The sequence below is a fragment of the Falco punctatus genome (genome assembly GCF_963210335.1).
Source record: "Falco punctatus genome assembly, chromosome: 1".
In the NCBI taxonomy this organism is placed as follows: Eukaryota; Metazoa; Chordata; class Aves; order Falconiformes; family Falconidae; genus Falco; species Falco punctatus.
In genome coordinates this window covers 90,775,190-90,916,120 of record NC_137580.1, presented here as the reverse complement: position 1 = coordinate 90,916,120, position 140,931 = coordinate 90,775,190, and the positions used below count along the sequence as shown (strand labels likewise).

At 50.8% G+C, this 140,931-nt stretch overlaps 1 protein-coding gene across 1 annotated transcript; it reads left to right on the top strand.

Annotated features, from left to right (window-relative positions):
- The first annotated feature begins 54,954 nt into the window (after positions 1-54,954).
- RBM19 (RNA binding motif protein 19) lies at positions 54,955-125,191 on the top strand. The gene is made up of 25 exons (XM_080391491.1): positions 54,955-55,112; positions 55,925-56,107; positions 56,665-56,796; positions 57,034-57,072; positions 57,618-57,825; positions 58,945-59,213; positions 59,668-59,742; positions 60,010-60,088; positions 60,817-60,888; positions 61,444-61,644; positions 62,476-62,606; positions 63,002-63,123; positions 63,892-63,988; positions 64,417-64,527; positions 65,022-65,222; positions 65,722-65,839; positions 67,441-67,583; positions 68,860-68,920; positions 70,659-70,738; positions 72,054-72,109; positions 73,552-73,668; positions 100,454-100,559; positions 107,675-107,795; positions 115,276-115,389; positions 124,800-125,191. The coding sequence occupies exons 1-24, from the start codon at positions 55,077-55,079 to the stop codon at positions 115,365-115,367; spliced, it is 2,850 nt and encodes a 949-aa protein (XP_080247617.1). The 5' UTR covers positions 54,955-55,076; the 3' UTR covers positions 115,368-115,389; positions 124,800-125,191.
- The last annotated feature ends 15,740 nt before the right edge of the window (positions 125,192-140,931 follow it).

Sequence of the window (140,931 nt, the reverse complement as noted above, 5' to 3'; positions counted from 1 at the left end):
GATGGAGACTGCAGGGTCAGATGCCAAAACAGCCTTCCTAGTGCTGCTGGTCAGACCCCTGACAGGCCCTGGTACCCTGGGAGGCAGGAGCCAGCCCTGCAGCATGCCAGCGAAGCACTTCAGCTCCTACACAGCTCCTCCTTTTGCGCTTTTCAACAGCTCTGCAGCCCCCCAGCCTCAGCCTGCTGCGCTGGTGGGCTGGGGGACTGGAGGCATTTTCCCAGCACTTTAATCTAACAGCACCAGTGGGAATGTTTACAGCACGCTGCCACTTGAAGGCTTATCGGCCTCCCTCCCTATCTCCCACCGCCCCGGCCTGATAAACGGAGGGGCTGGTGGCACCTGGGGGAAGCACCCAGAGCAGGGGATGGAGCTGGGGACTGGCCAGGCGCAAAGCCAGTGGGGCTGGGGTGCTTCTCCCGTGAGCCCCTCCATGTTGATGAGGATGTGGTGGAGGGGAAGCAGCAGAGCAGATCCCTCCCCAAAGGATCACTGAGAGCAAGGGGTCATACTTGGGAACAACCAGCTTCCAAGCCTGAAGCAGAGGAAACATCCCATGGAAGGGTGATGGGGTACGTTCTGGGAGCAAAGCAATGCATCCCCATGGAAATTAGAGGCACACCAGAGACAGTGTCTCCAGTATTTCTAGCAGGGTGGAAAACAACTGCTAACACCTGCCTATCTGGGGTGGGAACAGGTTTTCCCTAAATTAGCCTAATGAGCAAGGGATAAAAGGCAGCTCACCTGGGGCTGTGCCTTGGTGTTGGAGTGATGGCTCTGAACCGCAACGGTCTGTGTTGTCCTGGATGTTGCAGGGATGCTAAAGGTATGTTGTCTTACCCACTTGCAATTCTTAAACCAAGCAGAAAACTTAAAAAAAACACCCTTTTTTATGTTTTCGTTAGGCAAGAAAGACGCCCTTATGTGTCCTGGAGGACACCGACCCAGCCCCTGCGCATCCCTCGCTGGCCCCCACGGCTCCCCCGCCGGCTCCCGGCTCTGTCGGACATACCGCTATTGCCCTCTAGCGGCCCCCGGCCCGGGGAGGGACCTCTCCCGGCCCCCGGCCCCGGGGATGCTCGGTGCCGCCACCGGACCTCCAGGCGGGGACCCCCAGCACCGGGCAGCAGCTCGGCAGCGCCCCGTCCCCGCCGCCCTGGGCCGGGAACAGCCAGCGGGTGGCTTCGGGGGGGGAGGGGTCCCCCGGTTTGCTGTGAAACCCACCCGGCTTGCAGCCCCCAGGCACGGCTGATGTGCGCTTACACCTCCCGCTGGGCTCTTTCCTAGGCTGGGAGAAGCTTTTCCCCAAGCAAGGAACCTCAGAGGTTTTGGAGAATAAATGAAATGGGGAGTTTGTTTCAGAATGCTCCGTAGCTTTATTTTAAACGTATTTTTCATTTAGGTTGGAAAAGACCTTTAAGATCATCGAGCCCAACTGTTAATGTAGCACTGCCAAGTCCACCACTTAACCATTTCCCCAAGTGCCACTTCTACACGTCTTTTAAACACCTCCAGGAATGGTGACTCCACCACCTTCCTGGACAGCCTGTTCCAATGCTTGACAACCCTTTTGGTGAAGAAATTTTTCCTAATATCCAACCTAAACCTTCCCTGGCACAACTTGAGGCTGTTTTCTCCTGTTGCTTCTTGCTTGGGAGAAGAGACTGACATTTTAACCCATTCAAGGCGAGATGCGCTGTTTTGGTGATGCACATCTAGGAAACTGATGCTGCTCGTGATGATGTGGCCAAGAAGGAGGTGGTGAGACTGGGCAGGAGCTGGGGCAGCTTTGTGTGTGTATCAGCCCAACACAAGAAATGGAGGAGACTAAAAGGCAAACTCAGGGAATGGAGGGATGTCTGCAAAGGGACTTTGTGCAACTCCTGGGATTGACGGAGGACCTTGTGAAATGCAGGGGAAAGGGAGGGGATGGAGAATCACCATGTATTTTCAAGGGTGCTGGAAGAACCGCTTTGCCCACCTTCCTTTTCACTCTCCCCTTTATCTTAAAACGTAAGGACCTTTTGGAAACCAAAAATATCCTGCTCTTCCCAGGGTATGTTCCCAAAGTGTCTTGCTGGACCTAATCCTTCCATTAGCAGAGCACTGGGCTGGATGTTGCTATTCTGGTCCCTGCAGTAACAGGAACAATTTTGTGTGACTTGTCAGGACCAGCTTCATCCCAGACATGAGATCATAGTCTCGTTTTTCATTTATTTATAAATACATATCTCTGAGGGCTGGAAACATGATGGAAGTGTAAGTGGAGGCTTCCTGAGTCTGCTGGCAGCCCAAAATGCTGCCTCTTTGGTGTGATCTGCCCATTGCAGTGGTCCCAAAGGGCTGGACAGGGGGAGAAGATGCTGCAAGAGAGGATAAAACGTGTTGTCATCCCATCCTCTGCAGACCTGTCTGGAGATGTTTGAGGTCTTGGGCTCTTCCTCCAGCACTGGTCTACTTAGGACAGGAATGGGCAGCAGTGCTGCATTGCCATGCACTGGGGCTGTGGTCCCTGCATGTCCCTTTGCAGTCGTGAGTGCCTGACCTGGGGGAGAGAAAGGGCATTAGCTAAGACTTTAAAGTGTGTGGGATCTTTTCAAATGATGGCACCACTAAGGAGAATGACATCATTCCCCGCCCCCCCCCCCCCAAAAAAAAAAACCAAAACCAAAAAACCGGTGAGGAAAGAAGTGGGAGCACATAAACAACTCATGCAAACCACAACCTAGACAGCGACACTGTATGCAAACAGCAGACACGCATGCCAGGTACACGCATGCCAGGTAAGGTGTAAATGAAACATGTGCCATGGTTTGCACAGAAAAAACACAAGTGCATAAAAAGGAGAAAAAAAAATGAAAGAGAAGGAGATGCTGAAAAAAGAAAGTGATACAGAAAAAGTCAGAAGGCAAAAAGAAAGAAGAACCAGTACAACAAATGGGGGGGGGGGGGGGCGGGGGGAGGGGAGGAAGGCTGAGAGAAAGCAAGAGGAAGAGAGGCTATTGCAAAGGATTTATTGTTCTTGCTTACTAATTGGAGTTGGTTGTTTGGGGTTTTTTTTTCCCTTTCTTTTCTTTCTCCATTACCTGAACCTGTCCCCAGGTGACTACAGCATTTCACTAACTTGCTGAGTGACCCCCAGAAGAGTTTCATGGCCCAGGACAGACCCCGGTGGCCATCACCATGCAGAGCCACTGGCCTAGCAGCCAACAGATGTGCCCAAGCCCCACCAGCACAGGGGACCCTGTGTCCACCGTGCCGAGCCCTCCAGGCTGCAGAGCAAAAGCTGCTGGGGCTTCAGATGTTGTGGGGTGCTGGGCACCACAGGGTCCTGGATGGTGTTTCTGTTCCTTCCTGGAAGGTGCTGCCCCTTGGGAGCAGAATAAGGCCCTAAGGAGCATCCCTTAAAGCTGATTTTAGCTGCTGTCAGCAGTGCCCTGGAGGGTCTGGCTGCTGTTGCAGTGCAGGGGGCACTCCCGTGTCCCCTCCCACAGGCAGAGTGAAGGGACTGGGGAGGGTTTGGTGATGTGGTGAAGAACTGGGCCAGGAGCATCTCCAGCTGGGTCCTGTCCGCACCCAGATTTTATATCCCAGAGAGAATGGGGGTGAGGAAGTCCCATTTCTGAAGTTGTAGGCTCTGATTTTCTGTGACAGTGAACTTTGTGAGACTCAAGTTTGTATTTTGTGCTTTTCAAACAGAAATACGGAGCACGCAGCTTTCCCCTCTGAGGCCGATCTAACACCCCAGCTCCCACCTGCAGGAGCATCTCCCCTGGAGCCTCCAGCACCCCAAGCTCAGGTACCCGTGGGCTGCCTGAGCCCCTGCCCCTTCGCAGTGCTGGGGCTCGGGGAGGTGCCCTTGCCACCCGAGGCCCAGGGCAGCTCCCTCTCAAAGCCCCCTTGATGGTGTGCCAGCCCTCCAAGCATGGCAAAGGGCACCCCTCCTGCCTGCGCCCCAGGTGGGGCTTGTTAGCCGAGCCCTGGAGCACAAAAGGGGCTGTGTGGCTGCTGTTTGCCCTCCAGGAGCTGGGAGGAAACTTGGCAAAGAGAAAAAAAACCTTTAGAAGCTACTGTGTAGACCGAGATTTATGTTTAGCTGCTCTCAAGCAGAGAATAAAGGGAAACTTGAGTGTGAGCAAGTATAGCAGAAGTGATGGAGGCGCTTTATTTGCGGAGTATCTGTTGAGGGTAGCAGCAAAGGGGATTTTCTCTCTCTATATCCAAAAGGAGCATTTGACCATGTGTAATTGTAGTTTATGTTCTTGTAAATTGCCTTTGTCACCTGGGGAAGGCTGATCTTTCTCAGCTGAGAAAGTACCTTTGGTTTCAGAGGAGGGAGGAGGTGGTTTGGAAAAAAACACTTCAGTCATGTATTTTTAACCTGAATGTCTTTAACTTTAGATTATGGAGAACAGCAAGAAAGATTAAAAAAAAAAAAACCTCAGCAAAAGAGGGCATGGTACACGTATCTGCGAGTTGCAGCAGCCTGGAGAACAAAAAGGCTGCTGTTTGGAAATGGAGGCAGAAGTATAGCGAGCTTAAAGGCACAGCACATGAAAACTTGCTGCAAGCCCCATTGCCAATGCTCCTTGGAGAAAGGAAGACTCTACCCCCGTGACATTGTTCCAGGACTCAGGTAAGATGAACTTCCCTGGAGATGAAAAGTCTTGTTGTGAATTTATTTCGTGCTCGTGTTTCTAAAGGGCTAGGTCATGGATTCTTCCAGGATTTGTGGTTAAGTGCAGGCTCTCTCCAGCCAAACATGCAAATAAAAAATCTTCGTCCTAGTCTAACTGAGCCTCCTCACGGTCCTGGGAAATGTCCAGGATGGACTGGGCTGGAAGACCAGCCTGCAGTTGCGTGTGCCACCCAGGCTAGCACAGAACTGTCATTCAGAGCAGAGCACAAGACTTGCGCTGCAACGGAGTCTGCCAGGCAAACCCTGAACCTCAATTTACCTCTCAGTAATGCTCTTGCTGGTGGTCCAGCTCTCAGAGCCTTATTGTGAGTGTTCCCAGCCAAAGGCACTCACAGTTGTATAGCAAAGGCTTAGGGGCATCCTCTACAGCATCTTATAACTGTGTTTTACAGTCAGATACGTATGAGGGATTTCTCCTGCTTGCTTATGCTGTCCCTTAGATGCACCAGCATCTCAAGAATCATAAAAACATTTAGGTTGGAAAAAACCCTTAAGATCATCAAGTCCAACCAAGAAAGGATTTGGCCCCCTCGTAATGAAGTTCTACCTGCCCCACAGCCTTCCAGAGAGGTCTCCTCTAGCCTGCTGTCTCTGCATAGTTAGTCTTCGGTTTGATCTTGGTTCTTTTGCAAGATGGTAGGTCGGGAACCTCCCATCTGAAGAGTATTTGTGTTAGGGTTGTACGAAAGTACTCTTCACCCGCTTCAGTTTCATTCTGCACTTCGCTGAGTGCTGATGTTCTCCTGAATTAGCAAACTGCAGGCAGCTGTAACCTCAGCCTTGTGCATTGCTGAGAAAAGACGTGGGAGCTTGTCCATTGACTCAGCCCTCAGGGGTGATGGAACTTCCCAGTCTGCCGAGGACAGCAGAGTGCTGGGAGCCAGAGCCAGTACAGCTGCTGGGAATGACTGGATCCCCATGAATGGCCTCCTGTTTGAGCGCCTGCAAGCACGAGAGAAGAGCTCATAACCACCAGCCCTTCCTGGCTATGGTGCAACTGCTCCGGTTAAAGCGTTCTGGAGTGTTGAGGGCTTTTTGGGGCTGCCCTGCATGTGGGACCCGCCAATCTCACCCAGCCTTGTTGGCCAAGGAGAACACTACCTGCAGAGCACACCTGGGGGTCACCTGCTGACTGCTACTCTCCTGTCCCTTGGCAGCTGACCAAAAGCCAGGGTGTCTATGTTTGGCCTTGTTTTCAGACATTTGGATTCCTGTGCCAGATGCCCGGGCTGGCTGAAACTGTAAATAAATCCAGAATGACACCATTCCTTGGAAGAAAGCAGTTCATGCCCCATGTTCTGTGCTCTTTCCTTTTCCCCCATCCACACCATGGGACTCCAGGAAGCCTTGTGAATGGTTATTTACAGGTGGTGGGTAGTAAGAGGTAGAAGGATCCTGACGTGGGTTTGCTTTTTGCAAGCCCTTGGGGGACCCTTGTAAGTCACCCCAGGGCTGAGCTTGCCTGGAGGGTGTTTCTTGGCAGTGTCTGCAGGCAGGGTGAACTTTGCCAAGCTAAGGGGTAAGCAGAGGAGCGTGAGACCACAGAATTAGTTCATGCACCCTCTGCAATAGCTCTGTGGGCAGAGTAAGAGCAAAACCAACTTGTAAGAGCTCTGAAGTTAAGGATGGGTCCAAACCGAACTAGCCCAGCTGCAAGCCATTCTCGGGAACTGCTTGCACAAACTAACTTTCGCCACCAAATGTCCATATAATTTTATGGCTCTGGTCTATCCATCGCGCCTAATACATGGATATATAACCCACATTTAAGTAATGAGATATGACAGGCTGTACATTTCTTGGCGATTATGGCATGTGTCATAAAGCAAAAAGCTGAAGGCAATAATCCCCTGGAAACACATTGCCCCAGGGTGTCTTGTTACTATTATGAAATAAAATTACAAATGAAAAAATAATGAAAACATTGAAGAACTTGTGCACTCAAGCCATAGGTATGGTTGAACTGTCAGGCAATCAAACCTCCAGCCCAAACTGTGAGGATCATTTATATCCAGCTCACCCACCCCACATGTGTTACTGACAGCCTGGCCCTGGACGCTGTTATTTCTGCAACCAGGACCCCATGAGAAGCAGCCTTTCCTTGGAAGCTTGAGGGATTCACCTGCACTCTGCTGAATCACAGCTCATCACCTGCGGCTACTGTCCTCATTTCACACCCTCCGAAACATTAAAGAGGGCTTCACTCTAAACACATTCATTGGAAAGCTTCACTTTTTTTTTTTTCTTCCCCCCCCCCCCCCCCCCCCCCCCCCCCCGCATATGAGATGGAGAACCTTGTGAACTATTTGAGCTAATAATATCTCTCCTGTTTTAACTAGGCTCAAGGCAGCATCTTTCTGTGGAGTGTGAGATGTGATATCTCAGGATAGACTCACTGGGAGATTGTCACTTGGGTTCTTTGGTTCTGGACTCCAGCAGTTTGATGAAGCTCCTTCTCCTAGCCTCTGCTTGCTGTATCTGGGGCTTGGTCTTCTTTTCCAGGTAGCAGCAAGATTATTTTTTTTCCAGAGAAGGCTGGCAACACCAACAAAGGGAGTTGCCTGAAAGCACAGGGATGCGACTATCCTGCCTTTAATATGTGTGTGTGTATATATATATATATATTTAGTTTTTTTAACAGTGGGTTAGGATGTCATGATTTCTAGAGGTTCTCAGCGCTGTATGAACACACAGCAATAGGTCTGTCCTGGAGAACAGGAGAGGTGTGATGAGAAACAGAAGCAAAGTGGTGATGCCAGCATTGGTCAGCTGCTTGGTGGGAGAGGGCTGGACTTTCCCCAGCTGAGGCTGGAGTCATCAAACAGCATCGCGAGCCTGCTGAGCCTCCAGCTGAGGGACTGAGAGAGGGAGAGTGGGACTTACTCTCTCACAGTGTTGGTCCTTCTAGCACAGCTCTGACTGTTGCTGCTATGAAGTCACCAGAACATTTTTCCAAAACAGCTTCTCTTGGTGGTGCCATAATCCCCACAGCCGATAAAGGAGTAAGAAGTTTACTCGCATGTTGTGACTCCATCAGGGAATGCCTCGTAGCTGTGCTAGCGGGTGAGTAATGCAGGCAGTCCAGATTCATGCCAATAAAAACTTCACTATGTGCTCTGGATGTGAGACACGTCATGTGAACTCACTTAATAGCGATGTTGGCAGAAGATAAGGGATGACCACACCATTGCATTATGTCCTTTGTTTTGCTTGGTGGTTGAATCATCAGCTGGGAAAAACTGAAGCTCCTTAGACTGGGTGAAAGTGTAGTGCTGTCGTCAGATCAGTTCTCCATCCCAAAAAAGAGATGTAGAGCACGGTGTACCATAGTACTTGGAGGCTTTGGGATCTGACGTTCCCAACCAGACCAAAGAACGCACACTAAAAGAATAAAAAAGCTATTAGTCATGGAGGAAAGCCATGTACTAATATGACTGTGTGAGGGAAAGAAGAGGGGTTTTTGTAGCTTTTTGCTGGATGGAGGTCCCAGGGAGGTCACGGGATCTCCATTCTTGGAGGTGTTCAAGGACTGACCAAACCAAGCCCTGAGCAACCCAGTCTGAATTCAGTGTGGACCTTGCTTTGGGCTAGAGACCTCCCAAGGTTCCTTCTGAGCAGGTACTTTCTGTGATTCTACAGAAATACTGGGCATTCTGGGAGCGTTTAGAAGCAAAATTTGCCTTTTCATTTCCGTGAAATCTTATCCGTGAACAAGCCGCCCGTGTTAGTACAAGGGAGTAGTTGTTAGGTTCTTTTCTCTCTCTTCTCAGCTTCGTCAGCATTAGATGAGGGATTGAAAGCAGCACCACGATCCTGCAGCCAGAGGGCTGAGGGAGGGCTTTCACCATCACATCTGTGATATTAATACCATTTTCCCCCATGTGCAGCTGTAAACCCACGCTGGCCAAGCCACCAAGTGGGTTATCTGCAGCTATGAAGATAGTTCATAACGATCTCTTACTAATGACCGTCACCTGCCTTCTGTCCATTAGCTCCCACAGAAACAATCTTTAACAGAAGATGCTATAGCACGAGGGTATTTCTTTTTTATTCTTTTTCTTTTTCCCAAGCTTAAGCAAAATACACAACAAAGAGGATTTACTCTTTTTTTCCGTCCCATAGGTAATGACACGAGTCATCAAGTAAAGACGTTGCTGATTGAGGACCAAGATGTACTGTCCACCATTCCAGAAAGGTAATATGTCTTTGATCTTCCATAGGATCTGGGGTGTATTTGCAAATTTTTGGCTTTTTAAGAAAAATGTTTGGCACCAGTTCCCTTTTCTTGGCTTGCTGGGTGCTGAGTCCTTATTATCAACTGCCCCAAGTTTTTGCTTGGGGTAACTCCAAAATGTTGATGGAAATTAGTGTTTTGCCTTCCTCCTTCCCTTCTGAGGGGGGAAAAAAGCATCTGAGAAATTCCAGTACCTTGAGAGCTGATTGAGAATTGCAATTTTTAGTTTGAAACCAATGAAACGAAATTTCACCTTCTGAAAAGCAATTAGAAGCCAGCATTTTTCATACACTAAAAATGGGACAAAAGTGAACAAGTTTGTTGGAAGTCTCAAATGCTTCATGGCTGTGTTTCTGAAAAAAATCCATTTGTTTAAATAAGCATCTGACAATTTAATATGAGAAAATATTTTGTTTGGAGTTTTGTATACATATTTTAAATTTCACATCATAAAATACATTATGGCATTCAATATGTAACAATATGTCATTAAATATTTTACTATATTAAAAAAAATGCTCCAACAAAATAATATCCAAAATGAAATTAAACATCCCAACGCTGCCTCTGGAAAATTAAGGCAAATGCTTTGACCCTCTTCAAAAATTTCATAGAAATCAACAATTCCTTGCAAAATGTTCTGATTTTAATCCAAATGTGGTTTTGGAGTGAAGGCCTCCATCAATAACTTTTGGACCAACTGCTTTTGATCCATGGCTTTCTGGTTCCACTTGGTACTCAGAAATGCTTTTTTTCATCATTTTCTTAAATCGAATTATCTCAGCCCCTCGGAAGGAAAGGCAAAAACCATTCATCAGCCTCATTTTGCCGACAAGGAAGCCAAGTTGTAGGGAGAGAGCTTGGCCAGCACTTGCGAGGAGGGAGAGCTGAAGGGGACACCAAGGCTTAGGGGCCAGCTCAGCACTCCCCCCCCATCCGGATCATACCCAGCTCCTCCAGGACCAAACGGGGCATGTGGGCTGTGCTGGCCAGGATGGGTGGTGGGAGGGACTGTGGGAAATCAGCCTGTCCATTAAACTCGCTCAGAGGTACAGCACTGTGTGTCTTTCTGTGTCCTGCCCTCCATAACCCGGGTGTCTGCGTGCTGCAGCGGGTACCTGTGTCTTGGCTTGTTACTTCAACATGTTGTGGTGGCCCAGTTTAGTTTTGTAATTGCCCAGTCTAATTACCCTGGCAAGGTGCTGCACCACCAAGGTTGTGCTTGGTATTCACCAATGCTCAATTTTCTGGTTGTGTGGGTTTTTGTTTTGTTTTTTTTTTTTTTGTTTTGTTTTTTGGTTTTTTTTCTGTAAAACTGGAAGTGGGGATAGGCAAGGGGAGGGTACTCGCTTGGAGGATGCTCAGGGTCGAACAGAGGTTGAGTGCTGTTTCCTGAGGCTCTGCTTGATCTTGATGTTAGAAGAAACTTTCTGAAAATAACATGACAATTGTCATTTGTCCCATCACAGTCAAGGTTTGTCCCATCAAGTTATCCTCAACAGATCTGCAGTGGGCTGGTTGTTAACCAGATTTCTGAGAGTTAAAGCATGTGTTTCTTTTTCATTTTTGAAGTGTCTGGATTTACCTGGGGGGGAATCTCTGTCGTACTCGGGAAGCCTAAGGAGTGAATGAATAACCTCTATTTTTATACATGCAACTGTTAAAAACTGGTTCAAGCTGAAAAGGAATATCAGGAACATGACTACTTTATTTCTTTCTTTTTTTTTTTTCTAAATTATTATTGAAAACAAATCAATAACCTTACAGAATGGCACTGCTATATTTCTTTACTTTAAAATGAAGCTTTTAATAACCAAACTATTGATGTGTTACTTCTATGCAAAAGCCATGTGCTTAAGAAAAGTGTGCCTCGAGTCAGCTCTAGCTTGAAATTGGTAATGAATGTAATCTTCATCAAAGCGTCTGACTGCAGTCACCTCTCCCAGTCTCCGTTATGTACAGTCCATCACAGCAGCATCAACCTTGGTCTACAAGGTCCTCTGACTGAAAACCTTGGTGGCGTTTTGTGAGGCAAGCTCTCCAAGGGCATGGGTTTAGGTACCTGGAGCAGGATAAGGTGTCTCACTTTCTGGAACTGCATCTTTCTCTCTTTGGAGGAGCTAACATGTAGAGATCTCCACAAGGTCAGGTGAATTAATGTATTTCTGGAGTTTTTTGTCCTTTTCCAATGCACTAAATGCCGGTCCCACTGCTAGTTTTACAGTTTTGAGCTGTGTTGTCATTGCAGAAATGGGTGAGAACCTATCCATTCCCAAATCTTCATTAGCCCAATGCCATGCTTAGATGCATGTGACTCAACAGCTTCTGGAAATGTACATATCCAGGGTAGCTTTGGGGTTTCACGTAGCAGTAAGGATAACACAATAATGAAAAAGTGACCTTCCAAAGAAATCCCCTATCTTTTCTGACAGCCACTACAGGAAGAACATTGATTTCCAACCTGTCTGTAAACATACAGACATCGGGTGATTCAGGGAATGAGGGAAACAATGTACTGGGTACTTGGCCATAAATGAGGAATTAATTGAACACTTCCTTTTTGTTTCCCCCCCCCTTACCTGAGGCTGAGCCAAACTTGCATCTCCCTGGCTGAGAATGTGCTTCCCAGCGAAGGAAAAGGTGTGTCGTGATTATTTTTCATTGTTGGTTGGTGTTTCCATCCTTTTCTGCTTGACTTGGACAGTTTTTGCCAGTTCTTTGGTCCTTTCACACCAGCTCTTGCTTCTTGGTGCTCCTTTTCCAAGTATGGTAGAGTTGGGATGAATGTTTGGGTCACTGCATGTAGCAGTGTCCTACAGTTAGTGGTGTCTGTAAAAGATGTTTCATTCATGGTGTCAGGTCTAGGTAGTGGCAATGTTTAGTCAGTGCTATGCCTTGTTATTGCTGTCTGCATCCTGCGTGATACCCAGAGACCACGAGCTGTAGCAGCTCTGATTCAGGAGAGCTGGCTCTCCCATGTCTCCTGCCACATCCCTTGTTTCAGTTGTGGATGCTCCTGGTCTGGACCTTGGTGTGACTTTGGAGAGAGACGCTGTGATCCTTGAATATGGCAGCAGCTGACTTGCAAGTTAAGCTCCTTTCCCTGGGGGATGTGGCCAGCTACAGAAGAATACCTGCTGCTGTGGAAAAATGAGCTTTTTCTCACTTCTTAGTGTTCCTGAGACTGGGAATCCCCTAGCAGCAGAGCTGTGTGCCTGGCTGGCTTTGCAGCATCTTTGTCACCTGCATACTAGGGAGAAACTCACTCTATATAAATAACATAAAAACATAAAAACCCACATAAATAAATAACCATAAATAAGTAAATAAGGCAAATAAGTTTGAGGAAAAGTCCTTCTGAAAATGATGGTAAAAATTAATCTGTGTCCAAGGAGAAATAGAAACATAGAGTGGTCAGCTTAGGTGTTCCTCCTACCTTTTTCCCCCTCCTTTTTTGTCCCCACTTATTGTAAAAAGGACCCATGGACACCTCTGGGTTTCTCCCATGGGTATCCCCTTCCAGCTCTAATCTTTTTAGCTGAATTAGTCTCTTTGCCCTCAGTACTGGGCTTTCCTGGTGCGACCTCAGATGCTTCTCCCAGAGCAGCAGGGATGCCTCAGCCTGAGTGCCAGGCAGGATTTGGCCCTGCCTTTATCCCTAAGGAAATAGCCTTTGCTCACCACGTTGCTCCTGGTTTTTGGGAGCACGCAGGTCCAGTAGCGTATTTTGCAGTAGAATAAGGATTTACAGAGGAGATCTGCCTTGGTGCAATGCTGGGCGATCTGAAGCTTTCCTTTCTCTTTTTGTCTCTTCCGTCGCTTCCCCTGACCATTGCCCGGCCCCAATTACAGCCTGGGTGCTCTCAGAGGGGATGAGGAGCACTTCAAACGCGGCAAAGCCCCGTTGCGTGCCATCCCGCCAGCCCTACAAAGGCGACATCTCCTGGACTTCTGCCCTAATGAGAGCAAATTTTTTGTCCAAACATTTGAAGCAAGGAGGTACCTTCTCTTGCCACCCCCTGCCGGGATTAATATTATTATCCAGTTTGCTCTGGTTAGAAATTAAAACAAGGGCATTCGCTTCTTTTAATGAGAGGTGACAGTGGCTCCAGCACTTCAGAAGGGAATTAGGAAAGGAGGGATGGCTGCAGAGCCCGTCTCCGCCGAGTCTTATCCACCAGCCCTTCTGCCCCGGGTGGCGTGTGGGATCAAAGGCCACCTACCTGCTGCTGAGCACAAAATCCCCCGGGACACCCCCTCCGGCAGTCCTGCCCCACGCTGGAAATAATGGCTTTAAAGGGCAGCGCAATGCAGGGCTTTGGTCCCCTGGGGCAGATGGGACAAGAAGGCAGAGAGGACCCCGTTGAGCTTCTGGGCATCATAGCCAGATCTGTTAAAGTGAGGGTTTTGGAGCACTAAATGTGTCCAGGTTTTGGCTTAGGACTTGGTGGAGGGGAGGAATGCTGGTGTAGCCAGGCTTTAGGCAAAACTGGTGAAAATACAGCAGCTGAAATGTTGTGGAGAGACTTTTTTTTTTTCTCCATGAAAAACTTAAAACTTAAAGTTTTCAATGGGACCTTTTGACTTTAAAGAAGTGTTTCAGGTAAGGGGTATTTTTTTTAATAGGAATTTAAAAAAAATGCTTATTAGAAATACCCACTGAAGGCTCCCCCTGACTGACAGTCTTATCACTGAAAAACAGCGAGCTAAACACGTTCTTATATCTGTCTCAGGATAAGTTTGATTAGAAATGTCAGAAAAATATGGGATGAAAATATGAATTTTTAATCCCATTTTAAAGGACCTTTACCCATGCGTGAACTTTTCTTTTGAAGTGTTGCAGTCGGCTCTTCCCCAGTCTGCTCAGAGAAATGCCTCCTTGGAGGGGGAGATGGCCTGTGAGCCCAAACAAAGGTTTCTTGCTGAACCCTTAAAGCAGGAGGCATTGATCGTTGCTTGTGGCAGGGTGCCAGAGTGCCAGCTCCTTATGCTGAGCTGGGCTGGGCACTGGGACACAACCAGTAAATCCGTTTGCTGGAATGCCAGGGAAATCGCTGGTGCTCTGGAGGTGGAGAAGGATGGTGGGGAGCAGACACTGAGCCACCTAACGCAGATCCCAGTGTGTGAAAATGGATTGAACAGGCTGATAGCAGTAATTGCAGTTAATTTTCCTGGTATTTTTTGTGTGTGCTGGAACAGCTTATACCTGGCCTGTGAAAAGGGATGGGGAGGGAAAATAATTCCCTATGCACAGATCACATGGAGGATGCCTTTTGCATGCCTCTGTTGTGGGGCTGGGATTTTGTGAGCCTCAGACACATCTGAATGACTTCAGTAGCTGATACAGGATGAGTTCAGGCCAAACCCCACCTTGTCTCATGTGATGGTACCTTAAAATTCATACTTTGGGTTTACTAGCACAAATCCGTTCAGGGAGGCAGGATGCTTGCTGGAAGTAAATGGGAGGGAGCAGTCAGTGGCCATGTGGATATTCCCTTTCTCGAAAGGCTGGGGACCTGGTGGTTATTGCTGTCCCCCTGGTGGCACTGGGAGCCAAGGGACAGAAAATAACAGCTTCAGGGCATTTACCACATCAGGAAAACATGAACAAATGCGTCACCACTAAAACTGTTGGGGGAAAAACATATCTCTTTCTCAACCATGGAAGGAAAATTTCTGCTTTTTTTCTTATATTGGAAAGCTGAAAATTGATGCGCTTTTAGGTTTCTGAATGGGTTTTCAGTTTTCAATGGATGCGCAACATAGCTTAGGGAAAGCTGACACTTTTAGGAAGAAATCAGCCTGTTTTGGTGCTTAGCTCTGGAGCAGAGCAGGATCACACGTGAGCCACTGTGGCACACGGCCACCAGGGAAAGGCAGTATTAACGACCTGAACTTGCTCGTCCATCTCCATCAGGGCCCAGGGCTGCCGACAGTAGGAGTGGAAGCTGATGGGGCCATCATCCTCGCTGACGGCTGGGAGGGGGCAGCCAGGGAGCAGCCCCTGGGGAGCAGAAACACTGCAGCTCTCCAGCACAGGTATGCTCAATAAATAGCAAGCGATAAAACAGCCGTCTCCATCAGGAAATCAATTAGATGTGAGGCCTTTCGGGTGGGGGGTGTGTGCGTTTCCTTTTTTTCTTCCTCCCTTCCCCTCCTCTTTTTCCATTTTTCAGGCAGATGTCTAAGGTGAAGGTTGTGGAAGCAATTGCTTCTCAAGGCAGTTGCTTTTCTGTTCCCTCCCTTCACAGCTAAAGTGCAGCGAAGCCCATTGCTCTGGGGCTTCGTGCTTCTTTGCCGTCCCCCCCCCATCCGCTGGGAAGCTGGGCCGAGAGAGGCTGGAGCTGGGGAGGTTGCTGGGGTCACACATTTGAGATGCTTGCAGCCTGGAGGAGATGCATCAGCCTTGGAGTCAATCCCAGCCGGCAAGACCCAGAGCAAGGTGTTAGGGATTTTCAGGCTCAGGATGAAGGAGTGGAGGGTTTGGAAGTGTGAGCTGCGATGTATTTGCGGTGTGTTTGGCTTTTGAGCTTGCCCAGAGATGAGGAGAGGCTGAGAAAGGGGTTAAATCCAGCTCTGGCTGGGGAAAAATAGCAGGGTTAGCTGCTGTGCTGGGGATGTACTGGAAGTGAATGGGCAGCATAGGGCATTTGGCAAATAAAAGACTGAGCAGAGTGGTTCAGGCCAGCTGTGCCAGTGACCGGTCAGGTTTGCTCCTGCCACATCAAAGCCCAGCCCTCGGCACTGCATGGCTTCCCTTGAGCTTTTCCTCAGCTCCCACCTGCGGCTGTTTGCAGCCATGGTTCTGCCAGGGACTCCAGGACCTCAGCTCCCAACCCCTCCCAGGCAAAGGTAACGCATCTGCATTTTAGCAGTGATGCAATAAACCCCTGCCATGCTCCTTCCCCAGCCCTTCTCCTCTCCTCACCTCCTGTTTATAAACGTTTCTGCCCTTCCAGCCGATGTTGTGGTCTCCCTCATGCATTTACAACATCCCCCCAAGTTGCTCGTTGGTACCCTGTCTGGTGCGAGAGCCACCCAAACTGTGTGTTGGGGGAAACCGGTGCTCTCCCTCATCCCTAAAATTTCCAAACAGATTTTGATCATAATTATATGAATCAAGATATTACAATTAGCATGATGCGTCTGAAATAGCTCACCTCTTTTCTTTTTTTTTTTTTGGCGGGCAGTACAGATGTTACAGAAACCCTGAGTACATCACACCTTGAGAGCATTTGCTTGTGTCCTGGGTGAACTCATAGCTGTGGTAAACAGGTATTTGAAATTCTGCTTTGCTGCTTACGCTTTCCTGACTTGTTCCTTATACTTCCATGATCTTACCTAAGTGGCAAAGTCTTTGAGGAATCTTAATTTGTTGGAAGTGGTGGGTTAGTTTATTTAATTTGGATTAAGGAGGAGTTGGAGGTGGTATTCCAGAGGCAGGACTTGAATGATAGAAATAAAATCCAGTCTGTGGAGGTGGAATAAATATTTCCATCTCCTCTTCCCCTCTCCCTCCCCCCGCTCTTTTTTTTTTTTTTCTTCTTCCTTGTCAGAATAGGAAAAGCAAGGTATTTGATGGGTCACGCTTGATGGATTCAGCAGGGCTGTGTGTATGTGCGAGCAGACCTGCCCAGGGTCTTGGAACTAGAAGTTCAAGTTGAAGAAGCGTGACCTGGCTTTGAGCCACTGGCTTTGTCACCAAGTCTTTGTTTTTCATGGTTGTTAACATCCTCTTTGTCACTTGCCCTTCTTGGTGGTTTATGACTTTGTCTGCCTTGCTCCTTGTTTAACTCCCAGAAGGTCAAAACTGCCCGATCCTTTCTGGAGCTGGTTGCACAGAGACCTGAGCATGTGAGGAAGCGATGGCACTGGCTTAGCTAAGGAGCTGCTTTGTTTTGAGATCTGTGTTCTTTGCAAAAATGGAGATAAATTTAAGGAATCAGACATTACCATGGAATTAAATTTCAAAAAACTTTCTGCTTTGAAAACATCAGCATATTTGGTGGTCTGGACTTTGATGTCACATTTTCATAAGGTAAAAACCACCCGAGTCAGAATGTTAGCTCCTAAATAAGCTACTTCACGCACCTAATTGTCAGCAAAACCAGTAATTCAGCCTAAGAAGTCACAATGAAGGGGAATGAAAGAGCAGGGGCAAAGAGAAAAGCTGCTTGTCCACCCAAGCTAAAGTGTTTTGCTGTTATTTGAATGAAACAAGTAGATTTTTCCCAGTGAAAATTTCACTGGCATTTCAGCAGAACATTGTGGCTTCTGCTAAGCTGCTTTTTCTGCTGGCAGCCTGTGTCACCTAAGGAGCAGCAGCCTCCTCCTGCTCCAGTGGAAAGCTGTGGGGGTTTTGCTGCAGAGCAAGAAGCAGAGAAGGCTTTCCTGGTGCTGCTGCTTACCGGGGACGGAGTGGAGGACAGATTGCTTCGAGACCGGGTCCTACACGCGCTGCCTAGATGCAGGGAGAGACCTTGATATATCGTCTGTCCCTTTGAACAATCTCAGGTCAGCTGGGCAGGTTCATTCATCTTCCCTCTCAGAGAAGGAAAGGAGCAAACTGGCTCCGGTCTGGATTCCATATGTGGTGGCAGTACCTGGGATGCAGGGATGGTACGTCTTATCAGAGTCCTTGGGTCTGGAGAGCACCGCGCTCCTGTTAACAGGAGCCGGCAGCAGCACTTAGGTGTGCATGGGCAGCCATACGCATGCAGGTGGTGTGCACAGACAGACCTGCTCCACGCTCCAGAGCATCGTGGGCCACAGCGTGGAGGGGCTCAGCCATATCTCCTGGGGGGCTGGCCACCCATCAGCCCAGAGGACATAACCAGCTGCATACACATTCCTTACCTGTTGCAAGCGTAAGTTATTATTTAAAGGATTTCTCTGACCGAATGGCTTAAGCTGAGGGAGTTAATTTCATAGCATGGTCATTAAAGCTCAGCTACCAAGAGGTGCCTCAGCTGCTTTTAATTGTAGGGACATCCCCCGGATGCCAGACTCAGGCTTATTACCCTGCAGGAACTTGTTAGGCTGTCAGCCCTAAATGTTCAAATATCCCAGGTGAACCACCTCTCGTATTCATTTAATTATATCTTTATACTCATACATAAATATATATAGTCTTGCAGCTTGTAGGTTAGAATAGATGACTTTGAAAGGAGCAGTTGTAAGACTATGTTTGCTTTGCCTTTTGTTCTTTAACCATCAGACAGATTTTGAACCACATGTAGACAAAAAAAAATTTAGGATTCAGTAACAGGGGCTCATATGTTTGCTGCTTGCATGTCTGATCCATGCAGATTTGATGAGCTGGTTAAAACGTGGGGTTTTGGCTTTGTTAACAAGTTTGACACTGGAAAAAGAAACATCATCCTCATTCTTAATTTCAGTGAAGGCTTCAGGAAGGGGATAAGAGGGAACTGGGGGCACTGCATATAAGCTTGTTGGGGCAAGGTGGTATTTTTCACTGTCCTGTTCTGGAATTTATGGGGATTCTGCAATTAACAGGAGAGAACTCTGCAGTTTTGTTCAAACCCAAAGCAAATGGAAATACTATCATTAGAATGCTTCAGAATGCCTTGGGTTGGGGTTTTTTTTGTCTGCATGTACATGTTGTAATCTTTTAAAACTTGTTTGTGTAAAGCACTGTATCTGCGGTCGGTCAGCCCGTTGTGGCGAAAGCTCATGTTCAGCTCGGCAGGTCCCCAGCTCAGTCCCCAAGAAGGAGAGATAAGGCCATGAGTTATGTTTCTACCTCTTGGCTGTGCTTCCTGTTCACCCCAAATTGCCGAAAACACCAGGGAAGACTTCTCCTGTGATTTTTTTCTCCAGTTTTCAATGAATAGAGGCTGTGCCTAGGTTTGAATGCTTGGAGCATCATTGCTCACCACTGCAGAGGCCAAGAGGTGCACCCGGCTCTTATGGGGGCCTGAGGGCTGGCTGGAGAAAGCAGGGCTTGGAAACCAAGTGCGTTGCTTTTCGTGCTGGCTGCCTCTGTCGCGGGTCGCTCCCTCCCAGCCCATCCTGTTTCAATCGCGCCAGCCCGACAATGTTATTTCAGCAATCAGCTGCAAGACAAAACAGCTGGCCCCGTCAGCCGGCGTGCGGAGGTGTGGAAAGTCCACTGGGGGATTAAGCTGGTCTTACCATCAGTCCTCACTTGTGAAAATACAACCTACTAAGTTTTCCTAGATGATGCAGTTTTCAATTGCTTTTGTTTGCTTTTCAGGCAGGTCTTAAATCAGGCTGTCAGTCAGCCTCCCTTCCTCCCCCCGCCTCGCCTCCAAGGCGGCTTCCAGGCGCTTTCTGGGAGGACCTGTAATATCTTTTCTATCACCATTTATTTCTGGGGCTTCCTCTTCCTCCCAGTAGGAAGGGAGGTGCTGTCTCTCACATGGCAAAGCCTGTGCAGCTTGTTGTTCAGAGCCCCCAAATTGCTGTCAGCCTTGGGGTACCTGGCAGCGATGCTGCATGGGGCAGGTGGGCAGCGGCTGCAGGAAGGACAAGGAGGGACCCTGCCCTGGTGCTGAGTGTCTTCACATCGTAACTCCAACCCACCCTCTGACCTTCTGCTTTCGCATTTGTGACACAGCAGGGTCGGGAGGGTGGGGAGATCATTATCAGTGTCCGACAAACCTTTTGCCCCCCTCTTCGCACTGGCAATGGGGGATTTCCCATGGAGAGCCAGGGGAGAGGTTTTATCTGCATTTGCTCTCCTTCCTCTCCTCCCTCTGCTGTTGCATCCATCTTCTTGGCCGCAAAAGATAGTTGTGCAGTGTCCTGTGGGTAGGACAGAACTGAAGGCTTGTTAGAGCTCGTTGCTAGAGTTTCCTCTCCTGGCCAAAAAGGGTGCCATGGTTTCTGGAAGATAAAGTACTGGCTGAGATGTGGAGGAAGCAAGTCTGCAAGGTGCAAGCCTGCAAGTTCGGCCCCATGCTCCATCCCACCAGGCGCATTTTTATATATCTTTAGGTGCTTGAGTACAGTCCTGTCAACACATGGGGAAGGAGGTGGTCCTATCTGTGTGTGTGCAGCAAACCTAACACATCACAGGCAGAGATTGACTCTGTTTGACATATGGAGCAGGTCAGTGCCTCCGGGACACAACAGCCCCGGGGCAAACGTAACACAGAGCTGCTCTGCATGTGTTCATGGGAGGTTGGTCCAGGATTTCTGACCATCCGGAGCAAGCCGGGACCCAGGTCCCTGAGCATCAGGTTACTGCTCCAAGTCACGGTGCACAGGTCCCACTGGCAGAGGTGGCCGATCTCCAAGGACCTTTACAAATCTGGCCCAAATCTTGTCAGCAGCCATGGCAACATCTCTTCCCCCCACCCCGGCCTCAATGTTCCAGGTGTTTTCTTCCGCCTTTGTCTCATAACACAATACACAAAGGACAGACCTCTTCCAGATATGGGAATCTGTGCGCCAAGTCCACTCCCAGCAGCCCACTAAATCCTACCCCTCCATGTAATTTAAATCGCAGCGGTTGTGCCTAGAGGAAGGTGGGGGAGGTTGCTGGATTTGAATGTCACCTGGTTAATGAACGCGCTGTGATACCTTTTCCCCCTGTATCTACAGCAGAAGTCAGGGGATGCAGGGGTTTTGATCAGCGCTGCTGGCTGGAGAAGCTGATTCCTCTGGCAGAGCTGCTGTGGCTGGTATAACGCAGAGCCGGTGTGCCGGCAGAGCCGGGATGACGTTAGCAGACAGGGCTCGCAGCTCTCCCTGAGCTCCTGGGGGAGCACAGTGCTGAGCTGCTGGCAACTCTCATCTCAGATAAGGTAGAAGGCAGAGAAAACCCAGGGCAAGTCCCCGTCCTGGAGGGGCCAAGGGCAAGCAACTGGTTTTCTGCAGGATGCAAGCGGTGCGGGAGAACAGTCCCTTCCTGGCAGAGATGTGCCCTCCCACCTAAGCTATAGAGAACCACAAATGCTGGTCTAAAAAGCCACGTTGCTGCCACAGGTATGCAAAGAATCGTCCTCAAATATTCTCATTAGTGAAAAGAGTAGATGTCTGGGCAGATCAGGAAGGCAAGGCGCCCTAAAGCTGTTCGAGGATAGGGGCAGAGCTGGGTGTGATTTGGGGGTGCACGACACCGAAGTGAGCAGTGATCCTTCCTGGCTGGCTGCAGGAAAGCAGCGGTGCTTGGCACTGCAGGGTGAAGGAAGGGGCTTAACAAGCTTTTCTTCTGCTCTTGTTGGCCAATATGCAAAAGGCCTGGGCAACTGGAGAGGGCTTGAGCACCAACGTGCAGACATGTGGTCCCTGCAGGAAGGGGACAGAGTGGCTGCCTCTTTGACTTATGCAGCTAAATCCACAGAAGCTCCTCACGCCAAGCCTTGAACCGGTTTTACATCTGATTTTAGCCAAGCCAGAACAACATTGGCATCTAGGTAAGGCTTTGTTTGCCTTCTCCTCTTTGCATCTCCAGGCAGCCTGGAGACAGCTGGAGACAGCTGCATCTTCCAGTACTCCAGTGAGGTGAGAAGGACCCAAATTCCTGGTCTTAATGTTATGTAGCCAACCATAAATCAGACTGGACTTGCTCTAGGCAGCAGGAATAAGAAAGAGATGGACTGAAACGTGAAAGTGTCTGCGCTGTTAGAAGACCCATCCCATGGAGCAAGAAGAAATATGTTTTCACTTGGGCCAAAGCAAGCTGAAGGACTGAAAATCCCTCACCTCACAACCCTGATGGGAAAACCAGGTTGCCTCCCCTGAACACGTCTGCAGCGCTGTTTCTTCTGGTGCCTTCGGGAGAAAACAAAGCAGGAACAAGCCACGCCAGATGGTCTCGAGCACAGTGTGGTGTAAAGGTCTCTGGTGCTTTGCAGGTGAGAAGGCAGGCTGTGGTGCACAGCATGGCTTAAAAGCCTTTGATGGATGCTTTGATGAGAGTTACCTTGTTATCCTGCTAGCATTGCTGGAATAGCTTCATCACTGGCAGCTTGACTGGGGCTTATCCAACTCACAGGCTCCCCAGGGCCATGGCTCACTCTGCTGTCTCAGCTCAAGGAAGGAAAAGCATGTGGCTGGTGTCAGGGTTGTTTGTGGCTGATAGAACAACGAAAAATCACTGTGCTGCACTTTGAACCATGTTCTGCCAGATCTGGGGCCTCCTGGACTTTTTGACAGTCAGTCTGCTCTTGAACTGTGCTCCCAAGACATCCCCCAGCCACTGCTGCCGGGCAAGAAGAGGGGATCAAAGGACTCCCTTCAGGCTCTGGTGATGGGAGTGATGGGAAGCCATGGCCCTCCCTCATCCTGGCCTGGCTCCTTCCCCTTTGAATCTTGCCCCAGGGGGGTTTGAATATGCCCAATCGGCAGCTCTTCAGCACATCCCTGAAGACAGGCCAGTGGGCTACAGAGCGTGGCATCAGATCAAGAGTTCCTGCAACCCAAGATCATGAGTGTGCATCAGCCTAAGGATGAGGAACAGCATTCCCTCCCTCTTCTAGGGCTCCCCGAGGTGGCATACGCAGATGGGTGTCTGTGTGTCCATCTCTATAGACTTCACTTCTGGCATTAGTGAAGCACCCAGCATTAGGGAGCATGGCCCAGAGCCCCAGTGGAAGATCTTGCATCATGTGGAGCCATTTGGGTGCCTGCACAATGCATGTTGCTGCTAATTTGGAAGCTCTCCCTGGTGAAGATAATGGCTGCTCTCATTTTCTCTGCTCTGCCTAGGGAGAAAATTATGCTTGTTACTGAAAATGGGTTTTTTTTGGCTTGTTTCATCCTTCCCTCTTGCAGCCTAGGAAGCAGAATAGCAGGTTGGTACCTTTGCGAAGGTGCTGGATTCATTAATGATGATATGTTACTTGTGAAATGCTGCTCAGGAGTCTTTACACATGAGCTTGGCTGTAGAAGCATCTCAAGTAAAAAAAAAAAAAGATTCCTCAAGGAACTCCAAAATACCTGCCGTGGGATGTCAAAGGGTTGTTTCAGCTGAACTCCTCCTCTTTTCATGTGCCAGCCTCCCTGGGAAACAGTTTTGAAGTCTGATACAGAAAAATTTTAAAAATGGCACACGTTTTATATTTGAGTGGGATTAACCTAGGAGGGAGCATCCAAAGGCAGCACCATTTCTCAAAGGGGTTCTGGTGGGGAGAGCTGGAGGCAAACCAGGCTCTGATATGTACTACAGATGGCATTGCTACCCTACTCGCTGGAGCAGGTCTTGCAAGGAGATTTTGGAGCAACTGGGAGCAGACCTGGCTGGGAATTTTTTTGATGAAAGATGTGTTGGAGTTTCTTGGTCAGATGGAACTTCTTATAGCTACATGTGGTGCCTGCCAAAGCTGAAACCGGGAAAGGTTTCCTCCATCAGCAAGGAAGGAAAAAAGTAGATCGGGGAGAAACAATGGCTTTGTGCAAGTGCATGTAGGTTGAGAGTGTTGGCTTCAGCTCTCTGCAGTGGTCAGAAGCACAAGGCACGGCTGCCACTGACACCATGGGTGTTGGAAATCCTTGCCCATCAACTCCTGCAAGACCCCTGATGTGGTGGCAGGACCCACCGTGTTCTGCTTGATGGCGTGTCCTTCTCAGCAGCCTGATGCATGCCAGAACCTGTTGTCCTGCACATGGTGTCTTGAACAAGCTGCCAGTGGGCAATGCTCCCCCAAATCCCCATCCTGAAACAAACTCTTCGGCCTGAGTCAGGAGACAGTCCGAACCCCTTCAACTCCTCCTTTGCCTTTTTCTTTACAGTGTGAACAGAAAAATTTTGGAGGCGGCCCCTTCCGTGTGGTGGGAAATAGGAAATTCTTGGAAACGTCCCTTTTCAGTAGCTTTTCTGCTGCTCTCGGCACAGCGATGCCATCCAGGAGAGGCTGTGCTGATGGTGAGCTCCTTACAGCTGCTCCTCTGGTGCAAACCTGACCCACGAGCTTACCCAATTCATTAGACACTGCCTGTTGAAAAGGCAGTAAATCAGCTAAAACCTCCGTCAGAACTGGCTTTGGCATGTTTTATGGTGGAATTAGAATAATGAATGAGGAGCCAGCTGTTTATGTTAGTTTTGGCTTGCAAGCTGAAGAAAAATTCTGGTGTTGAACTTCATGATAAACTCTCCACACCAGTGGGCTCTGAGGTTGGAAATTACTTTTAAAAGCTTCCAGGGCCCAGGAGGGTGAGAGGCTGGCATATCACAAGCTGAATGAACACTATGCCTTAGATAAGGGGTATGGTCATGTTTTAGGACATGGGGCAGGATAAGACCTCACTGCTGGAGGGGCTCTCCAAAGCTTGGACACTTGCAGTCTTCTGCTCCTTGGGGCTGGTCTCCACACCACACGCTTGAGGAGCAAAGTAAATGAGCTAAACCTGTTAGTATCCAGCTATTTCCATGTCCTGACTAGCTTCTTTATACCTCACTTGGATGCTTTGGGATTCCTCCGCACCTTGTGATGGGTCACCCATCATCTGTCCTTGGTGGATTTCTTTCTAACTTTGCTCTAATATAGTTGAGCTCATCTATATAAAATGGTCTTTGTGCTCTGAATCTGCCAGAGCTGCAGGAACCAGAGTAAAATTTGCTGTGGTTTTCTCCAAGCTTTAACATCGGCCTGGATAGCTCCTAGTGGAGCTGGTCCAGTTTTCCTCTGACAGAGGAAAGATACTGTGGAAAACCTAATGAGTGGTTAATGGGACACAGTCCAGTTTGATGGATGGGGAACACTACTCTATTAGTATTAACAATCCAATAACAGTTACAATGCATTATCCATAATCCAGGCATGCTGCAGCAAATTCCCATTTTCTTGAGCACTCGGTATCCAGGCAGCCCCTCTGAGGACACCGGGAGAAGTGAGCATCTTGCTGTGCTGAGCTCCTTCTACCCCATGACTCAGCAGGGCTCTCCAAATAGCTGGCATAACCTCCCTTTGCTGAATGCAGATTTTCATTTCCTGGTGGTCCTTTCTTCCCCTCTGATGTCTCTTGCTGCTTGGCTCAGAGTGGGACACTCCTTCCACCAAGGTTTAGGACCCTTTTACCCTAGTCAGCAAACACTAAGCAGATGGACCCAAATCTCCGTGCTTACACCGTTTTACCAGTGGTCAAAACCTGGAGTGTTCATGGTCTCATTTTTGCTTCCACGGTTGATTGACTTTAAGGGCTGTAATGTACATCACCTTTCCAGCAGAGGAACCCATTCCCCACAGCCTTGGCATTGTTCATCTTGTTGTTTTTCTTGGATTTTTGAACTTTGCTTTCTCAAGTTGTCTAAAAAGAAAGGGCATGTTTTTGTCATGGGAAATCACTTAGAATTGCACAAACGTCTTTTCCACCAGGTGGACTATGAAATACAATTTGTGGATGGAGCTTCCCCATTTGTACATGTTGCTTGGACAGGCAGGCTGAAGGCATTGTGGGGGGCTTCTTAGACCATGGATTTTGAAGTGTCCTCTGAATTCAAACTACAAAACTTGTAAAGGGAGGAAATCTGTGCACAGTTTTCCATTGTGCTGCATCTTCTGTAAGCAATCCTGTGCCAAGAGTCCAGGCTTTGACATTCACAACAGTGATCACAAGATCTAAGGATGCGGTAGTTCCCTCCAGACCTATTATGTGACTATGGTCTTTGCATGCCCATTTTGTGCTCAGACACACAAGGCGTGTACCATCTCTATTCTCCTCTCTCATCCATCCCTTGATTGTCAGCCCCAGACAATGAAATGCCCCAAGGGCTAAATCTGAACTCAGCTGGATACCGTGGACTTCTGAGGTCTGCAGATGAGGTCTATTCCTGCAGGTCCAACCAGTTGGACCAAAAAACTGGTTGTTGGCCGTCATGACTTTTTGTCTTCTGCTCTGAGCTCAAGCTGTGATTATGCTTGCCTGTCAGGAGGGGCAGACCCTGTTGGGAGAATGCACCGAGGCTTCCCTTTGTGTCCCCTGGTGCCACCCCAAAGTACAGGGCGCTTCCAACAGCCTCACAAGCCACCACCCCACTGGATCCACCAGGTCCTTCTGTCCCCTTTTTCCTCCTTTCCTATCATCCGCTGAACCTAACCACACTCAGTTCAAGTTTATCCTGGGCTAATTTTGTGGCCAGCTTAGCTGCCCGCCGAGCGCTGGGACTGTGGCCACCTCCTGGCGGAGTGGCTCGCTCAAGGGCAACCGCCCTCCTTTATCTCTTTGAAGATTAGAGGGCTTTAAAATGTCTTTAAAGTGAATTTCTCCCCGCTCCCCCCTGCCCCCCCCCCCCCCCCCGTTTTATTATGATAATTGATGACCAGCAAACTTTTCTTTTCCTTTATCTCTTAAATATGTTTCTTTACCCTTAAAAATGCAATATTTCTTTTAACTCAGAATATGGATGGGTCTGTGCGTAGCAGGGCTGCCTTTGGATCATCTGTCAATTTGATCGTGTAAAGCCTCTGTTTTCAGCTGGCATCCAGTGCAGATTTCAAAGCTGTGACTCACCCATTCTTGCAGAGCTAGAACTGAAAGGCAAGGTTAAAAAAAGAAAATAATAAAAAAATTACAAATAAAATAAACATTTTTCAAGCAGTTAATTAAGAAGTTGCATTTTGTGAGGTCTCTGTATCGGGGCTATTGGGGAGTTTTGCGTGTGTGTGCACAGGAAGGGTTAGAAGCGCTGCAAGATTTCAGTAGTGAGAATGACAAAATGAATGGTTGCTCCTTGGAAAGAGTAGGTTGGAAGACATAAAATGATAGTAAATGAAGCTGGGAGGCAAAAATGCAGAATTTTTTACAAAGTGTAAGGCAGGAAAGGGGGAAGGCACTTGAAACTTTTTATATCTAGTCCAAAAATTGCACTTAGGTAAAAGGTATATATGCTTATGTAGCAAATGCTTGAAACTGAAGCTGTTTTTTCTCTCCGTACCCATCTGTATAAATAGGTAAAACAAACCCACTTCCAGACGGAAAAGATCTGTTGAACAGAAGAAGAGAAATTCCCTTTCCTCTGCAAATGTGAGTATGCCTTTTTATTAAAAAAAAAAAATTCCTCCAATTTATATAATTTTACCGAAAGAACTTTTCTTCCCAATGCTGTTTTTACCAGTGTGAGGGCAGCCTGAGGTACCACCTGCCTGGGAACTCGTCTGAACTCTCTGGGCCTGATCCCCTGGACCAGGGTGGACCCGGGGTGACCAGGGTTATGAGGCACTGTAGCCCCGGGAAGGTGACAGGGTGCTGTGCTCCCGCTGCCGCTGGCTTCTGTTACAGAATCCCAGGCTTTAACCAAGACAACTCTACAAATAGTGTCAAAAGAATATGCGTGCAGCAGCTCAGTGTTTCCTCTGTTGTCAGATATTTTTATGACACCTTATCGTATGCATCTTAAATCCACATGTAGAGAAAGCAGGCATTAAAAATGAACATTTGTAACTGACTGATGATCGCCGGTGCTGTCTCTGGGTCAGCAGCAGGATGCTACCAGTGGACGGGATGTTTCCTAAGGGCAGTTCCCCGCTCAGAGTTAGGCAGGACTAGCCACACCGTGTGTGACGGTGCCAGCTCCTAGCCTCACTTATTTTAAAATGTCACACTCCAGGATGGGGACGAGCCCAACCCTCTACAGGCTTTGCCCCATTAGCTTTGGAGATAAGTTGCTGGTGAGAGTGTGGTGTGGGTCCCGCGAGTGTCTGTGCACCCAGTGTGCTCTGAGGCTCCCATTGGGACCACCCTGCACTGGGAGCTCATGGGACCCATCAAGGCAGAGTGACCTCATGGTTAAATACTACCCCATAACACCACCAGGGACCCCAGAGAGGCTGCGTGTGGCAGCGAGGCCATGGTGGAGCTGTGCTGTCAGGAAGTAGGTGGATTGCAGAGGCTCTCAGACCACAGGTTAGCACCTTTGCATCTTTACAATGTTTTTGCTGTGGTGGAGCCTGGGAGAGGTTTGTGTTACTGCCCAATGTGCTGGTCAAGTATGCTGTCTATCATTCTAGCTCCAGACTTGGTGCTTTGTTCCTTCATTCCTCATTCCCAATGCTAATCTCAGCACTTATTTGATGATGCCAAGTAAGCTGGGTTTGAGATAATGCCTGCTGCAGCATCTGCTGGAGCATGACACAGTTTTAGAACAAAATTCGCAAGCAGCTGCTGCTGGAAAGCACTTCATGATGTCAAGCACTGAAGAAGAACTGGGGCTTGAGGGTTGTTCATCCTTTGTAGCCCAGAGTCGCATTACTCATGCATGTGAAGCACGTGGAGCTAGCTGCATGAAGAACAGAGCCTATGTGTCGAAGCTCATCTACTGAATTTACTTTTCCTTGCACGAGCCAGTGTCTGTAATTATTCTTTTCCTCAAGCATCAATGTTCTCCAAAGCATTTTGCATATTGGCACCTCCAGCCTTTCTTCTGGATGTGTGTGGGAAGTGCTACCTGACCAACCCTGCTGGGTCTTCAGCGCACTGTTACCATGTGAAATGGGCCGCATTGATCCTTCCTTTGCTGTTTTATTGCCAAAGGCTGTTTGGTCAAAACTTATTTAGCACCAAGTTCCACTTGAAAGTGGTTGCAGTGTTTTCTTAGCCTTTGAAGACCAACAGCTCACCACCAGGAAACGTGTGCCAGGAGCGCTCACACCATCTGAATGTGGCCTTACAGGTCAGCCCAGAGCAGCTGAGAGCTTGAAATTAGCACTTTTCAAAACCTCATCGTTCATCACGTGGTTGTGTTGGGCAACCCAAAACAAAGTAGAAAGTATAAGACAGGGAAGTAAATGTTGGAAGGGGATGGTGGGTCAGAGAGGAAGAAGGCCACTGGCACTGGGTGCCCGTTAACTGTGTTCACCTCCAGAAATACAGAATTCATCCCAGAATATCCCAGAGTCAGGGTGGTTCTCCTGGTGTCAGGGTCTGAGAACAGGAGCTTTGTGGTGACTCCAGGTTCTCCGGCTGCCACCAACACATGATAGCAAACTGGCTGTGCTGCCACGGTCCTCCATGGCTTGGTCCTCCTGCAGACACCCGTTTGCTCCTGGGAGAGGCGATGAAGATGGAAGGAGACAGTTTTAAAAGCAGAGTGTGAGTCAGCCAGAGCTGGGGAAAAGCTCTAACAGAGTCCCCCTTGACCAGCCAGGCACCCTCTGCTATCGGGGGGCTTTCAGGGCCACCACCAGCAGTAGCAACTGGCTCGGGCTGGCTCTGATCCTGTGAAGCGAGAGATGAAAAGCTGTGTTGCAGGGCCGGAGAGCCCACCCAGGGCCCTACAGCCGGCCGAGTGCCAGGCGTGAGGATGGATACGTGGGCCATTGAAAGACCTCATCCAGCGTATATTTGGTTTGTCTTGTGTGACACAGAGAACCTGAGTTATTATTTGATCCTGCTCTGAGTAATAACCAGATAAATGGGCTTGCAGATTTCCAAATAAACATTTTAATAAATGATGGGTGAATTAAAGGAGAGCTGCTCCCCCCCTTCCCCTGCTCCCAATATTAATGTTCAAATGAAGGCAGGCAGTGTCTAACAGAGCCCCGTGTACTGTAAATACATTTCTTGCACTGTCACATATAAACACTGGAGAGACGGAGATCAAAAGGTCTCGCTGTGCGGAGCAGAGCCGTGTGATGAAGTGAACATGTTGCTTTGTGGCTGGGGTGGGGTGATGGGACGCCTGAGAATAACAGACTGGCTGGAGACGTAGGAGCCCAGAAGGCCTGGGGGGCCTCAAAAGGGGAACAAAAAAAAAAAAAATCCCCACTAGCAGCAGGAAAAATAAATAATTCCGTTATCTCTGATGAATTTCTGCCTTTGATCTAGTTTTTCCTCTCCCTTGCACTGCCTTTTCGTTCCCTCTTCTCCCCCCTGCGTGCAGCCCCCCACCTCCCCCTTGGACGTTTTTTTTCCCCCTTCCCCTCTGGTGGTTTGATTTATCCCACGGCCGGCTTGGGGAGCCTGACGGGTCCTGATGAATGGGCAGAGCTCGTCTGCCCATAGTCCTGCCCTGGCGTCTGCCAGGACATCCCCGGCTTCTTTTCATTCTTGGAAACCCGGTGTCCCGCCGGGCAGCCTTGTGCAATATATTTGGTTCGCGGGTTGTGCTTTCCTCAGCTGCCTCGGGGAAGATGCTTTCTGCCTCTCCTGCTCATACACACACACACACAAAGCCCAGCCTTCCCCATCCGGGGTTATTTAGCTTAACCTTGACAGCTGCTAAATAATTGGGTGTTTCTTCCACAGCCAGTACCTCCTTTCTGAGCCAGTGGAGGCCACATGGGTGCCTCTGATATTTCCCTGCAGCATTGCCAAAAAAAAAAAAAAAAAAAAAAAAAAAAAGATGGGTTTTTGGAAACAGAGCAGAGCGCAGTGGAAGTGGTCCGAGCTGGGACGGTGGCACGGGGAGCGGAACAGCCCATGATGGCGGGGATGAACAGGGAGCTGTGATGGGAGGCAGTGGGTTTCCTCATCCTCGGGGCTCACAGAGCCACTGGGCTGACCCTTGCAAGGTGGGGAGAGGGGAGTAACACCAAAACATTCCTCGCCTGCAGCTTATGCCCAGCTCGGCTCAGAAGTTCGGGCCCCAGAAAGAGCCCAAGTCATGGCAAAGCTCAGCACACGTGACCATCTTAGGGCACTTCTGTTTCAGTGTGCAGATGAAGATGTGTTTTAAATAAAACCTGCTTTTTTTACTCTCTGTATTTGATAACTCTGAAGATCCATCAAAACCATATCACAGGCCTTCTGTAGACCACCACCTTCTCTCTGCAACTATGAAGTCTACAAAATTTTGTAGCTCAAGATGGAAAAAAGACATCAGCGAGATGCTGAGCAACAACCCTCCCAGACCCGTCCCTGCCTGCTCCAGCTGTCCCCCACTGCCTCATTCCTCTGCTGCTGGTGGGACAGGCCCCCGGGTTGATGCATCAACTGTTTCCCATGGCTTGAAGCCAAAACTCATACAGTAGCTTGACCATTGAATTGTCAAGAGGTCCATTAAATAAAAGTTTTGCAGTTCGGCTCTGACATCTCCTCTCTCCCAGCCCAGCCGGTTAAAACTTTTGCTTCTATATGACATTTAATATTGACAATTTCTATAAAAATCACTGTGAGATACATGACTTAGTTCTGTTTGATTCAAGCCCACAGATCCAGCCCAGTTCCACGGTCAGATTTTTTCCCCCTCCCTATTTCTTTGTGCCCACAAGTGCTGTTCTGGTTGATCATTCCTGATTTTTCATTCCCTGGGAATGTCTCAGTAATGGCAAACACCCACTTTGGGCTTCTTGGCCCTGAATGAACTCATCCTTCTCCCAGAGGAGGTTAGCTTAAAAATTCATGCTCTACCTTTGGTGTTATGTATTTGAAGCTGTTTGTACATCAATACAGAGGTCTGGTTTCTCCCATAGCCTGTTCACTGATCCACTTCCTTCTTCAAAGTCCTCTATCCTCTAATCCTGATCCTTATGTAATTTCCTATTTTTGTTCCAGATGAAAACAAGTTTTTGCATGGAAGAGTTTTCAGAGTTTTTGTACAGTCACTATGTTCATGGAGCCTGCTGGCAATGAAATACCTCCAGACTTCTTATCTCCACCAAAAGGTATGTAACCCTCGAAAAGTGGTGTATAAACAATGTCTTAAAGCCCTAAAATCCAACTCACCCGTCACGCTGAGCACAATACAACCCATCGCGCAAGGCATTCCTGCCCTAAACACTGACAGCAAGGATGAAGAACTGACAGCCGAAAGCACAGAGAGATGAAATAATGCTGATAAAGTCGCAGGGGTTGGAGGCAGAGCTGGGAGGAGAAACTGGGTCTCTCAAAGTCTGTGTTTCTTTTCCTAACCCATGACGGTGCCCACCCAGCCTGTGTCACTAGTAGCTCTCGATGAGAAACCTGCCTCTGATAATTATGCATTTGTGTATTGAATAACCAGGAGCTCCTACACATCCCAGAAGTGGCTGGGGGGGGGGGGGGGGGGGGGCTGTAAGGTGAACGGTAGCAATCGCAGTGCCAGGGAAGGTCACATCCAGCCCCTGGGCTGGGTTTCAGGACAGGGCTCCTGGGGAGCATCCAGCCACGGTTTGAAGACATCCAGAGATGGCAAATCCATCACTTCCCATGGTAGGCTATGCCAGCGGTTAATCACCCTCACTTAAATATGCATGCCTCATTTCTCCCAGGAATTTCAGGGCTTCAGCTTCTGAGTTTTGCTTTTCTTTGCAGAACTGCAGACCCCTCCACCGCTGGTGCGCGGTGAGTTCGCAGCACCGGCTGCACAGCTCAGCACCCTGGTGAAGGACTCAGACAGATTTTCTGGGCTTGCTATCTGGGGTGCTTTATTAATTCACTTTTTTTCTATAGCTCAATACTGAGTTCTGTCTTCCTGTTGTGATCTCCTTATATTAATAAGGAATAAGTGATTGTGTTTCTGTTATAAATAAATAGATATATTTCCTTATGCACGGATAAGAATTTTTTACATTAAAAAAATGTTCTTAGAATGAATTTTTTCCCCCACTAAATTTCCCTAAAATTAACATTTTTTGCAAATGATCAGTGATCAAAAGACTGCACAAGAAGTAAGGTGTCCTCTGTGTCTATAGTGTCATTTTGTTTTTCTGGGTTTTATCTGCCTATGCTATGTAAGTGTAACATGCTACACTATGTATGATAAATACTACATTATTCAAGGAAAATACTTTTTAAGTCTCATTTTGTTTCCAGCCATGCACCACAGCCTAGCTGCAGGGCTCTGCACAGCAGAGACACAAGTAAGAAGACCTCCACTCTGATTTTAAGAAAGAGTGGGGGTATCCTGATCAGCACAGCTGGTAAAAACCCAGGAGTGAAGAAGGCTAATTAGCTGAAGAACCTGCTGGTAATTAGAGAAAGGGCAGGACTTTCCCTCCCTGGGGTGGTAAATCCTATATAAGGCCCAGCACCACGACAGCTACTGCAATGCTGGCAGTGTTTGGGAGACAGCAAGGTGTGCTTGCTGCAAGGTAGGTGGAGGTGGTTTTTTTCAAGCAGGGAGAAGGGTATGCCGGGTGGGAAGGTGTTGTTCACTCATTTGTGTTGTCAGGGGGGCAGAAATATTCTGCCCTGGGTGCTGCTGGTGTGCAGGGAGCAGTGTTTGGAGGGGATGTCCTGCTCTGCAGCTGTGATGGTCTGGGATATGGCTGCAGGCAGGAGCCCTGGGTGACCAAGGGACAGGGTTAAGTCATTGCCTGTTCCCTAGAGAAGATAATTATGTTGAGTCCCTGCATCAGACAGAGGATGTTTTGTGCTTTTCAAAGGCAAGAGTTCTTGTTCCAGGTGGGGCAGTTTTGGAGCTAACACAGTAAAATGGGTGGATGAGCTCTAAAAATCCCAAAAGCCTCTAGCCTGGGGCTTGGCTGTCTCCAGAACTGATAGTAGGAAGGAGAAATGGATGTGTTGAGTTCTGGTTTGGGATTTTTGATTTCCTCTTTCTTCTGAAACAAGATGGGTAGACAGCTTTCAGGTGGTCTTACTGTAGAAGTGAGAGGTGAGGCAACTTCTGTGCTGGAGTGGTGTTCCATAAGGAGAGGTGAGGGCTCTGGTGGTTGGCTGCCTTGTGCCCTGACTGGGGACAGGGGTGATGGACACTGGGGTAAGGCTTGTACCTTCCCTCCTGGCCTTCTGAGGGATACTAATTTTGGGGAAAGCTCTCAAATGCTTCAGGTGAAGCAGCCCTTGGTGAGCAGAGCACTTGGAGTGAGGAGTGGGAGTGGAAGCTACTGCCTGCTCTACAAAAATAAGTCTTCCATCACACGTTTCTTTGGGAGTGACTTGAAATATGTGAAGCTTTAACTCTGAGGTTTTTGCCCTGTGCTTCAGTTTTTTGCTTTTGATTGAGGGTTTGCTGCCTCTGATTTTTTTTCCACCTAGGCTCCGTCATGTACTAGGCAGCCCTGCACGTGGGGTGCAGGTGGAGGGCGACGGCTTTGGGAGATGCTGGGCTGGGGACCAGCTGAGCAGGCTGGACCTCACCTCCCAGTACAGGGTGGCTTGCTCGTAGCAGCAACATGAGGAGGAGGCTGTTGATCAAACATTTCTGGAAGACCAGATTTGTGTGCTCTCTGCTGAGTGACTTGCAGAAATAGCCCAGGCTGCCACCCCTCCTGGGGAGCAGCCACGGCTGGTGATTGCGCCGTTGCCTTATCTTTCCCCCAAACATCAGAGAACTGATCTTGCTCCTGAGGCCAGGACCTGACAGCCTTGTACATTAGCACTTTTTTAAAATGATGTCCACTTTTGAAATAGTACCTGTCCTGAGAGTGGTCACTTCATTTGACAAATGCCAGTGATGACAGCTGGACGCCACTTTACAAACTCCAGCCTTCTGCTCGCCCTTGCTCCAGCCCTGCTTGCAGCTCACCCGCCCCAAGAGAGGCGAGGGAGGAGAGCTGCTTTCCCCTTTGCCTTGTCGAGATATTTGGACATAGAGTCCTCTCTGAGCCCAGCCCACAGCTGTGGGACCTTGGCCGTGGGCCATTCCCCTGAGATGGGTGCCTGGAATCCACCAGCAGCATGGGGCGCAGAGTGTCACCGAATGGGGGGGCTAAAGGCAGTGAGCAGGTAGATGGGGATTTTCCCAAAAGGACAGTGGGGTTTTGTCACCCTCTAATGTCTCCCCAGTGCAAGGAGTGAAGCCAGGCACAGAAGCTAGTTAGTAGTCTCCTCACTACGTAGGAAGCTTTGGCTGAAAACTTCTTGCTGAGGCTCCTGGACTCTGACTGTGCCAGTGCTTCGACCAAAATCTGTCCCTAGATGTGTGTTTTGCCCTGGAGACCACTCACTCTGGTGCCCAAAGGGGCATGTCTGATTGATGGGGTTGCTCTGGGCACTGTGCCGAGGACCTGAGGTAGCCTGGGCAAGGGGGGACAGGGCTGAGGCTCCTGGTGACCCTGCAGCTGAGTAGAGGAGAATTTTTTTTTCCCTGCTCTGATAAGCCTGAGCAAAAGCCCTTGGGTGGTTGCTGGAGCATTACTGGGCTGTACAAGTCACCCCAAAAACCTGCATTGAAGCAACGTTATTGAAGTGACAAATGAAGCTGTGGAACACCAGAATTTAAGTTATTTAATTAATCCAAGTGCAAGGTCCTGCACGTGGGTCAGGGCAATCCCAAGCACAAATACGGGCTGGCTAGAAGACAGACTGAGAGCAGCCCTGAGGAGGACTTGGGGGTGCTGGTGGATGAGAAGCTCACCACGACCCGGCAATGTGCACTCGCAGCCCAGAAAGCCAACCATACCCTGGGCTGCATCACCAGCAGCGTGGCCAGCAGGGCGAGGGAGGGGGCTCTGCCCCTCTGCTCCGCTCCGGTGAGACCCCCCCTGCAGCCCTGCGTCCAGCTCTGGGGCCCAGCGTAAGAAGGACATGGACCTGCTGAAGCGAGTCCAGAGGAGGGACACGGAGATGATCGAGGGCTGGAGCACCTCTCCTGTGAGGGCAGGCTGAGAGCTGGGGTTGTTCAGCCTGGAGAAGAGAAGGCTCCAGGAGAACTTCCAGTGCCTAAAGGGGCCAACCAAAAAGCTGGAGAGGGCCTTCTTGCAAGGGTCTGTATCGACAGGACAAGGTGGAATGGTTTTAAACTGAAAGAGGGGAGATTTAGATTAGATACTAGACAGAAATTCTTCCCTGTGAGGGCGGTGAGGCGCTGGTCCAGGGGTGCCCCATCCCTGAGGGTGCTCAGGGCCAGGCTGGACAGGGCTTGGAGCAACCTGGTCTGGTGGAAGGTGTCCCTGCCCAGGGCAGGGGGGTGGGACTAGATGATCTTTAAGAAGGTCCCTTCCAACCCAAACTGTTCTACAATTTTCTGTCTTTTATAAATAGAAGGCAAAATGCAGTGATCTCCTTAGGTTGGTAGCCCTGCTGAGGATTTACCTGGCAGGTACCTGATGGTGCTCAAGTGAGGTCTGTGTCACACCTACTGTGCATGGGCTACTTACAGCACTGATGTGTAGGGGTGGGAGGAACAGCTGAGATACGCTGGCAGCTTGCCTGCGCTTTCGGATGCCCACCCATCACTGAAAGAGCAGTGGGATGGAAAACCTAAATCGCAGCCCTGTAATTTGGTGGGAATAGTCTGTGGATGGGAGCAGAGGGAACACCTGGAAAGGCTGGGCACCAGCTGTGCTCGTCGGAGTCTTCACTGTCTGCTGTGGTTTAGTGATGCTAAATGTTGAGATGTGTCTCACCAAAGATTTCTACGTTGCTCAGCAGGATTTCCTAGAGAGCAGCATGTGCATGTGGGCAGCATGGCAAGTGCATGTTAAATGCTGTGCTGTGGGAAATACCGGCTTTGCTGCCTGTGCCCAATGTCCTTCATCTAATGCGTCTTGCATGCATCAGTGTGTTTGGATCACTGCTGCCAGCGATGCTGTGGTTCACGGGCAGTGCCCAGGTGGGTATTTGAGACCTCAGGGCAGCCAGCGAGGCATCCATAAATCCCTGAGCCTGGTAAAAGTTTCAGGCAGAGGTAGAGAAAATGTGTTTGGGAAACTCAGGCGTAGGTGAGCTCTTCTGCTGATGTATAGAGGAAAATGCTCTAAGTACTCTTCAGGGATCCCCTTGGCCACTAGCTCTGCTCTATATAGGTTAGCGTGTGTTGGTTTTCTTCTTTTCCTGAACTCTGCAGTTCTCCATCGTTTGGTCCCACTTCGTGGTGTGCAAGACGAGCAGCGCAGAAGCAGGCAATCTCCTCTGCCAGCCCTTTTTGTACCCTGGCAAGGAAGACCGACTTCATGGAGAGCTGGTACCTTGCAGAAGGGTGGTTGTCTCTGCTTAAACAGCATGGAGAAGTGCTCCAGGCTCCTTCATGTCCCTAATAAGTGGAGAGACTTGGCAGGGTGTTCCCAACTGATCAGCTTTTTGGCAATTGTGGGGAGTGGAAATCAGATGAATTCTTTTTCTCCCTGGACTGGCTTTTAGATGTGTTCCCCAACCAACAACTTGTCTTCTCCTGGCCATCCCTCTGAGCCATCTCTTGGTGCCCACCTCTCAATGAGGTGACCCTCCCACGCAGCTGCCCTCTGTCCCCACATCTGTCTCCCTCCACCTCCGCAACTCCACCGAGACCCAAGTTATGATGTGAAACTTGAACACGTATGGACAACTGGCACGGCCCAAGCTGAGCCTGCAATTTCCTGGCTCATAAAAACATGAGCTTCCTTCAGGCCCAGGTCTCCGCCAGGTCATACTGATCTGAGTCCCACACCTCCTCCCCAAGGCCCCCCCACCCCCAAAATATTTCGTGACACCAGCTATGAGCTAGACTTTTTTTTTTATTGCTCCATATGTTGGAGACACATGGAAAAATGCATAGGAGAAATCCCCTTAGCGAGGGAGTGAAAAGCCACCGAGTTTACAGGGTGTTGCAAATAATCTGAGGCAAAACAAATGTCTAAGGCTGACTTGACTGCCAATTGTGAGTACATTGTTTTAAATCCGGAAAAACAGGCCAAGGGGCAGTTGTTAATGGGCCAGTAATTTTCTTCCTTTCAGGACACCCCAGAGCAACAAATATCAAATATTCCTTGGGAAAGAAATCAAGTGTAGGGGCCTTTTTATTTAACATATCAAAAGACATCATTGACTTGCCCTCGTAGAGCATTGCTCCTTCCAGCGAGGGGCTTTTACAAGCAATAACCTGTTTGGGAAGCAGAGCAGCGAAGCCACACAGCCAAGCTTGCAGCTTATTGTTGGTGCTAACTTTTATAAGACACTGTGGGGGCTTACAACAGACATGCTTTTTGTAAACCAGTCCATTAAACACCGCAACCTGAGCTAAACAGCGGTGGGGGATGGAGCCTCCGGGGACCTTGCTGAGCCGACCCCTCTGCTTCTGTAATAAACTCAGCAGCATCCCACTTATGGCTCAAGCAGCAAAAAGCCTGTACAGAGAGGCTAAAGTATTGCTGCAGAGAAGGTCAAGTGTGAAAAGACCTGGGCTGGGATTTTTCCAGAGGGTTTAGTTGTTGCTGCAGGATCAGTTGGCCAAAATGCTGCTGGGCCATCTGGTTTTACCGCTGGTGGTGCCTTGAGCCCTGGGTTTGTGATTTTGGATCCTTGTTGAGAAGGTTTCCCTCACTGAGGGTTGGCGTGACCTTGTGGGTACTACACTGACCTGCAGCCAGGAGAAGTGGCCATGTGCTGGGCAATGGCCCTCAGCCTTCCAGGGGACCGTGGACCACTTTGTGTCCCTATCTCTTGCTGGGCACAGTGTGGCTGCAGTGGCTCTGGCCCCTCCAGGTAGCTGCCATATAGGGAGAGGAAAATTTTCTGGAAACTGCCTCAAAGAAAGCCAGTTCAATTTTGACTATAAATTATTTTTCTTGTGCTGTAAGAGAAGGAAGGGCCTGCTGCTTTCTGGCTTCAAGGGCAGGACTTGCACACCCCTGAGCTGTTTGCATGCAGCAAGAGTGTGGTGGCACAGGAGCTCTGGCAGCAACCTGGGGTTGGGGTGGCAATTGTCAGGATCTCTGCTAGCACAGAAGAAGCTTCTGGATGATCACTAAAATAGCACTGTAAGAGCAGGGGCAAGCACAAGGATGTTATATGTATTGGATGAAGAAGTCAGTTTTCTGAAGTCTTAGAAAAATCCATTTCTCTAAAATATCCAAGCCAAAAGTCCCTATGGTCTTGTTTGGACCAAGGACACCAAGAAATGCCAAAGCTTGCTGTTGTCGGTGTGTCTTGTAGCAGCCAGCAGCTCCTGGGCAGAAGGGGAAAGAGACAGGGAAAGTGTTTCGTGTATCATTTGTAATTGGCACTACTAAGCATCTTGCTGAGCTCAGCCTCTTCTCCCCTCACTGCCTGCAACCCTCTGACGCGGTGGGCAACGATGGTCCTGAGTGCAGTCCTGCCAGGGGTCGTGTGGGTCCTGTTCTCTGGCTCCAGCTCCTCTGAAACTCCATTTCTTGGGCACTCATGCTGGTCCTGGCGCAGTCTCCACCTGGGCTCCCAGCTCTGCCCAGGTGGGCTTTGGCTGCAAGGCAAAGCCTGTGAGTCTTTGGAAGAGCAGCAGCTGCCATGGGAAAGCTGTAGCCCCATGGGGCACTGGGGGGAGGTGTGTTTGGGAGAGATTCAGGGAGGAGGAGGGGGAGCCATCCTTCTGGGGCAGGGGTATCTCAGAAAGGAGGTGTGCTTGCTGTCTGGGCAGGGACCACAGCCAGCAGTGTGCAACGCCTCTGTGGCCAGTCTCTGCAGACCCTGGTGGCATGTGCTAGGGGATGTTGGCTGAGGGATGTCCCAAGCTGGAACTGGCAGCTGCCCCTCCTTTGAACTTCTCAAATCTCTCTGAGCTCTCAGTTGGTCTCCATGGCTTGTGGCAGGGTGTTCTCTGCATTACAGGTTTAAAGGGGGAAAAACAACCTTTCTTTCCTGTATAAAATCTGCCAGATCAGCATCCCAAGGTCCTTTTCTTGCACTGTGAGGGAGGATGAACAGGTGCCCAGTCTGGCTGCCCACATCATCACTGGATGTGCAGCTGCTGGGGGGTGGGTGAATGGCAGGGGCAGCTCAGGGTGAAAATGCAACACCCTGAAACCTGGAGACCCAAGGAAAGGTGGGGTTCCTTATTTGAATGCTGAGCTGCAAAACTGGGCTGAGTGGGCTGAGAGGTGGGAAATAACCATCTCACAGCCCTACCCCATCTGTTTTCCTCTGCTTATCTGTTTTTGTTACAGACAAAGGGGAAAAGAAGGAATAAAGCACAGCCCCCAGGTGCCCTGCCTGCGTGTGAAGGACACAGGCACTCACTGCCTTATTCCCTTTCTGAAACCATTGGCATTTTCTCAAGAAAAAACACCTAGAGCACCTGAATTCTTCCCTTGCCTCCAGCCCTTCCACTCACAGGCAGCAGGACAGAAATCCTGCAGTGCCCAGCCTGCTGCATGCAGGGCTCAGATCACCCAGCTGCGGCAAAACTTATGGCGGACTTAAAGAGCAGAAAAGAGAAACAAACCAATAATTTTTATGTGAAGTTTGGCCTTAATGAACCCCACTGGTGTCCTTTCTCTGCAGCGGCTGCCCTTGGTCCTCAGCTGCTGTCACTTGTTGTGGCTTGAGCAGAGCTGAGCAGCCTCCTGCCAGCCAAGGAGGAAAGACCTGTGGCTGCTTGTCCTTCTGTGACTGCTTTTAGTATTTCACTCTGAGCTTGAGGCTTTTACCTGTTGGCAGGTCTTCTACTCCCTGCCAGGACTGCAGGAGGAAAAAGGGTCACTAGAAAATGCTCCAGGCTTGCTGCAGGTCTGTGGGCTAACACTGAGGTTGGCACTGGTTGCAGTTTTTACAAATATTTTTAGCTGGGAAAAATACAGACCTGACAATCTGGGAATGCTATAGGAGCACCAGGCTCTCTGGCATATTGCTTCAGAAAACTGAATTTCCCCTCAAGTCACAACTGCTCACCTCTTCACATTTGTGGAATAGCCCTATTTGGTTTGGAGCAATCTTTCCTTTTATTATTTTATCTGTCGGGTTTGAGGTTCTTATTCACGTTGAATGAATTGCTTTGGAGCAAAACGTCTTTGAGTCTGTGCTCTAAAGAAATTTCCGATTTATTTACTTGTGAAAATAGGGTTTTCTGTTCTGAGTTGGGATAACACTAGTCAGGTCCCCTCTGTGCTAATACAGCTGAACATTCTCTTGCACAGATACCTACTGTTGCACTCCTGGCCAGAAAGCTTATAGTTAATGAGTATGAAAGCAATTTATTCTACTCAATTTTGGTCTAAAAAATCTGGGTTGCAGGTCTCTGGGTGGATGAAAACTTCAGGACAAAATTATTCCAGCCCACGAAGGGGTTCAGGACTGGGACTGCAAGGGCTGGTCCCGTTACGCTGTGTCAGCGCCCATCACTGCGGGGATGCTGCAGCCGGGGGGGTTCCACGGAAGCGGGAACATACTAAGTCCAGGATACAGTTTGGTCCCCGCTGATGTGGCAGGGGACGAGGCGGGGGGGGGTCGGACACCCCCGGGGCGTGCGGCCCCGGCCCTGCGGGGCTGGCGGGGGGCGAAGGACGCGGGTGACATCTTGTGGCGGCGGCTGCGTGCCTGGCTCCTTCCCGAAGCATCCCTACGGCTCGGGCTCGGCCGGGACAGGAGGGTGAAGCAGAGCCGGTGCGAGGCTAAAATCCCTCCCTTTTCTCCCTTTTTGCCAACCAGCATCTGTGCCAGCGGGTGACAATTTCAGCCGTCCTAAAAAGCACAGACGTGGCTAAGCGGGTTGGTGCCTTGGGAAGGGGTGCTGGGTTTAGTCCATCCTGATGTCCTGCAGCTAGCCCTGGTCCTACCCGGGGGCTAAAACCCAGCAGAGGGTCTGTAACCAAGCGTGAGCTCGCTGCTGTGAGGTGCCATGGGAGCCAGAAATACCAGTGGGTTCACAAGAGGCTGGAAGCCTTCAGAAAGAAGAGGGTTGCCCATCAGGGGATGTTAAGCACCGTGCTTTGGAGATAACTTGGGATGTCCCTAGAGCACTGTCCACCAGCAGCAGAGGCAGGAGTAGCTCCATGTGCATGGTCCTTCCTTGTCTGAGTGCTCCATGCTGGCTGGTGTGAGGAGGAGGATGCTGAGCTGGCTGGGTGTCTGGACTGGCTCCTTGTGGCTGGTTTTATGGACTTTGTTTCTTTTGGGAATGTTTCAGTCCTGATAGAACATTGAGACAGAGTACTGAAAGTTCATGGCATCCCAAACTGCAGCCAGTGCCTGTCCTTGGGCTTTGGCGTGTGGAGGAGGGTCGAGCACCCTACTTTCTTAAGAGGTGGGGTGAGCTTAGAAGTGTCTGCCATTTTAGGGATTTGCTCTTGCTGCTGATTCTGTAGAGGAAAAGGTTAATCCCCAAGCAGGGGTGATGGCTGGGACTGTGCTACTGCTGAGCAATCCATGGATTTTCTTATTTTCCTTGAGCATGGTTTGTTCTCTGGCTCTCGGCACCCTCCTGCCACTGTCCTCGTCCCCACAAGTGGCAGGGACCTGTATCCTCCAAGATGCCGTGGGAGCAATCTCAACCTTTGCAGCCAGCAATGCCCAGCGTGTCCCTGGCGTGTGAGCCCCCAGGCACCCAGCACTGCCTGGCAGCAAGCAAGGAATGAAATGATCTTGGGGCTTTTGGTACATGTAGGTACTACTGGGCACCTGCTTTTTGGCTCAGACATCCCTTCCCTGACTCTCAATCTCCTGCTGTCCATGTGTACTCTTGGTGGCATGGGGTCCTGGTTTGAGTCCCGTGGCTTTTTGGGGTAGGACCCTCTTGGTTCATACAGCTCTGGGTGGAAGCAGGACTCTGAGTACAGCTGGGCTTTTGTGTATGATGAGCTGTAGGTACTTCAGTGCTGCAATTAATCAAGTGGATTTTGTAGTGCTGTAGGGAAGGAGACATGGGGTGAACCTCTGTTTTGGGGGTCGTGATTCTCCTCTCCCCCCATGGACTCATGTGGGGGGCAGGTACTTCCCATAGCGACTTTTGAGAGCACCTCTTTGGGCAGCTGAGTTGGCGGAGGGTTAATGAGTCGAAAAGGCCTCCCGCTTTCTCGGCAGATGGAAAGGTTTAACTCTACCCTGCCTCAGCCACCATTTTTCTGGTTGGGTGGGCAGGAGGCTTAAAATGCCACTTTGGCTGGCAGAAAGATGGGGGGCCAGGGGAAGGGTGAAGAAAAAAGCTTTTACTTCCAAAAATAACTCTGGAACAAAATGAAGAGGTCAGAGGGTGAGCAGGGAAACGGAGAAGTGCCTTCCCTAGGGGCCAGCACTGAAGTTCTCATCCTCCAAGTACCTGAGGAAGAAAAGCTCAGCTTTATTAAAGACCGTCCTCCCCTGCCAGGGCTAAAACAAGCTGTGGCACGGTGAGCGCAGGCATGTGTGAGAGCACAGGGGTGACTGAAGCACAAAGCATCTTACTGCCCTTCCTCCCCACCAGCTGTTTGCCGTCAAGCTTCCTTCAGCCCGTCCTTTAACTAAATTTTTCTCATCTGTGTGGCCAAAGCCAGAGCATGGCACAGCCACACAGGGCTGCAGTGGCATCACAGTGTTGGCCATGTCTCTCCTGGAGGGACCTCTCATTGCCTGGGTCTCTGGCTTTTGCAGGGTGATGCTGCAGCTGCTTTGACCCCAGGACCCCCATGACAATGGCAGTGGTGGCACAGGGCGGGAGGGGGACCAAGGGATTTCTCTGCTCCACTGGTCCCTTGCCCATGCATGTGCTGGCCTGTGCCCAGACACAGGCTGTCTGTCTTGGAGATAAGGATGGGACAGGATGGGATTGCCTAGAAGGTGGAAATGCTCTGGGTTCCACCAGGTTCTGCCCATACTGGAGGGGACATCAGCAGAGAAGGGGAAAGGATGGGGGTCTGCTGTGCATGAACCCAGGCGGAGGCATGAGGACATCTGACATCCCCTTAACTGGGGACCAGCCTCCAGCTCCCCTTCACAGAGCAGGATTTCATTCTGACAGAGCGAGGTGCTGGGGCCAGGTCTCTGCTGGCCATGGGGGAGCTCTGGCTGCAAGTGTCACAGGTGATGGAAGGAGGAACTTGCTGCCCTGCTGGCTTCTTTTTTTTACCCCCCACTTCATCTAAACATCAGTTTCCCACCCTTACACCAAGCTCAGGGCTTCTTGAAGAAGCTGTTCCCTCTAGCTTAGCACTGAGCTGGTCAAAGGGAGCAGCTGGCTGTGCCAGCAATCCTTGAACCAAGAGACCCAGGAGCTGGCACAGCCCTCAAGCACCAAGACACAGGAAAATCCTGTACCAAAGTGGGAAAAAAAATAGAGAACACACACCCCAAAGGGTGTCTCCTGGACAAGAGCAGGTCCTCCTGTGGCATCTCTGCAGGGCATTGTGGCTCCATCGCACAGGGGCTGTCCTTGCTCCCAATCTGGCACCCATCCCTGGAGCCAGCACCCATCTCTGCCCCATGTGAAGGGTTTGCTTGTGGGTCCTGATGCTGTAAAAAACACCTCCTGTGCACTGGTCCCTGTCCAAAAAAAAGGGATTTACAAAAGAAGATGCAGAGGGTATTTCCCAGAACAAGTGTTGGGTGGACATTTTATTGCTGGTGGTGGCCAGTGTGCCAGGATTCTGCTATTTCTTCCCTTCCCAAAGCTGGGAGATGATAAACACTGGGGTCTGCCTCCATTCAGCTGTGATCCATCAAGGCGGGGGGGACTCGCACCAGAGAGAGGGTGAAGGGAGGTCAGTGATTGTGTAAACAGGCACTTTAGAGTTCACCCCGAGCTGGTATTATTGTAATTAATTAGAGGTGTCAGCCCGCTTTGTAGTTCCTCGCTTAGAAAGACCCTTGCCTGGCAACTTCTAACATCCAGCCTTGCCAGCAGAAAAATAAACTGCACGAGACGTCTTTGCAAGAGATAGAGTTGCAGTTGCAGCATCACCCTGCTAAAAAGAAATTGAGATCTAGCCTGGCCTGAAAACATGCAGGGATGCTCTGTTGCACTAGCAAAGGCTTCTCCTCTACTAGGGCACCAGGTGTTGAAGTCCTACGTGCTCCTGCCAAACTGATGCTAAGTGAGATGCAACGTGGTGCCTGACCACACTGGTTGGGCAGAGTGCATCCACTGCTGAAATTTCAGGATTTGCTCAGGGAAAAAGCATGAGCACGTTGAATGCACCATACTTGCTGACAGCCAGGATGCAGATTTGCTTTGGGGGACCCCTAACCCTCTCTAGGCAGGACACTGAGGAGCACAGGAGGCTGCTCCCTGCATGCTGGGATGCACAGGCTGATACACCTGTATGGAGCATCCTTTCCAGCTTAAACCAAACTGCTTGCACCAAGCCCCCACCTAATAGATACCTACATCCTGCCCATGGTGGTTTGAGGTTCAGGGAGCCTGTTATCTCCTCTGCAGCCCACCTGGCTGCTGTGCTCAGTGTGAAGCTTGGTACCATTTGTCAGCATCTGGGGATGGAGTGATACTTCCCAGGGAGACTCCAAGCCTGTGTGCCAGAGGAGAGCCACAGTGCTCTTCCCATTGGAACAGCTTCTTCCCGTCCCCTCGCCCGCTTGCTCTGCTGCAATACTTCACCCGACTTAAAAGGGCACTAAAATTCCCCCTCCCTGTGGTGGGGAAGCCCAGCACGGTCTGTAAACTGCCAGAGGTGTCTGGTGAGGGGTTCATGCGGTGGCTTATGGGACTGTAAACACCGGGGAGGATGAAGTGCTGTGGAGGGCAGCCCTGGGACTGCAACAGCTTGCACAGGCCCTCTGGCACAGCGGTGGTGATGCTGAAGACCAAGCTGCAGGGAAAGGAGGGAGCGAAGCGGTGGTTTGCTCTGCCCAGAGGGTAACATCTCCTGGGCAGGATGGAACCGCTCCTTCCAACTAAAACATCCTTGCAGGTGTGCTCGATGAAGCAGAGGAAGGGTCTCTTGCAGATTGAAAGTGTTGGATGGCTGCTCGTTCCTGCACGTTGCTGTACTGAGGAGGTGCAACACGCTCTCCTAAGATGGCACACAGCCTCAGCAGCACCTTGGCAGGAGACACTCAGGGTGGCCCTGTGTGGGACTGCAGCATCCTGGTCAAGTCCAAGGTTGCCTCCTAATGCTGCAGACACTGTCTCTAATGATGTGAAGGCAACAGGCACATAAATGAAGAGAATTCAAATCTGCTTCAAAATCTGGGGGCCTGGTGAACCCCTCTAAGGAACTGGATTAGCTCAGCATCAGCCTGTAGGTGACACAAAAGATGGGGCTTGGCATTCTCGGCATCAAAGGTGTAGGGCAAACTTCCCTGTTTGTAAAGAATGGTTGAGACATCAATGATGCAAGTGGTCGGGATTGTACAAAAGGTATACATGGGAGTGAAATCCCAGGCAAAAAAATACAAGTTTTTGCATCTCTGCAGATGGACCTGGTGTGGGGATAGAAGCTAACGGCTTTGAGTGTGCAAGACACCTTAAATGTTTTTATATTCATTGTGAAAATCTTGTCATAGGGTTCCCATGCTTCTCTTCTATTTAATGCTTCAGACTGGCATTTTTTCAGTCCCTGCTGTGTTGCACAGAGCAAGGTTCCTCCTCCACTGGGGCACCTGCTGTTGAACTTTTGTATTTGCTTCCACCAAACCCATGCTAAGTGAGATGCAACATGGTGCCTGGCCACACTGGTCTGGCCAAAGAAGACAGACCCCACCCACTGCTGAAATTACAGAATTTGCTTAGAAAAAAGCCTGAAGGCACTGAATGCAATTTGGGTTTTTTTGAGCCTGATGAGAAGCCAGCCGTTTGGTGTATCTCGCCCAGGCTGCTGGAGCAAGGCTGACGCCCTGGGGAAGGAGTGTGTGCTTTGGATGGGGTGGGAGGAAGAAATGACCCTGGGGTGCAATGGAGCTGACATCACTCCTGGTCTTTGCATCAAGCTCTGATGCTCTGCCCTGCTTGGTGAGGAGGTCAAACAAGATGATGTGCCGCAGGCTGCCCCAGCCCCACTGCTCAGCACCTTGCACCTTGTTTGGCCTTTAAAGCTAAGAACAAATGGCTATTAACCCAGGTGACAATTTCCATTTCTCCCTTATCTGCCTCCTCAATGCCGAAACCTAATCTAACCACATCTTTCCACTTGCAGGACTCATTACTGCAGTATCAGTGCTGCATTCCCGAATAAATCCAACCTCTCCTGCCCTGTTGCAGGGAGGTGTGTGTGCTGGCAGGGGAAACACGTTTGTGATAGACCTGCTTCTGATGCCTTCGTTCTGGAACAAGAAAACAAGTGTTGGCTCCCAGTTCTGTAGTTGCTAATAAACCATCTGGCATTGCTTATTTTAATTGCATTGTGCTCCGATGGAGGGTTAGTGAGGAGAGAGGGTGCCCTACATTCTTGCATGCGGCATTTGGTCAGGGATAATTGTGCTGTGTGAGCGGCAGGATCCCAGCACTGGGGCCTTTGATTCCTGGCCAAGGGAGGCAGGTGCTTTCAATATTCACCCTGCTAAGCCTCTCTGATAGGGAAAAGTGTTTGCAAGATGCATATGGTAGAGGAGAGGCTGAGGAGGGAGTTCACCCTGGGTAGGTAGCAAGTCCTTGGTCTGGGCTGTCCCCTGGCTTCATGTGTCTCTCATCATGTCTTGCCCTTCCCGTGCTGCCCGTTGATGTGTTTGCTGTGTGCGGCTCTCCCAACGTGTCACCGGTGGCCTGTCACCCCATGCTGCCTCGGAGCAGCTTGAGTGGTGCCCCATGCTTTCCTCTCCCTTCCCGTAGCCCCTGCCCCTTGCTGCTGCCTCTCTGCTCTCCTAAATTCTCTCTCCACCTGTCTGTGCCCAGGTGCCAGCTTTGGTTTGCCTGTTTGGGATGGGATGGGCAGCTGCATCCCTGCACTGAGGGCTGTTTCTGCAGCTCGGGAAGCCCCCAGCCACCTCCATAACCTACACAAAAGTGAGCATCTTGGCATGGTCCTTGGGTTGCTCCTACTGCTGGAGCAAAAACAGGCCACGTACAGCAAGGAGGGGGGCTGTGTCACTAGGTTTGCCCCTCTCCGTGCCTCAGTTTCCCCTTCTTCTCTTCAGTTTCCATGCCGAGCTGCAGGACCGTGCATGCGTGGCTGTAGACAGGCTGCAGGTCTTTGGTTTGTTACCAGGCGGGGGAAAAAAAGCACTTTTTGGTATGTGGGGTATTTTGGCGGGAAAATCCTTTGGGCTGGGACTTGTATGATGTGACTATGTCTGTGGGGATGTGGCAGTGCTGATCATGCCTTCTGCCTTGCTTCCCCTTGCTGGGTTTTCATTTTTTTTCATGCAAATCTTTCCCAGGGGTCTTCAGCTTCACTTGTCCCCCAGGAAGAGCCAGCACACCCCAGCCCCACATCACGCCGGGACAATAAAGCAGGTCTGACACAGGGGGCACAGCACTGCCTTGTCCCACCAGTGCAGAACTGGGGCTGGGCTCCCAGTTCCCTGGCTGCCACCTGTCCTGGTCTGGAGCAGGACATCTCAGCCATCCCCACTTGACATGGCAGCCCCTCCACAAACCTTTGACTTTCTGTGGAGACAGTCAACAGCATCACAGCACAGAGCATCCCCTCCCTGGAGAGCTGGGAGCTTAACCCCCGAGCTTCTGGTCAGCTCCTGCTGCTCTTTACCTCCCACATCCCCCCCCTCCCTTTCCTCTGTGCCGGCCCCATCAGCCTTTAAGCCCAAAGCCCTCCATCCACACTGAGAGGCTCATCTCTGCCAGATCCCACAGCCTGGTGCACAAGCAGACATTTTCATGTCTTTATTTTCCCAGGGTCTGCTGATAAATCCTGTCTCCATAACCCCGGCCTTGATTGACTCATTATCAGGCAACGCCGCTGTGAGGAAGCGACCTGTGACCCTGCCTAGGGAGATGGGGTGACCCTGGGGGAGTAAACCTTATCGGCCCTTTTTAAAAGCTTCCCTTTTTAACATGACAGAGGAGCCTCAGCCAAGCCAAGCAACACCTAAATAGCAACGAGGTGGAGGAAGGTGTGTGGAGGGTGAGGACAAGAGGGTGCAGGAAGCATCAGGCACGTGGGGTAGGATTATTTCTGCTGGCAGAGTGTGGGGGTGTTCACTGAGGTTGGGAAGAGCCTTTGCCAGGGTGAAAACATTGACCTGGTTCCCATGAAGAGCCAAGCACGGTGGTAGACTGGGGGAATGCCCAGCGGGCTGAGCTCACCCTCACCCAATGCCTCGCCCGAGTCCACCTGCTCTGTGCAGGTGGTCTTCCTGGCTTCCCACTGGGGTTATCAGGAGAGCCCACCAGGAAATAAGAGCATCTGTGGGGTAAGGTAACATTGGACAGGCTCAGTGCCGTGGCTCAGCCCAAAATGGGGCTGTCCTGCATGCTGCCACTGAGCACCTGGGATGGAGGGGTGGCTGTGAGCTGCGTCCTTGCTGTCCCTGAGCCCCGCATGTCTATCAGGAGGGGGCTAATTTGTCTTCCCTTTTCCTCCCAGCTGTTTTTATAGCAAGCAACCTTTCAACCCTCACCTTATCTTTACAGAAAAGATAAAGTGTTAGGGTGTCACCGACCCACATTCCTTCAGCACCCTCTCCAAGGGGCAGCTGCAGGGTTTGGAGTGTGCCAGGCTGGTGAAGATGCTGGTAGGGGCAGGCAGGGTTGTTCAGCATGTAGGAGCAGGGATGAAAACACGGAAAGGAAAAGAAGAGGTGGAAATCCCATTGCTTGCCATGTTGCAGAGAGGGTGTTGTCCTACTCAGGACAGAGCCCGGTGGGGCAGACAGGAGTTACTCTCCTGCCCCTCACCCTGCAGCAGGGCACGGATCACTCCCTTCGATGGGCTGAGGGCTGGCCTGCCTGTGTGGGTCGCTGATCCGACCCCCCGGCTCCCCAGCAGGGATTAGCAGGGATGGTTTTTTGCCAAGTCCTGGCTGTCACTGTGTTCCCACCTTTGATCAGGAGTCGGCATTCCTGAAGTGCTCCATCTCCCACATGTTGCGCTGATCAAAGGCAGCTGTTGCCTGGACCCTCCCCTGAGTCCATTTACACACACAAACACACCCAAAAATACAGAAATACAAAGGAAAGTGAAGGAGGTAGAAGGCTTGATGGATGGAGGAGAGACCAGGCAAGGTACAGCGGCAGGCAAAATCCCTCTGCCTGGTCTCTTCATGGAGGGTCCCATGCATCCCAGTCAGGAGGGCTGATGGTGAGTCTGTTGTGAGTCTAAAAGAGGGATGCTGAAGGGCTGGCTTGGGGAAGGAGTTAGACCTTATCCATCATCTGGAGGAAACTGCATCATTGGTGGGTGACAGCATTTGCCTGGGCTGGATGCAGCTGCAGCAGAGCACAGCCAACATCTCCTATGGCTTTAGGTAGGGTCAGGAGGGAGACTGGACAAACCTTTCTTTTAAGCCCACTCGGATCTCAGCAGCCTGTGTGTGCTCAATACCAAGGTCCACACAGTCCCCTCTGGAGGAGCGTGGATAGCTCTGCTAGAGAGATGTGTTGCTTGGAGACATGTGGGCTAGTGGTGAAGTTCCTCACCAGCCCATGGGCAGGGTGATGCCACGAGGGGTTTGCTCTCATGGACCATCTCCTCCAGCTCTGCCAGCCAGCAGCATCAGCTGCTTCAAAGCAAGAAGCCTGAGACCTGCTCTGGTTAGTGGCTGCTCTCCAGGGTGAGTGTTGTCCTATTAATTGTGTTGGCAGATGATTTATTGTTCATGCGTATGATTTACCTCTGCTCCCCAGCTCCTGTATTGCAAAGGACTTGGACTATCTGGATTTCCAAGTTCTTTCCGAGTTCCTCTGCATGGCAAGCCTAGCTGGCATCAGCAGCTCATTTGTGGTTGGAGACAGGATGGGGAAAATCTCTTCTGCCCTTCCTTGTCCGCACCCCCATCTGCTTGTTACTCAGTATTACAGTTTAGCTTTAAGGCTTTGAAAAGACACAATCTCCACCTCAAAACCACAGACACAAAGAGGGCAGAGAGCAGGGCCACGGGCCGTGCTTGCAGACTGTTTCCTTAGCTGAGGCAGCAGGTTCAGGTGAGGGGTTATCTGGTCGAAAGCCAGATTTTCTGCCCACGGTGACACTGCAGCAATCGCATCCGCCAGGCAAGGACGAAAGCATCCTCTCCCTCTAGCACAGGGTCGGGCAGACCAGCCTGGGCAGAGTCCCAGCTGCCCAGGGATGAGTTCCATCAGAAGGGCAGTTTGTCCCCCTGTTCCTCCTTTGGCTCCATCTTGTCGTGCAACACACGGCGGGGCAGATGTATCGGACACCACATTGGCAAGCACCAGCTACATCATTAAAGGCAGCCTTTTATTTCTTTTCTCCAGGTCTGGGCAGGACAATTTGCTCAAACGAGGAGGGTCCAGCCATCTCTGCTCCCAAAAGCTAATATCTCCAGCACAAAAACTGAGGAGGTTCTGACAGCATTTCCAATGATGCTGTTGATATAACAATTACCCACATAAGCAGACTGCTTTTGTGGGTACCAGCACACCAAGATCAGGTGGTGAGTGTGGCCAGGTCACATTCATCCTTGTCCTTGCTGGTATCTGCAGGTTAATTTAATCAACTAAAGAAGGTCCTCAGCCGGGTTACAGCCCTCTGCAGTAGTCTCCCAAGGCTGAATTTTGCTCATTATCCATATCTAAAAGAAAAGGGAGGGAGTCAAGTGTGTTAAGGGAACTGAGCATCTCTAGTGCTTACTGCCACGGACGGGCCTGGGTATGCTCAGAACCCCCCCAAACGTGCTCAGCAGCATCCTGCAAGTGCCAGAACGGCTGCCTGGTGTGAGGGATCCTGTCCCAGCAAGGGTGATCCCAGCTCAAATGGCTCTTACTTTCCCTGCTCACCTCACCAGCATCCAGCAGGGACCGGGGTGCTCCCACTCAGACAGGCATGAGGGGCTCCTGGGGCTGCACTTGCTATTCTGGGACAGGGCTGGCAGCGCCTGCCTCCAGCCCCGGGTGGTCCAGGGCAGGTTGCCTCATCGCAGCAGCCGTCCTGTCTTGGGGTCACAGCTCTGCCTGCCCGGGGTGGCAGGAGTGACAGGCTGTGCTCTGGCACCTGGAGAAATTGGGGAGAAACCTCTGATGCTCCTTTGGACACTGTGGGGGCTGTAGACCAAGAGAAGCATCTCTCCAAAGGCCACAGTAGGCTTTGCATCTGACCTCTCTCTCGCCATACCTAGGGATAGACAGGATCTGCAGCAGCTTCTTTCTTTCTCTCCTCAACAGCACTTTAGCCCCAGTGCATTCACCTCCCAGAGCACAATGTCGGGGACCCTTTGCCCCTCCGCCCACATCTGCCTCTCCCCACTGAGAGATGCCCCCGACACCGCGGTCCCTTGCCCTAACCCTGCTTTCCAAAGTTCAGCTGCTTGGCTGCAGGCAGCCCGTAATTCCATTTTACAGCAAGGTGACCCCTGCTCTTTGGCGCTGTGCAACCCCCTGTCCGGCTGGCTGACAAGCTGGCCACCTAACACGTTGTGACAGGTTGACTGGATGGAGCTCACGGAGGGACCACGTCTTCCCCCTCCTCTCAGCAGTGGGGCTGACAGAGCATTGGGTGCCCCTCTCTGCCGAGGGGGGTGGGGATTTGGAGCAGGGAGGGTGAAGGGAAAGTCATCACCTGGACCCTGCCACCAGCCCGGTGGACACCCCAGCACGGAGCTAACTGGAGGGGACAGGAGGGCAAACCTGCTGCTCTCTCTGGATGGCACCCTGGCTGTGGGTTGATGTCGTGTCACCTTTGCCAGGCATGTCACCTCCCCGTTACCCTCTGCCTCTTGTTGTTATAAGCCAGTTTAAGAAACAAAACCTGAGCACAGTTGTTTTTGCCTTCGCTTCCCCACCCAGCGCGGCTGCCTGCATCTGTCCCACCACTGCTGGGGATACCAAGCAGGAGCAGGTCTGGCACTGCTGCGGGTACATTCAGTGGCACAGGGGCAGGAATATCTCACACTAACACCATCAGAGACAATAGTTTCCATAGGGAAACCCTCTCCCCCCACAGACAAACCAACAATTTATTCAGTCTCTTCCCCAGTCTCTGCTTTGGAGCACGGGGTGTTCGACCTGCACCCAGTGAACCATCCAAGCTGACTGTACAATGGCTGGTCTATCCCCTGCCCATGCCATGTGCCAGCAGCAGGAGGGTTAAGGATGATCTTCAGGACAGATATTCAAGCTCTAGGATCTGCTTTCCAATACCTCCTTTGAGCTTTCTCCAGGCAGGACCTCAGTTTCCCTCTTGTCTGCCCAGGGCTGGGGTATCTGATCAGGAACAACTCCACTTTGGGGAAGGGCCTTCCACAGCACAGCAGAACCACCTGCTGAAGGAGAAACTCTTTTACCTCTCTGATGCCCCCAAAATCTCCAATTTTCCATAAAAAAGAACGTTCTAATTCTCACACTCGTAAACTTAAACCCCTGACCCACACTGGGGAGCAGAAACCACAAAGGAAGTCAAATCTAAAATCACTATTAGTAAAGCTTGTGCTTCTGTATTGAATCTCTGCATTTAGGGAGGGCTAAAATATGCTGTTTTCAAAGAAGCGAGGCTAGCAAAGCTGAGCATCTCCATGGACCTTGCAAAACCCACATCTCCATGTGGAAACTGAGGCTTTTTAGGTGAGTCTAGGATAAGAGTCAACTTGAGTAGTGGTCCAGAGCCTGGCTCACTTAAATACCTTTCTCCCAAGCCTCAGTGAACTGGCTCTTTCTAGTCCCAGGCACCTTCAACAGTGCTGAGCACTGGGGCCAAGCTCTCACCTGGGGAAAATCAACCCTGAATGCAGGAGAGGCTAATAGGAGAGAAACTGCAGCCCCAGGTGAAGCTGTGGCTGGAGATGAGGACCCGTCAAGAGCAGGATGGCTGGCCAAGGCCAAGGCGTGTCTCTGTCCCAGTGGTGCCTTGTTAGGAGGCGGGAGCAGGCATGGACAGTGCTGTGTGGGCAGGAGCTGGGCACTGCTGCTGGCTACAAGCAGCATGTGAGGAGAAGATGGGGGGAGAGAGAGTAAGTGTCTTAGAGAGGATAGGAGTGACAAGGGCAAGGTCTGGATGTGTTAGTGATGGTGTGAGTGCAGCCCTGTCAGTGCTAGCCTTCATCCCAAGTGATGGGCCTGACAGCCTGGCCAAGGACGAGGCAGGAGAAGAGGGCAAGAGGGGGAGGGAGCTTGGTCCTTGGTACCGTGACACCACACAGAGACCCCTCTGAAGGGCCAGGTGAGCAGAAGCAGGAGCATCTCCTTCTGGGTACCTTCAGTCGGGGCTGTGGGGTGAGAGGGGTTTGTGCTGGACATTTTCCCTTTGAGCAAGGCACCAGGTGACAGACCCAGCAGCATCCTGCTCTCTCCTGTTTCCCATGCACTGAGTCTGGCCGTTGCCTCAGCTCTCCTTCCCTGCAAAATGTGTTTCCCTTGCTGCTTACCTGGGGGGAGAGCATGGGCTCTGGCTAGGCTCTCCAGTTAACAAGCCTGCATCCCATTCCCGCCAGGACACTGGGATGTAGCAGTGGTGTGGCTGGGTTTAGGGCTGCCTCCATCAAAGAGCTTGTGGCCATGTGTTCCCTGCTCTTTGAGCCTTTGGGATGGGCAGAGCCAGCCTCAGAAGGGCATTAGGAGATGGTGTCCCTGCCCAAGCTGTTTGTGGGGTGTAAGACCTCAGTGCCAGGGTGGCTTGCTCTGGGTGGGGGCAGCCTGCATCCCTGGGGGAAATCAGGTGTGGAGCCAAATGAGGGTGAAAAACTAGTGAGAGCTGTGCTGAAGCTGAGAGCTGTCCCGAGCATCTTCCTCTGGGGAGAAAGGTGTAAAGTCAGATTTCAGGTCCAGGTCACTGCCCCTCATGTGAAATGGGCAGAGCTGGACTGAAGGGCTGTGAGGAAGAGGGGATGCTTGAAGGGTAGGAGTCCCACTTTTCCACAGTATGCTTGCCCTCCAGCAACAGATGTCCAGGTAGGAGAGAACCTCCGGTGTTTAATAACCCTCAAGGAATTTATCTTCCATCATCTTTGGCCTCTTTTGTCCGCTGGAGCTTCTGCAACCCAGCATCCACTGGTTGTGGTGTTCAGCTGTTCCTCGGGGAGAGGCCGCTTTTGCTCAGCCCTGTCACCCTTCCCTCCCTGCTCCTGCCGCGGGGGCTTTGGGTGGGACAGCAGGGCGGCGAGGCACGCTGCGGCGTCCCCCCGTATCACCCCCAACCCCTCCATAGCCCCCGCGGGGGTCCTGCTCGGGTGGGCGCTGCCGTGCAGCGGCGGGCGCGGAGCTCCCTCCTCCGGCCCCACGGAGCAGCGCGGCCGGCCCGCGGGGCTGCAGCCGCACGCCTCGGAGACAGCCGGGGGTGGGCAGCGGGGGTCCCCGCTGATGCGGAGGCGGGGGGGCACGCAGCATCACCGGGGCGGGGCTGGCGGGGGGGGCGCGGTGACCCCCGGGACGGCGCTGCCGGCTCTCCCCGCATGCGGCCGGGTCCCCGGTCCCCTCCGCGTTTCCCCCCGCCCCCCCATACGCTGCCGGTGCCTGCCCCCTCGATGCTCCGTTGATGCTCCCGGTGTCCCGCGCGCCGTTGCTAGGGGCCGGTTGCTAAGGCCTTTGCCAGGCCCCGCCTCTGGCGCCTGCGCAGCGCAGTCCTTCGCCCACGTGACTCGGCGGGAAGATGGCGGCGCCCGCGGGCCGGCGTGTGCGGCGCTGAGCGCGGCGGGGCCTCGCCTTGTGCCGCGTGGCGCCTGCCTACTGTCGCTGCCATGTCGCGGCTTATCGTGAAGAACCTTCCCAACGGGGTGAGCCCGTCGCATGGGTGCGGTGTCTGCGGGGTGGAGGGGGGCTGCCCGCTCTGGAGCTGGGTCTGAGGGGGGACGCGGGCTCCTGAGCGGGGAGAGGCCCAGGAGGGGAGGGGGTCCGCCGTGTGGTGGGGACGCGGGGGAGCGGGGAGATTCTAGGGAGAGAGGGTCGGGGTCCGAAGATGTGCTGGGGAGAGGGACTCTGAGAGGTCCTGGAGGTGTGCGGGGGTCCTTGTGGGAGAGCGGGGAGGCTCCCGTGGGGGTGGGATGGTGGGGGCCTTTGGGCAGGGGGTGCCCCAGGAGAGCTCAGGGGGCCGCCCTGGCGGGGAGCGGGCAGTGTGGGGCATGGGCTGGGGGAGAGCCGCAGGGAAGGGAGCTGGCAGCCCCTCAGGCCGGGGGAGCGGCGCTTGTCGGGGCCCCGGCCCTTCGCTCGCTGTCAGGGAGGTGGGTGCAGGTGCTCGCTGTGCTGTTTTGCTGCCACCTGGGTCCCCCGTGAGGTCCCACCGGGCCTGGGGTTGAACTGGGGGCTTTACTGTGGCAGGCCCTGGGCTCCCTGAGAGCTGGGTGCCCCCTTGAGCTGCAGGGGTACTGCAGGCGGAGGTCTGCACATGTGGGGGTTCTTGGGGAGATGAAGGGGTTCGGTGGCTCACGTGTTGGGTTTTTGTTCGTGTTGCTGTGAGACGGTGTGGTTCCTACAGCACTTTGGAAGCCTGTTGGTAGAAAATGTTTTGTTTTGGACTTGTCCACAAAGCGTGGCTCTAACTGTGTTACATTTCTGATTTGCCTTCCTGTTGTCCTTCTGCGCTTCCCAGATGAAGGAAGATCGCTTTCGGAAATTGTTTGCTGCCTTTGGTACGCTGACAGATTGTTGCTTGAAGTTCACCAAGGATGGCAAGTTCCGGAAATTTGGTTTCATTGGCTACAAGTCTGAAGATGAAGCTCAGACAGCCCTGAACCATTTCAACAGAAGTTTTATAGACACTTCCAGAATCACAGTGCGTTGATCTTTAAAAATACCTCCTTTTGATTCTTAAGAAAGTTTGTCATTGGAGATTTTGGTGGTCTTAGGGATCAATAGCTGGGGGCCAAGAAAGTCTAAAGATTAAGTCCCCTGCAGCAAAATAGCAAAGCCTGGTACCAGGCCTCATTGCTGGTGTCTCAAGCAGGTACTTGATTCCCATGGGCTGTGTTTGTGCACTAGCAGTGAATTCAGTGCTGGCTGGAACAGCGGTGTTAAGATTTTGAGCTGTCATAATCTAACATTTTGAACTTAAGCTCATTTTTTTCATTTCAAGTCATCCATCTTGTTCTGACAAAGAACAATTCATGATAAAACAGGACAACTGTGCTTAAATGAGCACAACAAACTGTTCCCCATGTCAAGTGAATATGTGGCTCTGTGCTTTTAAAATGAATGTCTGTATGAAGGTGCCTGTTCTTATCCTGCACATGCCCCCTCCATCCTGTCAAGGTTATAAGAAAGGTTCCTGATGGACGCTTATCCAGCAGTTAACAGAAGCATATGTTTAATTAAAGATCTGATTATTTTCAGGTTGAGTTATGCAAGTCTTTTGGTGACCCTTCAAAACCCAAAGCATGGAGTAAACACTCTCAGAAGGTCCCTACCCCAGAAAAACAGACCAAGAAACCCGTGGCAAGTGCAGCTCCTGCAGGCACAAAAAAAGTGAGTCTTGCTTGTTCCTGGAGGCTCTGGTGTATGTCAGTGACTTGGCGGCGAGAAGGGTAGCCTGGTGTGTGGAGAAAAGGACAGAGTAGCTGGGACAGTGGCTGTTGGGAGTCCTAGTTCTGGTATTTTCTGCCTTAGGATCTGTGTTCCCTGTGCCGTTAGGTTACCTGAAATTATCTTGGCTAAGCTTCTAATGAGCCTTTCTAAAAAAAAATATGTTTTTTTCTTCCCTAGGATAAAAACAAGAAAGATCCTGTGGAAAACTTAAAGGAGGTGAGTTGAGGTTGAATTGCAATCCCTACATTGTTGCTAGTTTGTATTAAAAGCAAGAGCTGAATAGGTATTTTCTATACTGTTTCCCATGCTTTCATTCAGGCAAGGTATATGATTTAACCAACTCAGTGACAGTCAGATTCTACTATAAAAAAACATTATTTGAACAATCCCAACACTGAAGACCAATTTTTTAGTTGTCAGCTACTCCTGTGTGACCATGCACTGTGTCCAGGACAATCCTGTTTGAACAACTCTGCTTTTTAACCCTATGTGAGTTTGTCATGTTTAACTTGTATAATTTTTTTCTTGTTAATGTTTTGTTTCCTTCTTTAAAGTACTTTCTAAACATCAGTTACAAAACAGAAACAGTAAGACTGAGAGATCTCGAGAAGACTTTAGTCACATTAAGTGCTCACCTTATTAGTGTGAAGCGAACTCCCCTTAAGGGATTTTTTTTATGTTGCTGGAAATTAGATGATATCTTTAAATTCAAACTTGCTACTAGTTCTTCACAGCTTGTGTGCTTATTTCTTTCCCAACAGTTGGAACAAGATGAAACATTCCAGGAGTTTTTGGTAGTTCACCAGAAACGGTCTCAAGTGGCCACTTGGGCTAATGACACTTTGGCAGAGGAGCCCAAGAAGGGAAAAGCAAAGCCAGCAGCTGATTATCTCAACTTTGATTCAGATGAGTCTGAGGAGCTGAGTGAGGATGGGAATGAACCCTCTGAAGATGAGGAGGAAACTGAAGGTACTGAAATGAACTATCACCCTTTGCTTGTCTTTGTCATGGTGAATGAGGGCAGGTGTGCTGATAGGACCCAGCTCTGAGTCTTGCCTACAAATGGAGACAGTGTAATCAGGAAGGTGGTTTCTCAAGCATGGGATTCATTCTGTGTGCTGTGGATTTATGGTTGTTCCCAAATCTGTGGAAATGTGGGAAATGCAGTTTCTGATATTAAGGGGATGGCATTTGTGCTTTCCCCTGCATCCTTAAGTCAATGTCTAGGCAAGAGTAACAGGGCAAACATCTGCATTTTTCCCTTAAATGCTGTCCTAGCCTGCAGCTTCTTTCATCTCCAGGGTTTCCAGAGCTGGATGTGGTTTCTAAAGAGAAACCATTTTTAGTAACCTATAGCTGTTGTCTGTGAACTTGTCTGGTCTGCCTTTGATGCACATTTCTGTAAACGACGTGTCCTTGCACCCTGTCAGATTTGATGAGAAGGGGCAGAGTTCAGTGTCTTGGATCCTGAAAGGAAAACGGTATCCTAGTGGAGCAGTGGGTTAACTTAGAAGACTGAGAAATCTGGCCTGCAGTTTGGTGTATGTTGTGTTAGAATCCAGTCTCCCTGCACCAGTAACTAATGTGGTTTTGAAGCCTTTCTCCTCTCTATGTGGTTTTTCCTTATGCTGTCCTATGGCTGTGAATGGCATTTTCTCTGCTGCTTCTCATCTTTCCTTGGGTTAAAATGTAGGTGTGATCAGTTGATCTTTGGTGGAAGGGTGTTGAGGAGAAACTGCTTCTTCTGTTCTTTTCCCTGCAAAACTAAACTAAACAATCGAAAATCTTCTCCGGGTTCTACTTAAAGTATTTCATTAAAATGGAGTCAAAATACTTTGCCATGGAATTCCTCAAGCTCCTTTCTGAATTGTTCTATATGTGAACTGTTGCTTTGAAAAACAGTGATCCAGACTGTCAGTCTGGAAGTGCTGAGATAAAACTGCTCTGCTATTCTCAAACTTTTCCTTTCCATGGAAAGGGTAAAGGAGAAGGAGATGGTTCTCATGGTTGTGTCAGTTCTCGGCTTTTACCTGGTTGGGGAGAGTGCAGCAGCATCTGTGTGCAAAACTTCTCTGGTCTCTCCAACAGCAAAGAAAGGAGGTAAGAAGGCAGCTACCAGCAAAGACCTCTCCGATATGGATTACTTGAAATCTAAAGTAGTCAAGAATTCATCCTCACCATCCAGTACAGAGGAAGAAACAGATAGTGAGGAGACAGAAGAGGAAAGTGAGAATGAGGAAGATCTGGGCACTGCAGAAACCATCAGCACCTGCACAGATAAAAGGGGGAAGCCAAAAGCCCAACAAATACAGCAAGAGAGAACAGTGGAGAAGAAGAAAAAAGGGCCCACTCTAGAGGTATAGCTGAATTCGACTTTTATCTAAAGCAGGAGCTGAAAGCTTGAAAGCTGTGGGACTCTGTAGGTACCAGCTTTCTTGGCTCACTGGGCTGGAGCCATTAAACTAGTTTGCTGGATCTCCTGTTAGTATTTCTTGAATTCCCAGAGATGGGACTTCCAAACAGGTGCTGCTAATGCACTTCTTGGAGGCTTTTCTGTTTTTCCTGTGTCAGTCTCTGTGTGCAGGAAACGCTGTTCTGCAGAATTCAGTTTTTAGTGACTGGGTTTGAGTATCCTAGCCAAACCTGGCACCTCCTGCCTAGCCTGAGGCAGCTGCAAGAATCTCTTGATATTCTCTTCCGCTCTTCAGCCTCCTGTTTGTTGGAGAAGACTGGCTTGTTCTGCTATGGGGTTTTTTTGTTATTTTTCACTCAGCTTGCTTTTTTTTTTTTTCCTCTCCCATCTCTGTGCAGAATCAAGGCAGCACAGCAGAAGCTAGTACACCATACACAGTGAAACTTCGTGGTGCCCCCTTGAACATCACTGAGGCAAGCTTTGTTACCAAGCTGGGAAGGGAGGCTCAAGGGTGTTCTCAGGTGTAACATGGTGTGATCTTTGCAAAGGCTTCTATCTTCACTTATGGAGCTGTTTTGAGGGTTGTGCGGGTGCTTGGAGGAACTTTTGAACTGGCTTTGTGCAGATACGTTGTGTGTTGCACATGGTGTATTTTTTTTATCAAGTACAGAAACAACCTAAGTCTGAAACCTGCTTCTTCCTGTATCTGAGAACTTACTTAATTCTAATTCTTCCTGCAGCAAAAAGTTCGTGAATTCTTCTTGCCTTTGAAGCCAGTGGCAATCCGGATAGGAAAAAATGCCCGGGGGAAAAATACAGGTAATGTCTGTATGTGGAAGTGGGAGTTAGAGGACCTCTCAGTCACACCTCTGCTCTTTTCATCTGCAATTCCAAATTGGTGGCTCATGTCCTGGTTCTTACAGACCTTTCTATGACTTTGCAGCTCACCTGCCCTAGTTGCTGTCCATACGATGCCGCGGGCAGAGTTATGTTGGCTGTGCTCCCTTAGGAGTAGCAGCAGGAGCCATTTCTTTGATGTGTCTCTGGAACTTTCCTAAATATCCCAAACCACACTAAGGAAAAGTCTCTTCCTCTGGGATAGCTGCAGCAGCACCTAGGGACTTTGCTGACCAGTGCGTATTGGCTGCAGAGCCGTCCTTAGCCAAGGTGGCTCTCCTGACAGGCTGTGGCTACTGGAGGTGCCCATCAGAAGGAGTGCGTTGCTGGTCATCAGAGCTGGCAGGAAACTTTGCTATGTGCTGTTTTCCTTTCGTAGCCTAACAGCGGATGCACTTTTATTTGCTCTTGGAGACACCTGTGAAAGCCTACTTCAGCTGTTAAGTCAGGCTTCTTTGGTTCACATGTAGAGAATAAGCTTTTAAAAGGCAGCCTTCCAGTCTGACATGGCCATTTTCAGGCTGGATTGAAACTTCAATGGGAGCTGAATGCTTTATCTATAGGAATCTATATTAAAGAAAGCCCGATTTACCCTTAATTAGCCAATTAGTCCCCACATGATGCTCAGTTGAACCTTTCCTTCCTCCAAGGTTATATCTTTGTTGACTTGAAGAGTGAAGCAGAAGTGCAGAGAGCCTTGAAGCGAAAGAAAGAATACGTAGGTAAGGGCTATTTGTTCCTTCTTGTTCTGGCTGATGTTGATGGCAGGGTGCTCAGCTGCTGAAGTGTTCACTGCAGAAGTATCTCCTGTTTCGGTTTTTCTCAGGCAGATGGTGGGGGTGATTTCCTGTGCTCAGCTGATGTGGGATAAACCAGGTGCCGTGTCAGGAACGGCATAGAATTGGCGAGTGACTGAGCTGTGCATGTTGCTCTTTGGCTCTCAGTTTTTGTCATGTGCTTGGAGTGTATCTTACTCTTGGTATAAAAATGATACTGTTCAGATCTGGTTGGGATAGTACAGGGGATTTGTACAAACGATCCTGTAAGCCTGTGTTTGAAACCTGTTCTTGGCCTAACCCTTAGTGTACCTACTAACATTATATTTGCAATAATCCTGTGTAGGATGGGAATATCTACTTGGAAGCCTGTGGACTAGGTTGGCACAGGCAGAAAGGCTGAAGCTCTGTTGCTGCTGTAAGCCCAGGCTCTTTGTGCATTGATATTGATTGCCCATGGCCTTGGGAAGCATCTAATGTGCCTCTGTGTGTGTGGATTAGGTGGGCGATGCGTTGAGGTATTCCGATGCAGGAATACCACAAAAGAAACTGTTACGGCAAAACCTGATAAGCACACATGGCAAAGAAGGAAGAGGGATGATGAAGAAGAGGAGGACTTGTCTGAATCGGGGAGACTCTTTGTCAGGAATCTTCCTTTTACTAGCACTGAGGAGGACTTGGAGAAGATCTTCTCCAAGTACGGTAAGTATTTGCTTATCTGCTTGGGATTTGTAGGGCTACGTCGTTCCTTCATGCACGTGGAGGTTTTCTTGCTGGGTGTGAATGGACAAAGCTGTGTGTCCAACACATCTTGAATGTGGACTGACTCCCATCGCCTTTGTTGCCTGCTGTGGCTGCTCAGCTTTGTAACTGATGCTGGCTCCATGCTTCTTTGCTCGAAGCACATACTGCTGCGTGCATCTGCCCTCGCCCCTCTTGTCACATCTTGGATGCAATGGTAAAAACTCTTGCCAGTCAGTGAAGGCTCTGAGTCCTAGTGGGATGGGGAGGAGGAAAAGATAACCAAAAGCACCTGCTGCATGAAATGCATGCAGGAGATTGCTGGATACAATAGGTAAGAGGTGAATCTCTGAGGTACACCCCAAATTCATGCTCGTGTTTGGCATGTCAAGTGGGAGTTTGAAGCTTCCCTTTTCTAGCTCAAAGTTAAACAAATTTAAAGTTGTCTTGGCGTTAGAGTATCCTGCAGGGGAACACAGTGTTAGGTTGTGGAAATCTTTATTTCTGACTGAAAGTAAATGCAGCTGCTCAGAACTTGCCTGGTTTGTGTCGTGTGTCAAAGTCACGTGGTGCACAGCTGGACTTGGGGTGCTTTTGCTGGACCTGCCTTGTCAGTCTGCAGTCAGCTGTTCCTCACTCAGGCTGGTGGCTCACCATACACCCTCTGCAATATCCAGGGCTGCTCTGCCCTCCCTGGCTCCCCTCCTCCCCGGTTTTGGCCAGGAGGTGCCAGTTCAGAGTGTATGATGGCTGTGCAGGACATCTGTCATGGTAAAGCCTTGCCTTTTGCAGGACCCCTCTCGGAGATCCATTTCCCTATAGACAGACTGACCAAGAAACCCAAAGGGTTTGCTTTCATCACCTATATGATTCCTGAGCATGCGGTGAAGGCTTACACAGAAATGGATGGGCAAGTGTTCCAGGTACAGTGACTGATGGTTTTCCTGTGGTATTGGATTGCAGCTGGTGAGCCTGTTTGTTAATAATGTGACCAAGTGTTTGCTTCTGTCCTTGGCTGGAAAGGTTTAGTTTCTTTTACCTTGCTGTATGGGAACACTGGTACTTTTGGTAGAGTAGCCTGATTTGAACAGCCTTGCAGGTACCAAAACCTGAACTAGAAGTGGAGTCTCAGTATCTCACATTGTGTAGCTACTCTGACTTGCAGTAACGTCTCTTTTGGGAAAGAAGGTTCCCTCCTTCCACTTAGGAAGTCCTGCTTGATAAGTAAAGGTGCCAGAAAATCTCCTCCACTCTGCTTAGTTCATGAACTTCTGTAGGTTATTTTGGAGCTGCTGGACCTCTTCTTCTTTTCTTCTAGGGTAGAATGATGCATCTTTTACCATCCACAATCAAAAAGGAAAAAATTGAAGATGTAGATGCAGAAGAGTCTTCCTCCTACAAAAAGCAGAAAGAGGCCAAGGATAAAGCCAAGAGTACCAGGTACAGAGGTGTCTTGTAGTGGAGCAAGACAAACACAACCTGCCAAATTTCCAGGTGGCAGGAATGCATGTGGGGTCTTTGTGAGGGCTGTATAAATTACCAGAGTCAAGAAAGCATCTGCTGTCTAGCTCTCCTGCCTTTATCTCTCTTACCTACTTGATTCCTCTGTCTAAGTAGCTCTAATAGTTCAGTGAACAGCATAACTTGAGAAAAACATGGGTTTGAACAGCTTTGAGTATGATTTTTATTTCTCTGGTGTCTAGTAAGTTGGTCTGATGCTGTAATTCTTCAGGGTAGTGGTTTCAGATCATTTGGGTCTTTCTACTTGGCCACCTGTATTTCTAAAACTTGTAGGAACTTTTTCTTTCTATGTGACAGATTAATTTGAAAGTAGTGGCTGATATTTTCAAACTTGAAGGGAAAGAAGCAGAGCCTTGCTTGCTTGGGCTTTATGCTTTTAGGAAACCAATTGAAAAAGCGTGTGTTCCTCTGAGCCAACATCTGAGCTTCCAGCTGTAACTGCAGAGCTGTGACCTAGGTTCTCTAGGGAAGAAGAGCTAAGCTGCCTTTCTGTTTACTCTCCAGTCATATCTCCCTCATCCTGTCCCTTCTCTAAGGACATTCCACTCTTCTTTCGCTATAACTCTGCACTCTGGCTGCTAATGGTGTCATTCAAAGCTGTTTTTTACCCGGGACTGTTGAATAGAGAGACACCAGTGGAAGAAGGGACCGTGTGACTCTGAATCTGGCTCTTCTTTCTCTTCCCAGCTCTCACAACTGGAACACGTTGTTTGTGGGGACAAACGCCGTGGCTGATGCCATTGCTCAGAAGTACAATGCTTCCAAAAGCCAAGTGTTGGATCATGTGAGTTGGGTTATTGATCAGCTAGGATGGGAAATCACTTTCCTATCTGCTTCCTTGTGCCCAGGGCCTTCCTGATCTTTTTGTGCAGCAAAAGCTTCTGTGGTGCTGTAGCTTCCCTGTGGGATCTGAGCCGAACAATCCTTTTGTCACTGGAGGACAGTGACACTCCCAGCCTTCCTTCCCACTCTGCTTTTCTGTGGCTGAATTTTGCATTTCTACATAACTAGAAGCTGATGGAAATTTACATCCTAAAGTTCAGATCCTTCCTGGAAATTTCATTTTGCTTTGGGAAGCACTCCGACTCCAATGGCAAAACTCCCAGCAGCCTCAGAGGAGCTGGAGCATTTCGCCTTCAAGGTTTTTGCCAAATTCCCTTTGCATCTGCTTCTGAGAGCAGCAGGAATAACAGGTGACTGATGTTCTTGCAGGAGAGTAAAGACAGCGTGGCAGTGAGGGTTGCTCTGGGAGAAACTGAGCTGGTCCAGGAAATTCGCCAGTTCCTCATTGAAAACGGAGTCAGCCTGGATTCCTTCAGTCAGGTGAGATGCCCAGCTGGCGGCAGCTACGTGGACCTACCTCTTCTATATGATGATCTAATCTTAGTGTCCTCAGCTTTCTTTGAAATTAGTAGTTAAGTCCTCAGTGTTTTGCAGGATCGAACCCTCACATGGGTTAGGAATTATTCTGTCTATTTGAAAATGCAGCTGCCCTCAGGATGGTTGAAATACATAGTATGATGTCTTCCAGTATGACAGTCAGCTTGCTGTGGGCAGAGGAGGAGTCCTGTGTCTGTACCAGGGTGGATGTGGAGCTGAAGCCTCTATATATGAGCATTTGTGGAACAGGGAACTTGTACTGGGGGGTGAATCTTATACAAAGTGTTTTCCAAGTGGCTGTTGGCCCTCTTGGATCCTGGAAAGGGATGAAGTGGAGTGAGAGGGCACGGTGTGTTAGATCATCTTTAGTTGGTAAGATACTAGGTTTTGCTTTTTTAAATCCCACCTCCCCTTTCTTTCCCCACTGAACATGGCAGGCGGCTGGTGAACGGAGTAAAACAGTGATCCTGGTAAAGAACCTCCCAGCCAGCACGAGTGTAGCGGAGCTGGAGGATGTCTTTGGCAAACACGGGAGCCTGGGCCGGGTGCTGCTGCCAGAAGGAGGCATCACGGCCATTGTGGAGTTCCTGGAGCCAACTGAGGCAAAGCAAGCGTTCACCAGGCTGGCCTACTCCAAGGTGAGTGTGGCAAGGGGTGGGCTTGCCTGGAGAGTGTGGATCTCGGCTAGTTGTGAACCTGCAGAAAGGAGTGCTTGCTACAAATATGAGGGGCAGAGGACTTTTGAGGAAAGTGAGTTATCCCAGAGCCACTGCTGCTGCCCTTGATCCCTTGGGTTTAGGGAGATGTCTGGTGCATCCTAGTGCAGCAGTGGCTGAGTAGGGCTCTCAGCCTGCAGGAGATGGCTGGAGGAGGGAGCTGTGATGTTTCTAGAAAAATCTCGGTGGCCTGGAGAGGGTTTCTTTTACCTTTTGCAATACAGGAGCGGTCCATGGTAGATTGTGGGCCAGTGTGAGGCTGGATGCAGACTGTCCTTCGGTGAAAGAGTTTAGCAATCTGAAAAAAGTTGCTCAGCTTTTCCACTGTAGTTTTCCATTACGGAGTGAAAGCAAAATAAAGCTGAGAGCAGAGCTTTTTCTTGCCCTCCACCTTCCTTTCTCTCCTGTGTTCTCTTTACAGTTTCATTCTGTGCCATTGTATCTGGAATGGGCTCCCATGGGTGTCTTCTTCAGCCCAGCCCCTCAGAAAAAAACCCTTGAGGCTCCAGAAAAGGAGGGCAAAGCAAGGCTGGTACCTGGTAAGAACTTCGACTTTGGGACAGAGAGATCTCTGGTTGTTCCGTTGCTCCTTTATGCGTAAAGCAGCAATGCTGATATTCCTGACCCTTTGGGGATGAAACCAACCCAATGAAGTTGTCTGCACAGCCCTTAGTGTCACCCTGTCTGTGGTGCGTTAGTTAATCACGTCACACAAGCACTGTGCTTGTTCCTGCCCCTGCTTCCCTTGCCTCCTGGGTGCAGCGTGGGCAGTGAAGTGCTGCTTGCAGTGCACAGGCTCAGTTTGGACTGGGCTAACAAACACAGGCTCTGGGAAGAGATTTTTGGTCTAGTCTGGTCTTGGCAGCAGCTGTTGGGTGAGCAGTAGCTGTTCTCTGTAAGCTGGGCCTGACCTGAGCATGTGTGCTGTTACGTGCTGTGCAAGGACAGCTCTTGGGATGGAGCTGGGGGGACTTCTGCACACCCCTGGCCCAGTGCAAGCTCTCCTCGTACAGAATGAGGGAAAAATAAGCCTAGAAAAATCACTGCGGTGGCTGCTGATGTCAAAGGGAGGTACATAGTTTACCCCGTCTGAGCACAGTCAGCTGTGCTGTAGGGGATGAAGCCGCTCTAAAAGACAAGCGGTCTAGCGAGGAAAGGAGCTGACGAGTCAATGCATGAGAGAAAGCGAGAGAGCACGCTTGTGTGTATTCTCTGATGTCTAATAAGGGCCTAGTCCCACTGCAGCCTCCACTTCAGTGCAGGATCCAACAGGTATCTCCCCACCCTCCCGCTCGTGCGAAAGCTCAGTAGCTTTGAGGCCTCTTCATTGTGTTAAGTAGAGTGGAAATTATTAAACCACGTTAAGAGTTGGGAAGAGGGAAATGGATGAATGGGTATATGGATGGAGAGAGTCAAAATGCAGTTGGCAAAGCCTTTCTCCTTGGTAAGGCCAACTGCAAATGCCAGATGATGTGCCCCCTGAGCAGCTGTACAGTACTAAGGTTGGTGCCCCAGAAGAAGCTGTTATGCTGACTGCTGAATTGCAGCTTGATTATTTGGTTTTCTTTTTACGGATTTGTCTTTGCAGAATCCCACAACAAGATTTGTACAAAATACTGTGTGCTGCTGTTGACCTGAGTGTGGTTTGTGGGTCACAGAGTGCGAACTCTGGAAGTGTTAATGCTATAGTGAAGCCCTTTAAGACCACAGCCTCTGTGCTGGGTGCAGTTCTTCATTGCCCTTCGGTATGTGTTTGGGCTTAACAGACCATATTTCTTCACATGCTGATGGGGTAGTTCTCGTTTCATGTCCTGCAGATACGTATTAAACAGAGATGAGGTTTTAGAGCAGCACAGAAGGATGTTCAGACTCGTTTGGGGCCTCTTGCCTAGTTCAGCGGGTGTCTGACTGGGTTTGGTGGGACAATGAGTGCTGGGGAAGCACTACACTCAGAGAATAGGCAATATTTTAGGTTTTCATGGGGACATGTTCATATACTGTGTGTTGAGCTTGCTTCAGTCCATGTCTGCCCAGAAGGAGCCAACAGAGGTGGCCTATTCCCGCTGGGGTAGTGGGTAAGCTCCCCCAAAACTTGGCTTTGTTATATCTTACAAGGTTGGGTTCATTCTCTTTGTTTCAGGTGAAGCTATAAAAGGCTCAGAGGAAGCAGCAGCACAGGAAGAAGAGGAGGAAGAAGAAGAGGAGGAAGAAGAAAGCATCCCTGGTTGTACCTTGTTCATCAAAAACCTGAACTTTGCCACCACGGAAGACACGCTGAAGGAGGTGAGCTATAAGCGAGGAGAAGGGACTGGGTTTTCCTTAGCACAGTCCACCCTGATGGAGTGGGAGGGGGTTGAATGTGGGGTTGTGGGCTGGACTGAGATGCCTGGTGGAGTAAAGCCCCCACTCCCAGCGTGGGCTAGAAGAAAGGGCTCTACTCTGCTGCAGAAGGAAAGGGGGAAGCTGTTCTCTACCTGTTGTGCTGAGGATAAAATGTTCAAAGGAGTTGTATTGCAGCCAGTATGACCTAATGGGAGATTAGGGAGCACTGGATTGTACTGGGACTGGGAACCTCTGCTTTGGGATTTCAGGCGTCAGTTAAGACAAAATGTATCTGAAACAGTTTTGATGGGGTTTAATTCCACCTCGGGACAGGTGGAGGCAGTAGGAAATCTTTTAAGACTCCTCATTTCTCATGCTTTCTGTGATGCTTTTCCTTGGGACAAGCATTTCTGCAGCTGTGATTCTGCTTTGTGTGTTAAAGCAATAAATAAATAAATGATGGTTTCACTAAGATGTGCTTTTCATCTAAGCTTTTACCAGCATTGAGCTGTCTGTACTGCTTTACCCCAGTAAAGCACTTGGGAGAGATCATAGCATTTCTAAAGCCACGTGGGATATTAATAGCAAATAGGGAAAAGCAACTGGGAATTGTCATCTCTGCCGTTTTTTGTAGCCATGGAAAATGCCATGTTTCATGGCCCAAGAATGCTGGTGCAATGTCAGTGCTTCCTTGACCTGTGCTTCTCTACCTTGGGACTATGGTACTGTGTAAAGACCCTGGTCCACTTGCGTCTGGGAAAAAACGTACGTGTTCAGAGGAGGACTAGGACTCGTCCCCTCTTCTTTTTCTGCCTTCTGGCTGCAGTTTTACAAGGGAGTCGAATAGGTGGTTTGCAGCCCCTGCTACCCTCCAGTCCGTCCTGCGTGTCCTTGGAAAGAGCTATGTTCTGGGGGCATCACAGGAGCCACCCACCCCTAAGGTCCCTACCCAGCTGAGGGCATCTTGTAACCCATAGTGTTCCTCCCAAGCCATCCCAGATCTACACACAGTTTCTGGGGAGTGGTGGAGGATCATGTGTGAGTGTTGGGAGGGTATATTTGTACAGAAATAATTTTATAATAGAAGACACAGCTGCACTGACTGCTTGTCAGGCGTGTGCTGTGGGAACGTGGACCTGTGAGCATGTGCTCCTGGCTCTGGAAGAGGGCTACATTGTCACTCGAGTTGCAAGCCTCTGACAAAAGGAACTGAATCACGTGTCCAAATTCCTTGCAGACATTCTCCAAAGTGGGAGCTGTGAAGAGCTGCACGATATCCAAGAAGAAAGACAAAGCAGGTACTCTAGATGTTGCTGTTCAATTCCTTCCCTCGGCTGGTTGCTGAGGGCTCAGGTGTGGCATTGCTTTAGCATTCATCTGGCTGAGCATTTGTGTTCTCGTTGGCGAAATCCTTAATATTTCTAGAAGTGTGCCTGTTGAAATGGCTGAAAGCAGCAACCAAAAATATCCTGGGGTTCAGTCTAGAAGGTTAAGCTCTATTGTGGGATTTGTGGAGACGTGGCCTTCTTTTGAGATAGAGATAGAGAAGCCAACTCCTTCAGGATCACAGAAGAGAGCAGGATGCAAGTTGAAAGGGACCAGTGTCCCACGATGATTAAAGCTGTGTATGGCATGCTTTATCCACAGTAACGGCCAGGATCTTCAAGGATGCCTGGCTGAGTACAGTGCTGAGTGGGCTTCGTTCGCCTTCTGCCTGCCAGCTTCAAACTCAGCAGGCTGTGGTGGTGAGTGGTTATGCCTGTTGCATTGACTGCACTTGCTTTCTGAGTGGTTGGACAGGGAAGACTGCTTAAGGCAAGCCCTGGCTGGATGGACTGTGCCTTCTTTCCAGATTTTAGGTTAGGGAGTTGAACAGCTTTGTGGAATTTTGCCTTAACAGAGCTCCTCTTGCATGGGATACTTGAAAACTCAGATCCAGTGAAAGAGGGAAAAAATAAAGCAAACTCTTCAGTACCGTTTGCATGTCTGGCTGTAGGTATGTTTCTGACCAGACAGCAACACTTGAGTCTAGGCTGATCTCATACCGCCTACCAAAGGGATCCCCTTTGGTCACTGTGGGGTCATCTCCACAGTCTGCTACCACTGAAGTTTTGAAGTTGGAAACCAGACGTGGTTTTGCTCTGGTTTTCCCTTTCCTTGCTCAGCCTTATTTATGGCTCTTGTACTGGTCAGCTGTTCCTCAGAAGCGTGGTGTGACTGTAGGCACTGCAAACCTTTGGTGTACAGGAACGTGGAATAGGTGTCTCCTCCTTTGGTGTGGAACTGGCAGCTGCCCGCCCAGGTTTATAGAAGTACTTGCTCTTTCTGTGCCTTACAGTCCTCAAAGGCATTTTGTCTCTTAAGCAAAACTTTGTGATGATGGGAAATAAAGCATGTGGCAGTCCAGACGGAAACAGATCTCATGCTTGGCTCCCCGCAGTGGTCAGTAACCAGCTGCTTGCCAAGTGTTGGCCAAAATGTATTTCTGAAGCAGTCGCAGATCAGAAGTGTCTCCTCTGGGGACCAAACTGCAACCTGCATACTGCTGTCCTGCAACAAAAGTCACACCCATTTCTGGGTTGTTGGCACATTTTCCAAATGAAGGTCTTGTTTCAGTCGTGAGGGAAAAGTCCTGTGTATAAACAAATGTTTGTGTGTCCATAATGGGATCAGTTACCTTGACTGTGACCAGCAGTTGTTTTATAGGACTTAGTGGTTTATTTAAGGAGATTGCACTGAAATTAGGCAAAGCAAAAAATCTGGTTTGCCTGCAACACTGGTTATCTCTTCTTCGACACCGGCACCAAACCAAGCTGTTCTAGAGCAGGGTCTTGTCAAAACAAACCAGAAAGGGGTGCTTGGAAGGAGCGTCAGGGTCAGGGCTTGGGCAGGCTGGCACTTTGCCTGGGGTATTAGTTTGTCCCCTCCCAGTTTTGTCAATCAGCGCTTGCTTGCTCTTGATTTGTTCTTAAATCTTTTGCTTAATATTGTCACTGTTACCTGCTAGTCTACTGAGTCCCCTTTCTCTTCTGACAGGCACTTTGCTTTCCATGGGATTTGGATTTGTGGAGTACAAGAAGCCGGAGAGTGCGCAGAAAGCCCTGCGCCAGCTCCAGGTAAGCTTAAATGTTGTCAGTTGGATTTCTTTCCTGAGATGGTGGGCAAAGGCTTGGATGAACTGTGAAGTCCAAAATGTAGCTGAGGATGCCAGTGCTATGAGTTACACTGTGCAGACAGAGAAACCTCTAAAATGGTCCAGATCTGTGAGGGAAGAGGGTGTGTAAAGGGACCAGACCTCATGCAAAAGACTGTTTCCTAGCACTGGTCCGATACAGAGGCGGCAGAAAATCCGCTGTGATTGAAGTTTAACAAGTTTATTCTTCAAGGTGCCCTTTGCAGAGGTGATGGAGACCCAGGCCCCCACTTGCAACGAGAACAAATATTGCTCAGTAATTTAGTGCTGCAGAGTTTGGCTTTACCGTCTGTGACTCTGCCATTGCTGTAGGGTCTCCCAGCCTCCCACCTTCTCCATGCCACAGGGTCTGGCTGCACTCTGAAGGAATAAATCATTTTCTCTGCTTCTAGAAAAACATCCAGGTGTTTGGTCCACACTAGCAGGGTGGTGTGGGCCACACAGCTGGAGTGATCCTTTTCTATCTAGGCAGATGTGAAGGAATTACTCTGTGTAATCTGTCCATGTTCAGTGACTGCAATCTGTGAGTGTCACCTGCAACAGGTAGTTATTTCACATTCCACAGCCTAGGTACTCTTGGGGGTAGATGTGTGTTCTCCATCCTGTTGAAAGGCAGAATCCCTGGGAAGAGAGAAACAGGGAAATGGGTAATTCGCGGAGGGAGTTGGGCAGCAGGCTCCAGGTTGCTGGTGTAGTGCCTTTGCATCTCGTGTGCCCTGCCAGGGATGGTTAGGCAAGAGGCTGTTTGTTTTCAGTGCTGAACTCTAGGAAGTTCTTTGAGGCACAGGAAGTGAGAGACAGAGGACTGTCTTGCTGTATTGGCTGCTGATGGCCGACAAGACATCCCTGGCTCATTTCCGAACAAATAATCGGACAGTCCTTGCCTTGAAGAGTTTGCAGTCTAGAGGTAGAGGAAACCGTAGCCCAAAGCAGTGAAATGGCTCATCTTTGCCAGTTTAGCGGCAGAGCTGAGGCTGATGGACAACTGGATCAGGGATGTCGACTGCTGCTTCAGTCAGTCAAGCTGTCTCCAACCTCACAGCAGAAGCCTTGCCTTGCATGAACAGTGTTCAACAGAGAAAAACTTTGGCAGGGAGAAGGGAAGGAATGTATGCGAAAAAGCAAGATGTGAAACGCTGTGCTTGTATCTTGGAAGCTGTTGTGACTTTGATATTTTTTTAAATTATTTATTTAATTATTTTCCCCCTCCCCTGTTTTTTCCTTGTTTTATCTTATAGGGCTGCACTGTAGATGGCCATAAGCTGCAAGTGAAAATCTCAGAGAGAGCTGTAAGGTAAAGCTTATGTCTCACCTCTGTAACATGCTTACATGTTTGGTAGGTTCTTTGCTTCTTACCTAGCATCTCTGCATCATGAGGGATATGATCACTAGTATTTGGACTGGTGAACACATCAGACTTTGCTGTGCTTTACTCAGAGTCAATTCAGTCAGTCTTGAAAAAAGAAATGGTGCAAAGGTGTTCACTCACTAAATGACATATTTCCCTATAAAATCCCTAAGCAGTGTGCAGTAGCGGGACCCCAAAAATGAGCCCAAAGTGAGAACCAGGCACTTGAGTTTTCTTCAACACTTGAGGAGAAGGCTCCTCTAAAACCTCTGCTATGGCAATAGTTTGATCAGCATTACAAAATCAACTGGTAGCCCACATTCCAGTGTGTTTAAAGAGTTTTTGAAGACAAATATTCTCTGGGTAACAAAATCTTTTACCCTAGTTCATCAAGGAGAACAGGAGCTTAAGAATAATGTTCTGCTGCTGGTTCTGATTAAATAAATAAAGACAAACAGAGGATTCTTTCTTGCTTGAAAAAAAATAATTGGATTTAACTTCTTTTGTTTGGCGAGTCAGGTGCAGAGGAGCTGGTTACTTCTGGATCAATTTGCTTGGAGTTTGAGATCTGCTTTTTAGGATTTCCTTCTGAGCGTTTAGTCAGTACAGAGTCTTCTAAGTACCAAATTCAGAATTAATCCAGGTGTTTGAAGATGAATGTTGGCACCTAAAACCTGTCCTTTAGACACTTTGGGAATGCTGCTGGAGGAGGTATCTCTTAAATGTCAAAATTTTTTTGAAAATCTGGTCCCTGGGGACCAGAAGCAGTCTTCACAGCTCCCTGTTTGCACTTTGTATTTCAATTCTTTAATAAACAATTTTCGTCCATTTTGATTTTTAAAATCCCTTCAGTAAGTGTCCAGCCTACAATGTGCCGTGCTTTGCTTTATGAAATAAGCTGCTGTGTTTTGTATTAGGTAAATTCTTATCTTGTCCAAATGCAGTACAATTCTGAAGTTTAAAAAAAATTTCAATAATCTATTAAAAAATTAAATTTGCTATTTTCTAAGCTAGTAAGAATAGGAATCAAAATTAGCTTACGTTAACGTGTTTTTTAAAATGTATCAAATAGTATGGTCTCCTGACAATTGAATAGACAAGATTTGATGTGAAAGCAGAAGTTAGTGGAAAGTGTGAATCCAGGCGTGCAGCCTAACGTGAGGTTGCAGTTAGCAAGCTGGAAACTTTGATTTTTCTGATGTAGGATTTAAATCACTTAAATTCATTCCTTCTCAGTGTACTGCATGACACTTCCGTTGCTGCCACCAAGGATGTCGACGTGAGCTAGCTGGCTAATTTTTCTGCATTCCCAACTTTGAAGGAGCGAGAATGTGAGGAGTGTTTTGCTGCATCATGATCCTTACCTTCCCTTTTTGTTGACTAAATAGGCCGGCTGTGAAATCATCCCGAAAGAAACAAACCGTCAAGAAGCAGGTTACTTCCAAGATCTTGGTCCGAAACATCCCGTTCCAGGCCACTGTCAAGGAAATCAGGGAACTCTTCAGGTAGGAAAGCACTTTGTCAGGTCTGCGGAGTGCTCTGGGCTGGAGCTGGTTACGGTTTTCATACAAGATCTTGCTATCAGATTGTAAATATTATCAGTTTGGTTTTCTTTGTGAAAGTGAACAAGTCTTTCACTGAGTGTAAATACAAATGGCTTGGCAGGTTATACCAGTATAGAAATTTTGCTGGTGAGACAGAGATCACTTAAAGCCGGCATTTTGGCTGGAGCCACTGTGAGCTGTCAGGCCATGGTGGCCCATCACCGTGCAGCAGCCATCCGCAGAGCTCAGAGATCTCCCCGCCTGTCGAGTAAATGACATAGCGTTGGATATTTTTTTTCCTCTTGCCTGAAAGGCGTGCAGCAGCTATTCCTGATGTGCAGTGCACCTGGCTGGGGAGGAGCACCGAGAGCCGCTGCAGACAGCTGGTGTGAAAGGTTTTAGCTGGGGCTGTCTCCCTCCTCCATCTGCCTTGCCCACGTGATGGTGTAGCTCCTTCCCATCACGGTGGGAGCACTTACATCTTGCTTTCCCTTCCACAAGTGTTTCACTGCCTGTGTCTCACATAGTGGGTTGTTGCCCTGTGGTTGGCAGCCCGGGGTCTGTAAGGATGTGGGACTGTGCTGCCTGTAATACCCTCTCCGGCAAGAAATTCCTTGTCAGCTGTGAGACCTGCCTGGGATAGTGCTGAGCGTTGAATAGGGATTTTAGGATCCCGGCTTGCATTCTTCTGTGCGCTGGCTGATCTGTTTTCTTTGTATCCTTAGCCTTTTGTGCAGTGACTTGTTAAGCCCTGTAATGCATCCCGGAAAAGAGGTGAAACTTTGTAAAATACAGCATGCAGCACTTTTTCTGCTCACAGGATGAGAATCTTTTACTCATTGACCCAGGCCATGGTCCCTGCTCCACTGCTGGCTTGCAGAAGGAATTTAGGGGAATCTGTGTCCAGCTCTGCCTGTCTTTGTTTTTCCCATCTGCAAAATAAGGGTGATAGCTCACATCTGCAGGGCACGGTGGATACTGTGTTAGGAGGTGGCTTTTCTGTGTGGGTCTGTCTAAGCAGAAGGCAGGCACTTTGTCCAGCCAGGGCTGTGGCCTTTTTTTCCAAAGGGACTGAATAGAGGAATTGCTTAACCCTTTAAACCCCTGCAGACCGTGCAATGAAAGCTGCCTTGCAAGAAACCATGGGGCAGTGATTTGTTTGTTGTGGGGGGAACTCCACATTTCCCTATGCGTAGTGAATTCCACCTACTTAATTAGCATGTTATGTTCTCCTGGCTTGACCACAGATGAGGACAGTGGCTGCTGCATGGCTGGTAGGCTGTTTCCTTGCAAGGTGTAAGGTGGGAGGGAAAGCTGTGTGTTGCAACACTGTTTTGGGGTGGACTCTGAGGATTTAATGAACGCAGACCGTAACAGCTCTTGGACTCGCGTTGCTGGAAGTGTGATGGTAGGTACAGAGAAAAGACCCCTGTAGAAGAGCAAGAGGTTTTTCTTGCTTGTGCTGTGCAGCTTGGTTGCTTTTATTTCAGTGCTGCCCTGAGAGGCTGTACTGAAACAGGGCAAAAAAACCCCAGACTTCTAAGTCACTGTGCTGAGTCTTCATAGCACATGGGGCACCGCTAATTTAAAACCTAACACTGTGTGGCAACAGACATGACCTTTGTAAAGCTGGAGGAAACAAAACCAGGGAGATCTACTTGCCTTCTAGGGTCCCAGGTTAAGTTCAAGGAGCTTGGGAGGCTTATGTATGGATGGACAATCCCAGCAGAGACTGCGGTGTTTTTTTGGTGGTTTTTTTCCTCCTGGCTTGTCTGGCACCGTAGTGCTGTGGAAAGGAGGGGTAGAGGAGCAGTCTGATTAATACTGCAAGGAACATGCAGCTTCTAGCCGCGTGCGCTGTTGACAGTGCTCTGAGTGATGCATGAACATCCGTTCCATTTACCTAGGATATTCAGAGATGTGGGTTTTGTCCTGAAAACAAAAGCCAACAGCTTGAGGGGGGGGGGGGGGGAGTGCACAATTCTCCCTCCACCCCTGCCATCCCTCCTTCCCTTCAGAGTGGCTAAAACAAGGCATGACGGAGCACTACGAAACACTTCATCCTCCTAGATTGCTTTTTTGGTGGTTTTAAATCAGATGCCTTTGCTCTGGAGCTTTTAGCTCTTTCTGCATTTAGTAACCTGTCTTATTTGTATTTCGTTATTTATTTATTTGAAGTTGCAAACAATTGCTTGGCAGTGGAGGCAGCAGGGATGGCAGGGCTGCAGGGGGCACTCTTAGCCTGCCCAGGAAAGGCTGGCTAGGGACCACCGCGCCAGGACCGCCAGCCTGGGGCTAGCAAGGGACCATCAGCCTGGGGACCACCGGGCCACACCTCAGCGGGCACTGCCGTGCAGGGCAGCAGGCCTGGGCCCGCTGAGGTGGGAGGCTTTGCAGGGCAAGCAGCTCCTCTATTGTTTCCCATGCTCAAAAGCCACTTTCCAGCCCTGCAGCTGATGTTGTCTCCCAACCTGCTTCCTTCTGTGCTTACTTTTTTCTTTTCTCGATTGCCTGGGCAGGAGAAAAAATAATAAATATACATACGTACACACACACACATATAATTTTTATAAATATATATGTATATGTGTGTGTGTATATTACCCCAGCCCAATACATATGTTATGCAAATACATATTTCCAAATATATTTCCCCAAACAAATATTTCCATGTTTTCAGCTTTGGGAAGAAGCTGTGTCTTCCTCTCTAAATGGACCTGCACTAGGTGTTAATGACACTGGAACAGCCTAACAGGGGAGTTGGGTGTTTTGAATAGTGAATTTTGAAAGCCATGGTACCTGTGCGGCTCAGCACCGGCAGTTCAGGAAATCCTGCCCTGGTTGTCTTTATGCTTTTTAATATCATTGTTTATGGATCTGTTGCTTAAATGCTTAGATTTGCCCTGCACCGTCGTTCATGTTCTTACAGCAGCTGAATGTAGACCGTGGCAACCTGTGCAAACCGCAGGGAAAAGCTCTGGGCTGGACCTTGCTGTGGTTTGGAAGTGGCTGGTGACATGCGTGCTTCCCATTGCATGACCACATGCATCTTCTGCATCATGAGCACCAGCAGGTTTGGGGAGCTGTGTTCCCCAGGAGTTTCCTCCTGCCTGTCCCCAACAGCGAGGTGGATTCCTGGGAGGAAGGAGGCCATGCAGTTCCTTGGGAAAGGTCTGTAAGTGGGTGTAAAATTCAAACTGACTTTTTTCCTCCCCCCAGGCTCATAGTTTGCAGGCGATTCAAAGCAAATGTGGGTTTTTTTAATTTTGGAGTTAGGGGATATGGAGTTGTCATTCTTGGGCTGGAGAAAGGTGATGCTTAATTTTCTTTGCATGAGAGTCATGAATGCTCTCGTTAACAATCCTCTGCCTGCAAAATAAATGTCTTATTGCAGGGCTCCGTGAGCCTTATGTGCAGCCCACCTTCCACACTAGACCTAACAGCTTTGCTGGGGTGTGTGGTGCTAGTTCAGAATGTGTCCTGCCATCATCTTCTGCTGGAGGAGTTGGCCTCTCACACCGTCAAGGGATTTTTTTTAATTTTTTTTTTTGACCCGATAGGTGTTATTTTCTTCAGAGGGAGAAATGCTTTTCAATTATAGGGGCTGCTTTTGGGCTAGGTGTGAAGATTCAGCTTTTGTGGGTGTATTTTTTTTTCCCCATTTTTGTTCTTTATTAGATTCTACTCTTATCTTTACTACCTGGAAAAATAACAAAAGATAAATGGTCCTTAGTTCTTTCCAAAGAGCCATAGTTAGGGAAGGAGAGACAAAGCGATTGATATCCCATGAAGGCTGCTAATTTTTGCTACCAAATTGGGGGGCTTTTATGGCAAGACTTTTTTTCAAAAGGAACTCTAGATGTGGGAAGCTGAATTGGAGATCTGTGAAAGGCCACATTTTCACAGATTGGAGCTCTGGCAATTTCTGAAAATTAGGCTCCTTTTAAAATCTATCGCATTAGATCCATGCAGCCTTCATTGGAAGTTCCAATTAACTATTTGTTTCATAGCATCTTCTTGCATCCTCCTTCTCCCTATCTGCACCAACTTTCATGAATATTAAAAATACAGCTGTTTTGCAGTTGGCATATAATGTTTCAAGGAGATGTGTTTTATTTTCCCCAAAGGGGGAATGATTAGATTTAGAAAAAGACTTCTTAAAAGATTTTTGCCTGATCAGATGCAGCCTGAGGGATAGATAGATAGTTGAGAGTCTGCCTTGTCTGACATAACTGATGCTTGTACCACCAAAGGATGTAGTTCTTAGAGTTGCATCTCAAATAGCGTGTTTTGGGGCTGGCATTGTTTCTTCTTTTCTTTGTAAAATATATCTGAGAACTTATTGTTGGGTCTGTGTTTATAAATTCTCCTAAGATTGCAATGACCATCACTTTCAGCTTTCCCCTGCCATTTAGCTGAAGTAGACACTAGCCCCCAAAATACAGAGCAAGATCAAGTGCCAGTGCTCTTGAGTGTGGAAGAGATTTTATTGTCTGTCTGGCCATCCCTTGCCTTTCACCTGTAGGAACTGCAATCAAACACATTGCATAAAGCTGTTAAATCACAGAATTATTATTATCAGTTGAGAGACTGGACTTTAGTTTGACTAAAGCAGCAGCTAGCAGGAAAAGCAATTGAAAGGTATGCCAGAGCACAGAACAGGTTATCGGGTGGGTTTATCTCTGTATTCTGACTTTCCTGTAAAGAAAGTAATGCTGCTTCTTGCAAAGACCTTGGGGGGTGGGTGTCTCTTTTAATTTTAACTCCTTTGTTGACTGTTTTCTCTGTCTTGACAAAGACATGGCGTTTATTGCATCTGGCAAAACAAGTGCCTGGTACTGATTAGGAGAAAACAGATCTATTCTCTCTGATAGAGGGTAAAACTGAAGACAGCCAACGGGACAAGACTTGGGAGTCATGTCTCTTCTAGAAGAAAAATCTTTGAAGAGGGATACAGTGGATAAACTGGCAGAGATATTTTTTTAAGTCTAGTCTTTATGAAGTTAATTTTATAAGATGATGCCTTTCACTTCTTCTGACCTATTATAATAAAGTGTAGTTATCAGAATGGGCTTTTCATTTCCCATTATAAAGGACACAGTGGTATAATGAATCCATCTGCCAGACATGCTTGCTGTTCACACCTTTCTCCCAGTAATGGAGTCTACATGACTGAAGACAATTTCTCCTTCCCAGAATAACGTTGCCCTGTTGAAGCCATGGGCATCTTTGCTACTGAAAGCCAGAGGAGGAAAAAAAATTAGTCCCTTCATAAACATGTGAGCTTGTTAAGCAAGTGCTGGGCGGTATTAATCAGAATATTCAGTGCATACAGCCCTAGGATGTGCAGTACTATAAGCATCACTTGCTGAACAGTCTTATGTCAGATTACTCTCCAAGTGATGCTTTCACTTTTGAAACCCTAGATGATGTGCTACAAATGTTTCAAAATACGTATCTGCTTCCTCTTGCTTAAATTTTTTCTCTCTGTACCGTCCCCTGCAGTTAGATGCCCTATGAATGGGGAGGGAGCTGCAAGAAGTCACAGTGACACCTCCTCACGGTGTAAGGGTCTGCTGGGGATCGGGCAGGGGCTGCAGCTGGGCAAGTTGAAGCTGGTGCGTGGGATGTTGAGGAGAGGCTCCAGGAGCTGCTGAACCTGTGCTGGAGGTCTGGTCTGGAGATGGTGGGACAGGCTCAGTGATTCCCCTGGTCTGCCTGTTCCTCCTGCCACCCTAGCACATCAGCAGATCTGTCCTAGGTCTGATGGCCTCCTTCTGGCTGAATCACTTGCTTAGCTCCTCGCTAGGAGCAGTGTCCCCCAGTATGTCCTGCACCCTCCTGTGCAACACCGAAGTGCAGATCTTGCTCCACTGTTTAACAGCTGGAAACCGCCCCCGGCATCCTACAAATGTAAGGTAAGGGCATGTGCATTGCAAACATGTCTGTGATTTATAGGACTGTAAAACTTCCTATTTATTATCCTCTTAGCCCTTTACATCCAAAACAAAATTGAGTTGGCATAGCTAAAACATTGTGAATATTATTTACAGGGCAGAGTGGCTAGCTGCACAGGCAGTGGGCATGCTGGGCTTCCGCGGATGGAAGCATGTGGAGCAGATCATCAACCCTTCCTTATGATAGAAACCACTGCTGGGTTCATGCCTTGTTCATCTGGGTTATATCCATGAACAGATTAAGCTGTGTTTTATCATGATGGTCTAACTGTCAGTCTGCAGCTAGATCCAGTCTGAAGGGCTCGGAGAAATGAGTGGCTGTTCAGGTGATGAGCAAAGCCTGCCAGCTCAATGTCTCTTGTCCTACCTGTGTGTAGCCGCTGGTTTAAAGCTAATAGTTTCAGCTTCCTTAGTGGTGAATACGCAGATGTTTCCCAGAGGATTGTGTCATGATTTCTCCCCAGGAGGCTGCTTCTACCAAGGGAAGAACCTCTTGTTCTTCAGCAGTCTGGTGTCTGTGGCCCAGCAATCCCCCTTGTTGCTGGGCATGGAGTCAGATGAACAAATCCTGTACTGGAGCAATCTGCAGATGAGCAGAGAGAGGCTGCTCCAGTCTGGACACCTTCCTGGATTCTTTGCTCGAGTTTCTTAGGCTGGTGTTGATCACTCACGTTAACGACCTTTGTGGATTGGGGCTTAGGTGCCTCAGAGGACAGACATAACTCCTGAGAAGGACTGGTAGGAGAAGTGTATTAAAAAAAAATGCTCAGATGCTTCAGTAGCGGGACTAATGCCATGCCAGAAGGTGTCTGTGCAGAAGTGAGCTGCCAGCTCTTCTTCAATACTCACACTTTTGCTCGTTCTGTACTTGCAAGCCTGTGCATGAAGAGGATGCCCAAAAATGACTCTTGTACAAGCAGAAAGACACCAGGAAAGCAGCTAGCATTGGTGGGCGCTCTGCACCCAGCCATCAGGTCGGTGTTGGATCCTGGCTTTCTGGCTTCCCCTGGGACATTGGTGTCAGCACGTGGAAGGACTGTGGAACATATATCTTGCCAAGAGGCATGCGTTCAGGTAGAAACCTGTCAAAAACAGTTTTAGGAGCAAGAACTGAAACATGTGTCGTTACACATTTGAGTGCTGACAGCAGTAATGATGCCTCTGAGTTTAGTTTGGTGCTGAGTAGAATTGCTGTATTGCGTTCTCCAGGAAACAAATCAGTAGTTTAAAAAAGTGACCTGGCCTTTGAGACCTCCAGAGCCATCCCCAGGCTCCTGCTCCAGGCCATGAAGTGCCCTGAGGTTACCGGCACGCGATAGTGTGGTGGTTTGCATCCAAGTGCATGTGTAGGAGCATGTATGTACTCTGGTGTCTTCAGCATGCGGGTGGATTCCCCTGCCAACAGCACTTCTGCCCTGTTTTGGTCTATCCCTAGGGATAATAATGTCTGCTTCCCATTTTAGAGGTGGCTTCCCAAAACCATGGTGCAAACCCATGCCTGGAGCACTGCAGGGCTGCATGCACTGCAAGAAGCATCAATGAGCTGGTTCAAGGCCACATCCTCAGGAGATGTAAATGCAGACGGCTTCCAATGAGGCCAGCAGATGATGTGGCGCTTTGCATTAATGCAATTTCAGCTTTCTAATTAGAATGCGAGGTCTGTGTGTTGGGCTGCTGAGTGTCTGAGGAGGAGCATGTCTGGCGTGGGGGGCTGCAGGATGCTCTGGATAGAAGCTTTCCACCCTGGTGCAGCTCTGCCCTTCTTGCCCACCTGCTGTGCGGGCCCTGTCTGCCCACAGAGTTTGAGGACACTGGCAAAAAGTGCAGTGTGTTTTGTTCGGCGTGGTTAGGAAGCTGCTTGGTTGATTGCTCCCTCCTTCCTGGCCGAGGAGCTTTGCCCCACTGGTGGCTTTTAGTATTTTTGCGGTTTGCAAGGGGAAGATGGAGTTTCTTCACCGTTACATTTTCCCCTGCCCTCCAGCATCCCTGGTAGTGGCTTCTTCCAGCAGACTCTGGGCTGGTGTTTGCAACAGATCTTGGCTGCAGTGCTGTTGGTTTGGGCTGCTGTGGTCGCCCCTGTGATCCCACCGCATAACCTGGCTCTCCTCCTACCCTTGGGCTCTGTTATCACCCTGGTTTTCTCCTTTTTTTGGGAGCTGTTGGAAGATTTCTGTTTTGCCCTTTAGGCTGGACCCCCAGACCACCCGGTGCCATCCGCTCTTCTAACACCTTTGGATTGTGTGTGACCTTGTTCTGCACAGTCTGCCCCAGGTGCATCCTTATGACCCAGCTTAGCACAGGGGATTTACTAATCCTTGCATGCTCCTGTGTCCAAATTGAAGGTGCACAGGGAAATGCAGGTGCAGGTGCTCTTCTGGGCAGCAACTTGCATGTACGTGCACCAGCTTCATGAGCTGAGAGCTCTGGATGAGAGTACAGGGATCTGCTGGGCTGGTTTATTTCTCTTACTATCTCAAAAAGCATAAATTAAACTTTTTTTTGTTGTTGGTCCTTCTTCAAGCCTTTCCCTTATGTGCTGGAAACCCAAACACAGCAACGCTGGGTTGATATTCAGAGACCAGAAATGTAACTGGCCACTTTAATTTGACTATCCAAAATGAGCCATGGGGTGGAGGAGAGTGAAATAGGTTTTCAGCGCTGTTTTTTCAGTTTGAATCATAAAGGTGTTTAACATAGATAAGGAAATGTTTAACTCTGTGTTATCTTGGCAGGGTTGCTTTAAAAGGTGGATCTTCCCAAGAGCAGAAGGAAGATTTTTTTCAGCACATCTTTCCCTGTCTTGAATATTCATTGCAATACTTTTTTTTTTTTTTTTTCCCCCCTCTTCTGCACTCCACATACTCCATACCCACAGGTCCCCTTTTCTGCTCGCCCAAAACCTCTGCCAAGCAGTTTTCAGCTGCCTGCTTTTGCGCAGTCCAGTTGTCCAATGCAAATGAAGGGAGTTTCTAGGCTGCTTTCCTCTGACTCCTGCTGAAACATCTCTCACCAGGGCACCAAGCTGAACCTCCCGATGGAACTTAATTAGTTTTATGCACAGACTCAGTTGATCGTCAGTGCGAAGGGGCTCAGGGAGGTGGAGAGAAGATGGGGAAGGGGCTGCTTTTTTTAAATGTCTTATTCAGATGTAACTGTGGGATTTTGCTGTGGGGTTTTTGCCATTTTTCTGTGCCAAATGGGACCATCACAGGTGTGTGTGTGTGCATACCTGTGGGCTTTTTCTCCTTGATAAGAAGCAAAAAACAAAGCCTATACGAGCTGCTGTCTCCTCTAAATAACCCACTCTGTGCTATTAGTATTAAAAGGTCTCCTTTTGTCTGAATTGTTTTTTTAAGAGTATGTGTATGTCTATATCTACAGAAGGAAAAACGTGGGGTTACTTTGGGTGTTGCAGAATCTACAATGTTGAAATGTCACTGGACTAACTTTTGAGCTTCTGTCTCAGCCTTTAAGTCAAGGAGCAATCAAGATAATTATTCCTTTGATCTTAAAATTCTTCTCTCTGCTGCATTTCTTAACTAGAGCTCTTGCACAGTGACAAGACCTTCCTGTCTTTCGTTAGCATGTACATGTGGGTATTTGTCAGTCTCACTTCATGAGAAGGTCCTGAACAAGCCTCTAATGAATCACAGTTTTCTCCTCGGAATGACATTGTGTCCTTTGTTTGCATCTCTGTTTGCATTATTATTTGTTTGAACCTCAAGCCTGCTACGGCATTTCTACCTCTTCTAATCCAGTGATTTTAAGCCTTGGGATATGGTTACGATTAACGACCTTTTACTGCACAGCCTCTTGCCTCCCCTGGGGCAGAATCCCCACCAAAGGCGTTTGAACCGTGTTGGCTTCTGCAGCTGGTGGCACCATGAGTGTTTCTGTCTGTGCTCCTGCCCGCACACTGCTTTTCCTGAAGGAGCCGATGTAAGGCGGATTGGGCTGACCATCTGTCTTCTCACCTCCCTTTCCTCCTCCCCCAGCAGTATCCTGACCACTTCCAGGCATCTGGCATAGGAGAGGAGATCTTAAATTTGTGAACTTGGTGCAATTAAATGTAAGAGGAAGCTCTGGAGGTTTGTCTTCCCAGAAAGGTCATGTTATGGGATTGACCCTTAGTAGACATCCAGCAGTTCACCTAAGCTGTCCCTGAAGCTGGGACAGTTTTTCTGACCAAGTTCTCATTTTATTAGAACCCAAGGATACTGACCCTGGGAAAGCCATCTCCTTTGTTCTGCTTCTCACAGACCTGCTTGTTAGTGGAGGGGCTCTGCATCGGTGCGCTGTGCACATCAGGCTGTCCCCCTCATGGCTGGCCACTGGCACTTGCCCCAGGACGTTTGGAGGGCAGTCTTAGTCTCCTTTCAGCCACCCATTTTTTATTATTTTTTTTAAACAATTTCCTTGTGGAGCCTTGCTTGGAAGGGCAGCAACGATGACTTTTCCAAGCCCAGGAGCACTGACCTCAGCACCTAAGAGGGCTGGGCCTGATGGCAAGCAGCACCATTGGGATTTGTGCCAAAACTAGCCCCGCAAATTCAGCTGTCGGGTGGGCTGCGTGACCCTTCTTCGGTTCTCTTTTTAACCCAGGTCTTACTCATCCCACCCTTTGATCCTGCAGCGGTGCTAGCAGCTGAAGGGTTAAAAGAGTTCGCGGGGGGGGGGGGGGGGGGGGGCGAGGGGGTGGAGACGAGGTATTTCAGCTGCTCATTACTCACTGCCAGCTTCCCCCAAAATCATATTAATTTCATGCTGTCACGCAGGACTGCGCTGTCTCTCTCGTCAGCATCCAGAAGGGTGACGGGGATGGGGGGAGTACGGGTCCCCCCTCTGTAGCACGGCTGTGATTTGGAAAGCTCATTGGTAGCTTCTTGCCTCGCTGCGGTACTGACCTGGCAGGACTGGGCTGGGGCTGCTCACCTTGCAGGGGGAACTGGGGAACGGGGGGTGCCTTGCTGTGTGCTGCCTCCTGATGATCATTTTCCATCCCACTGCTTGTGCAAAAACCCCATGAAATTAGGTCTGCTGCAGCGGGGAAGTCTCAAGGAGGGAAGGAGGGAGGGAGGGGAGCTGCCAGCCTGCCCTGCCCTACCTGTGGGCAGCAAGGATGCTGCTTAAAAGTTGGTCTTTAACCAGTTGCCTCCCTTTCCTTTTTTAATGCAGGCAAGCGCAGCCTGGCTCTGCCTGCAAGGATTGCTTCCTCAGCTGCCATTGCCTCCTCTCTCGTTTCTGCCCCTTTCCAGCTGTTTGCTCACTGCGTCTGCCAGAGCTGTCACCTCTGCAGGGACTTCTTGCCATCACATGAGGTAGGGCTGGGACTCTGACAGCTCCCACGCAGGCTCAGCGCTCCCGAGCCTGTCCCAGCTGGCAGCTCGCTCCCCCTGTAAGGCTCTCCGAAGACAGGGATTTGCTCTATCCCCAGCAATTTTTATTATTCTTATCCCTAGAAGGCGTCTCAGCTTTTTTCCATGTGTGCTTCTGTATTTATTTATTTTTTGTGGGTTGGAGCTGAAAGGATCATCTCCTCCCTTTTTCTCTCATCGTGTACCCTATGGCCACACTTCTTGCAGCGCTTGGCAAAATGCAGCAGCAGCAGCTCAGGTCTCCCTATGTTTGCAATGCAGATTAGGAAACAGCATGTTAAGAGGCACAGCACTCTCCCCACAGCAGAGAGCTGATGGCCCATGCTGTTCGAGAGTAGCAAGCTTTGCAGAAAATTTTGGGAGGGGAGTTAGTTGATTGTGTGGTGCGAGGAGTCCCAGACCTGCGGCTCTTACGTCCACAGAGCCCTGGACCCTTGGGAGAGGAGAATGAGCAGTAAAACTGCTGCCAGCAGCAGCACCAGCCTCTCTTTCCCCCAGCCACATGCTGGGCGTTATCAATGCTTTCTCATGCTTATGAAACCTTAGAGGATCTATGAATCCAGACGTTATTCCATTTCTTTGATCAACTGTGCTTGCGCTTTTCTGGCTCTGATTCTTTTCTGAGGTCCCTTCTTCCTCGAACAGGCCATCCTCTGATGTGTGGGCTGAAAGCAGGCTCACCCTACATAGACACAGCCATTGGGGACATTGGCATTGCCATGGTGCAGTTCCCCCACCTTTGCATTGGCCTTGCGAGCAGCAAGTGCTGGCAGGAAAGCTCTTTGAACCTCCTTTTGCAGGGCTAAAGCACTGCACCTAGCAGCTGGCTGTCATCTGGCACATTGTATGTGACCAGACCGCGGTGATGCTTCTTAGCATCAGCTTTTACTCTTTCCCGTGTAAGGGAATCTTCCACTTGAAGCAGAGATGTTGCTTCTGGGAGGTGCGTGGGACATTGTAGCCGTTCAGAGGCAGACAGGCGATGGTGGGAGGTGGTTTCCTGAGCCCTGTTGCTTGGTATCGGTGCAAGAATCAGAGGAAAGCTTGTAACTTGGCAAGTGCCTCTATTCAAGCAAAGCATCTCTGCTTGGGGAGTCATTACCTGCTCTCATCTCATTTAATCCTTCAACTCCAATATGGGCACGGCATCTTGTGTACCAGCTTGGAGAGCTGTACCTATCTGTTTTGCCTCTAAAAATTAGGATCTTCTGTTGAAAGCCCCCTGGCCTGGAAGCCATGCAGCAAGGAGGAATGAGGTTCCTGCTCTGCATCCAGCTCCCAGCAAGCTGGGTGTCCCTGCCTGGGCAGCCAGCAGTCAAAAGCTGCTTGAAATACTCCCTCTGGGGAGGGCAAACTCTCACCTTTTTGGATCTCAGCTGGCCCTGGCAGGTTATTTTTAGGTGTGTCGCTGCCTGTCTTTTTTCCTCCCGCCATCCATGCATGGATTACAGCTTGTACAGGTCAGCTGGTGCAGGCGTTGCCGGCAGATGCAGAGGAACAGGGTTTCTTTTCCTCTTCTGTAGCCTCTTGTTTCTACCTTGTGTTCAAATTCTCAGCAAGCCTGCAGCTGCCACGCTGTGTTGACAGCATCTCTCAGCAAGGTACAAGCGTCTACGCTTGCCTGCAATCGATTGTGAACACCCAGGGTGTTGTGATGAGCCTTCCTGAAGGTTTTGGGGGAACAGCAGAAGGGGGGCAATGGGGAGAGCTTGCACCCTGCTGTGCAGATGCCCTGCTCAGTGTTCGATGCTGCCTTTGAACTGTCCTGCATAGCTCTGCCCTGTTGTGTGTTTTTCTGGCTCCTGTTGGAGAGCAGAGCTGTAAAATGCTCCGGCTGTGTGTTTTTGTGGGGAGTTTAATTTGTTTTATTGAAGAGGCTTTGAGCTGGGTGAGGGTGACCAGGGCTGGGGCAGGGGGATGGGGAGCACTGAAGCAGACACTTAGGCTCACCAAAGTCCATTTATTAAATTAGAAAGGTTGCATCAGCAGGGTTCACAGCTGCCGATGTTTGCATACTGATACAGCAGGATGCAGGGCGAGGACAGCGCAGGGAGGCATGTCCCCACCTCTGGGACATCTCCCTCCCTTGAGGAGGTGGTGGGTGCCGGGTGGTGGCTCACTCCATGCCTTGCGAAGGTCCGTCCACACGGGGAGGATCTGCCTCTGCTGCGGTGGTGGGGAGCGTGTGCTTGGCCCCAGGGCAGCACCCGTGGGGATGGACTTCAGCTTCTTTACGTGTGGACATGAACACTCCTGCCCATTCGACTCAATCGTGCTGTTACTGCAGTTGCAGCCCCACTACACACATAATACTCTTCCATGCTAAGGCATAAATAAGGAAACAAATCTAAAACAAACAAGCAACAAAATGCAGTTACTTCCGCTGCAGTTTTCTTTGCTCAGAAAGTCCCGCAGGTGGATCAGCCGGAGTTGTCAGCTTCCACCCTGGGCTCTGCAGCCCTTTGCTGGTTGCGGTGGTACAAATCTCTCTCCTCTTCATCCAGTCCTTGCAAGCGCTTTCTGAGACCAGTGGGTGGAGAGCAGTGAGCTTTCTGCAGAAACAGAGTAGAAGCATCATCACTGAATGCCATGGTGGCTCAGATAATGCTTGCACCGTGCGATCACTCCCTGTCCTCCTGTCTTTTGTGAGTTTTCCAAGTGACCAGTAAAGACGTGTCCCACTCTACGCTCTGAGCTTTAGCAGGCATTGCAGGTTGGGCAAGGGTGACCAAAGGACGGGGCACGCCAGGAGCAAGAAGGATTTTGACTGTTACTGGAGTAAATACGGTACATCTAGAAATACTCCTCTGCTCACGTTGCTTTTTCGGTACAATGAGGAAATCTAATGTTTTGCTGTTGGTTGCATCTCTGGAGAGGATGGTGCTGGTCAGGGGTGCACGATGGCATGGTGGCTCCCAGCTTGCCTTGCCCGTGAGCTGGTGTGTGCCTGTTTTTAATGCTTTGTCTTGTTCTGATCCCCGGCAGACTTCAGATGTGGTAGGGCTGGGCTCTTTGGAGACTAGCCTGCGCTCAGGAGATCTGTGATCCTTATTGTATTTGAGTCACCAGAACAGAAGCACTTTGCTTGAGCTCCCACATTCTTAATGCATTTGCATGCATTTGATCTTCCCTACGTGTTTCTCTGTTCTCCTGATGAAAATAATTAATCTGGTTATTTTTCTAAGTCATCCTGCAGCTTTACAGGGACAAGACTTAAATAAGGATTCTCTTTAAAGCAGAGCTGTGTTAAAATAGCTGTCTGCCTATAAATATCTCATTGCTTCTATATTTATTCTCCACCAGCTCAGTGCAGGAGGTTCTGCAGTTGAATTTGAGGTACTTTTTTTTTTTTTTTTTTTCCCCACTGTTGATGCAGCTGGTATCTTAACAGCAAGGCTGATTTCTCCAAAGGATGCCCTAGGTACACCTTTGGGGGCCCACCAGGTATGGCTAAATCTCCCTTCTGTGTTTACTGCTTTGCTAGTTGTACAAATTTCCTCTTGTCTTTGAAACAAGCTGACTCATAAGAATCCTAGAGGAGCAGAGATTTGTACTGGGCCCTCCTGTGAGCACTATTTTTAGCATAACGTTATTTTTGACCAGAGCTGCACTCTGATCAGGATTTTCAAAAGAGCCCAGGAGAGATAAATCCCTAAATCTCAGTGCTGTTGGAGCTGTGGGTTCCTTTGAAATCCTGACCCGCTGGTGATTACTGCAGTGACTTGGTGGCTTCTAAGCCCAGGTCCTGCAAGGTGCTGTGTGTGGGTAGAATTGTGGCTTAGGAACGCAAGCTCTGCGAAAGGCTTTGCAAGTGTTGGAAGCACGCATTGAAGTTTGAGGAAGGATTGAGATTTCATGAGGTTTGGGATATAAGGGTCATGACTGCGGTCATTTGTACATCTCTCTGAGGGCCATCGTGGGAGGGTAGTTTGGTCCTGCTGTGGTCCTTGGAGGTGGGTGTGATGGGAGGTCTGGGGGAAGGCTCAAGAGAAGTCCTTTTGGTTGTCCCAATAGAGCTGGTTCTGTCTCCACTATACTTGAATGTCTGTCTCCCCCAGAAAAAAAAAAATAATAATTACAGTAGCATCAAGAAGGGGGCCGTTGGTTAGGTGAAATCACAGAACCGGAGAGTGGCCAGAGCCCCAGCGGAGCTGCAGCAGGGCTGGCACACAGCAGCAGAGGGGAGGAGATCCCTGCAGTGACCAGGGCTGGGAGCACAGCTCACCTCTTTGTGAGATGGCAAAGCAAAGAGAAGCAGCAGTGAAACCTAAAGAATATTAGAGCGGGATTTTCAACCTCTTTACTGGTTTTGAACAACCTCGTCAGTCACACGTGTCCCACAGCAGTTATCTTAAGTCCTCTGAGTTGCTACTGACACTCTTTGGGAGCAGCCGGTGACTTTGAGCCCCCAGCTCTCTTTCGGAGTTCAGTACAAGTTCAAACCTGGGAATTCCTAAGTCTTACGGTGTTTCCTGTGCCAGCTCCACATCTTCCCCTGGGTCTTGGGAACTGGCTTGAAAATTTTGAGCATTGAGATGTAAAGTTTCAGAAGAAAGTCTGTTCATGCTTTAACTAAATAGTGAATGGTTGTTGTCTTTTAAGCATGAAAATAATGCAGATAATATGCAGGTATCTTCTCAGGGAGAGGTCTTCAGGCTCAGCCAGTCCGAGGGTGCTTTTCCTTGATCTCCCCAACTCTAAAATAGATGCATAAAAGTAGGTAGATTAAAAAAACCTCCCCACAGTACGTTAGACCTGGTGGCACACGCTGCTCCATCAGCGAGCACCAGGAGGCAAAGGCGGGACAGACGTGGCTGCACAACACCCTGCAGGCAGGCACAAGTGGGAAGGGACCTGTGAAAGAGCAGAGATCCTGCTTTGCAGGTGGACCAGGCGAAAGACAGAAATTAATTAGGAGGTGCCTGAGTCGGTCCCTGCGGCCGAAAGGCATGCGGAGGCTGCAGGGTGGTTTTCTGCACCTTGGCACGTCCCACCACTGGCACTCGTCCCCCACCGGCTCTCCCCACCTTTCCCTTTGCCCCGCTGCCCCGTTAAACCCAGGCGCGGGAGCCAGCTCTGTCGGGCTCAACAGCTGTGACGGTCGTACCATAGCAACTGTACCTGGCTGCCTCTGCCAGCCACCAGCTGCAAGCTGGGAAGCTGCTGGAAAATAATCATCATTTGGGAGGAACGGGGGGCTGAGGAGCGGCGAAGGGAGGCTGCAAGGCAATGCGGTGCCGCTTCCACCGGCACGGCGGTTCTGTGCCAGCCAGGGAGGGGAAAAGGCCCCTTTTAACATTAGCCTTGAAAGCAAATCTCTTTAAGGAACTGAATCTCTCGCACGACGTTAAACCTTGCGAAGTAGGATTAAATGCAGGAAAATTAAGAAACCAAACCTGGTTGCAGCACCTGTTTAAAAATGACTTAAGTGGAGGGATATTAAAATTTTAAGACCTGCCGCTGTGCTGGTGATGGAGGATTTAAAAAATAATAATTACTGTTGGGTTTTTTTTCTTCTTTTTGCTTGGTTTTCAGAATTGGTTTCTTTCTGTTTAGCATGCAGCCTAATTGCGTAATTACACGATAGACTGGAGTAGAATTTAGTGCGTGTAATACCAGTTATAAAGAAGAGCCCTAATTATGTATATCTTCTCAGGTAAATAATACATCAGGGGCATGGAGTGGCCTAATTACTGTTCTGAAAACCTGCCTAATGACTAATTTACTTGGAATTTCAGAAAGCTTTTGATAAGGTCCCTCATAAGCAACTGTTAAGGAAAATAAATCGAGAAGGGGTAAAATGTTTTGCTGCGTTTTGAAACAAGCCATTTAAGCGACAGGAAGCAGCCACTGCCTTCTGGTCTTGCATCTTGAGGAGAGGGAAGGTCCCATGGCTGCCCGTTAGTCTGGGGCCAAAGCCGTCGCGTTTCTGATCCTGCTTCACTGCGAGCTCTGAGGGAGGCTGCTGCTGACTGAGCCATCCACAAAAAAATGGGACTTTTCCATGTTAGCAGGAGTCCTGTGGGTACGTTCACGCCTGCTTGGAAGAAGCACATCTGTGTCCACATAGTCTCTGGCGCTGGCAGTATTTGTGGTATTGAGCATCTAAATAACTTTTGAAGATCTGTGCCAAAATTCAATAAATCCAAAAAAGAGCTAAACTTTATTTAGTTTTCCTTAGGCAGAAGACACAGGGAGCGAGGGCAATCCAAAGTGGGACCAGCTTCCCCAGGACTGGTTTCTAGGTGGATCCTGTGGGCTTCCTCCACGTGCTGGAGCTGGAGCCAGTGTCGCCAGTATTCCAGGGAGCATGGGGGGCACGCTGGGGAGACACTGCAGTGAAACTTAAATCAACAGCTTGGATAAATGAGTCGGGTGGTGATCCCTGGTGAGAGATGGGCACTGAGCTGACAAGGAGATGCGAACACTGGCAGGTAGGACAGAGGAGAGTCTCGGTGAAGCCTTTAGCTGGGACAGAGGAACATGGAACCAGCAGGATGATGGGGGTGAAGGACTGGGGAGGGCTGCCTGGTGCAGGCGCTGCAAAGGCTGGGCAGAGGGTGCGGTGGGGGCCCTTAGCTGTGAGGCTGGGCTGGCGCAGATGTGCCAGCCCAGTGTGGCAGCTGGAAGGGGGAATCTGGGAGGGTGGCATAAGGAGGATGGGGACATGGGAGCCTTGCAGCCTCCCCTCTGCTCCCAGACCACATCGCCCTGGCCACTATGTCTACCAGGATGATATTTTTTGGCATGTGTTTGTGGCAGAGCATCACTTTATTCTGCCCCAGGCATGGTACTCACCTCTTCCCTTGATTTCCAGTTTTAAAAAAAGAAATAAAACACGTGCTTAATTTGCAAGGCGCTCTGCCATGTGTATTGCAATGGTCCCCCTCGCCCCTGGACCTCAGGCTGTCCTTCTTCTACCACAGCTCTGCCCTGCTACCTCTCGACATCTCCTTGTGCAGGCAAGTTTGGCAGCTCGGGCTGGGCTGCCACCACTGCTCCCTCCCTTTGCACCCCCCTGCTTTGCTTCTGGATTTTTTCAGGGAGAAAGCATGGTAGTATATTTCCAGCTGGAGGAGTTGAAGAGGTGTGGGGGGGAGCAGCAGGAGGGAGTTAGCACCAAAGGGTTTTCTGTCAACCAGCTACGGCAGAGATAAAGCAAGAAGATCTTTGTGCCTAGCTGGCGACATGCTAATTGGCTTTCCTTCCTAGCAAACTTTGCAAATGATGCTCTTTAAGTCGTCAGCAAGATAAACAGTTGCTGTGGCAGGTGTGCCGAAAGCACCGTCTGGATGTAATTAGACGTGTTTGCGAGAGAGCATCCCAGAGACATTGAATGGTGCCGTTCATTCCAGGCGCATCCCAGGGGGCTTGTCCCACTCTCCCCTCCCCTGCTGCGGGCAGGGCTGCTTGTGGAAAGTGTTGGTCGCTTCCAGCCCAGTTCGGGGGGATGCAAGGTGGGAATTGGGCTGGTGTAGATTTCCTACACGTCTGGTGGAATTAAAGCCTGAGAAAAGGGGAAAGGTGTTACCTGTGTTGCAGTGGCAGAAACTGGAAGATTTTTCTCTATGACATCATCAGAGACTCTCCACATGGGACAGGGAAGGGACAGCCACCAGGCTGGACGCTACATCTCATCACCACAGCCCTCAGAGCAACGGCCTTCTCATGTGCCCTTCTCTGGCCCTGATTCTGCCATCAAAGAGAAATCCCTGGGTGACTTCTCTTTCTTGTAAGGCCAGGTCACTCTTTTGCAGGACTTCCAGCTTTTTGGCTGTTTTTGCCATGGGGCTTTTGCTTTCTCTCCTGTACCAAAGATGCTCACATTCACGTTGTGTGGTGGTTTTTTAAAATCACAAGTCCCTCTGCTGCCTTCATGTTTTGATCAAAGCATTGTATATCCATGTGAGGGTGGTAGATAGCAGCCGTGGCTTTGCAGGCAGTGAGCTGGAAAAATGGGAGAAGTGCAGCATTGCAAGGTCACCTGTGTGTGGGAGAGGCTGAAAAAGAGCCTGGGGTCCCTGCGTCATTCCCCAGCATCGCTGCCAGCTGTTGAGCTCCTTAGGAGTAGCTCAAGAGCTGCAGCATCTCTTGGTGCTCACTCCTGCCTCATCAGGTCCTGATGGTCATGACTGATCCCAGAGAACCTCCTGGTTTGAAAATACCATTCCCATTTTTCTGTGCGCCCTTCGTGGGGGCTGTGTAACCCTGTCCTGCTCTCACGTGGCAGCGCAGGAGAGGGACAAGTGGGAATCACCTGGATCCAGCTGGAAATGCAGGAGGCGTTGGAACACTCGTGATCCCACGTGAACTGAGGATACGGTACAGGCTCGGTGAGCTCAGAAAATCTGGTCATGGTGAGGCTTCCCACAACTCCACAACACAACGAACAGAGTGGTGCTTCGTTCAGGTGGCGTGAGCACTGCACATGAGCACAGCACAGCCCGCACCTCCTGCCTGGAAATGCTCGGTGCCAAAAAGAACAATCTGGGGTGAAACGCCGTGGCTGAGCTTAGACACATGCTGCCGGCGCTCGGCTTCCCTCGGTATGGGTGGCCAGGAGGGGGGCCTGGCTTTAGAGCTGCCTTGGGGGGCTCTGTGCAGCATGGCGAGGACTCCCCTGGAAAACCGGCCTCGGGAAGGGGGCCGTCACTGGAAAGCAGCTGAGTTTGGAGAAGGTGGCAGCACTTCGCCCCGCGGCACGAGGCTGGCACTGAAGAACAGGAATTGCTTGAAGTGAAACCCAGGTTTGCTGTGGCAGCAGATCAAGAGGCCTCCAAACAAAGATGATGCTCCTGGGCAAAGAGGAGAGGAAGCTGGAAAATGATGATCCATGTAGTAAAGAACAAGGTGCAGACGTGGCTGTCTTCCTCCTGTGCACCGTTGGCTTTTCACAGGGGTTTTGAAGCTGATTTGATTATCCAGCAGGACTGTCCAGTGCAGGTGAGCAGGCACTGCAGGAATGAAGGGTCAGCTTTGCTGCTTCCCAGCATCGCTTCATCTGTGCAGCCATGGGCTGGGGGTTCACTGGGACACCTGGTCTGCTGCAAAGTCCCTCCACCTTATCATCCCCTGCTCCTGTGGCTCCACCAGGGATGGAGGCTGCAGCGGTGGCAGTTTGCGCTCTGTTCAGTGTGTCAGGAGTCTTTGCTCCTGCCTTGCCCTCCTGCGCATTCGTTTGCTAATTTTCAGAGGTTACCGAGGAGACGTTATTGATGATGATAATGATAATAGGGGAGATAGGTGGCAGATTAATTCCTGAACTCTAACAGGATTTAAGCTAACAAGAGAGGAGGGCTTTTTTCCTCCTTCTTTCCTTTCCCTTCCTCCTTTCAGATATTTCCTGTGCTGGGGATAACAACACCAAGGAGTGTTAAATTGGCTCTGAATGTCCACCCTTGGCTGTCCACATTCTTGTAACAATTTCATTAGCTTGAATTATCCACGTTATTTTCTTGTAATGGGATTAGCCGTACTGGAGTCAGCTGAAGTCCTGGAGCGGGAGGCGGGAGGGACCTTCCGCTGCGTATTTCATTAACTCTCTCATGCAGGGGGTGGAACTGGCCACGGCTCAGCCCAGGGGCAAAACCATTTGCCAGGGTCCTGCATTCCTAAAGGAGGAAGAAAGAAAAAGAGCCATTATTATTATTTTCCCCATACACACACTATAATCAGCAAATCGGCGCAGAAGCAGAGACTGGCAGGGACATAATTTGCTGAGGGAGGGAAGGTCCTATTTGGGGGCAAGGCAGAGGGGGGAATGATAAAATGAAGACGACCATTGCAAAGCGATTGAGTGAATTCTGCTGGGTTGACGTGTGGTTTCAGCCTGCTGTTGGGGAAGAGGTTGTGCAGTAAGGGAAGGGGAGGGCTGCTGTCCCTTTCGGTCTCATTTTTCCTGCCCAGAGCCACTTCTGATGTGTGGTTATGCTGCCTGGCTCATTCACTGGAGCTCTGTCCTAGGGCTGCCAGCAGTCATGAGGGGGGGCTTAGGCTATGGCAGGGCCTGGGGATTAGAAGGCAGCGAGAAGAGAGGAGGGGAGAGAGGAGGAGGTGAGGTGTTGGCAATAGATGGCAACCCATGAGAAGGTTGGCAACCTTGCTAGAGGTTTTCGTGATCACCTTTCTAACGTGGTTATTGCTAGTTTGCTTTTCTTGAAGGGATATAAACCAGAGGTGCTTTGGACGGCCCCATGCAGTGGGACGTTGCACGTGTCTAGAGCAACCAAAGAGTGATTTTGTTTGTTTGTTTTCCCAGGAGGTCTGTTGTTCTGGCAGTTGGAATCATGGATTTGCAGTGTCAGTTGTGCTTTCCCCTACAGAACTTAGCAACCCAAGAGTCCTTGATCAACTTACAGCTGAGGGTGCACCAAGATCAAGCATGAACACATCTTTGTGTTTGAGAAGAACGTTCTGTTGAAAAGAATGATCGGGGCTGGATGGGTCTTGGCTTGTCCCAAGGAGCTCACTCCTATTTGAGACAGAGAACAGAATGAGGTGGAAGGGATGCTTCCCAGCTGGAGTAGTGTTTACCCTGACCTGGAGGTACCCGTCCCATGAATGAGTGTGTGCAAATGGCCGTTGTGGCTGCCTGAGGCAGTGATGGGACCAGACCAAGACGCTGGGGGCTGAGCGAGCATGGGGAGAGACTTGGAAGCAGGGGGCAGAAATTCAAACAAACCCAATGGGAAAAGAGGAGCAGTGAAAAGACGGTGGAGTCATCGGCAGAAGATGGTGCTGGCACTCGCGTGCCTGGCAATACTGGGGTGGAAGTGCAGAGGATTTGGGGCTGTGCCTGTAGCAGCAGAGCGGTGATGGAAGGGGAGGGAGCCGCAGGGTAGGAGCTTGCATGTTGTGCTGGCAGAGGAGGGAAGGAGGTTTCTGGAGACCACCTGTATCCCTGGTCCTCTTCTGGCTCCTTGGCCATGTTGATGAAGGATGCACAAGCACCTTCTAGTAAATAGGCAAAGCCAAGTGAGCAGTGTGTTATCTACTGCGCTGGAGTGTGCTCTGTTCAATAGCAATGTAATGTCCTACGATTAGCAGGCAGAGGACTTGCCTACCAGCTGGCCTGTGCCAGAAGGATATAATTACAATCCCAAGGAGTGATGTTCCTGTGACCTGCAGCCAGCTTGCACCGTACATCGTGCAGCGTGGAGGAGACAGCTACTTCTCTTCCCCCCATTCAGCCAGGGAAGTGAGGGGGTGGCTGCAGCACCACTGGAAGAGCTGCCAAAGCCTTGGGAGAGCAGCTGATAGCCAGCATGCCATGTAGAAGTGCTGGATCCCTTGTGGGTGGGAGGGAAGGGATGTCCCTTCTGGCATCTCTGGGAACATTGAGTGTTTCTGCTGAGCTGAAGACAGGTGACTTGTCAAGGGAAAGGTTGTGGCTGTCTTTATTCTGCAGTCGTGTGGATCGTTGCTTAGCCAGGGCTGGTACAGGCTTTTACTGGTTTCCCAGTAAATCTGGGTTGGCATGAAACAAAGGTTCTCATTTAGGAAATATCTTAGTTGCAGCATTTTGTCTGGGGCTGTCATCCCTTTCAGCCAACGGCATGAAAATGTGCCAGGCCTGGGAGAGCGAGGACAGGCGTGAGGAGGGATTTTGCCAGCCTGGCTGGCAGCTGCCTGCAGCACATGGGAGCACAGGCAGAGGGAGGCTGGGAGAGCCACATCCTCCAGACCCACCCCACACCTCGACATGCACTCTGTCCTCCCCTCAAAACCTTGGCCTCCACTCAGGATCTCAGAGGACAGCTGTTTGGACACCAGTTTTCATTGTATATGTGAGGAAAGAAGCTGGGAGGCAATGGAGGAGCCATACGCGTGCTGGGTTAGTGGGGGCTTTGCAAACCTGCTGCCTCCATGGCAAAGTTCTGTCTCTTTCCTTCTGCCCCTCTCCAAACTGCCTGTATGAATCGTGAGCAGCTCCACGGGGAGTTTCTTTATACAAGACGTTTGGTTTTGTTGCACACCTTGGCTGCACTCCTTACAGATGAAATCTCAGCCTGGGCTGGTGCCACCAAGAACTGCAGGGGTGCCCTGCCAGAAATCCAGCCCCAGGCCAGCCACGTGGCTCTGGTGGGGACAGGACTCACCAGAAAGGAGGTTATTACTGCAAACGAGTCAATGTCTCAAGAAGGAAGGGGCTTTGCTTCCATAACCACCAGGTCCTTCAGTGCTTGTGCTGTGGCTGAGCCCTGGTGCTGGCGCAGAAGCTTGGGAGCACTCAGAGAAGACATGGATGCCAGTGGGTACAAATCCAGAAACCTCTCAGGTTTCACACTCACACTGACTCCAGGGACTTCTCTAAACCATTGTGCTCAGGGTAAGGAGCAGCCTGGCAGGGTGCTTCACTCTGCACCAGCAGCAAGCTTTGGTCCAGTTTACCGTGGAGAGATAGGTGGTCAGCTCCAAGAGGGACCCCCACTCCTGGGGGCACATGCCGTGTTTTCATGCCATTTGAGTCCTTCAGAGCGGTGTGCTGAAACGGGATGGAGGTGGCAGCGACGCTGGGTCTGAGGTGCTGTGAGCCCCTCCGCCTGCACAGCCACCCCACCCCGGGGAAGCACGTGTTCTAAAACAGCCCGATGGGATCTTACATGCGAGCTGCAGTTCGGCAGCCTGTATAAAAGCTGCTTTTTTTTTTCCCTCCCCTGTCGTTTGGCTCAGGTTTCACCCAGGTGATGAGCTGCATCCCATTTCCTTCCACCATCCCTGCTCCTGTGGCTTGGCCCGTGGCAGCTGTGGCAGAATCCATGGCCATCCCAGAGCTGGAAGGCTGCAGCATTGATGCAGCCGGTGGGGGAGCGAGCACAGCAGCACCTGGCTTCCCCAGGTACTGGGAGCCTGGCACTGTGGGGGGTAATTGGGTTCCCTCCGCCTCTGTCTCTCTCCCCCCAAATCCGGAGGAAATAATTGGAAAAGAGAGGTGTGAGTCTCTGCCTGGCACTGGAGAGGAGAACATTAAAGGCCCGAGCTCGCCACTTCATTCACAGCTCCCGGGATGGTAATTGCTGTGTTGTGGTTTCTAATTAGCGCCACAGTGGGGGGGAGGGTGTTTTACTCGGCAGCCTGGGTGGGGTCAGCCCTGTCTCTGCCATGCCCCTCGGCTTTCCTCACCCCCCCACTTTGCCTGCTTGCCATTGGGAGCTGCACTGCAGCTTCCTCTGACAGACCCATCTCTCTGGGATCCTCTGCCATGTACCGCTGTCCTTTCTGCCCCCAACCCTCTGCCCAGGGAGATGCTCATGGCCAGCACTGCTCTAGATTGGGTCCGGGTCCTCACTGCCTCCGCACATCTCCCAGTGTGGGTGGCTTAGGCCCCTCTGAGCTGGAAAGGAAGGGGCAGGTTCTTCCATCTCTGCCCAGGCTGATGTGGGTCATCATGACTTCCCCTGGGACCCGGAGTCCTGGGGTCCGTATCTGTCCTGTTGCTGCTGGGCACCTGCTTGCCCATTCTGCACGTCGGGTCTCGGTGTCAAAGGGAGACACGTGGTGTTTTGGTGCACAGGGCGAGTGTTGTCGGAGAATATTTTAGCAAATATTCTGCTCGTATTTCTTTAGCAAGTATTCTGCTCCCCCAGGGCAATGCCCATGATGTTTTCCATGGACTGCTAGATTGGAGCAAGCACTCCCTTGCCCTTGCCACCCACTGGCTGTCTTTCCTAGCTAGCTGGTCATCTCCTTGGGCCAGGAGCAGTCTCGTTACCTCTCCCTTAACCCAGCTGTGGCATTTGAGATCCTACAGGGATGCTGCAAGGGAGAGGAGCCACCTACAGAGCTCCTGGGGCCTGTCACCCCACACCCTCTGGCAGCAGGACCCTCCTGCTGCTGGAAATCCGGCAGCGCTCCTGCTGCTCCTGGCGCCGAGCATCCCCGCCAGCCGAGGCTGCTCCCTCGCCTCCGCTCAGGCTTGTTTGTTTGTTTGTGTAGCGCCAGCTCGAAGGGGGCAGGAGGGAGAGAGGGAGGGAAAGCACCGAGGAGGAGACGTGCGGATTCATTTTGAGGCTTCATAATGGTACATTTACACACCACGTTGCCTAAGGAAATTGGGTAGATGAATGCCTGGTCATGCTGCCAGTGCACCAGGTTAACTCCCAGGATTTAGCTTATATCATTTCACGAGAGCGTTTATGGCCTTTACTGTGTTTATTCCCAGGCGCTCTTTGGCACTGCTGCATCCCAGGCTCCTTTTGTGTATGCACGTGTGTGTGTAGATTTTCAAATAAAATAACACATCATTCAGACCCGGTCCACATTAAATATTTATTGCCTGCAGTTTGTGCATATGTGTTTGATAAATGGGTGTAAGGGGAGGGGAGGAGATGGGGAAGCGGGAGCTCGGATGCAGGGAAAGCATTGGCTTTGTCCTGGAATTTCTCCAGGGGACAGCACTGGAGCGGGGTGTCCAACAAGCGCTGCCTTTGGGTTTGTTTTCAGGCTTTTGGGACAAGGTTTAGGCTGGTGGGCTGGCTGCGTGCTTCCAAGTCCCTTCTCCAGGGATGGGCATGCTGTGACAAGGTTTCCGCTGGGCTGTGGCCAAGCACAGATGCTGCCAGCCCTACCCCACACCCACCAGCTAAATAGAAACCCCCTTATCTTCCCCCTCCTGACTTTCCATCCCATTGGCACTCAAAAACTTGTCTGAAATGCCGACAGGTCTGGAGGTTGTTGTGTAGGGCTTGGGTCTGTTGAATTCACCCATTTCCCTTTATAGATTCAGCAAACTTAAGTAAAACCAGTTTATTCGAGCCCATGAAAGAGGCTGGGTGCAGGATGGGAAACGCAGGTGCCCAAGTGAAGTGTTGGAGCGAGGGAATCCAATCTTAAAAATTACGCCCAGCATCTGCTGAGCAGAGGGATGAGACCTTTGTGGATGTAGTGCCTACAACAGGCTCTGGGGATTGAGGAGCTATTCTGGGAAGATAATAGGTCCCTGTGGGGCCATGCTCTGGCTCATGCCTTATCCTGTGCGCTCCAGCGCCTCTTCAGAGGTACAAATAAATCTGTTTCAATGGCAGTTAGGAGCAGCCCTACCCCCTGGTAACCTGGAGATGCTCTTTGCCCGCCTTGAACAGGGTATGGCATGCAGGCTGGGTCCCTGGTTTCTGCAGATCTCCAAAAGGGAGGAGAAGAATAGCAGTGACATTAAAGAAGTTTTTTGCTTTGTTAAGGTTTGTGACCTGAAAGGAAGACCATTGAAATCCAAGCTGTGTTTTTAGCTGTTACTAGGTGCTTTGGGCATGGGGCTTACAAGGAAGCAGAGCAGCTGCGGGACACCACTCACCCGAATCTTCAGCACTGGCAAGCCTGCAATGTGGGTCTGCAACCAGTAGTGCCATGGTTTGTAATAAAACAATGGTTCTTCCCTTGATTTCACAGTGTTTTTGCTTTTCCCACTCTCATTCACAGCACCTTTGGAGAGCTGAAGACTGTCCGGCTGCCCAAGAAAATGGCAGGAACAGGATCCCACCGGGGCTTTGGCTTTGTGGATTTCATCACCAAGCAGGATGCCAAGGTGAGATGTAGTCCTTCCCCTCTGGCACCCTCCCAGCCTGGTCTTGGAGCAGAAGGTGAGGAAGGGAGCCCGGAGGCTCCGTCCCACTGAGGCTTAGCCCAGATTTGGGGCAGGCTGTTGCCAGTCACTAGCAAAGCTGTACTGAGGCTAAAACCTTCATGTGGGCAAGCACTGGAAGTTACACCACAGAAACCACAACCTAAGCTGCAAGGGGCATAAGTTTGGTGCAACTGATAAAATGGCTAAAAATTCTTGCCATGTAGGAGGACAGAGGCATTTTTTCAGATTTGTTGAAGCAAGGTGAGAAGGAATGGTTTTGACGCAGTGTTAACACATCAGGAAACCTGAGCACATGTCTCACCTCCACCACTGCTTCGGTTTTAGGTGAGTTTTGGATATTGTGGTTGTTTACTGATTTCTGAACTGTGAAGGGCCCATGTGCATCAGTTCCTCTGTGTGTTTCGAGAATCCCTGTGAGCAGCCTTACCTTGGTGTTTTTCAAGTAGCAACAGAAGAGCAGTAGTTGTGAATTGGTCAAAAGGATGAGTAAGCAGAGAGAAAGATCTGTGTCTGCTTTGCCTTGCTGAGCAGAAAAACAAAGGTCAAGTTTTGTAATACAGTCGTTGTCTTGGTTGGAAGAGGGGAGCTATCTGTCCTGGGTTGGCCAAGGATCCTTTCTCAGGGTGGTCTGTGCTGGCTATTTGACAGCAATATGGAAAATGTTGGCAGCAGGCAGCTGTGCCTGCAAAACAACTTTCTCAGCACCGAGAACTGAGCTCTCAAAGCCTGCAGGGTGCAAGCACATTTTGCTTTAACCAAAAATTTCAAATCTTATTATTCCAATGTCTTGACATTTTTGCAATCTGTAGGCACTTTATGCTGCAAAATACTCCATAGCATTTTAAGTCAGAATAAGTTGCTGTTCAAAATGCTCTATTTTTTTTAAAGCTTTCCCTGTATGTTTAAGTTCTATGTTTGCAGAAGAAACAAGGGGCTTGTAGCCAGTCTGATAGTATTCTGCTTTTACCCTTTGCCAAAGGTTCAGGAACAGGCTGGACCAGGCATAATGTCTCATGCACTGGGCAGAAGAGGGTCCTCAGCCTCACTGTAAGCTGCTGTGTGGCCACTGCCAGCACCGGAGCGGTGTGGTTTTCATCCCCGCTGCTGGCTCCTGGTGATTTGCACAGTATCTGGAAAAGGAATGGTTGTGGGCATGAGCCAAGGGATGTTATTGCTGAAGGGAAGGGACCACATGACTCCACCGGCTCCCTGAGACTCCAAATTCTCAAGCCTGTGAACAGAGAGAGGAGCGGGTAGCAAGCATAGCCTGTGTTTATGTTTTTAGACAGGATTCATTGATCCGGGATCACAAGGGACTATTAGATCATCCGTTCCAGTCTGACCTCCCGTATAACACAGTATATAGAGTTTCTTTGTTAGTCCTTTATTGATCCTAATTCAAACTTCCTTCTGCTCAGCATTCGTCCTCCCCTTGGGAGCCAGCTCCCTGGGCAGCGTGGGGTGCAGGGAGCCCCCCAGGAGCATGGTTCCTCTCCCTGCATGGGGGGCTGAGCCTGTGGCTCTGCTCAAACCCCAGCTCTGGACAGCTTTGCTTTAACCTCTGCTTTACTCCAGAGTCCTTCAGGCTTTGTTCCTGGGTTTGGAATTAACCTTTTCCTGAGGAAACTTTAAGCATCTGGTGGAAAGGTGCATACAGGGACCTGGCCGGTTCATTACTGCTGCTCAGTTTGGGGGTGAATGAGACAGCACCCACTTTTCCGCTTGGTTTCTGGAAGAAACAGAGCACAGGCTCCGTGTCTGCCTCCCATCCCTCTTCAGCCCCTTGGGGGCTGATTCCAGCTACAAATAGAGATCTCAGCAGCAGGAAACCCGTCTGTGGCTGGTGAGCACTGGCACCCAGCTGAAGGGGAGAAACCTAGGCAGGGTGCTAGCGCAGGGCACCCCTCCCGGAGCTTGCAGGGGCCGTGGGAGGCAAGCGTGTGGGGAGCGAGCCACCCTGTGGAAGAGCACTCGGGGGGTGCTGCTTCCTTTCCAGCAAAGCAGCTCTTCTTCCTTCTTTTCCACCCTCATCTCTTTGAGGGATTTCATTGTCTCACAAGTGGCACATCAAGTACACTCCATTGGCTGTCTGGAAGAGGATGCGCTGTGTATTGATGAATAGGATCCTGAATATTGTAAACACAGACATAATTGGCTTAGAGTTTATTGCTAAGTGAAATGAGAGAGGAGGGGAGTGGGCCTGGAGACCTCTGAGCTGAATAGCTGTGACTGTCAATGGCGGTTTTGCTCAGAGTGGTAATCTGGAAATCGCTTATAAGCATCTTATAAAACATGATGTTTTTGTAATAGAATAGTTAGGGTGGCTTTGTTGGGCATTTAAAGCCTGTGACCTCCTGTGTTTGTCTTTTTCTCTGAGCAATCACAGCTGCTGTGGGAGAGTGTATGGAGGTTTTCCAAAGCCACAAGAGATGTGGCGCTCCCCCTTCAGACTCCCTGATGCTGTGCCTGCAGACCTGTCCCGTGGGGCTGGGTGTCATCCCCTCAGCCTCCCATGATGCTCTGCCACCCACTCAAGGATAGCCAGCCCTGCCCAGAGGTGCTCTCTTGGGAGGGGTGAGCACCCATGCCACACTCCTCAGGCAGCGGGTTGCATTGCCTGCAGGGGAGGTGACATTCGGGCAGGGCATGGGCTGCTGCTGGTAGCATCTTCTCCCCATCATTTGCTCATCCTTCAGAGCCCCAGTCTCACGCCTGGCTTTCCCACAGTGACGTCTGCAGCTGGGGCCATCTCTTGGGTCGTTTGACGGCTCCCAGGGTGATGGATGGACCTCGACCAGGAGTGTTACACCACCATCAGATGAAATTAGCAGCACTCTCTGTTCTCTGTCGTGAGCATTTAACAGATCACAGCACGCACATGTGCGAAGCCAGGAAATGGGGGGAAACCCATGTCAAAGGCTGCAACGGGCAGGGACAAAATAATACTCCCAAAGAGGGTCTGTATGCCTGCTGATCAGACCTTTGGGTTTATATCTGCAGTGCCAGCTGATCACTGAGTGGGAGTGCAGAGAAGTTAAGGGATGAGAAGGGAAACTTTGATCCACTGGCAATAACAAATTAACTCTGGTTAAGGAAGCATTAACTATTTGACATGTTTCTTGATGTTCCCTGTGCAGAATTGTTGTGGGATTGTTTTTATTTTTGAACTATTAACTGGAAGCTGAGTTTCCCCTTTTCTCCCCTGTTGATATAAAAATACATCTGGTCTCCAAATAGAAATTGCCCATTCGGGAAAGACAGTCAACCCTTTAAAAATGCATGTACACAGAAGGAAAAATCCATGTGTGCAGCTGGCATCACAGAGAGCATCCTCAGTTGGGACTGGCTCTTGTGAGGAAGGCAAATTTATCAGTCTCCTAATGTTGTTGACCCTTTGTCCCTCTAATGACTCCAGCCCGGAGGCTCTTTGGCTTGAGTATTTAATAGGGCAAGGGGGAATCTATAGGCAGAGCAGCACTGTCCTCCAAATTAAGACAGCATTTAGAGATGGAGCCATAGCACTCAGGGGTGACAGACGCAATGGTTCAGTCTCTTGATCTCTGTCTTTCCAGTGCCCCAGCACAGCAGGCTGTGCTCCAAAGCAGTGTCTATCTTGTCCCAGCAGTCAGGGCTTCATGTCAGTTTATCAGCCACCCCTTAATTTTAAAATTCCCTTTCTGAATCCTACAAACGCTTTTAAGCTGCTGTTCCAGCCTTTCCCCTTCCTCTCTCTTTGCTTTTCCCTGCTCTGTTTGCCTCTCCATCCTCTGCCTGGGCTCCAGCTCTGCCCAAGCTGTACTCAGAGCTAGCAACAAAAATTGTGCCGCGCTGAGCCATAACGTTAAGCTTGAACCAAACTCAGCAAAATCATACTCAGGAGAGCTCAGAAATGACATTTTTAAACATACTCGAATCCTATTTTCTAGGGGGAGAAGGCCGTTAGGGTTTTCATGCAACCCCTAAAGTATTTGGCAAGCAAAAGAGACCTGCGAGGAGGTTTGCCAAAGCTCTTCAGCTTTTGGTGTTACCTGGCAGTGGGTGTATTGCCAAATGTGGCAGCTTTAATGAAATCTCTTTCTGACATTTAAGGATAGCAAGCCTTGCATGGTGGAGGCTCTCCTTTTCTTAAGTGTGTAGGCTGGCACGAAGCTGTGGTAATTAGAGGTCTTTTCAGGTGAGTCTCACTCTCTCTCGGATGAGCGGACACCACACTTCTCTTAATCCTTAGTTTGGTTACAACTAAACAAACCTCTGGCCAATGCTTTGGTCTTCAAAGGAGATGTTCTGGGAAGGCAGACACTCGAGTGGAGGAGCTGCGCCCTGAGGATAGTCCCTGCCTCCAGCCCCACTTTCTTTGAAAGTCAGCCTTCTTGTCCTCATTTCATATTTCTCATGTAATTAGAATAGATTTTTTCCCTACCTGTCTTTTCATTTGGAATAGCAGCAGTGGCAAATTTCTTCTTCTCGCTGGAAGATTTCCAGCAATATGGATCTATGAGGATGGCATTTGTCCTCTTCATCCCTTTGCCTTTTAAATCATCAGTGGTTTCTCTTTTTTTTTTCCCCTCTGGAAAAGTTTTCATTCCTCTCAGCCATGAAGAACTAAGTTTTATTTTTTAGCTTATTTCCGAAGGAAGTGACACTCAAGTGTTTCTCACCTGAAATGCATGGCTTCTCTTCTGCAGCCCCATCTCTGGGAACCCATCTGGAAGATGGGACTGTGGGGAGCAGGGTTCCAAGCACGCCCTTTCCTGCATGGGCTGGAGCAGTGGTGGGCTGAGCTTTGCTTCGTCCTGGGTGCAAAAGAGCTCATTTTGAGAGTGCATTTGGCTGGGAAGGACCAGTGTCATCAGACTGCTGGCAGACACATCTGTCCCAGTGGGTTTCTTTCATGCAATGCAACTTGATGGCAGCATCTGCCTTCCCTCTTGCTCCATGACCTTTCCCAGTGCTGCCTGCAAAACTAGAGGATGCCTCATCCCGGACTGGGCTGAGCAGATGCGTGTGCCTGGCAGGGCGTGGAAGCAATCCTGCAACAAGGAGGATGTGGCAGAGCAAGTGGCTTGGAGGATGAGAGCCCACCAAGCACCGCACGTTGCACTGTGATCGTGGACACGTTTCGGCATGATCTGCCCTCCTCCCATGACCTGCTACAAAGTGCAGCGAGGTTGCTGGGGCTGTCTGCTGTCTTCCCACCTTCCTCTTCCTTGTGCTTCGGGAAGTGAGAAATTAGAAAGTATAAATTAACAAATGAGACCCAGTGATTAGAGCTGTAGTTGTTTGCCAGGCTTTGGAAATGGCTCTTTGTGCCAACGTAAACAGCCATCACAACTCCCTACTGCCACCTCCCCCCGAGTGTTTATTTAAGCCAACACATTGCTTTGCTAATTGGAAGATAGGCTTTTAAAACAGCAGCAGCAGCAAATAAAACCAGCTATAGCTGCAAAAGCACCAGCCAGGCTTGCAGCCCTTCAGAAAGTAATGGATTCCCCGAAAAGGAGGCATGCCACCCTGCCAGGGCCAGCCCTGGGGAGCCAGCAGCCGAAGGTGGGGAATCCCAGCAATGCTCCAGAGCAGGTGGAACTGGTGCTTCTCCTTTCTCTTTTTTTATAATGAATGAGAATTATATGAGTGAAAGGGAGTCAGAAGGAGGGAAAGACCCAGGTTACTGAGTGCTGATTACTGGAAATGGGGGAGGTTTTTGAGTTTTGTAACCAGCAGCTCAGGCAGGGTCCTGGCTGTTGCGGAGTGGTCGTGGGCAGCCAAAGGCTCTTGCAGGATTTGCCCCTCTGCCCAGAGGCATGACGTCTGGGGACAGCCACAGTGGTTCAAAATTACCATTTAGTGGACAACTCAGTGGAGAGGTCTGATATTCTGTAGGACTGGTGCTGATTTGGGGGCCTCCATGTGGGAGAACACATCCCTGTTGGACAGTGAGATGTGATTCTGTGGTCCTCTAGGTGCCATATTCGTTCCAGGGATGCATGTTTGCAGAGCCTATAACCTGACATAATCCCAGCCTTAGCTGGGAATTTTAAAAGAACATTTTGGGCCCCTTTTCTGTAGCCCTGTTGGGGATGAAAATATTGGACCAGTGTGTTTGTGTATTTGCATTATGGACCAAATCCTGCTCAGTCCTAAATTTCCTTGAAAGTATTATGCAGGAAATAAAGACAAAATCAACCTTCCCTGGATCAAGTCACTGTTTCTTTCCTGAATGCTTCAGCTGGTTGCGTACAGGCACAGAAAGCCGTCTGAGCTACTGTGCTGGCTCGTGTTCTTGTATTAAACATCAGTGAGAGATTATAGCTGTACGGATGTTATTAAGCAGAATCTAACAATGAGGAAACCTGTGGATTTCTGTAACGTAGCAAACCACCATAGGCAAAAAGAGAAGAGGACTTCTGCATTGGCTTCTGGCTTTGCTACATTTGCTGCCACCATGGCTGACAGCACCAACACGGCTGGTGAGAGGAAAGCAGCTTTCCCTGGCGGGCTTGTACTTCTTCAAACTTGTGCCCCTGAGCAGAAAGCAACCTCCCTACTCATGCTGGAGCTGTGCTTTACTGTGTGCCAGCAGAGAACAGTTAGGTGGAGAGCTGTGAGGTTGCTCTGCCTGTGCCAACCCAGTGGTGCTGCACTGCCTGTGAGGGTCCTGGTTTGCAGCCAGCCCACCCAGCACTGCCCCAGTTCTCGGCAGCCTTCCCAGGCAGCAGCTTTCCTGGCTCAGGTGTGGTCCCGGGGTGATGCAAGGCTGCAGCCAACCTTGAGGTGCTTGCTCTGCTGGATTTCAGCCTGCTCCCTAGGGAGCAGCAGCAGCCTGCAGGAATGGCGATGGGTATTTGCTCAGCTGCAACTATGTAGAAGATAAATGATCAAGTCAAAGCTACTGATGGAGATGAATCCTGCCCCATCAGAGCAAAGTGCTCAAAGTAGGATGTTCTCTGGTGACCTTTTGGATTCAGGGCAGAGGGAGGGACATTTTTGCTTTTCCTCATGTGAGCCTGGTTTTATTTTTTCCCTTATTAATTTTTTTTCTTCTCTTAATTCTGCAGAAAGCATTCAACGCCCTGTGCCACAGCACACATTTGTACGGTCGGAGGCTGGTCTTGGAGTGGGCAGACACGGAGGAGACGGTGGAGGCCCTGAGACGGAAAACAGCAGACCATTTCCACGGTAACGTAGCAGCATCCTTCTGGCCTGTTGGTACAGCCCTGGCTGGCACCGTCCCATCTGGCACATGCTGCCTGCCCACGCCAGCCCTTTCCCCACTGCTGCCGGCTTGCCGGAGCTGGCAGGTAGATGCTGAAGCCTGACAATGCAAGCACAGGGGGAAGCAGGAGGCATCCAGGCCAGGGCTTTGTCTGACAGCTCTGTGTGCATGTGAGCCGGTTAACTCTCCGTGTGCTGGCACTGCCGAGGCGCCTCAGTGGCACCTGCCAGCTGCAGTGGTTTTGCTCCGTCCGCCTGCACCCCAGGGTGCTCTGTATTTAGGGACAGGCTCTGTGCACGCAGCACGCAGATTAAAAAGGACAAAGTAATTTGGCCATTGGTTGAGATGCGGAGAGGGTTGTTTGGACCAGGTTCCCGAGAATGACAGCTCCGCAGATAACAGCACTGCAGGCTCCTATTGACAGCCATCGACAGGCACAAATGCATTGCTTGGCAAATATTTATGTAGGAAGGGCTCCCCTGGGCTGGAGGGCTAAGCTGAAGATCAATGCTCTTCCTCCTGCATCCCCTCCCAGCTTCCCCTCTCCATCACGCACGTGCCCATTGCCTGGGGTGTTGGCATAAGCAGTTGTGGGGCTGCATGTTGCAATCCCCAGCGATGGGAGAGCAGCAAGGCTTCTTATTTAGCAAGCCTGACTCCAGCGGGACGTGGCCTCGCGTTCGTGGAGTCGTGTGTGCAGTGCTGGTTGTTACAGGCTGGGGAAGCTGCAGTTTGGTGGTGCAAGGGCTGAGGGTGGGTACAGCCGGGGAGGCGGGGAGCAAAGTGGGATGTGCTGGGATCCACAGGCTGATCTCCAACGGGGTGGCAAAAAGGAAACCAAAAGGAGCATGGCAGTGTCCAGGGATGTGTAACAGCCTGGGCATGGAGCTGTGCTGCTGGGGGCACATGTGAGGCAGCAGGGAGGATGGGCGCAGCTGAGGCGTGCATGTGCCCACCCAGAACCCGCCACTGGAAGCGGGACACATCGTACTTTATCATAGTGATGTGAGTCTCCACCTGGGTGGAGGAGGCAACAGATGTGATGGTTTGTGCATCCCATTTTATATTCGGGATCTCCTTTCTCCCTTTCTACTCTGCTGAATCTGGAGGTGGGGGGAATAGTCTTGGCTTTACGGTAGTTGCAGACTTGCAGCAGATGCTGGCTGCTGCCTTCGAGCTGTCACCTCCCATCTCCCCCAGGCTCAGCTTGCCTCCTGATTTCTGTTTGTGTTTGCTCCAGCCCCCCTCTCTGGGGTCTTCCTCGTGGAGGTGGGGGACTCTGGGAGAGCGGCAGGAAGAGTGTTTTCACATCCCAGGGGAGATGCAGCCTTGGAGCTGCAGTGGCCCCAGGGGCTTGGCTGAAAAACAGGAGCAAGGTTATCACTCCCCATCTTTAGGGACTGAAAATGTGATTGAAGGCGGCCGTCATCGCTGTGCTTCAGCCCATCTCGAGGGGAGAGAAATAACATCCAATGACTTCAGCCCTGTCTGGTGCACAGGCGCGTCCTCCACTGCAAAACTGCTGGTAGCTAATCCTGCGGCAGAGCGGGATCTGCCAGAAGCGTTTCTCAATAACAAAGCCCATCTGGGGCAGCCAGCGGGCACCCGGAGCTGCCTGGTGCCTGGGACCGGGTCTCATTCTGCACCGCACTGGCAGGCTGGAGTTTCATGAGTGGGATTTTCTTTCTTTGGGAAGTGCCCTCTCCTGGTTTCAAGACAGGCTTGCCGCAGGGTTTCTGGCAGTGATGCCCAGCGGCCCTGAGGAGGGGAGGGAGCCAGGCTCTGTCCCTTTTGCTGTGGGTGTGCAGAAAGCGATAGTGATAAAGAGGGGAGAACTGCAGCTACCAGACTTCGGCCCCCATGGGATGCTCCTTCATATTTCTTCCCCAACATAGCTGGAGGCTGGTTTTCCCACGTGGAGCCAGGGCCGAGGATACAGAGCACACACGGCACTGCTGCCCTGTCTTGAATCCTCCTCATCCCTGCAGCCAGCTGAACAGCTGGGCTGAGACCGCGCATCTCATTGCACTGGTGCTGCAGACTGGATTCTCTTAACCAGAAACCAAGCTCATTTTTTCCTACCAATACCCATTTCCCACCCACCCACCCACCCACTTTCCTTCTCTCCCCACAAGGCACAGGAGCAGTTCAGACATCCCTGCACTGTTCATGGATGTCCCCATGAATTTTCTTCTCCCTCCCCAGTGTGGATGTTGTGTGAGGGTCTTCCCACAGCTTTGCAGGCTTCAGTGGTCAGGCACTTGTGGTCCCTTATTGTCAGGTAGGAAGGGACCAAGCTGGGAATGGAAAAGAAAAAATAATTTTGTGTCTTCAAGGCTCAGGAAAGAGTCGAGACCCTGAGGTCCTTGGTGTCTTCAGCTGCTCTTTAACACCAAAAGCCGCTGCTGCTGCAGTCCTTGTGTTGCTCCCCAAGCCAAGCCCAGCCAGCAGCGTCTGAGAAGCAGGACGTGGAGGCAGATGCTATCAAAAGGTGCAGTGGTGGATGGAGTGGGTCTTATCCGACCACCTAACTCAGCTTATTCCTTTTTTCCTGCCCTAAATTTCTTTTTATTGCATTTATAGCATTGCCATCCCATGGGAGAATCTTTTTCTTTTTTTCCTTTCTCTGAAAGCCTTTTGTGATCCTTTTGGACCTGGAGGCCTCCAACAGCACAAGCCACCTGTGCTGTTTGGAGAGGCTGGTCTTGCTGTAGCAGCATTGTGTGTTTGTATCAAGCCATGTTGGCAGTGCTGTGCCACCAGTACAGGGTGACGCATGGCCTCTGCTGCTTCTGGCCCTTTTCCTGGTTATTCCACAGAAGTAAAAGCAACCAGGGAGCATGCCAAGGACTTTGCACATGCCAGAAGAGGTGAAAGTGTTAAAGCAGGACAAAGGACTGAGACTGTCCATCTCACAGGGCTTTCAGACACATTTCTCCCAAGTTTTATGCAATGGGAATTTAAGTGTTTTGAAAAGCTCCTTCTTTTTCCTCTTTTATTTCCTCTTTTCTGTGCAGTTTCTGGTTTGCTGTGGGCACAACAGTGATGCACAGATGTTTCCACAGTTAGCACATGGTGTATCTGCATGTAGGAGAGGCTGCAGAGTGCTAACAGAGGGTGAGAAGATTGCTCTAAGGCCTGGGGGGTTGCTGTCACCCAGGTCCAGTGGGACAACACAGTGACCTGCACTCCCCTGGGTTTGGTGGCAAGTTTGACTTGAGCCATGAGCTCATCCTGCTCCGTCTCGCTGCCATCACAGCAGATTTCTGCATTGCCAGCTTTGAAAGAGCAACCTCGATCTTTCAGGCTGGTGTCCTGGGTAGCACCAGCCAAGACCCCTCACCCAGCAGCGCCAGTGTCAGCCCTGCCATTTTTGTCTTAGGAAGGAAATACTTCGTAAAGCCTAGACCTGGGCTGCGGGACACACGTCCTACCACTGACTTCTCTGTGCTACAATTATGCGCCATATTTCTAGACACCATTTATAGAGATTTGGCTTCCAGTTCCCAGGTCTCACTCTGCTGTTATTTGTTAGGTTAAAGAGAGGTCTGGTCTCCTAAGTCTTTTCTCTGTGCAAGCATTTGTAGTGGCAATCAAGCCATTTCTGAGCCATCTTTTCAATAGGTCTAATAGATGCAATAAAATGGAATAGGCTTCCTTCCCATTTTGTGTAGTTTTCAGGTTATTCTTCATGGCTTATTCTAAGTCTTTGTAATGCTCCAGGAGAAAGTGAGGAGCCCAGAAGTGGTCATCAGCTGCCAGAGATGGTTTCTGTAATGCTATCAGGAGTGAAGCCGCAGCCCAGCCCTGACGGCTGGGACAGCAGCACTACACCCTGCGCTTGCTTTCCTGCCTCTGAGCTGTCTGTAAGAGGTTTAAGTCTTTTTGCTCATTTCTGAGTGCACCTTCTTTTCATCCTGAGGCAGTGTCTTATGTTAGGGACAAAAAAGAAGCTTTCTTTGAGCTTTAATTGCACCCCACCATGCATTGTTAATCTGTGGGACCCACTGCTGCAAGGTGGCTGGAGAGCCTGAGAGCTTGGCCAGCTACAGGGGAGGATTTGATGCTACTGTGGATAAAGAGACTTATCTACTGTAGTGAGGTAAGGAGAAGCCATGGGAAGGTTGGCCTTAGGGCCTCTAATCCAGCCTATAACATGGAGCAGGGTCGTGGCAAGCGCTACATCAGAGCAGCGAGGGATGCACAGACCCTGCCACCAGCAGCATCTTGGCCCTCGTTTCGGCAGGTGGATCTTCCCTTTGGCAGACAAGGATCACTGATGCCTCTGAAACCAGCAGAGAGAATATTTGGGCTGTGCCGAAATAGTGATGAAGGGATCCCAAAGCCCTGCAGCTGAATTTGCCAGCCCTGGGGTGAGAGGCAGATCTGGAGGTATGCAGTCCAGGGTCACATCCAGAGCCCCACTGCAGACCTGCGCATCTCCTGCATCCCCACAATCACATCACTGCAGCCCACAAAGAGTCTGTAACAGCTCGATCCCCCTTCTCTTGCTCGCCTGGCACAGGACCACAGTTGCCGGCACAGCTCCATCCTGGGAAACCTCACTGGGGGAAGATTGGTGAGCAAGGCGGTGATACCCTCAGCGTGCGTGTGCTCCCTCTCTCCCGGGAGCTCGCAGTCCGTGCAGGGAAGGTACTTGCTCCCAATCCAGTTAAATTACTATTGACTTGTGTTCTCTGCGCTTCACAAACATTGCACTCAGCCGTCACCAGCGGGGCTGGCGGTATCCTGCCAGGGCTAACTTGGGAAGCCAGCTGTGCTGGGCCGTTTTTTCCTGCTCTTTCCCATCGATCAAAGAATTAAATTGACAGATGGGGAATTTTACGTAAGACGTGGGAAGGGGAAGGAATGACTTGTGCAGGGGGGCGGTTATAGGAAGGTTGGGCTGGAAAGAGGGGGAGTGGAGGCTGCAGGGCAGGCAAATGAGAGAGGTGTGTGAGGAGGGGGTCTGGCTCGTACTGTAGTTGTGAGAGCGTTTCCAGCAAGGCCCCCGGTCTCAGCAGAGGGCTGTGGGTGCGTGCAAAGTGGTGGAGCCCCAGCGTGGCTTGCCCTTGATTATTTACAGTTGTTTGCTGGAAGTAGAGTGTTTGCAGAGGAAGGCATGCTCCGCTCAGGACCTGATCCTCCTGCCCTCCCCAGCAGGGTGGGAAGATTCTTCTCCATCCCTGTCATCTTTCCCAGGTTGCTCCTCCGTTGGCTGCAGACCCCCACGCTGCTTCTTTTACCTCTCGGCTGCATTACAGACCCACCACGCCTGCCCTCACCTCCCAGCTTTTTGGGCTTCCTTTTTAGTCCTTTCTTCTTTTTTTTTTTTTTTTTTTTTTTTAGATTTTTTTTTTTTTTTTTTTTTAGAGAGAGCATCTGTAACTAATGCAAACACATGCCGTAGCCGGAGAGTAAAACCCTGCAGGATTAGCGTGGCATTCGCAACCCTGCCACGTTCTAATCCCGTGGTAATCCCCCTCTCGGCCCACCCCCGCCGGCTTTGGCTATTGTTTAAAGGAAGCAAATGGGATGGTTAGCGGGCAAACCTTAACCAGCTTGGAGTGGCTGAACTGAAGTTGAACCAATTCACTTCCCCACCCTCCTGGGGTTTTTCCCCCCCCTTTTCCTCCTTGTTAGGTGGTGCTGAGGGATGCTTTGGTGCTCCCCAACAGTGCTGTGGCTGGGGAGCTGGTGAATCTGGAGCACACACGGCGGGGGTCATTTGCCCTACCAGCCCCCTGCCCACACCACGGCAGATCCTCTGGCTGCACTGCACTGCTTAGGGATGCTCCCTTAGCACCCAGCACCCCACATCCAGCATCTCCTCCGCCGTGCAACCCCCATCATCACCTCTGTGCACTCCTCATGGGGCACATCAGGGGCTGGTGGGGAAGGGGTGGCAGGTGGGGGACACACTCTTCCTCGCTATGGATTTGGGAGCTGAGACTACATTTGGTGCCATTTCTGAGCCCCAAGCATGAGCCTGGCTAGGGCTGCAGGAGCTGGGAGGGCAGAGTAAAGGGGAGGGAGATCCACTGAGCTGGCACCTTCCTCCCAGGTGGGTTGTGCCTTTTGCTTTTGGATGGTTGAGCTGGGAAGAGTCGCTCCGGGGTCTTGGGGTGGCACCTTGCAGCCCCTTTGCCTCCCCTGAGCAAAGCGGCATGGGTGCCAGGAGGCAAGTTGGGGCTGCTGGCACCCTCGTCCCCCTGCCCATCCCCGCAGCCACTAGCGGGGAAGGAGGCAGGTTCTGGCGCTCTGTCAAGGAATTAATTGAAAAATAAAATCATTAGATGGGAACTCCAGAAATGCAAAATTGTTGGGAGTTGGGGGGGAGGCGGAGGGGGGGATGTGAGCTTTTGTGAGGTTAATTTCTTCTGTATTGATGTTTTGTGACATTTACTTGTTGTTTATCTCCCACAGCAGCTGTAATACTAAAAGAAAATGCACAGCTTGTTCCATTTATTTATTTTACACCTTTTCTTTAGTCCTATGGTATGTTTGTTTGTTTGAGAAACCCAGCGAGGCTTTTGATGTCTGAAAGCAGGATTTAAACAGCTGTTCTCCATGTGCTGCTCGCAAGTGAGAGCCGCTGGCTGGGGAACGAGCGGGGGGGGGGAGAAGGGGCTGCACCACGGCTCCTGCTGGGAGGGCATTTCTTGCCCAGCGGAGAGCAGGCAGCGCCGCCCTCAGCCTCAGCACAGGGGCCAAATGGCTTTTGTCACCCGGGTGCTGATGCCGGGTCCTGGCAGCCCCCCGGGGGTTTCTCGCCCTCCTGCAGACTCTGACATCCCTGAGGATGGATGCAGGCATGGTGTTGCACCCCACAGCGGTTTTGGGAGCATGATGATGCCTTGTGGGTCACGGGACAGTGCTGTCAGTGTGGGGCAGGTAAAGCAAGGTGGGGACATCACTGCCCCAGCTGTCAGGGAAGAGCCAGCCCCTTGCCTTTACCCATTGCCAGCCGATGTGGGAGATGCGGGCTGGGCTGCGGGGCCAGGCACTGAGATCGTATGTCTCAGCAAAGATGTTGGTGGGTCTGTGTCCTGCCACAAGCCTTGTTGAACCAAGGCTGGTGTCTAGGTTAGTAATGTGACCATTCTTGGACAGGGAATGGGTGAACTGGGGTCAATGGGAAGGGTTGGCATCACCAGTGAGCCTGTTTGGATGCTGAGGCTGTTTGCTTCCACCAAAGCGTGTGAACTAAAGTATGGGGGTAGGTATGGGGTCACACCAGCAGCTGTGGTGCCCTGCCAGGACCTGCCTGGTGAGGAAGAGTAAATGATAGTTGAGGGGCTTTACCTCAGCTGCAGTAACAACTGAGGAGGATGAGGGGTGCTGGAGGTAGCACAAAGTGGAGGCGGTTGTGCATGGGCCCCAGGTTATAATCTTTGCTTTTCTTCTTTTGCATGCCCTTCACTACCACTCGGGTCTGGACAGACTCCCCAAACAAGAGAAAACGATCAGAGGTTTTGAATGAAATCCTGGAGCATCTGGAAGAGGAGGAGAGCAACAAAGACGAGGCCATCTAACAGCTGCCTGGCATCTGGTGAGGTGGGTACCAGGGCAGTGGGGCTGTGGTGGGCACAGCTGGCCCTAAAGGTCAAAATGCCTTGGGCTGCTGCAGTGTCGGCAGTGCCAGGAGGAGGAGAAGGTGGCATTGCAAAGGCTCATCAGCCTCCGAGCCAGGATCCCATCCTCTGCCTTTCCTCCCTGTCACCCCGAAGGCTCGTAGCCATGGTCTCAAAAGGTACAGCCCAGATTTGGGCTCGGTTTAGGCTCTGCATTGAAGTGAGTGCATGCACTGTTTGTGCTTCTGCATGCTCCCCAGTGTGTTTGCTTTCCTACAGGGGAAGCCAGCAGAATTGCTGCTGCAGCAGAAATCACTGTTGAGTTGTGAATTGGCCCTCACTGGGGCTGGGGGAGAACAGATGGGCTGCCAAAAAAAAGCGCCTGTTTGGAGACCAACCTGCAGCTGCCACCATGAAACAGTTTGGCAAAGCCCTTTTCCTTGCTAGCACCCGCAGCCTCCATGGCTTCATTCCCTCCAAGGGCACCACGCAGCCCCACAGTCTAGTTCATGCTGTCTTGAGTCCTGGCTGGCCTCGCTCCTACTTGGCATGTGTCTTCCTTGGAGTAGCATCTTGAGGCTGGAGAGTGTGGGACGGCAGAGGTTTGCTGAAGGGAGCCAGGATTAAATAGCTCCCTGTGGTCAAACTATGTGCAGTTCAGCCAGCTCCCCACCTCCTTTTGAGACCGCTTAGCGAACCCTCTGTGGGTTCAAGAGAGGTGAGACAGGCTCGTGGATCTCCTTTGTGTGTGTTTGTGGCTGTGGTGGAACCCGGGTTGCTGGTAGGAAGCCTGTTCCCCAGCAACAGCATCCGGAGAAGTGCAATAAAATCACCAGGGAGGCTCCCAGGTCCCTTTGAACTGCACTCTGCCCCCCTTTTTCCATCCACTGAGGAACTCACTGCCCACCTCCACGGTGATGAAACCCCATCCTGTGCCGAGAAACTCATGCAGGGCCAAGAGGGTTGAAGTGCATCGCACTGGTGTGCTGCCTGTAGGGAGGTGGCTTTGGGTACTGGATTGACGAATCCTTCACGCTGGGGAGAAATTCCCTGCAGGGCTTTCTCCAGCAGCGCTGTGTTTGCTCAACACAACCAAAGGAGTGATTTTGACATGTTCTGGCTCCCATTTTTACAACCAAAGAAGTGACACCAGTTCCTAAATCTCATCCAAGTGGCCCAGGGCCAGCCTGGTTTTTGGGGTGCTGCTAGGGCCGCATGCTGCACATGTCTGAAGCGGCACTGAGCCCACCGTGCTGGGGTGAACCTGGGACTGTGTATCGGCACCGGGAAGCCTCCCCACGCTTGCTGGCGTGTGTTTGTGTGTGTGTTGTACATTACTGCTGGAGAAGCTGTTTTCCTCTCAGCAATATCTGCCTATTGCTGCGAGGTGGTACCCAATACACCTAGCAGTGGGATGCTCATAACCTTACTTATTACCAGACTTTTGTTCAACCCACAACACCGCTGGCCGCCTGAATAGCGAGCGCATCTGGGCCTGGAGCCGACCAATAACCCTGCTAATACATCTGCCTTCCCGGGCTGCAGCAAGTGTCAGGCACGAGCACAGCGCCGGGGCCCTCCTGATGAAAGGGAAGGTGCTTACGTGACCGCAGGAGTAATCCGAGTTGGGTTAAATAACTGCCTGCTTCATGCGGTGCGTCTGCAGTAAGTGCCGGGGCTTCGAGATAACATTTGTTCCCTTGGAGCCGCTCTGATTTAAGGATGCCTCCAGGTGTACGTGCTGTTAACACCTTCTCCAACAGCCAGCCTGAGGACTGAGCCGGGGAATGATGGAAGTGGGGAGGGATGGAGCAGCGCAGGAGGGGCAGGACATGCAGTGTTGCTCAGAGCCCGGACAAGCCCTGTGCTTACAGACCAGTGGGCTTGTAGGGTCCCTGGCTCTTCGTGCAGTCCCCAGGGAGGAGGCTGAGTGCTATGGCTCAGCACCCAGACCTGTAACACTCTGTGCCAGTCCCCTAAACCACGCTGCAGCTCGGGAGCCTGCTGCTGCCTCCGAGCAGCTTCCCAGCCCCCTGCACTGGCTTCCCTGCTGTCAGAACCTGGGGCTGCTGGCTTAGGGCCAGACTCCCAAAATTCAGGGGTGTCCCCCTCCTCAGGGCTGTGGTGTAGAACACGGATCCCTTATGGCAGCTCCAGCCCATCTACCCTGCCCTGCAGCAGACAGGCATTCGTGCTCAGTGGACAGGTGGGTAAACTGAGTCACGAGTGTCAGAGCCGCACTGTCAAAGGGGGTGTCACTGCGTCAGCCAAATGGTGACAAGCATTTTTTTTTTTCCTTTTTTTGCTCAGCGTTGATGAGTGGCATTCTCATCCCCACTCCCTCCGTGGCTCCCCACTGCCTTTGCCATCTGTGCCGGTGCAGGGGGCAGCAGCAGCAGGACCCCTCAGTGGTGCTGGGGCAGCCCCGCACTGGGGGGTCACTACAGGGAAACAGGACATAAGCATCCAGGGCGGGTGAAGGACCAACCCGCATGGAGGACAGAGGAGCTGGGCAGGGTCCCTTCCAGGCACATGTATCACCCAGCACATGATTTAAGTGAAGCTCTGCAGCGTTGCAGGTTGGGGTTGGATTTTCCTGAGGGTTTTTTTTCCTGTTGTGGTTTTTTTTTCCCTCTCTCCCTTCATTGTCTTTTGTGGTGGGGCAGGTTTCTTGCTGAGTGTCTCTGAGGTCTGCAGTGGCGACGAAAAGGATTAGCGCAAGCAGAGCATGTAGGCTTTAGAGAACAGAGCAGAGTTTGGTTTCAACATCTAATTCAATTTGTTCTGCCGAGATTGAAATATGAAATGGTTGCCAGTCAAACGTTCAAAGGGGGAGGAGGGAGGAAAGAAGAGAAGGAGCCTTCTCAAATTTAAATTTTAATGAAAATTAATTTAACCCTTTGATATGTTTTAAAACATGTTATTTCCCAGTCTGGAAGCAGGCTAGAAAACATTCATGAGGGTGGGTTTTTTTTTTCCGTACCTTCAAACATAATGAAGATTTTCTTTTTCCCTTAATGATACTTATCTTGTTGAGCAGTTTGACATTGGTTAATTTTTCAGGCAATTTGGTATCAGGGAAATCTGTTTGATGTGTGCAGGGGGGGGCTGTGTATGTGTATACAGATACGTATGCCTGTACATTAATTATGAAAGTGCTGATTGCAGCTCTGGAGAACAGTTTGAGTTAATTTCTACTCCACAAGCAAAGACTCGACTTCTTTGTTACGTATTGAGAATCCCACACATTGCACCCCTAAAATTACAGTGGGTTTAACGGGAGTTTTCTGAAAATGAGCATATACCTGCTAATTACCCTGAATTAAAATGAATGCCTAAGTAGGTTTGCAGGAAATTCATCACTCCCTGCTGCCACTTTTTTTTTTTTTTTTTTTAGTCCGATGTGAAACAATCTTAATGATAAAATAATGCAAACTCTTAACTGTCCATGTAGTTAAACCTGGGAAATAGCCTCCCGCTGGTCCTTAACCCTGGCGGTACTTCGCTAGTTGAACATTATCACAATATGCTTATTTTGTTCAAGAGTGATAATAGTTTCTTTTAGCAGTAACTATTATTCAGAAAGGTTGTATCTATAACAAATGATTACATGCTAATTGTTGTAATTGGGCTATGATGAGCTGTGGCCCTGGTCCCCTTGTTTTGCTGGCTCTTGACACCGCAGGGCTGGGGTCACCGTGTGCGCTGGTCACCCCTCAGCTGCCCTGTGCTCCCTGGGGAGACCTGGGCATGTTGAGGGTGCGATGCCCATCTGCTCTGGGTGTCCTTTTGGGGGGGGTGGGGGGGTGGTGTGCATTGCATCCAGGCTGTGCTGGTGGCAGAGAGGAGGAGCAGCCCACTGCAAGCCCCTGCTCCTGGCCAAGCCATCACCCCTTGCCCTGGGCAGGAGCTGCAGATGTGGCCATCCTGGGGCTGCAGGGGTTATTTCAGGCTCTGGCAGATGGGCTTGGGGAAGTCTCTCTGGGCTGGTGCTTGGCACGTGCTTTCCCCACTTTCCCCATCGGAGAACTGAAACCAGTAGTTTACACTCGGTCCTGTCTTCTGCAAGCCCCAGGATATGGTACAGGGTCCCTGTGGGGTCTGCAGACCCCAGGTTGAAGCCCACTGCCCTGCCAAGGGGGCTTTAGCCAGGTTGTGATGGCTTTGTCCAGGGCGAGACCCCGGTGAGCTGGATGGCAGCTGGAGCTGCGACAGCTGCGTCTGCTCCCCGGGCACCCTCTGTATCCCCCTCCCCAGGGCCGGCTCCGCAATTGGATTAGGATATTATTCAAATGCAGCCTTTTTACTGAATTAGAGGGTTAACGGGTTTTAATGTAAAACTAGCTTTACTTTATTGCTGCCTGTTGCCAGAGGCCTGTGTGGGCTGTTATCTACTTAAGGGGACAGCAAGCAAGTCAATGCGCAGAGGATATCCACCAGGCTGGGGTCGGGCTGGGTGCTGCGAGCTCCTCTGCTCCCAGGGCTGGGTGTCTCAGCTGAGTGATGCTTCCCGCTGCCCTCGGAGCCAGGCGGTGCTGCTGTGCCCTCTTTCATTGCTCAAAGCAACTCATCACCTTTGGAAAACTCTTGACCACAATCTGTGTTGTTTTTCCCACTGTCCCTTGGAAGGAGGAGGGGGACTCGGCATTGGCATAGACAGGCAGGTAGCATCTCACTCTGCGAGCTGCTCTTTTCCTGGGCTTGAAATGTTGCTGCTTAGAACGTGCCCCCATCCCTTTGCCCCCTCCACAAGTGGTTTCTTTTCATCACTGTTGCACTGGTCCTGCCTACAGCACTGGATCACAAATTTCAGCTCTTCTCATCCCCTTAATCCCATCTTGCCTTTGCAAAGTCTTCCCCCCCAGTGTGCCCTGCAAGCGCTGGAGGGCCGAGCAAGCCTGTCTCTTCGCAGCGAGTACCGCAGGTGCCATTCACCAGCCCTCTGCCAGGGCTGCAGGAAGAGCTTGCATCCCACTGCATTGTGCTTGCTGCTTTCCAGCCCCACTGCCGGCTCCAGGCAGGAGCTCTGGGATCTCAAGCCTTCCTGACTGCCTGTTGGTGTTGGCAGCCACCCCCTTCTCCCCAGCAACTCTACCAGCTTTGCTTGTCTTTTGGCAGAGGCAGTAAGTGAGGTGTCTGTGCGTGCTCAGAGTTGTCTTCCTGAGCAAGATGTGGCAGGAAACACACAGGAAGGGTTTGGGCTTGGAAAAAAAACAGTGCTTTGGTTGCTGCTCCCTTGAGATGGAAGAAGTAGTATGAAGGTGGGCGTGCTGCTGGTGGAGCGATGCTTTCCCATGGAGACTTTCCCTCACTGCCTTGGTTTCCCCATTTGCAAAGCACAGGACAGGTCTGCAGGTGGAAACAGCTGTGTGCTGTGCCCATTGCTGTATCCCTGCCGGGAGCAGCCCTGCTCCCTGCCAGGCATGCAGGTTTGCTGCAAACTCCTGCTTTAACTGACAGTCAGAGCTTGTTCTTCAGCTCCTAATCGTCTCCCTTCCACCAGCCTTTTGCAATTGCAAACCCCATTTGCTTCTCCTTTGGTGGAGGATTAGCCAAGGGATGCTGCTGATGCTGCCCCATCTTTTCCCCACCTCTCACAGAAACCTCCTTTACCTTCCCTGCAGCCAGCATTAGAATATTCTGATTGTGTCTAAGGGATCAGACAAGTCACCGCTGGGTAACTGATTGCCACAGGTCAGCCGGGCTCAGCCACAGCCAAGGTGACTCCCAGTACCTGGACCCCATTATGAGAGGGGGCAGCAGCAAACTGGCATCGCCCCAGGCTGCAGCCACCTGCAGGGACAGTTGGCTGGGATGCTGGCTGCAGATCTGGGGAGCACAAGCTTCCCTGTCATGTTACAGCATGTCTGGACCTTACCCTGGGTCGCACCATAACCAGTGTTCAGCACCACTGCCTTCCAGCTTCCACCAGCACCTTCCAGCTTCCACCAGCACCTTCCAGCTTCCACCAGCACCTTCCTTGATGGGAAATAAAACAGGAGAGCGAGCATGCAGCTTTCCTTTCTCCAGAGTGTGTCTGCGTGTGACTGAGACACACTGCCTCCTGTTTTCCCTAAATATATGCATTGGAGAGGGAGAGAAATCGCATGGCAGGGCTTGAGATTTCAGACTTAGCCATTCATGAATAATAATCAGGCTCAGTAATTCACAGTAAATAGGTATCCAAATTGGCTAATAAGGGAGGCTTTCACCCCAAACTGGAGCTAGGAAGAAAGGCAGAGAGAATACGAACAGACGTTGGCTGAGGCGGGCGTGCGCACGGTGTGATGTGAATCGGTGAAACAGAGAAACCGATGCCAGCGAGAGAGGGGAGAGCAGCAGCAGCAGCAGGGGAGATCCCCAGAGAAGGGACGGCATCCAGCCTCCCCTGCCGCGGGGCAGCGGTGGCCAGGCTCAGACCTGCACGAGCTCGAGCCCTACGTTCCACAGTCTGTAATTAGTGCCACATAATTAGGCGCAGCTCTCCCTTCCAGCCGCAGGACCGTGCTGGGCTGACGGGCCTCAGTGTGCCCAGCTTGTGCATCCCGCCAGCGCTTCTGCCCTGCAGCCCACGTGGACCGGGTGGTACAGCACTGGTGTCATCACGTCCCCACGTGTGACATCCCCAGCTCAGGGCTTAGCAAAGCTGCTGGGACAGCGGTTGCACGCAGTGCTGCCTGTCAAGGGGAATAAGAGTAGGAAGGTAAGAGGGAGGTCTGTAGCATGTGTCAGGAGAGGTGATCTGGAGGGAAAAACATTTTTCTTTGTGTTCACGCAACTAAAATTCAGGTTTTGCTTTGTTTGGTGGTTAATTTTCTCCTGCAACAGCAAGCAAGGCAGTGGTAGGAGTTGCGCTCGGGTGCAGTGAGGTGGGCTATTGGTCTTCATCTGCTGGCAGCAGGCTCTGGTGGGGAGGAGGCACTGCCCCATGGGCACCCCCTGCTCACGGGAGACAGCTCCGGACACCCGACAGAGCAGCAGCAGTGGGTGCTGAGGAGGTCACAGAGTCCTTCCCTATGCAGATCAGCTGCTGCTTCCCAACAAATGTTCTTCTAGCAGCATCTTAAGATGACGTTAGATAAAGTTAAGATAAAGGAAAAAATGGAAAAGCACCTCTGCAGATCTGAGCCTGTGATTCAGGCTATTTAAATACACAGAATAGAAGCTCAAAATGCTGCTGATGAGTAGCTGAAGCAAGGATGCCCCTCTGAGGGCCAGCTGTTGCCAGGCGGTGTTTTGCAGCTGCTAAATGACTTTTTAAATTGAGGAGAAACCTATAGCCACTTTTACAGTCCCCTTAGCTCCCTTATATAGGGCAGCGCAGTGGCTGGAGAGCACCACGCTGCTGCTTGGCTGAGTTACCAGATATTACAGTCCCGCTGTCCTACAGCAAGGAATTGCAATGGATTCAAAATAAACCGCAGCAACTCTGTCCAAAGGCGATTTTCCTCCCACCCTTCCACTCCCGTTCCCCACCTCTCCTCTCCCTGTGCCGCTGGATTGAGGATGCTCACAATATTTAGCACACTGCATGGCGTGGAGCAAACAAACCTTTTTTTCTCTTGTGCCCTGTGACTTGGCTTATTTAAGTGCATCAGAAAGCGGGGTTTGGGTGTGCAGAGTGGTTTTCCTTGGGGTGTGATGGATGCTCTCGATGCCCCAGCAGCTGCAGCAGCACAGAGCTGGTGTCTGGACCCCCCAGCATCCCTCCCTCCCTTCCCTACAGCTTAAACCATCCCTCACGGCCCAAAACCAGAGGTGGGATTTAGCAGGTGTAATGAGGACAGCTTTATAAGCCACCAGAGATGGAGAGGAAATCATGTTCCTGCCTCTCCTGCATTTGGTGACCTAAAATCTTTTCGGAGTTAAGTGTAGCCCATGTTAGTAGCCATCCCACTGATGCTCATGGGGCTGCAGAAGTTCCTGGGTGCTGCCCTCGGATCAGTCCAGAGATTTTGTTTCATCAGCTTAGAAATCTGACCAGAAATTGCAAAAATACACTTCAGTTTCCAGGCAGCCGGCCCCATGGGGCCATACCCTGCCTTTGTGGGGTCCACCCTGTCCCAAGAACCCGGCAGCAAAGGCCGGGTTTAACCTCAGCACATCCCTCCTGCCGAGCCTCAGCAAAGCTGAGCCCCACACCGGAGACCTCGTGTATGGCCGGGGCAGGGATCTCTCATGGCATGCGGGGTAAAGCTTTAATTTAGCACTTTGTGGTCTGATTTCTAAGCTGATGAAGTAGAAAACCTTCTCATGTCCTTTCTCCCCCAGGTTCCGGGTGGGTGTGTGACACGAGCTGCCACCCCGAAGCAGGACGCCCCTCCGGCCGCTCCGCTGCCACTGTCCGTGGCCAGGAGCATCCCGCTGGTGTCTAAACTAACCCAGGTTATTTCCACAGAGACAGACCCTGTGTGGTGCTGGTGGCTCCGCAACGCCTGATGGAGAGGCAGAAATGGGCAGATCGCAGGCAGGAGCTGTTTTAATTTCATTTTCAGCTGAATGCAGCCCAGTGTGTCAGCCTGGGCTAAGCGAGCCCTGGGAAACAGGAGGATGGACCATCCCAGGAGCAATTTTAACCACATGTCAGAAGTGATACAGGACTGTGGAGGGGTCACCCTGGGGGGGTCGCAGCTCACCATCCCCCCTGCCCCCCCACCCCCAGCAGGATAAAAGTTGTTTTTTAATTTAAAAAAAAAAAAGAAACCCACTGTGTGTTCCAGCCGGTGTGCCTGGAGCCCCATGTGCCCGGCAGTGAGTGCGGCTGCGCGAGGCGGGAGGGGGGCAGCGGGGGCGATGGCAGGGCGACGGCAGGCAGGGGCCTTGGACTTCGTTAGGATTCAGCCGTTAGATCTCTCCTTTCTCTCTGATGGCTGAGTGTGATTGACACTTACAAATTACCCAGCCAAAAGTGTCGAGTCTTTGACCCCTGAGTAACATCTTTGGCAAGCCTGAGATTTGCCAGCATTTTGTCATCTAATTACTACAAATCCCTTGAAAATTCACTGGCTGGTGAATTTTTAATGCGGGACAATTTCAATGTGATGCATTGCCCAGATGGGCACGCGTGCGTGCTCCTTCCCGCTCCCCCCACTGCCTCTTCTCCTTCCCTTTCTTCTCCTCGTTCTCTCCTTTCTTTTCTCCGGTTTCTCCCCGCATCCCGTTTCTTACCTCCCTCCTGCCTGTGTGCCTCTGTATTCACGGGAAGTGACCCAGCATCTCATCCCCTGCCCGGGCTCTCCATCCCGCTGGAGGAGCCGGCTGTGCCGGGTACGGAGTTGGGCACTTGTGTGTCCCCCAGCCCAGCAGCAGCGTGCTCGAGTCCCCCTCGCTGTCTCACCGGTGGTGGCAGGGAGCTGCTACGTGGCATTAATATTTTTTTTTCCATCTTCTCAGGTCTCTCGCTGATGGATGGAGAGGGAGAAGCCTCCGCTGGGGACCTGACAGCCAGCACACTTGTTGCCAGCAGAGTCCACTCGTCCTGTGAACCTGACAGCTGATTTATGCCATGTGCCCAGGTCTCGGTATTCCCAGCCTTTTAAACAGACCTTGAATTTGGAGCAGGAGGAAGAGCCCTTGTCTGCCAGCAGCTCCTGCCCGAGGATTGCTTCTTAAATCCAGGCAAGGATGCAATTCCCCTCATCTCAGAAACCGCCCAACCTGGTGCCACAGAAACTCGGGGAGATGGACACTTCCCCTGCTGACCCCAGGGACTCTGGCAGAACCTGCTTTTAATGCCTGAGTTAAATGATAATTTCTGTACATTAAAAGCCAAGAGTATATTTTAAGAGTTTTCCAACCTGAGTCACATCTCAGGTTTGTTTGAATTTGTTTGTTTAATACATATTCGCCCCAGCTAGGTAGTTATTTTGGTCTGATAGGGAGATAAGCATATTTTAGGAGGGAGGCCTGGGGTTTGCTGCTTTCGGCTTTGTGCCTGTGTCATTTCTGTCCCCACTCTCAGGCAATTGCCTCCCGTCTCTCCCTTCCCAGCTTTCAAAGGGAAAGAGGCTTTGCTTTTCAACCAGGGTACCGCTTTACATATGTACGCAGCTGATAAAGTATTTTCACTTCGCCCCTTTCCCCTCTGGGAATCGCTGTCTTACGGCAAAACTGTTTTGTCTGACAAGGGCTGCAACAGATTACACGTGTTGGCTGCAAACACAGGGCCTTTTTTTTCCCTTTTTTTTTCTTTTTGAGAACTGCATACCTTAAAAAAAAAAAAAATCTCTATCTCTGCACTGCCATGGCGAGCTCTGCCTTTTGCCTTGTGTCCCCAGGAACAGCCCCGTGTTCAGATCTGCTTGTGGCATCAGACCTCCCGGGATGATGCCTCCCTCTGGGTTGTGTGTCCAAATTGTTTTTCTCATGTGAACTTAATTTGAGCCTGAACCTGCAAAAATGCTGCTGATTCTGTCAGGGCTGGCTGAATGCTTCAGCTGGTCTGGCCTGGGGTTTTGGCTGTGGTCTGGGGTGGGATTTTTGGGACCCCTCAGTATCAGCATCCTCAGCATCCATGGAGATCAGCAGGACTCAGAGGAACGATGCCCTCATGCTGCTGAGGACTGAGCGCCAAGGTTCACACTGGCAGCTGCAGCAGGGGACTGTGTGTGATGGACTTGGTGGCTTGGGGACATCCAGGACACCCCTTCCCAACCCAAACATGGACCATAGATTTCTGCCATCTCCTCTAATGGAGCCAGCTGGGAGGGGTGGGGGCTCTGCTTTCCAAGCAGGTTGTTCAGGTGTTAAAAGCAAAACCTTAAAACCTCAGCTGGCTCTAGTGGGAGAGGGGCAGAGCCTTTTCCTGCTCAGTAAGGAGGGTGTCTGTTCCCTGGCTCCATCTCCTGGGCTGCTCCTTCCAGAAATGTCCCTTGTCCTCCCAGCAGCAGGAAGGCAGCACTGGCCCCAGAGAAGGTGATTTTTAGGCATCAAGGATCAAGAGAACGCCAGGATTCACTGTTCAAAAGGTACATACCAGGGCTGAGATATGCCCAGATTTCAGAGGGGGAAAAATTAGGACTCTGTGCAGTCTTAGAGAGGGCAGCCAGAGCTGGAGGGTGCTTTGGAAGAGAGGAGATACTCTGCACCGTGCCACGGGAGGGGTGCAGTGTGTGTGCTCCTCACTAACTAATCTGGGCAGTGCCTTGCATGCTTTAAAGGAAAATGGAAGATGTTTAGTGATCTGTGTGAAGAAGTGGGGTATGTCACTGTAGATGGAAGGCGGCTCAGGAGAAAGCTGTCCTCCAGGAGGAATGTTAGCTGGGGAATGACATCTGAGACGGGAACCCAGACTAGATGCCATGGGGACGTGTGACCTGCTGACCGCATGAGGTTAAGACTCAGGGTTCGATTTTACCTCCAAGTAAACCGAAAGCAGAAGCCTGTCCTTTTGCGTGGGGTTTCATGTGTCCCAGAAAACCCGGGGTCACACCAGGGCGCCTGGAAGGGCCCCACAGTGCAAGCAGCTCACTGCCACCGCTGATGTATGCTAGCTAGCACAGCCTGCTTCCTAAGGCTGCTGGTGACCCCAGCATTGAGCAGACTTTGGAGCCAAGCACTATCCATGAGTTGTGTCACCACTGGGGATGCTTAGACCCAGGGAGAAGCTGTGGTTACCTCAAGCGTTGGTGATCCCACCAGATCACCTGATCAGAGGGGTTTTCCCTGCCGTTTCTGGGAGAGAAGGTCTCACCAGTAGCACAGTTTGACTACAGACTGAGGACACCATCCTTCTGGGCACCTGGTGGGTTGGGCATTTTCATGCCTGAGGACACCAAGAAGTGCTGTGAAGCCTAAGCGGCTCTGCTCCAGGTTAGTGTTCTCCTTTCACCACCTCCACATCTTCACTCATGAAATCCCATTGAAGCAACAGGTCCAGGTCCAGGGAATACTTGCTCTCCTCGAGTTGTTTGTGGTGATAATTAACTGTATGCTCTCTCAGCTGAAACCTGCCAGAGCTGCACGGAGTGAAGGGAGCCCGAGGCCTGCGGCATGGGTGGGGGATGGGTGGGGGAGAACCACGGGTGGAAAATGCTCAGAAGGAGCCAGCTGAGAGCGACCATCGCTGCAGCGTTTGCCCAGGTTGGGATGAGCCATCAGCCCAGGCTGCCGCTTCTCCCAGTCTGTAATTATCCCTCAGCTCAAGGCCACTCAGTTTTAGGGGCATCCTTTTCTGTTCTCGGTGCCTTTTCCAGCTTCTCTGTGCCCCGTTCGAGCCGGGGACGCGCACTGCATCCCCTCCTGCAGATGTGGACACAGCTCTGGTTTATACCGCGACACAGCAATGATCCTTCTTGGTTCTTTTCCCAGTCTTCCCAGCTTTTCCCAGTAATTTCTGACCTTCAGCTTTCTATTACTTCACCCCACTCCTGTTTCTTACAGGGCCAAGTCTGATAGCTTAGAGATGCTCCCAGTGGTCGGGGGTGGGGGTAGAACTAGTGGGTCACTACCGGCGGTTCAGCCGCCTGCTGCATGGGGTGATGCTGCTGGTCCAGGCAGGGCCACCTGGCCCCAACACCTGCCCAGCGTCTTCCCAAGCCTGGAAACATCCCGGTGCCCACCAGCAACCCGTGGCACTCCATAAAACCCCTGCTCCCATTGCACTGCGACGCCTGGGTAACTAAGAAGTAATTAGTGCCGCTTGCTACGGCAAGTAATACCCAAATGTCAAAGAACAGCAAAGCTATTAAGACCTGTTTTTACTGCGCCTTTGCCGCTGAAGTCTCCATGTGTGTGCTGAAATTTGGGGGGATGAATCCGGCCCCGAAGCACTGGGCTAAGGCCCTTCCCTTGGCTGTGCTGCTGACAACCTGCTCCCTGCCTCAGTTTCCCCTCCATCAGCTCTGTAAGGGATCCGCTGTGCCCTACGTGGGGAAAACCACACAGTTGTGTGGATGGGAGAGGCCAGATCCTGCCCCGGGGGATGCAAGGCAGGGTATCACTGGCTGAGGTGTGTCAGAGCAGCTCGGCAGCCAGGGGAAACCTTTTACTCTGATTTAGATCCTAAAAATCAGATGAGCTGTAATAAGCAGAATGGCTCTCCCTGCTCGGGCACCACCCAAGTGCTCCCACGCTCCCAAACGTGTGTGCCTGAGGCTACAGCCAGGTTTTCGGGGAGCAGGCAGGGGAACAGCAGCTTGGCTGGGTGCAGGCAGGGCGCTGGGTCCCACGGCAGGACCGTGACGCACCAGCCTGCTTCCCGTCCCTCCACCGAGCAGGAGAGGGAGAGAGCGAGAGAAAGCGGGAGGGAAAGGACATGTCAAATCAATCATATTTAAACAAAAGCCTGTTCGGCCCAAGGGCCCTTTTAAAAGCTGCTTATTTAATTAAAAGTCCCATTTTCCATATTTATGGCCCTTATTCAGTTAAATATTAACCGCCTGGGCCAGGGCTGGTTTATTCTTTGGGAAGAGGCAGTGTTGGGAGGTTCATTAGGGGTTTATCAGGCAGCCGAGGCACCCGGCAGATGGAGGGAGGGAGGGATGCAGGACAACACATGTGGGCTCACGTCAGTGCCCGGAGACCACAGGGGTGGCACTGCCACCGCCCCAGCTCGTTGGAGCCACCCCCCATCACTTTCCGGCGGGATGCAGGGAAATGGGGTTAAAAATAGGTGACTGGGAACTGTTGGGATAGCGTGAGAGATGGGCAGGCATAGTGCATGCCATCACATCAGCTCCTGTAGGAAACAGCCTGAAATCCAACCAGATTATCCGCCCTAAACTGTGGCAGAATAATCGATAAAAACACCCCAGTTTTGCCCTGGGGTCGTGAGACCATCAGTGGCTCCTTGCCAAACCCTTCCCAGGGCTGTGGAAACAGGACTGTTGTCCCCCAGGATGCTCAGCAGGCAGTCCTTGCTGGCCTGTGAGAACCACAGCTGTGCTGGACGAGGCTCGGCTGGGTTTTGGCAGCTCAGAGTTGTGCAGGACCTCACTGAGGGTTCATCAGCCAACCATGGTGTTGATGCACCAGCCTGGCCTTTGAGAGCCAGAGGCAAGGACCTCTGGGGAGGTGGACCTTGCTGGTAGACACAGCTTGGAGGAGGGCCAGAGCAGCACAGCTGGCTGCAATGAGCCTGTGATACCTTCAGAAGATGTGGGAATGAGTGGAACCTGAGGCTGATAAAGGCTCCTCTCGAGGGGAGGCAGTGAGATGTGGCTCCTGGGATTGAGCTGGTTTGTTGGCGCTCCAAGGAGAAGCGGCGTGTCCTGGTCATGATGGCAGCAACAAGAGTAAGCGGAGTGACCACTGTGTCAAGGAGAAGGTGCTGAGCCGGGGAGAGATGGATGGGCCTGAAGGCTTTGTGCATAGGTGGGGGCTGGGATCCAGCTTGTGCTGGGTGAGGTGTCAGTGCTCTTCTTCTGGTGACTCTTCTCCTTGCCTGCTGGTGGCTGTTTCCCCTGGCTGTGTCAGACGGGTGCTTGGCTCAATGCAGTTGTGGCCTTAGTGAATATTGTCTATGACTTGATGATGTCTGTTTCATCAGCTCCCACTTGGTACTGGGCAAGGGGCTGGGGGGTCTCCTTGGCTGGGTAGTTGGTAGATCATTATCATGTGGCTCTTGTGTGTCATTTTACAAGGCAGTAGGGAAGTAACGGAGCTGACCTGGGCTCTGTAGCTTTGCTGGAAGCAGGGCTGGTTGGGAGAAGCTGGCCAGGCTCATCATGTAGCTGTGGAGCTGGAGCTGGCTCAGGAGCTCCACTCGTGGGCCAGCCTAACTGGAGGGGGAAGGTTCCCTAGGCCAGAGGTTTCTCTGTGCAAAAGTGTCCTTCCTCCATGTGCTGCTGATTGTCCTCCTGTGGACCCATGGGCAGCTCTTGCAGGGCAGGGCGATGGCTTTGAGCTCCCACCATCAAGGTGAGCCTCCCCATGGGGAATACCACGGGGTAGAGGAGCAGCCACGCTCCCAAAAGTGTCCATGGACCCCAATGCTCACCCCTGCCCTGGGGTAGGCTGTGAAGCCCTGGCAGGAGAAGCCGCTGGGTCCTCCTGCAGTGCGGGATCCTGCAGGACATCCTGCTTTATATGTACTGGGAGATGCCCTGGGGAGAGAAGGTCTCCTCTGAAGGCTACAGAAAAGTGGGCAGATACAAAAGCTTGCTCTGAACTCTGTCCATCCTTGTCCTGTTGTTTGTTTGTTGGGTTTTTGTTTGGGTTTTTTTTTTTTTTTTTTTTTTTGAAGAGAGCCAGTAGCCCTGTACAGCCCCATGACACCCTGGCATGCTGGGTACCACCATGCCAAGGCAGGGGATGCGGTACGGGGCGGGGGGGGGGGGGGGGGGGGGGGGGGCAGACACAACAATGGGAGCATCTCCCCCTCCACCGCAGCACAGTCAACACAAACCACACTCTCCTCTTCCTCTCCATCAAAAATAAGATGACACCGGCCAGGCAGCAGAGCCCAAAGGGTCCCCTGCATTGGGAGGGTGGTGCTGGCAGGGCAAGGCATGAAACTGAGCCGGCGATTTCCTCCGGGGAATGGAGCGGTGAGGAGGGGGGTACGGCTGGGGGGGTGCGGGGGGATGGCAGGAGAGGGAGAGACACCGGGTTATCAGAGAAGTGTGAAGACAATAATGCAATCTGACATTTCTGAAATGAGACCCCCCGGTTGCCCTGGCAACGGCTCACGTGGGACCAGCTCCCGGGAGACGGCTCCGAGATGTGCTATAAATGATGTTTGATTAGAATTTAAATCATTTAGGCGGAGAGAAGATAGGCCTTTTGTCAGCGCGGGGACCCGCGGGGGTCAGCCACCCAGCAGCTGGCTGGGCGCGCGTCAGCCCCGGGCGGCGTGGGGACTGGGGCGAGGGGTCGCCTGGGGGGGCCATTACTCCTGCCCTTCCCTCTGCTGGGGGGGTGCTGACCTTTCCAGCCAGGAGAAAAGGGAGCTTGAGGCCAAACTAAACATGGCGGGGGAGGAAGATGCTGCATCCGAGCCCTGGGAAGGGAGCTGGCATCTCGACAGCGTCACCTGAGTTCTGCTTTTTTTCCCCAGCTGGTGCTAAGCCACCAAGATCCTCCCGTGGCTTCCACCAGCTGAGAACCTGGCCCTTGGCTTTTTCAGTGCTCTAATTAAGATAAAAACATTTCAGAATCAATTCTGCCTCCCTAAAAGTTTCCTTAAGGAGCAAGGAATGAAGCATGTTATTACATCCAAGTGGAGTGACCGCCCCAGGAGGGCCCAGGTTGCCTTCAGGGATGGGTCCAGGTTCTCCCCACCACCCGCAGGCCATGGCCCAGGTAAGCTCTCCAGCATCCAGCCCTGTTTAGAGGAGCTGTTTGGGGCAGGAATCTCGCTGGACAACTGTACACTAGACATTTCTTGCTCTTTCCAGCTCCTTGATGCATGTAGCGAAGTCCTTTTTGCTGTACAAAGTCTCCCGTGTGAAGTATTTTTTTCTGGCTCCAGTGGCTTGGAGGACTTCACGCATGGAGCAACGGAGATTGAGACTGGGTCAGCAGCCGTGGTTTATGTTCCTGTCATGCCAAAACCGCAGTAACTGGGTTTATTGAAGGAGGTCTCCAGGTGGTGGTAATGAAATGCAGGAAAGTCAGCTCGGGTGCAAGGTCTTTGCTGCAGCCTCCTGGTGCAAAGGGGTTGTGGTTCGCTCTGGTTGTCAGCTGCCAAGGACACCACTCAGATTAAACCAGTCTTGCTCATCCAGTTCCATTAGAAAATGACATAAAAGCATCTGGACCTTCTTCTGAGGTGAGTGGTGTGCAGGGATGGCCACCATCAAAGCCAGGAGGCAACCCTATTTCAGGAAGGCTGGCTCCTTGGAGAAGGCTCCTGTGCTGCCACGCTCTTGGTGCCTACCCACAGGAGATGCCTTGGGCGCATTGGGTGGGGGCTTCTTGAGCAACAGTTGCTGGTTCAGGTATTGGAGGCTGATGGAGGCTGGGAAACTCTCCATTAGCTGGGCATGGGAGCTCCATCACTCTGAGCCTGACCAAGATGCTTTGCCAGCCGTCCTCGAGGAGGAACCCAGTATTAACTCCTTCCACCGAGCATCCTTCAGGAGAAGCCATGTGTTTGCTTTAATATAAACAAGACTGAGCCCTGGCCTGAGACTGAGGGAGGAAGAAAAGTGGCTGGTTTCCCAGTTGGTGGGGGAATGGCGTTAAAAGCAACCCAGCAACTGGGCATAGACTTTCTTCTCAGAAAATTTTTAAATAGCTTGCACTTTAATGCCATGGTTTAGGTTCAATGAATCTTTAGAGCTTGCTTTTCAACTTCCCGAAAATGCCATCTGATCATGAAATTAGAGCTAAACTAATAAGTCTCAACAAATATTAATCTAATGAATTTAACTTCTTTCTGTTTGTGGACCAGCAAAGAGGGAATTGCAATGTTCTCGTATGTATTAATTATCTGAATGTATTCAACAAACCTTTCCTGACCGCTCTAATTGTGCGGCTTGGTCATGAATATTCTAACTCCAAGTCTTGTTTCTGGGTTGTGATCACCCTATAAATCGAACTACAGTTGCCCGTTGGTTTGGGCAAAGAATTCAGCCAAGGGGAGCATGGGTCTTGCGTGCAAGCTCTGAGCTTTGGTGTGGGCTTTCCATTTTCTGACAGTCTTTCGTCTCGGATGGACTCTCTGAATGTCTGCAGGATGAGCTGGGTGGGAGGAAAAACGTTGCAGAGTGAATCGGGTTTCAGATCTGCAGGTTTCTTTGTGTTAGCCAGGGTGAGGGATGCGCAGGGCTCAGCTTGGTGGCTGGGAGATGCTCCTTGACACCTCTGGGTGGTTTTGGTGAGCCTCACTGCAATTATAAAATCACTGATGAGCATCTACGGTGTCTCCAGTGAAGTCTGTGGCATTGTACTGAGTTGCTGGGTCGCTGGCTTAGTCGGTAAATATTCTAGTCACAGTGGTGTTGAGGTATTCCTTAAACGCTCAGCACAGCTCTCATCCAGGCAGTGTGGTGTTTGGGCTGCTCCCCAAATTACACGAGCAAGCTGGGAGCTTTGCCAGCAGCAAAATCACTGGTCCTGTGTTTGTGCACAGCCACGGAGCCAGCGTAGCCATGGGGGGGCAGGTGGGTCAGACCAGGACCACAAGAAACCCAGTCAGCTGGGGTCGTCCCCCTCATGGCTCTGCCTCTGCAAATGGAATGGGCTTGGGAAGCCAGGGGCTTGCTGGGCAAGGCTCCTGCTTGCTTCCTTGAGGGGCAGAGTGGTGCTGCTCCTCACTGGGTGGGAGCATTATTTTAATTAATAGCTGCTTTGCTCAGCTTTGGAGCATCTCTTCTGGGAGGACACCTGGGTGGGTGGCAGCACAGCCACCCTGGTGCTTGCCGAGGCTCTGGCAGGGTCCAGAGGGCTGGCACCAAGGGGCTCTTGGGGTTGGATTTTCCTCCTCCAGCCCATCCTCTGGAATTTGTGCACCCCCTGCTCGGGAAGAGGGGCTGGTTTGGCTTTGCAGGCAGGTGTTGTGCGGTGCTGGGAGGCATGTGAGCAGGAGATGCTGTGCAGGGCCAGCTCTGGGCCCCAGCTGCGGTGCTGGCAGCGAGACCCCTGTAATTGGCACATATGCTGCAAGTGCAAACCCGTTACAGGAATGGGCTTGTCATCGGCAGGTCTGTGCCCGCCGTGCTGGGTGGAAAGGTGTCCTGCAGCTCTGCATGCCTGTGTCACCCTGTGCACACTGGGTTAGAGCTGCTGCACGTCTCCAGACCTGATGGTGGAGGTGGTCAGCAGAAAAGTCAGTGTTGTGGTGTGCAGGAGCCCAGCGCCTGCCCTTCGCTTGCTGGACCATCACTGGCTCCAGCAGGCTGATCTGAGCATGTTGAGGGTGGAGGCTGGACAAATGTGTTGCTTTTTAAATTAGCACTGGATTGATTGGGTTTGTAATAGGGTAGCTCTGAGTGGCAACCAGCACCCAGAAGGCTGGCTGTCCTCTTGCATTGCCCAGGTGGAGATGTGCAGGGCTCTGGAATGGGCTTTGCTGACGTCCAGCCCTTGGAGGCTTGTGGAACATGGGGTGGGTGGGTTTTAATAGGGACTGGCTGTAAAACAGGGATCCTGAGGCTCACTTTGCAGTCAGTGCCTCCACACAGAGCAGGAGCATCAGGACAGGCAGGGTAACCTGCCTCTGGTTTGAGCGCTCAGTCCAAGGGTTTGGGTCCACCATGGTGGCGGGGGAAGGATGCTCAGGCCCTGCCTCTCCTCTTGGGGGCTATTCTGATGCTCTGTAGGCTCAGAAATGCCTCCTGCATCCCTGTTCCCCTGCCGTGGGCGGCTGTGTGCTGCCCAGGGCCGATCAGGCAACCTGGGTGCTCCCTCACCAGGAGCAGCACCAGGCACGAGGAACCCAGGAGAGATGACCCTTCTCAGCAGACTTGCAGCTCGGTGAAGGATGCAGAGACAACTCAAACCACTGTGGGTTCCCATTGCAAGGCCCCTCTGGGTGCTCACTTAAAGCTGCAGTCCCCAGTTCACCACCCCACCTTTAGATGAAGCCCCTTCTGTCACCAATATGCTTACCCTGCTGCCTTCCACCTGTGTTGTCCTGAGCTGTTATGCTCAGCTGGAGTGGTGGCGTGGCAGTTTTAAATGCACTATACATTGAAGTCCTCTGCCACCATGTCCTGGGCAGGTCTGCCCAGCTGGCTACAGATGTGCTGCTCCACGGAGAGCTGTTCCCTCCTCTGAGCAAGGGCAAGAGTCACCCATCAGTCCTCCTGGGGAAACAGCCTGGCAATTAAATCTTGAGATTCCCTTTGACAGTGTTTGGAAACACCTCCCTCCCTCCAAATCAAACCACTTGGCTGGGCAGTGAATAAGGGTTAATCACAGGCAGCTTGCCCTGCAGCTGGATGGGACTCGGTTAATTGTGGTATTTCAGTTGTGGTATTTCAATTCAATCATGCCATCGGAGCTCCTCCTTATGGTAATTTCTCCTGCCCCTTTTGTTAGTGCTGGTGCAGGTTGCTTCCCACCCCCAGCACTCCTGGAATATCACTAGAGGCATTTTGCTTTTCCTTCCCCCTGCAGCCAGACTGGGTAGGGGGACAAGCCCCAGCCCTGTGCTGGGGGACAGACAGGCTCCTGCCCTGGTGCCAGAGGTCCTGCAGTGGATGTGGTGGCTGGCACAGGCCAGGGATGCTCTGCAACACAGGGATGCTCTTCTGCACCCTCCGGCTCCTGGAATTCCACCTGCCTTGTGTGACCAAACCATGGGGTGGTTTGCTGGTTCAGGGCTGTGCCCTCAGCCGAGGGATACAAGCCATGATGTCTCCTTGTTCTCCTGCACATCTCCCGCTCTCCATCCTGTGCAGAGGGCTGTGAAACCTGCTGGGTGGGAGTGTGGGAGAGACAGGAGAGAGTCAGTGGCTGCACATGGTCTCAGGCCGTGCTCTGCCCTAGTACAGCATCTCCAGGCTGCTTTAGGGGGCTCCTCCTACAGCATTCAGCCTGCTTCATGCAAACACTTGAAATGCAAGATTTCTAGCCTGGCTCCTGCTCTATTTCCCTTGGAGGCCTTAGAGCCTTCCTGCCCTCCCTGCAGGATGTGAGACCCCTCAGTGGGGAGAGGTATGTCTCTGTTCATTGATGCTCCCCTATGCTGGTGGGGCCCAGGACGCTCCTCTGGAATTTGCAGCCCCCCTGCCACGGGGCAGGTCCATGTGCTGATGAGGAAGACTTCAACCTGTGTCCCCAGGGGTCGGCATGGCAAGTGTGTCAGAAGTGGCTTTGGTAGCTTTGATAAAGCTCTTGGTTGTGTATTGCCCAAAATGCAGCAGTCTTCCTATGGGAAGTCATGATGAAATTCTCCAGGAAAGGTGTCCTTTCTGGTCCCCGATGCTGGCCTTGCAAGCCACCAGCTTTCCCTGAGAACTCCTCTTACCAAGACAGTTGCTTCTTGGTGGGGTCAGGAGGAAAAAGTAACTGGGTTTGGTTCGGATCAGAAATGAACTGAACATCATCTGCAACGAATCCCCCACCAAGCTTTAAGTCACTTGACAAAAATGCCAAACTTTTTTTTTTTATTTGTTTGAGGATTTGGGTTTGTGGGTTTGGGTTTTTGTTTTTTTTTTCTCTTGCAGCACCTTGCTTTCAGCTCATCCCACCCCTACAGCACAGGGTCCCTGGAAATGTTTCCCTGGAGTACCACCTACACCAGCCCCTGTATCCTCCTGGGGTGTTGGTCCCTGGCAGAGCATCAAGTAGCAGCTTCCTGAGCTGAAGTGGCCCGAGGTAATAAAGATAGATACAGAATGGACATAAAACTAAATATATTGCTGCATCTGATTAAATCTAATTATTTTTGGCAAATATTAATGTTCCAGCAGGACTGTCACAGGAGCCACTTCAGCACTCATTGAAATATTTTTTTTTCCTTTTAGATCTTCAGTTTGATATTTAAAATGCCCACCCATGTCTGGTTATCCCTCCATGGGAGACGCCACCTGGGGCTGGGAACAAGGATGGGGAGAGGCAGCCCTTGTCACCTCCCTCTGCCCTGCAACACCAGCTGCTCCCCTCTTTCCTTGCTGGCCACATGGGCACAGCGGGGGAAGAGCTGCATTTGCACCCCAGCTATCGTTTGAAGTGTCTGCTAAGGCTGGGCTGGCTGCGGGGAGGGCTTTCCCAAGGGGAAAACAACCATGCAGGGAGCTGGAGGGATCAGCAGCTTGGTTTTTAATGCAAACCTCTTGACTTTGGGAAGGGGAGCTGCTGGTTGTGGTGGGCTGGCTGTAGAAAAACCTGATCCTTGGCAACTGCCACAGATGCTGGGAGATGATGCTGTTGCACTGGTGTAACCGTGTTACACAGCAGCTTTCCCAGCATCACGACTTCAAAGAAGCTTTCTATCTTGGAGAACTGCCTCTGCTTGGACACAGCGGGGCCAAATCCAGCACAAGTGCTGGGGAGAGGACCTGGTGGGCTAGAAAAAGGGTAGCCTCCAGCTTGGCTTGTGGGGGGAGCTGGCAGTGGTAGAGGAAGCACGTTGGAGGCTGATGGGGATGCGCCGTGGGAGAGGGTTTGCTCGGTTATAGCACATGGTCCTACTGCAGCTGGGGAAGTGGCTCTGTGCTCCTCCGATCTGCAAACCACCTTTGCAGAGAGGAGAGGTCCCAGCTCTGCTTCCAGGAAGGCTTCGATCAAAACACAGGGAGCCGGGAGCCGCTGCTGGAGTCAGCAGCTGGCAGCCTCTGCATCTCCCTGGACCTTCTCAGCTTGGGTTTGCAAAGTGCCAGAGCCTGTGACCTCCCACCAAGACTTTGATCCTTCTTGCCCGTGACGTCTCCAGGAGGAGGAACAGCCATCTTCCCCCTTTGTTCGGCTCCTCACAGCTGTGGCTCCAGCGAGCAGCAGCGCAGAAATGACTGATGGCAGGGAGGGAGGCGATGCTGGACGCCGGGATGCCCGGGACAGTCAGGGACCAAGTGGATGGGCTTTGCTGCGTCGTTCCTCTTACCGGCTGCTGAACTGAATGAAGCTCTTCTGCTCCCAGTATGGCTTTCATCTGATGTCCTTTTCCCAAAATGAACCTCCGGTTAACCCTTTCCACACCCTCAGCAGCAAAGCGACAGTGGCTGTCAAATCTATCTCCTGAACCCTCCTGATTTTTTTTAATTTTTTTTATCTCCAGACATTTGCTGCTTTCCCTTGTATTAATGGAGGCATCTTCCATCACCAAAAAGCCTCCAGGGCAGAGGCAAATGGCATCAATAGCTCTGCAGCCTGTCAGGAGCACATGCCTGCCGGAGAGCACTGGGAGGAGGGACAGCGTGACATGGGGAGCAGATGGGGCCAGTCCTCTTCCATCACCCCTCGCCAGCAACAGCCTCAGCCGGTCAGTGCCTCTCAGTTCAGATGGGGCTTTCCCCACCCTCGCCTTGTGCAGCTTGCTCTGACCCTCTGGCACTGTATCCTTCCTGCAGTTCTATCCCCATTTTCCCCTTTTCTCCTGTAACATCTCCCCTCTGTGCACAGCTGCAGCCCTGGCTGGCCCAGCTCTGTGCCTTTTGCTCCATCTCCCCCTTGCTCTTCAATATTTAGCGTGGGAGCCCAGGTTTGGGCTAGCTGGTGCTTCAGGAGCATCATGCAATAGCAGAGCATAGCGGTGATTGACTTGGGGATGCAGTGAGCTGGGGTGAAAGGTGGTACAGGGTGGAGAGGAGGAAGAAAGTGGGTGTCTTGCCAAGAAAACCCACTTATGCAATTGTCTACAGCTTGAGAGGAGAAATACCTTCATTTCTCTGTGGGAAACCAGAAGATGGCTCCATGTTGCTGCTGCCTCAGCAGCAGAGCTGTTGGGTCCTGCTGAGACAGCTGTGTGTGTGAGGAGGTGTGAGACTGGGGGGGCTCGGGGTGTGTGGGGGCCCACAGCTGGTAGGGGCATACAGAGGTGGGACCAAACACTGATTTCTTCAGCAGGGTCTGCAGGAAGATAACCTGGAGCTGAGCGATCTGCCAGGCACTGATCCTGCTGCCCCTCTGCTGTGGGTGATGGGGACCTGGGGGGGTGGCACAGAGGGACTCTGGCTGCTTGGTTGTGCCAGGGGAACAGAAGATCTCAAAAAAAAACAAAACAAACAAACAAACAAAAAAACCCAACAACAAAACCAAAAAAACCCCACCCACCCATGCCAAAGTATGTTTGGATAGCCATGCTTTGCTACTGCTCTATGCTTCCCAGCTCTCTTCCAGTTGAGGAACACCCCTCAGCATCTCCCACCTGGTTTTCCCTGGGCACAGGGGCTGAGATTATGCCACAGCCAGCATGCCTGGTGCAGGGCTGCAGAGGATCCAGGAAGCCCGGCGATAATAAACAACCGGTTAGTGAAGCTGTTTTGCCAAATTTACACCCGTTCCCAGCAAAGGGAGGGGGGGCAGGAGCCGCGGCTGCTCCCCCTTGATGGCGGCATCTATCACCGTGTATAAATGGCCGTGCTCTAGGAGGTATCGAGCGGCATTTGCAGAGAAGGTGCTGGCTGTGTCACACGCACACACCCTCCATCGTCCATCACCCAGCCAGGGACGGCACCGGCATCAAGTGTGAAGAGCTCAGGGATGCTTTGATAGCGGCAGGATCTGGCCCAGGGCTCTGCCTGCCTCCCTCCCTGCCACAGCAGCCAGAAGGTGACGAGGGTGACGGGTTCACACAGGACACAGGTGGATGGAGGCTGGGCAGCGTAGCGAGGGGCTTCATGGCACGCAGCCTTTTAAAGGGAGTTTTGGGGCAGCTGCTGCCAACTTTGCAGAGCCCCATGGGAGCGGGGCAGGCAGCTGAGGCAGCAGCAGCATCGCTCCAGCTCTTTGCTTTTCTTCAAAGCCATAGTGCCTCCTTCTGTCTTCCAGCACTTGTTTTGTCTCTGTTCCCATCTCCTCTTTGCACGTACCATTCAAGTGGCTCTTGTTTATTTACTTTCTCTAACAGTATCAGGCTACAAGTGGCTGAACAGTTAAAATGAACACCATCAAGCTTTTTTTTCTTTTTTCCTTTTTTTTCTTCTGCACCTCCCCCCCTCTCCCCTACATTCACTCTGGAAATAGGGATCTTTGCTCTTCTCTAGCTGGGTTCCCAGAGCTTGGGGTCTGTCCCCTTCCCTCTGTCCCCTGCTAAGCCCATTGACCAAACATCAACCAAATTCAGTGAATGGGGAGAGGCCTTAAAATGGGGTGCTCCCCTGCCTTTGGGGGTGGCAAGCAGGTGCAGAAGATCCTTTCATGTCTTCACAGAACTCTAGGAGAAGCGAAGTGACTGCTTCTGCTGGGGGAGCAGTGCTGGGGATGGGTGGCCACCACTCCTGTGGCTGGAGGACCTGGCTCTTCTGCTCATGCAGATAGGGGAAATCAGATTTTGAGGCACCAGGCAAGGATTTGTGTGGATCCCACTTATTGTGTTGTGCTTCTAGTGCTTTCCTCGCTTTGGCTTGAAATCCCCCACGTTCCATCCTGCTGGGATGGAGATGGCCGAGTTCTGCTCCCGCCTTCTGCAGGAGGTTGTGCTCTTCTGGACTTGCGATGGGAACCAGGGTAAGTTCTGTACTGGTCCTGGGAGCACAGGGTGGCCCTGAAATGTGACTCTTGGCTGGGCTGCAGGGTCACATGTGCTTCAGTGGAGATAGGATGGGGTTTGCAGCTTGAAACCATCCCTGGGGTGTGATGGATGCTGACACACGTTGCTGTGGCCCTGAACTTTACCTGCACTATATAAATCCATATCCACACATTACAGATGGATTAGGAATTAATTAATGCAGCTGGGTTCCTCAGAGTTTATTCCTCAGAAGTTAAACTGACAAACTTCAGGCAAAAGAAAAGGTTATTTCCCCCTTTTTGAACTATTTTTCTGCTGCGCTGGCAACCCAAGCATCCCAACAGCAGAGCACCCTGGAGCCAGCCTGCCCCAAACCATGTGGGAACGTGACAGATCTTCCTCCTCTGGCCAGGCTGAACATGGAGCAAATGAGGGAAAACCAAATGAGATTGCAATCAATCCTTTTGTAATCTGTGGGGTTAATAGAAACATCACAGCTGGATTGTAAAGAAATACATAGCATTG

Coding starts and splice junctions, on each gene's coding strand:
- RBM19 (XM_080391491.1), top strand. CDS start 55,077: ATGTCGCGGCTTATCGTGAAGAACCTTCCCAACGGG. Junction 61,645..62,475: donor GAAGATCTTCTCCAAGTACG/GTAAGTATTTGC, acceptor TGCCTTTTGCAG/GACCCCTCTCGGAGATCCAT. Junction 63,124..63,891: donor GATAAAGCCAAGAGTACCAG/GTACAGAGGTGT, acceptor TTCTCTTCCCAG/CTCTCACAACTGGAACACGT.